Source organism: Lytechinus pictus, chromosome 2 (assembly GCF_037042905.1).
Source record: "Lytechinus pictus isolate F3 Inbred chromosome 2, Lp3.0, whole genome shotgun sequence".
Lineage (NCBI taxonomy): Eukaryota > Metazoa > Echinodermata > Echinoidea > Temnopleuroida > Toxopneustidae > Lytechinus > Lytechinus pictus.
The window spans coordinates 68740875-68870993 of NC_087246.1; the positions used below are offsets into that span (position 1 = coordinate 68740875).

The 130119-nt window shown below is 35.9% G+C and overlaps 3 protein-coding genes and 1 long non-coding RNA gene across 7 annotated transcripts; 3 read left to right on the forward strand and 1 right to left on the reverse strand.

The window, feature by feature from the left end:
- The first annotated feature begins 3637 nt into the window (after positions 1-3637).
- On the forward strand, positions 3638-10241 carry LOC129253735 (uncharacterized). The gene is made up of 2 exons (XR_010292717.1): positions 3638-3887; positions 8406-10241. It is a non-coding gene; the product is annotated as an uncharacterized LOC129253735 (long non-coding RNA).
- An 8562-nt stretch (positions 10242-18803) lies between these two features.
- On the forward strand, positions 18804-33284 carry LOC129255104 (uncharacterized). Of its 3 annotated transcripts, none has more exons than XM_064095511.1 (8): positions 18814-19043; positions 19254-19380; positions 23413-23695; positions 25058-25124; positions 25363-25391; positions 26376-26456; positions 27065-27207; positions 28878-33284. In XM_064095511.1, exons 2-8 carry the CDS (start codon positions 19271-19273, stop codon positions 30343-30345), a joined length of 2181 nt encoding a protein of 726 aa, XP_063951581.1. In that variant the 5' UTR covers positions 18814-19043; positions 19254-19270; the 3' UTR covers positions 30346-33284. The 3 variants fall into 3 exon arrangements, with proteins under 3 accessions (XP_063951579.1, XP_063951581.1, XP_063951580.1); XM_064095510.1 differs by having other exon boundaries at positions 18839-19043; positions 19239-19380; XM_064095509.1 differs by having other exon boundaries at positions 18804-19380.
- A 7092-nt stretch (positions 33285-40376) lies between these two features.
- LOC129253734 (serine/threonine-protein kinase PRP4 homolog) lies at positions 40377-61324 on the reverse strand. 2 transcript variants are annotated; one of them, XR_008583730.2, is made up of 14 exons: positions 61211-61324; positions 56000-57001; positions 54796-55188; positions 53853-53937; positions 52280-52754; positions 51494-51552; positions 50674-50761; positions 50368-50515; positions 49641-49778; positions 49115-49268; positions 47775-47889; positions 43905-44143; positions 41815-42966; positions 40377-40698 (listed from the first exon to the last, which is right to left on the reverse strand). XR_008583730.2 is itself a non-coding variant. In XM_054892155.2 (13 exons), the coding sequence occupies exons 1-13, from the start codon at positions 61225-61227 to the stop codon at positions 42763-42765; spliced, it is 3117 nt and encodes a 1038-aa protein (XP_054748130.2). In that variant the 5' UTR covers positions 61228-61324; the 3' UTR covers positions 40377-42762. The 2 variants fall into 2 exon arrangements, 1 of the variants encoding a protein (XP_054748130.2); XM_054892155.2 differs by having other exon boundaries at positions 40377-42966.
- A 41293-nt stretch (positions 61325-102617) lies between these two features.
- Positions 102618-115882, forward strand: LOC129253733 (uncharacterized). Its single transcript, XM_054892154.2, has 2 exons — positions 102618-103442; positions 112011-115882. The coding sequence occupies exons 1-2, from the start codon at positions 103213-103215 to the stop codon at positions 113551-113553; spliced, it is 1773 nt and encodes a 590-aa protein (XP_054748129.2). The 5' UTR covers positions 102618-103212; the 3' UTR covers positions 113554-115882.
- Positions 115883-130119: the final 14237 nt, after the last annotated feature.

Sequence of the window (130119 nt, forward strand, 5' to 3'; positions counted from 1 at the left end):
CTCGGTTTCGTTTTTTCTGGGACGCACTGTATAGAAAAAAATTGAAGACAGGTAGATTTCTTTTATACCCAATTTTATGTTCACATGATAGGGTAGTACATCATGACAATTTAGTTTCTCATAAGACTTTTGCAATAAGTGAGAATAAAAAACATGGTTTTTCTCGGAATGGTCCAAAGTGGACCTAACCCCTTTTGCAACTAAACTCTTCAAATATGAAATACAATTTTTATGAATTCATAACTAAATTGTCCTTTTTCAAAAAAAAATATCGACACGTTCTAGGAAGAGGAATAAAAGATAGGCATCATTTTTATATGACAAAATGTCCTTAGGCCTAAAATGTCTCGATCCTATATAATAATAAAATATCAGCTCGCGCTTCGCGCTCGAATCATTTATTAAGTACTTTCTACATCCACTTCACAATTCCCCTATATACACAGTGCTTTAAATATTGCTTAAATTGACCCATTTCATATCGGAATTTCAAATATTATTTCCAGCTCGCGATCCGCGCTCGCATTATTGATTTTCATGATGAAAAATGAAATGTATTCAGAATGCCCAGATTTTGTCTAACTCTAAAACACGTGCATGCATGTTTATCAAGATACGCATCTTGATCTTATTAAAAACGTGCTAAAATTATCCAGTTTTAGATCAGAATATCAAAATTTTCTGCTCGCGCTTTGCTTTCGCATTATTAATGTAGGAAGATACCAAAAACTACCCATCATTTTTCATGAGTGACAAAACCTGAATCGAATGTCCCGTTGGGGGTTTTAAATCTAATTTTTTAGGTTGGAATATCAAAAATGTTCAGCTCGCGCTTCGCGCTCGCATTATTTAATCGTTGAAATATGTATTGTCTTAATGGCTAACTGCAAAACTTCCTTAACAGGTCCTTTTTCGACCAGGTCAGAACGCACGTTAAAAATTTCTGCTCGCGCTTCGCGCTCGTAGTAATTATCTAGTTACATACGCATCTTGTTCAGGTTCACAAACATTGCCCAGAATGTTCAATTTTTAGGTCAAAATACATGAAATTTATTTTTTTTTTCCTCGCATAGGGCTTATGAGATTATTGCACATTAATGTTGTTTATAACGCAAAGCTAGGAAATGAATGTTAGGACATGGGCGTTTTGTCCCCCCCCAAAAAAAAAAAAAAAAAAAATCACGACCAAGAAAAAAAAGAGAGAAAAGGAAAGGGATTATGGTGAAATATAATATTATTTTCCAAATTTTATGTCAAATACACTACTAAAAAAAAGTTAAGGACCACTTTTTAAAACGTACATAAAGATTTTATACAAGGTGTTTTATTTCTGGAAATACCTCAGTACAACTGTCCTAAATGTCCTTAAACACGCTGTAATCAATTTCACGCATAGGTGGTTTCAGTTGTTGCACAATGTCTCTAGGAGCCCTAGGGATGCTGGAAGCTGGCCTCAGTCAGCGAAGAGTAGCCAGAATGATGGGCGTGTCACACAGTGTCATTAGCAGAGCAAATCAAAGACACCGAGAGACAGGGCTATACTCCGAGAGACCCCGCAGTGGCCGACCAGTTTCGACAACCCCTAGAGATGATCGCTACTTGACGAATCTCAGCCTCCGCAACCGCTTTCACAGTGCACGCCGCCTCAACAATGACTTCGCTGCAGCAACTGGAGTGATTGTTTCCACTCAAACAATCCGTAACCGACTTCACAGAGCCAATATGCATGCCAGACGGCCAGCTCAGTGTGTCCCACTCACCCCTGCTCACAGAAGAATTCGTCTCAACTGGGCCCGGGAGCATGTCAGATGGACCAGACAGCAATGGCGTAGAGTTCTGTTCACAGATGAGAGCAGATTTTCCCTTGACCACAATGATGGACGTTCTCGAGTCTGGAGGCGACCAGGAGAGAGATTTGCAGACCCCTGTATTGCAGAACATGACCGTTATGGGGGAGGCAGCGTCATGGTGTGGGGAGGCATCACCTACGCCAACCGTACTCGTCTCTACGTGGTCCCAGGGGGAGCAATGACAGGAGTGAGGTACAGGGATGAGGTCCTTGAACCTATAGTGGTGCCATTTGCAGAAAATGTGGGACAAAACATCATTTTCATGGATGACAATGCCCGTGCCCACCGAGCTAGGGTGGTGACCGAGTTCCTTGAGGGCCAGGGGATTGAGCGTATGGAGTGGCCAGCGAGGTCCCCGGACTTAAACCCGATAGAGCACGTCTGGGACATGATGGGGAGGAGTCTCGAGCAGCTCGAAGCCCATCCACTTGGACTGCAGCAGCTGGGTGTGGCTCTGGAGGCTGCATGGGATGCACTAGACGTCAGAGACATCAATCGCCTCATCAGCTCCATGAGACAGCGCTGTGAAGCCGTTATTGCTGCAGGAGGTGGTCACACTCGTTACTGAACTGCCTGAAAGACACTCAGACATTCGTTTTTACCACTTCATGTCGGTAGCTGATACCCCTCGGGGCCCACTTTTCAGGATGTGCAGTGATGCGAGAGACATTGTGCAACAACTGAAACCACCCATGCGTGAAATTGATTACAGCGTGTTTAAGGACATTTAGGACAGTTGTACTGAGGTATTTCCAGAAATAAAACACCTTGTATAAAATCTTTATGTACGTTTTAAAAAGTGGTCCTTAACTTTTTTTGAGTAGTGTATATCGCGCTTCGCGTTATCATTATTTATTTAGGCCTTGTGAGATACCTCAATGTGTTTTTAAGAATAAAATTTCGGAATTTCTTTAACTTCTACCCCCATTTTATTTTTATTGTTTTATCTTGGTGCCCTCTACAAAAGTTCAACAAGCCCCCCCCCCCGTGCAACCCTGCTGAATAAATCACAGCTTCGCTACTGATGAGGAGATTGAGTCGATTGCTTCGAGATTGCATTATTCCCAAGAGGTTATCATTGATATTAATAAGGGCTATTCTAAACAACTAGTAAAGAAACTACAGCTCCCGTTCACACAATATTCTAGTAGGGCCTACTCTGGTGAGAAGTTAAACCAAATTGAGACCCCCCAAAATCGCTCGCGTTTCGCGCTCCCATTGATATTACATTATATATTCATGGATTTTTTGTTCAAGAACACATTAAAAAAGTGGTCTTTAATTGCCTTTTTTTATGTGATTATGTAATAAGATAATTCAAAATACATTCAAGGCATTTAAGCTACATTTAAGTTAGCCTGGCCGGGAGGGAGGGGGCGCCATTTTTCGAAAAGTACACATGGGCGCCAAAAATCAGGTCAAATTTGGGCCCCCCTCCCCACAAAATTTTGGATCCGCGCCTGGCTGGAAGAGCTCATTGTATAAAGCAACTTATTCACCACATGTTTGTTTTTACATGTGCGAATGGTCAGTCTGAGAAAATGGAGAATCAAGAGTAACCCAAGATTAACTACAATGCATGACAATGGAATGACATCATTACCTTCTTTTAGAGTTTAGTTTTTTGTGGATAATGGAGTATTTTGGACAGTATAAGACAGAAAGTTGGCAGATATCATTTTATCAATACTGTGGCAATATTCGATAAGACATTAATTAGAATAATTAACATCAAAATGAGAAAAGAGTTGGATATCATCAACATGTACAGTGTAATGAAGATTATCATATTTCAAATTGGTGTGATACAACTTGTAAACAGGATGGGGCCAAGTACCGACCCCTGTGGGAGATTTCAGCTAAATTACCCTTAATTACAAGTTTGCATAATCATGAATTCATTAATTTCTTTCAGGCTCCGGAAGGCAGTAAGCTGAAGATGACCGTTGTTAAATTTGGTGTGGAGCCAGATGCAGATTGCTTCTGGGATATGGTCACTTTATATTATCAAGAATCCATACTTCAGTGCCCTGAAACGTGAGTATGCTTGTCTGAAGACATGTATTATCACATCAAGGCAAGGGCACATGAAGCACATGTGCACTAATTACTTTATAAGTCCATATTCATATCGCGCTCACAGCTTACATAGCGCACATGCTATTTGTCCCAATTGTCAGCTCAGACATTTGCATATTCATGACATCTTTTTTTCCAGCAAACTCTGCTCGCCAGCGCATGCCGTCATTCTTATTCTCCTCAAAAGTTTCCTTTTATTTCGGGGTCAATTTTCTTTGTTCGAAATTGAAAACAAATTAACATTGGATTTCTCAATAAAATACGCCTTTGAAAACTTGATTAAATATCAACTACAATTAATGGACTACAACAGGCAGAGCTGCTCTTACGTAATATCACACCTGTTGTTTATTGTCTAACCTTGGCTCAATGCTCAGGCTTGCCTGCTGAGGTGAAAAGTTACATAAGAGGGATTACCAGGGTTAGTAGAGCCTGAAATGAAATGTCTTGGATCCTCTAATGAGGTTTTTTTTAAACAAGGGTATAACATCGTAGCTCAAAATCTGAGAAGCGGTTGTCCTCTAATGAGGGTTTGACGTAATGCAGAGCAAAGTTTCAAACATGCATTATCATGCATGCATGAATGATCTGAATTTCTAACCAAGTGCATAACAGATGCTATACTTTTCTATGTCATAATGAAATGCACTTTGTCAGACACTTTGATAGCCATCTTGGGTATGTCTCACCATAATCATCTCGTTCTTGTCCTTTTACTGTAATGCTCCAATAATTCCCTGTGATGCCGTCAGTGGAAAATGGTATAGAGGCCGCTCTCATTATGCTTTCTAAAACAAGTTTACTGGAAACCTTCTTTCAAACTTGACCTTCATTGGCAGTGGTGATTAAAGCCTTTCTAAAGCTTTAGTAAAGGTTCAGTAGTATGATCAAAGATACTACAAGGAGAAGATCGGACAGTACCAGTGGCGTACCTAGGATTTTCCGCAGGGGGGGCAAAATCGGCCGCCCAAAAAATTGACAAGCAAAAAAAAAAAAAAAAAAAAAAAAAAAAAGGTCTTCAAGCTCGTCAGGGGGGGGGGGGGCAATAAAGGTCTTCAAGCTCGTCAGGGGGGCATAAAAGGTCTTTCAAGTTCGTCAGGGGGACAGTGATATGTATTTTGTATGGGATGTGGCTCGTCAGGGGGGGGGCAGAGTGCCCCCCCCCCCTGTAGGTACGCTAGTGGACAGTACATAGACCGCGTAATGAAATGCTCGGGAAGAGCGCCCTACAGCATTGAGTAACAACCTTTTTTTACCTTTGCGTATGGCCAGATGGTTGTGTACAGACATATGAGAGAAATGGTGAAGGGTTGAAGGAATAGACGATTTTTACATTTAAATTTGTTTTTCTTCAATTTTGTTTATCTTCATTAAAGATGAATATATTTCAGAGGTTTCTGGGTAATAAAAGGTGGAATTAATTCCCATGCACCACCCTTGAGCCCTCTCAAAAATTCCCCATTAGTTTTTTACACAGCTGCATGCCGATGTATGATGGTTTAATTACTCAACACTAGTGGGCGTCCTTCCCCATGAGCATTTATTGAGCGTTTAGGAGCGTTCCAAAAAATCGCTGAAGTGTCCGATCTTCCCCTTGTAGTATCTTTGGTATGATCTATACTGCAGTACATGGGCGGAAATCCCAGGGGGGACAGGGGGGACGTGTCCCCCCTACTCAAAATAGTAAGGGGGACACAATATCAAATGTCCCCCCTACTATTTTTGGTCTTTTATGATGGTAAGAAATACATCATTCTAAATCGAAATAAAACATGTATTTTGGGACGATATGACCTTACTTTTGGGATGATAACCTTTTTTTGCTTGTCAAATTTTCCCGCCCCTTGTCCCCGTTGGCGGACCAGGGGGCCGAGGGGCCCACCACCCCCCCCCCCCCCCTCTTGGCGAAGAAAAAAAAAGAAAAAAGGGAAAGAAAGAAGGAATAGAGGGAAAAGAGAGGAGAAAAAGAAGAGAAGGACGACGAGTGCATAAAATAAAATGAGAGGAAGACTTGGAAAATAAAAATAATCTTTCGTGCCACTATATAAAATTTTCGCTCGCGCTTCGCGCTCGCATTGCCTGTTAGATGACCTACATATCTTGTTCAATATGGAGCTCGAATGTCAAGTTTAGAAGTCAATATACAAAACATATTTCACCTCGGAAATCGAACTTTCATTATTTTATGTGATTTACAAATTGATTTTTTAAAAGTGCTCTGTAAAAATGTCAGTTTTATGGTCTGAATATTAACATTTGCTGCTTGCGCTGCGCGCTCGCAAATTTTGATTTATCAGGTACCTATTATTTTTCATGAAGTTTTCAAAATATCCCTTTTCAGGTCTGATTGTTGAGACGTATCAGCTAGCGCGCTGCACGCTCGCATTTTGATAGGCGAGTTATATATGTTTCAATATTGATTATACAACAAACTACTTAAAATCCCCTTTTCATGAGACAGTTTATCAAAGATTTTAGCTCGCGATTTGCGCTCGCATTAATGGTCAAAAATATATTAACTGATGCATCCTATTCATAATTACAAAAGTAAAATGTCCAGTTTTTATGCCATAATATCAGATTTCGCGCCCTCATTAGGCATTAATAAATATGATATTAATTTAATAATCAAATTGTCCCTTTTGTTTCATCTCGCTTAGCAAGAGGAATAGGAAGATAGTCATCGTTTTCATATGATGACATGTCGTAAGGATGTCCCGGTCCTATGTCAAAGCTCAGAGTAATAATAATGAAAATATCAGCTCTTTTTTAAGTGCGATCCATATCCACCTTACAATTTTTCTACAAAGTGCTTGAAATATAAAGCTGAAATTGATTCTTTTTTTCAGATCGGAATATCAAAGTTTCATGATTTTCATGATTAAAGATGTAGTTAGAATGCCTAGATTCTATGTCTAAATATGAAACACGCGCGCGCATGTTTATTCAGATACTCAACTTGTTCTCTATTTAAATCATTATCCAGTTTCAGATCGCAATATCAAAATTGTTCTGCTCGCGCTTTGTGCTCGCATTATTAATGTAGGAAGACCCCATATTACCCATCCTTTTCATGATTTACAAAACATGAACAGAGTGGCCAATTTTTAGGTCTAAATCTCGATTTTTTTTCTGCTCGCGCTTCCCGCTCTCATCAATTATTAAATTATATAGCTATCCTGTTCACGATTACAAAAACTGATTAAAATTTTCCATTCTTTCTTTAGAAAGTTCAAAAATTTTCAGCTCGCGCTTCGCACTCGCACTTTTCTATTGTTGAAATATGTAACGCCTTCATGGCTAAGTGCAAGCAGTCCTTAACAGTTACCTTTTCAACAGGTACCAGTTCAAAACGTATATAAAAAATTTCTGCTCGCGCTTTGCGCTAGCATTATTAATACTCATCCTTTTCATGATTTACAAAACATGAATAGTGTCTCGTTCAGTAAATATTATAGGACTAAATCTCGAAATTTTTCGCTCGCATCAATTGTTTACTTATATACCTATTCTGCTTGAGTTACAAAAAGTTCTTAGAATTTCCATTCTTTAGGTGAATAAGTTTTTAAAAAATTGCTCGCGCTTCGCGCTCGCATTATTTGATAGTTAAATGCTACTTTAACAGGTATTTTTTCCATCAGTTCATTTGTACTCGCGCTTTGCATTCGTAGTAATTATTAAGTTGCGTACACATCTTTTTCAGGATAACAAACATTGCCCAGAATGTTCAAATTTTAGGAAAAAATACAAAAAAAATCAAAAAATTTGCTTGCGCTTCGCGCTCGCATCATATAAATAAGGATTATGATATTATATATTAATTTATAAGAATAAAGCTAAGAAGTGACTAATGAGGACTACCCCTTGAAAGAAAAAAAAATCATCTTCGAGCTGCCGATCGGGGAAATTATGGCTGAAACAAATTTCCGCCGCCGCCCCCCTATTGGCGAAGGCTGGATCCGCCCCTGTGTCCCCCTACCTTTTGGGAGAGATTTCCGCCCCTGCTGCAGTATCATATCGAACACTATGACATTACAAAAATGTAATGGTCATTGAATGAAATATTTACGAATTAGAATTTAAATGTGACATTTATCCTGCAAGTAGGATTTAAATGTAAATCTAGCACCCTTTCTCTATAATGTTCTTATTTTCTTTTATTTAAAATAGCTCTTTGACCACTTATTTTACATATTTTGTGATTGGATAATGGCAGAAATTATATTTTGAAATTTCTGCTGATTCTGAGGATGTGTTTAAAAGAAACGACAAAAACTACGTAGATATTGGATCAGGCACCTTATCAAATTAAGTTTTGATGTAAAATATTTTGATTTATCCAATAAAACACATATGTCCTTCCCACCATAACCATTTTTAGGACGCATGCATTCATATAATCATTTGGAAAAGTAACATACACTTTTGGGAGGATTTACCAAAAATAACTATTTACACCTTCCTTTATCTTTGAAGTGAATGTGGAAACGATCTCCAACCTGGTAATGTTCTTACATCTGAGAGTAACTTCTTCTGCGTGAGACTCTATTCAGATGACTATATGACTGACATAGGATTTGAATTCGAGTTCGAAGTTGTGTAACCAGTGAGTGATTATGTGGACACATCATCGCATTATACTGCAGAAGCAAGGGATGTTGGATAAAACATTTTAAAGGACTTTGTACATTAGGTAACTGAAATATATTTTTCAGAAATTTTGGGACACTATTACCAAGACCAAAGTTATCACCAACAATTATACAGTATTGTTTTGTAATTGACTTTTATTTCAAGGTGGAAGAGTCATTCAAGCAATTTTGGGGGAAAAAATGAATATCTCATTGGCAAATTGGCAGCAACATACTGTAAGCATTGGTCGGCAACAACTCACTTCTTTTGCAGTATAAGAACAAACATGATAAAGGAAATGATTTGACCATGGAACTTCAATTATAGAACAAAATTACAATGCCTCTGACACCTGTATGGTGGGGAGTTTTGACCACACACACCCAGAGAGCATGTACTTGACATAAACATAGAGTTCAGTATTTCAACTCATATCTTAATCTTTCATTGAGTGTTTGTGAAATTGTGATATTCTTTGAGTAGCTTGTAATAAGGGGAAACGTAAATCATACTTCTTTTGTCTAGTATTCACAGAGTCATACAGTAATATGGATTGATCAAATGCGAGTAATTAAACATGACATCAATATTAGGACACTAGACTCACTTTCATTACTCAGTGAAGTATTTGTCAAATGAATATTAACCATCATGACAATAGTAGTAATGATAATATCAATGATGAAATTTACAAATATTTGAGAACAACAAAATCAATATGTATACAGTATACCAAACAGAACCACAATTGTTGCATTATTGACATTACATTGCAAGGGTTGCAGACCTTCTGTTTTGGTTATTTTAAGAAAAACATTTCTTTAATAATGTGAATTCAATGCCAGTAATTTTCGATCTGCAGATGAGTGGAAAAATAATTAGACTTAAAAGGTGTGCTATTCAAAAATTGCAAGAAAATATTGTTTAAAATTAAAAAATATGTCTAAATGTATTTCACTGGTACCACTCAAAATAAAAGAGTGTTTTGATATTCACATGGGTGGATTCACTCATTCAAGACTGTTATGGTAGCAGGTATTTTGTTGACAAAAGGAAAAAATTTGGTTTGCTATGAAATAAAATGAACCTATTTTGTATCCTCAAAAGGGGGCATTACTTACGGAAAGGTACTTTTTATGTTAAATATTCAGGGTTCGGGACATACCCTCTGTGCCCCCGTTGATCCAATCCTGGTAGCACACATACATTCTATTTAATTATTACATATTTATGATTTAGATTAAAGGTATTATGCCTCATGGAATTGCCCCAATGTTACCAATGAAATGAAAAAAATAGGATTACATGTATGTAATTTATGATAACAATGATAGTAATCACAATATTAAGAATTAAAACAATAATATTGTTCAAATTTATAATCCATGTTTTATTCATGACCTACACTGTTTTGTGTTGTGTCAATATACTTTCATAAATCTTTGTGTCATTATGAAAACTATTCAGAGTAAGTTTCTTGGAAGATGGAAATGTTAAACTGTAAACTACAAATAATGGAATTACATATTTGATTTGTAACTTGGTTCTTGATGGGTTTCTATATTGTATGTTGTTGTAGATGTCATTATAACATTGTTTTAAGTATCTGTAATTTGATTACTATACTTTAATAATGGCTGTCCTTGAAAACTGAACTAATAAATCGTAGTAAACTGCAAATCATTTATCACTTTGTGTTTTATTTTGGAGTACTTGGAGTATATTTAATGGAACCACTTAATGGAATTGTTAAATGGTGACACGACACATGCTCCTGTGGTATTGCTCCAGTCTTAATATCTCAGAGGGCATAGGAATACAGTTTTTGGTTAAGAATGATGTAAAAATAATGATTACAGGTTTCTTTTTATTTGTGGAGGTTAGGTTTTATGATTGGCCTAATGTGCTGATTTTCCATCAGAGCAATTGTCGCCAGAGCAAACCTATTTAACAGCACCAAATTAAAGTTTGTGACTTTTTATTGTCATTTTTTGATAAATGTTGTTATTCTTACTTTGTTTTATTTTTCTATCCTTTTTTTAATAATTTACTGTCCAACCTGCATAGCAGCATGGAGATATGGGCGCCCTCTTTTCACGATTCAATTAATGGAAACGGTAGTGCTCCCCAAACTCTTAAAATCTACTTTGGATGGTGATTTGGCCCAATTGATATAATACCTCTACCATGTCTGCAGGGCAGGGTGTAGCAGGCGCTACAGTTCCACGGGTGGCTAAGAAAGCGCTATACTCTTGATCAATTAAGAACAGGTCAAAACTTCTCACTTAAGAAAGGTCATATATACTCGCAATATGATGCATTGGTTCATGAACTTTTCCTGAATAATGGCGGGTAAAAGGACATCTGAAAAAATAGGCGCTTTATGAACCAATATACATGTTGCTCTATAACAATGGTAATTCCACATGTTCAGGGAGAAATACAATTTTGTTTCACAGGACAATGGGAAGAAAATTAGAATATTTCATACAATAAAATACAAAAGAAATAGTGAGTGATGTCACCAGTTCCCTCGTTTTGGGATGTGCATGTATATGTTTTGTGAAATTAAGAGAAAGAAAAACAAGTGAAAAGAAAAAAATGAAAGGAGACGAGAAAAAAAAAAGGAAAAATAAGAGGGAGATAAGTGAATAATAGAAGCTTTGAAAAATATAAAGTCTTTTACTCTGTTACTGTATAAAATTTTTGCATTGCATATTCGACGAGATAGATATCTGGTTCAAGAGGCTTAAATGGAGCTTAAAATATAGCTTTGAAGACATTGTACAAAATAAATTTCAGCTCGGACACCAAGCTTTATTTATTTTGTATGATTTAAAAATTGATTTGACATTGTTCTCAATAAAATGTCCCGTTTTAAGGTCTGAATATCATTTTTTCAGCTCAACGCTGCGCAATGGCATTATTTGATTTGTGAAGCACCTATCCTGTTCGTGTATTCCATAAAGTTCTTTAAAAAAATCACTTTTCAAGTGTAATTGCCAAAACTTATCAGCTAATGAAGTGTGCGTACATTTTGATAAGTGAATTCTAACAAACTACTAAAATCTCCTTTTCATGACAGGTTTTCAAAAAATTCGATTGAATGATTGTTTTTAAAAAATGCTTGCGTCCTGTTCATAATCACTAAAAGTGCTTGAAATATTCTGTTTTCAGGCCTAAATATACAAGAAAACGTCGCGTTCTCAATAGGCCTATTTGAATAATGCATGAGATACATCCTTTTTTACGAATTTCTGCAAATATTCCTTGAATATTGTCCCCTTTTAATAGAGCGGAAAATCAAAAAGTCTCGGCGCGCTCTTCGGAAAAGGAATATGAAGATGGCCATCTTTTTTGTATGATGACAAAATGTGCTTTCCGAGGTTTATATTAAAAAAAAATCGTGCTTTGTGGGGTTCGCATGTCTGCTAACCATTGCATATCCTCTTCACAATTTCCCTAATAATGCTTTAAGTAGATCGTGCTCAAAATAGTCCTTGCAGGACAAGTCCACCCCAACAAAAACCTGATGTGAATAAAAAGAGAAAAATTCAACAAGCATAACGCTGAAAATTTTATCAAAATCCGATGTAAAATAAGAAAGTTATGACATTTTAAAGTTTCGCATAATTTCACAAAACAGTTATATGCACACACCGATCGGTATGCAAATGGGAGCTGATGACATCACTCACTCACTATTTCTTTGTATTTTATCTTATAAAATATGAAATATTCTAATTCTATCCCCATTTTCCTGTCAAACAAAGTTTTATTTCTCCCTGAACATATGGAATTACCATTGTTTAACAATTTGTGGTTCAGTCAAATCTGTAGAAATTGAAATATTGTATAATTCAAACAATAAAAAACAAAAGAAATAGTGAGTGAGGGACATCATCGATTCTCTCATTTGCATTTGACTAAAAAGTGCATATAACTATTTAGTGAAAAATAAGCGAAACTTTAAAATGTCATAACTTTATCATTTTACATCCGATTTTGATGAAATTTTCAGCATTATGCTTGTCTGATTTTTCTCTATTCATTCACATCAACATTTTTCTGAGGTGGACTTGACCATTAAAGGGGAATGAACTTTTTGAAGAAGTGGGCCAAAGAAGCAGAACAAAGAAAGTTTGAGAAAAATCGGACAAATAATGAGAAAGTTATGAGCATTTGAATATTGCGATCACTAATACTATGGAGACCCTCCACTAGCGTACCTACGGGGGGGGGCAGAGGGGGCACTCTGCCCCCCTGACGAGCCACAACCCATACAAAAGACATATACCTGACGAGCTTAAAAGACCTTTTTTGCCCCCCCCCCCCTGACGAACTTGAAGACCTTCAATGCCCCCCCTGAAGAGTCTGAAGACCTTTTTTTTTTTTTTTTTTTTTTTTTTGCTTGTCAAATTTTTGGGCGGCCGATTTTGCCCCCCCTGTGGAAAATCCTATAAAATGCCACCAAAATGTCTCTTTTTGCTCTTTCTTATGGTGATACAAACTCTTTATACATAAAATCTGTAGTACATGCCCTCCTATAGAAAGAATACATGATCTACCAATTTTTCTCAAACTTTCGTTGATCTGTTTCTTGATTTGTCTGTTTTCACACAAGATTTCTTGTTCCAAAGGTTTCATTTTCCTTTAAATTAATTTTGTTCCCTAGATTGGAATAGAAAAAAAAACAGCTCTTGCTTCGCGTTCGCATAATAATTCATTTAGGAAGGTAACCCATCCTTTTCATATTGACAAAATGCGTCTAGAATGCACCGTTTCTGGATCTAAAGAAAAAAACAGCTCTCATTGTTTCTAGAGATATACAGGCTTGTTCTTAATTTAAAACGTGATTTAACTCATTGCACGCCTTTAATATAATCCGTCCTTTGCCACATATGAGTGCAACCATGACAGAAGAGGGGTTTTACTTGGAAATTTGCGAATTTGACCCTCATTAATTTTTACTAGCTTTATTGTAAAAGAATTAAATCTTTGTCTGTGCACCATATTGCAGTGGCGTAAATCCGGTACGAGCAATGGGGGGGGGGGGGTGATAGCAATATATTGAAATGAAAATTCAAAAATTTAGAAGACACTCCCCCCCCCCCCCACACACACACACACTAAGGGCTATATATACGGGATATAAAGTCATGTACACTGATGTAGGCCTACATAATAAGCCTACTACTATCTTTCGGTTAAAGGCCTATAACTATATTTTTTCGATGGCTATACTGTAATCGATTTGTTAAACTGTCATATATATATATATATATATATATATATATATGTTAGCGAGCAAGCAGTAGCGTAACAGGCGGTGGTCAGGGGGCAAGCTGCCCCCCCCCCCCCTGGCGGATTTCACCGGGAAAATTTAAAAAAGGAGAAAAGGGAGAAAGAGAGAAAGGGAAAGAAAGAATTAAGAAAGAAAGAAAGGGAGGGAGGGAAATGGAAAAAGTGAAAAGAAAGGGACAGAAAGAAAGAACATAAATAGAGAAAATGGAAGGAAAGCGGGAAAAGGAATGAAAGAACATTTGAGAAAGTACAAAATATCCTAAAATATACTAATATATTAGCATGATTAGCAAGAGAGGGATATATTATGACTCAATGGCACAGGCAAGAATGGCGGGAAAATGGGAGAAAGGGGCAAAAAGAAACGGGAAATGAAGGTAGCCAAAAGCTAAATTGAAAAATCAGAATATGAAAAAAAGGGACAAGAATAAAAAAGAAAAGAACTTTCGACCGGGCTGCCGAGGATTGAAAAATATAAAGAACGGGAAGAAAGGTGGATGGCGTCTATAAATATAAGCTTGCTAAATTTTATGCAATAATGGTCGCAATAAAAAACAAATCCTTAGCCGAGGGCTAGTTATATATCCCCCTAGCCCTATGTCATAAAAGCTTTACGCCTGCTAGATTTACCGTAAAAAGCCTCTTGATGTTTACTTTGGCTAAGAAATTGCCAAAGCTAATATCACATAATTAGAATTTAATTCCAAAATCTTTTTACAAAAGGCCAAATTTTTCTGGCTCGCTTCGCCCGCCGGCGACTTTTTACAAATTTTACCCTTTTTCTATGTTGTGCTGCCTCAAAATATTTCGTTTATTATCTGCAACCGCTTTGAAGTTATGTGTTGTGTATATACCCGCGGTTTGATAAAAAGTGCCCATCTGCAATGTTTAAAAATATCACGTGCATGACGTGGTTCCTGGGGCTCCGCCCCGGACCAGTGATGGCACCAAGGGGGAGGCACGGAGGCATTTGCCCCCAGTGAGTAGGTCCCCCACGTGCTCCCCCCCCCCCCGAAAGTTTGAAAAATAAAAAAAAGATGTGTAGTAAATGTTGTCATAAGCTTCCTACTAAAGCTGCAAAGTGCTCCAAAACAGGTTTTTCGTTCTTTAAATTTTGAAAAAAATTTCATCCATACACTTTAGCTCCCAATAATATATGTCAACATAAATCTTTCAGGTCATTATATAAAATTCAAAATTTCGGTCGCGCTACGCGCTCGCACTAACTGTTGACTGTAAATAATCTGTTTACATGGGGCATAAATATCCAGTGTTAAAGGGATGGTCCGGGCTGAAAATATTTTTATCTTAATACATAGAGTAGAATTCACTGAGCAAAATGCCGAAAATTTCATCGAAATCGGATAACAAATAATAAAGTTATTGAAGTTTAAAGTTTAGCAATATTTTGTGAAAACAGTCGTCATGAATATTCATTAGGTGGGCTGATGATGTCACATCTCCGCTTTCCGTTTTCTTATGTTATTACATAAAATCATAATTTTTTCATTATTTCATACTTGTGTGAATAATATGTCTCCCTTATAATGAAATAAATAGCAATAAATTTATAATGCCCTAAATCAGTTGTCAATCCAATTTTTCTAGTTCTTGGAGGAAAAAATTTGAATAAACTTAATTTCATATAATAAAATAAAAAAGAACAAGTGGAGATGTGACATCATCAGTCCACCTAATGAATATTCATGACGACTGTTTTCAAAAAATGTTGTTAAAATTTAAAATTCAATAACTTTGTTATTTGTTATCCGATTTCGATGAAATTTTCAGCATTTTGCTCAGTGAATTCTACTCTATTTATTAAGCTATAAATACTTTCAGCCCGGACTATCCCTTTAATGCTTCTCGCGATTATAGTTTTCATTTTCGTTTTAGCAAGATACACATCCTGCGTATTCATAATTTCATAAATCAAAAATTTTCAGCTCGCGCTACGCGCTCGCATTAATAATTGCTAAGTTGGATAACCATCCAGTTCATGATAACTAAAAGTACTTAGAACGTCCAGTTATCATCTCAAGATATCAACAACTTTCAGCTCGCGCTTCGCGCTCGCATATTTGGTGAGATATAATCTTTACGATCAAATATGCAAACAGCTGGTCCTCAACAATAACAGGGCGCTTTTCAAGTCAGTGCCTACATTGAAAAAAAATAGCTCACGCTTCTCGTTCGACTTTGTGAAATAGGCAAAATAAAATTGTTTGCCCCCCAAATGTTTTTTTGCCTCCTGGTGCCGCCACTGCCCCGGACCCAATCCGCATAGCACTGGCCCTCAAAAGTTCTACAACAAAGAACAAAAAAGAAAAGATGAAAGGAAAGGAAGATGTAATATATGATGTTATTTTCTGAATACCTTGTCAAAATCAATCTAAAAATTTGATTATCATGAAAAGGTGATTATTTTTCTCGCTCGCTTCGCTCGCTCGGGACTTATATTAAGCAACTTTTTGCCGCGCGCGCCATGCTGTGCCCCCTCTTTTTTGTTCTTATCACGCATTGAGCTGCTTCCCCCTAATAATTGGAAGACAGTTCGAATTGTGTAAAAACAAATTATTTCGAGTGATTATCACATCACGGGCAATGTATACGAAGGTATATACTGTAAATGTGTACATTATATACTACCATCTTTCGGTTGAAGGCCCATCACGATTTTTCCGAATGCTATTTTTCACGGTAGGCCTTAAGGACTTGTTGGAATATAAAGTAAGCCAAATGAATTACAGTAAACTTAAAATGTGAGCGAGCGAGCAAATTTTCAATGGTTGGAAGAGAGAATGATGACCAAAATCTTCTTTCAAGGGGTGTGTATAATTATTGCAAAATGAGATGAAAAAGAAAATGATGAGATCATGATTATCGGGGTTAAGGGTTCTTAATGAAATGATTATAGGCCATCACAGGTCGCAATATTGTGGAAAACGTGGAAATAGAAAATGATGCATATCAAAAGGAAAACATTGCATGAAAGGCGGAAAGATTTTGAGTAATCTTTAAGATTACATTCGGAGATGATGCAACATTCACCTTTTTAGCAAAATTCATATTTAAGATATTTATTAGATTGTTATTTAAAATCTCCTATATAAACGGATGAAGTTGTCAACTGTGTGGGAAATATTGCTAGCTCAGTCGGTAGAGCGGGGGTTTCGGATTCCGGTGACCCGGGTTCGATTCCCAAGTGGTGCGCTAGTGCCCTTTGGTAAGGCATTTATCTTCATTACCAGGTCCCTCGGAGAGGACCTTAAGCCGTTGGTCCCCTGGTTGCTTGCTCACAGGCATTCGTGCTTTCTTAGCAGTCAGGTAAAACAACCTCGGTATAACTTGCCTCTGTGTTTCATTAACGGCATGTTTGACTTTGTCTATGTCATCAAGTTCCTGTGTTTTTTGTACAAAATTTATTATTCCCCGCTTCCACAAAGATGCTAGGATGTGAACCCCCCCCCCTCCCCCAGTTCACCTCCGTATTCAAAGGATGTTTTGATTTGTTTATGATCAATCAACATATTTAAAAGTATCATATAGTTCATATGGACGTATTATAACCATACTCTCATGGTGCAGCGTACATAATATTTGGAATAAGCTAAACGTATGGCGATTCAGTGTCATTGCCACATTCTTGTAAGAATAAATTGAGCGCGGGAGCGAAATTGATCCAACTGAAGCACTTTTACTGCAGTGAGTAGTATTATTCATTTGATGATTAGAAAAAAAACATATTGTTTTTTGTCTTGAAAGGGGAGGGTGGTTGTACATACCGACCCCCCCCCCCCCCCGGGGTTTACGCCAGTTCTTGCGATGCAAGCCTCACTCTTGTGCTTGTGTTTGAGCAATCTTCAAACGCTCTTTGTGCAATGTAAATGAGAGTTTATAGCAGTTCACGGTTCATTATGCTAGTCGAACAAGGCAGGCAGTGTAAAAATGTCCAGTTTCAGATCGGAATAAAAATTTAAACTTGATCGCGCTTCGTGCTCGTATAGTTGACTCTAGAAGGTACCCTTCATATTCCTGTTTACAAAATTTGAAGAATGTTCCGTTTTTTAGGTCTAAATGTAAAAATTTTCAGCTATGTGCTCTTATTACTTTTGTTTAATAATATAATAGTAGAAAGCAGAAACTATTCACTTCAGACATGGGCGGAAATCCCAGGGGGACAGGGGCACGTGTCCCCCCTACTCAAAATAGTAGGCCGACAGAATATCAAATGTCCCCCTACTATTTGTGTTCTTTTATGATGGTAAGATAGATACATCATTCAAAATCGAAATAAAACATGTATTTTAGGACGAGATGACCTTACTTTTGGGGTGATAACCTAATTCTTTTTTTTTTTGCTTGTCAAATTTTCCAGCCCCTTGTCCCCCTACCTTTTGGGAGAGATTTCCGCCCCTGACTTCAGACGATGTCCAGTTTCAGATCTGAATATAAAATTTTCAGCTCGCGCCTCGGTCGCGCTCGCCTTAATTTTTATTTATATACGATATATACGCATCTCAATTTTTAGACAAAATATGAATGAATTTCCAAAAATTTAAGCTAGCGCTTGGCGTTTGCATTATTCAATTAGGGATTATGAGATACAATTATCTTGTTTACAAGCCAAGTTAACTGTTATAGGAAGAAAAAAAATCAGCCTTTTGCAGCAGATTTGGGAAAATGTGGATGGAAATATTTTTTCACCCTCCCCCACCCCCCCCCCCCATTGCAAAAGCTTGATGCCGCTTATGAAATACGCATGTTTCATATTAGTTTTGAGATTTTTTTAATTCAGCTAGCTGCTCAGTGCAACAATATTCAGTCATTATTTTATTTTATTTTATTTTACATTATTTTATTTACCTACAATATATAGTGTGTTTGAAAAGTCTTGTATAGGGCCTTGCCTTCAATATGTTTACGCCCTCTCAAGGTCTATTTTGTCACATGTCACAGCGTCTAGTTACTGTAGTGACGGTGTGTCCATTTCACTGCGACAGGTGTATTACTATACAAATTATATACAGGGATCGTCTGCGACAGAAGTGTCGCCTGACTTCGCTGCGACGCTTTCTTCATCTCCAGCTCCACGTACATGTACGCCTTAGGTCCAGGCCAAGCTTGGTGTGGGGCGGGCCTGCGCCATGGCGGACTGGCCGGAGCTAATTTCTAACAGTCAGTGGTTTGTGCTTCTCGTTCAGTTGATCTGTATTGTCTGAAGGCCTTATTGTATCATCATTTTGATCTATATTATAATTTTAAACAAAAATATTGTTGGTCAGAGTAGATCTGAGTGTCGATCGATCAAGAGAGTTGATTAAGCCGAATTGAAGTTGAACATTATTGGACTTTCACTTTCAACTTTTCAAGTTTTATTATTGTTAGGAAAGTAAGATCAGAGAATGGCTCAGTTGGAACTGGATGTCTGCAATACTACCCTCTTGACAGCTGTCTATGCACAAAGTTGGCCAGCACCATACACGAACAATCCTCCTCGGAAAGGGTTCATAGGGTGAGTTATATATGCATGAAGAACAAAATTAATCAATCATGATCATGTCAATAAATGAACATGGGTACTTTTATTGGGTAGGTCGAACTAATCCAATCAATGCCAATTATTATAAGAGGAGAGTGATTGGGCCTATATGTCTTACATGACTGGGGTATATACCTAACCTTGTTGTTAACATCTAGACGAACAGTCAAGAGCGATGTTACTGTATATGTAGACCTACAGTACCGGTACTTTGAAAGGAATGAAAAGATTCTGTGTGAACCACCGGTTTGTACTGTACTATATTTGGCTTGTCAAGCTAGTGAAGCTACATTGTGTTTGGTAGTAGATAAATGTCAGAAAAGATGGTTATTCACTTTCTGGCCAAGATGAGCAACTTGCAATTTATAGCATTTTACCTCCATTTGAATTAGAACTTCTTAGAAGCCATTTTGTTGCCCTATTGAAAAATAGGTACAAAACAGTGAATTTTGTCAATATGATTTTCTCAATAGGGATTAACGTTAGGGTATGTACCTACTTTAGTTACAGAAACATCTACGAAATAGAGATTTTGTTAAGTTGCATACTGTCTATAATTGAAATTGAATGTAATGTGACTTGTCAGTAAATTATTTGGAGCAAAAGGGTTGTTGTTGGCTCTAGGTGGTGTAATTTGTGATTGTATTTATTGCATATATTTCTTAAAATCCCATGGCAAAATGTGTGTAATTGAGCATTTTTCAGATGTAGTATCAATCAGATATATCAATCAGACATTTGACCCCATATGATTATGATACTCATTTTTATGTCCAGACAAGACAAAATAAATTTGTTCAAGAATAATTTGCTTAAACTGTTTCAAAATTCCATCTTTCCACGTTCTGGTGTATTATCAAACTCTACTAGCTCAGAATGTACTGTTTAAAAATGTGTTTGAACTAAGGAAACCATGAACTATATAGGAACTAATACTAAATAGGTTCATTATTGCGGACTGAAATAATCGCTAGAGGGTATTCATTTTTTGCGAGAGTGATCACGAATTTCCTTGTTGACCATAGTAGATTGCGAGACAAATGAATACCCTCTAGCGATTATATAGGAACTATTTAGGATATTAATGCCAAAGTGAATTGTATTTTGTTGGATGTGTTTTGTCCTCCAGATTCAAGATTGGTTTGATTTTTACTGTATAGTTATATAATCTATAGGCCGGCCTATATGGTACTTGATCTGGGTGTACATGTAATATACAGATACGGTACATGTAAATCATGTGGAAATTCATACTACAGTTTAAATTAGTTTGAGCAAAGGAAAAGTACATGGTCAGTTGTAATTAAGGATGATTTTGAATCCAGAGGCAGATCCAGGATTTTGATACTGGTAAGCAAAAAAGAAAAGAAAAAAAGGTATTCACTACAAAATGTCCAGAGGTGGTCGCGCGAAACCATACACACTCTTCGATAGCAGGGAGGGACAAGGGGTGGTTGGACTTGAAACTTCCAGGTTTTATGTCGAATCAAGACTAGTGAGCGGGCGCTCGACCACCCGTGTATTGTATACTTATAATTATAAGTAAGACAATAGAATTTCACAGTCTTTTTCGCCCTGCCCTATGTCCCTACGGGCTGGGAAGCGGAGGTGCTGGGGGTGAAGCGTGTGTTATTTTCCATAGGCAGCGCACCTGCTGGAAATCTAGTGGTAGGTATGATAAATGACAGAAATGTAATGAAAATGAACGATGTTTTGTAGAACCCCCCCCCCCCCCACTTCAGAATTTTCCGACACATTACTTGAAATAGTGTTTAAATTCACCCTCTTTCAGATCGGAATATCAAATATTTTGGCTGCTCGCGCTTCACGCTCGCATTATTGATTTTTATAATAAAAAAATGTATTTAGAATGCCCACATACTAGGTCTAACTCTAAACACGCGCACGCATGTTTATTCAGATACGCAGCTAGCTTGATTTGGGGGGGATACTCCGGGCTGAAAATATTTATATCAAATACATTTTATCAAAATAAATAAATTTTATCAAAATCTGATAACGATTAGTTAAGTTCTTGAATTCTAAAGTTTAGTAATATTATATGAAAATAGTGATATATGTCGTCATGAATATTTAATAGGTGGGCTGATGCTGTCACATCCCCACGATCCTAGCTGTTCCTTGTGGAATCAACATTGTTTCATTTTTTCATACCAGAATTAATGATATGTCTCCCTTATAATGAAATAAGTTGCAACAAAGAATATCTAATGGACTAAATCAGTTGTCAATTCAACTGTTTTGGTTCTTGAAAAGAAAATATTGAATAATATTGAATGATACTAAATAGGTTCATTATTGCGGATTTAAATAATCGCTAGAGGGTATTCATTTGTCTCGCAATCTACTATGGTCAACAAGGAAATTCGTGATCACTCTCGCAAAAAGTGTTCACTGGCTTTCTAGGAAATTTGTGATCACTCTCGCAAAAAAGTTCACGAGCTTTCGAGTGCCGCTGCAACTCTTTATCAAGTGACGAAAATTATCTGATAACGTACTCTATTTATACTAATCTCCAGGACCGTACGCACGAACGCGAGAACAATAGGTGGGCATTGATCCGTTGCGTCGGTGTGCGGTACGGCCGGTAATCCGTATATGCAAATAAGCCGGGGGTATATGCAAATACGCTGTGGGTCGGCAATATGCAAAATGTATAATATGTATAAATAGAGTACGTTATCAGATAATTTTCGTCACTTGATAAAGAGTTGCAGCGGCACTCGAAAGCTCGTGAACTTGTAAGCTAGTGAACACTTTTTGCGATAGTGATCACGAATTTCCTAGAAAGCCAGTGAACACTTTTTGCGACTCGAGTGATCACAAATTTCCTTGTTGACCATAGTAGATTGCGAGACAAATGAATACCCTCTAGCGAATATTGAATGAGTTTTCTTTATCTGTTCAAACCATTTTACATTCAGTGTGGAGTTTCAGATCAGAATATCAAAAATTTTCTGCACGCGCTTCGCGCTCACATTATTAATTTAAGAATATATCCCATTACCCATAATTTTCTTGATTTACAAAACATGAATAGAATGTCCCGTTTTCAGGTCTGAAATCTCAACTTTGTTTCCGCTCGCGCTTTGCGCTTGCATCGATACCTATCCTGTTCATGATTAGAAAATTGCATAAGATGTCTCGTTTTTAGGTTTGAAATCTCATTTTTATTTCCGCTCGCGCTTCGCGCTCGCATCAATTGTATAGTTTTATACCTATCCTCATCATGATTAGAAAAGTACTTAGAATCTCTCGTTTTTTTGGTCTGAAATCTCAATTTTGTTTCCGCTCGCATCAATTGTATATATACCTATCCTGTTCATAATTAAAAAACGTGCTTAGAATGTCCAGTATTTAGGTCGGAATGTCAAATTTTTCAGCTCGCGCTTCGCGCTACCATTATTTGATTGTTGATATATGTATCGTCTTCATGGGTAACTGCAAACAGTCCTTATAATACGTCCCTTTCGATCAGGCCAGAGCGTATATAAAAATATCGCGCTGATCGCGCTCACAATTATTATTACATAAATTGTTACATACGCATCTTTGACCACAAACATTGCTCAAAATGTTCAATTTTCAGTAAAAATACATGAAATTTCTACAAAAAAATAGCTCGCGCTTCGCGCTCGAATGATCTAATTATATATTTATGTTCTTTTATAAGAAGAAAGCTAAGAAGTGACTGTCATATATATGTATAAATATATATATATATGTGTGTGTGTGTGTGTGTACGTGTGTGTGTGTGTAATTATGGAACACTCAATTGTGTATGTCCCCCCCACCTCTGAGGAGAGATTTCAGCACCCCCACTGAAAAAATCGTTCCCAGGTCCCTGCATGTTATTGTCTCTTTTTAAGGATTCTGACATGTAGCCAACAAACAGTGGAACAACCAGTGTACATAGACTGAAACTTTTGGTCTAGATTGGCAACTGATAGGCTTATCCGATATATTTTTCTCCTTTCATCTTAGTAATCACTTGCGAGCAAACTCCCCTTGTGTCACAACACACCAACCAACGCCTACCAACGGTCACCGGGCACAGTCACCCAGAGCTCCCCGCAGATCCTCTCCCCATCCTCATCACCAACATCATGGAGGGGTAGGGAGGGGCGTTAACAGTCTACATCATGGAAATCAGGAATTGTGCATCAGTGGGAGAGGGGCTAAGGGGTTGGAGTGGGGTCAGTCGAAGGGAAGAGGAGATGGAGTAATCAGAAGCAATGATTTACCTCTTCACCTTGGACTTGACAAGGTTTGATTGTTCTTTCGATTTCAAAATGTTTCCTCACCATCTATGTGGCCAAGCAGATAGTCAAATCTGGCTTTTCAGCCACCTGTCTATAGTGAAAACCTGTGTTAAGTAGTTACCAAATTTTTTTCCAATTTGAAAGGAATATGTGTTGAAAAATCTGTCTATAAAAGCCATCTGTCTACACTAGCTACTTTTTCTGTTTCCCTTTGGTGCCCTTAGTAGACATGTTTGACTGTATAGTACTATAGATAGTGACATAAGTTTCCTAAGCTGGAGAGCATTTCATCAACATTTTCGTCCGACAAGTTGTCAGATCTGACATCTTTCCTTGATTTTGATTGGCTATGAGGCAATTTTACTTTGGTAACTGTCGGCACCGCTGACTGTCAGATAAAATGGTACTTGTCGGATAAAATGTCTGACAAATCATTTCATAAAATGCTACCCAGGGTAGCAGTTCATGAATGGATTTGTCAGATGTTATATCTGACAGTTGCCATAGTAACAGTGCTTCTCAGCCAGTCACAATCAAGAAAAGTTGTCAGATCTGACAACTTGTCGGACAAAAATATTGATGAAACGCTCCTCAGGATTTATCAATATTCTTGTTTGAATTTATCGAAGTTAGATAATACATAATTATCATTAAAAAAATATAGTGAGTATTAATTTTCAGAGGATACACTGACAATTAAAGGAATGAAACCAAAAAAAAAATAGTTTAAAAAATTAAAATGATTACATTGAATGTTTCCATTTCAAAATTATATTGACTTTATTATTGATTTTGGATTGATTTATTACTATTTTCATACTTCCCTTTGAAAATTGTCTAAATGAAATATTATTTCTTAAGAAATAGGACATAAATGAAGAGAGACAGTGATAGAGAGAGGGGAAGGGATTGTAATGTTTGGCTTAAAGTTTAGACCACAATACTTGTATTTTGTTATTTTGTCTTTTATTAGTTTAATCATTTACGACAGAAAATATGCATTAAAGTGGAATGCAGACTAGACTGACTGCAATCTATTGTTATAATTTACTTGCATAAATTTTAGCATTAATAATTATACAGTGCTTTTCCATTTAAACATGCTTAAAATCACTTCACAATATAATATAATAAGTATAGGATGTTATAGGGAAGAATAAGAGGTGAAGAGGAAAAAAATCTATTATTAATGTCTGAAAACCCATAGCAATATCCTTTCCTCTCTGAGTCCAAAATATCCTGATCGGTTAATTAGTTCAGCATTTTATTTTGTTGTGTTTGTTTGTTATAAGTTGAGGTAGCATATTTCTGGGAATATAATGACAAATTGAAATTCAAATGAAACAATTTTCAATAATTTCTTGCAGGGAACGTTGCAGTGGAGAAGCTGGTCTTCTTTTAGACAAGATATAGAGACAGTTGATGATCATAAAGGTGATTTATAAATTTTTCATGATAGATAGATGATGATAAACTGATTATAATGGTGATGATGATGATGATGATGGTAATGATGTTCATATAAATATTGAAAATGATAGTAATAATGATATTACATGAAATAATAAAAATAATGATAATAATAATAATGATGGTGATGATAATGATAATGATGATAATAGTGATAATAATAATAATAATAAATCTATGAACAATCCATTGTTCTTTGCAGATGATCTGTCACTATACAAAATAACCCAGGTAAGTAATTTCTTGAAATCTGGGCTCGTATTCTGGTCAGATTTGGCCCTTTTCTGTGAATTATTGAGAATATTTCTTGTTTTGTGAAACTTTCCAAAACTTTCTATTACTAGTTATCAGTCATGTGAGTAGAAAATATTCAATAATTTTTTATGATTCATTTGTTCATATTATTTTTTTTTATGTTGGTATATGAATATAAAATCTGTATTTTATCTTAAGGCAAGATTACATACATGGCATCACCAGTCTACTAAAATACTACATATAGCTTGTGCTGCTACATGTAAATGAATTAATCTTCTAGATAAATCCTGGTCAAGATAGCATCAGCCATGATATCAGGGGTAGTCTTCTATGATCAATACTTTAGTACTTTACTCAAAGAAGGAGTCAAGTGTTGCTGATATCTGATTAAAGGCAGCTTATAACCTTGTCAATGATTCAAAACCATTAATTCAGCTGATGATTCAGTAAAATTGAAAAGATTTCCTTTTTATGTCAGACAGGAAAGCCCAGAGCTTTGATTACATGTGTGCCAATAAGTGGTCAATACCTTAATACCAATATATCTACAATGTAACTATAATGGTATTACCATTTAAAAATCTTCCCAGAGGCGTGGTCAAATTGCAAATTTGCAATTGATTGTTGCTTTGTTTCTTGCAACATGGAGTATGAACTGATGTGCTATAGTTAAAATTGATCTATCTATTGTAAACTTGTAATAGAAATTTCTAGTTGATTGCAAACAGTTTTTTTGTACCATCCCCCTTGAATTTGTAAGAATCTCATATCTCTTTGTATCTTCAAAAAATGTTTGATGCCTTTTCAGCAAATGTGAAACTTCCACCAGGCAGAAGTGTTGATGTACTTTTGCAGGACATCAACAGCAGACTTTGCCCTTGAATTTATGCTTTATATCTGTAATACAGATAATGGGTATTATCTCATCACATGATTGTTTATTTTTTGTGTTGCTAGGATACCTTTCGTAAGCTGACCCAGCAGGTCAGTGAGGTCAGTGAACATCTCAATAGCAGATATGCTGTATCAGGATTTCAGGTGAGCTTCCCCTGCAGTTTTATAATCAACATTCAGATTTCAAATTCAGATAATATTGCTCATGCCAATCCTGCTGGAGGGTTGGTCAAAATTCTGTCATGTGGTAAAGTGTAGTTTGCCCACTAACCATGATACCTGCTCTGTTTCAAGATACGGTTATGAAATTCTGGCAATGAACAAATTCTGAACAGTGGTGCTCTCATTATATGAAACTGAACCAATCAAAGATTGCATTAACAATCAAATAAGTGAAGTTTGTGATCACAATTCAGGTTCGGGGACTGAAATCCGAGTACATTGTTTGATGGTATCGACTGCACTCATATGGATATGATAAATTTCCACAGCTACTAAGTGAACCAGTTAAGCTCGAAATTAGGCTAGGACCAAGACGGAGCTTAGAAATTATCCTTTAGTAGGGTATTGGTCTCAGCTATGAGGTATCCACCATGGCCAGTAACACAAAGCTTTGTGCTTGACCATAGGGCTGATTTTAGACTTGATAACATTGATTATAATACAGTATGCAATTAAGCCAATAAACTGTATGATCAATCATTAAGCGTTTAGTCACAGACCTGTGGTTTCTTATGTTTCTACCCTGACAGGGTGTGAGGCGGAGTCAGTTGGCTGCTAGTCTTCCCTCCAGCCATCCTAGTATTCAGAACCACAAAGAGAGTGAGGGAGATATGGATAGGTTTCAATCTTCGCTTGCGATCCAGTCAACGCCCTTCAAAGGTTCTCAAAGACAGTAAGTGATTGATAAATGGTGGGTTTCAAGTTTGGTATTGGTTGGCTATAGTATCTTGTTAGTTTGCAAAAGCTTATCTTGAATTGTGGTCTGTATAGGTTAGTTCTATTTCTGTAGGAAGTCATATATTTGAAACAAACCTGTTTAGGGGTAATATGAGGAACAATACCAAATCTTTGTTAAGGGGCGGTTTTTTTCATCAAAGTATAAACCCTGCTTAGTGATTACTCTTAAACTCATTGACATGCATGCATATGTACACAAATATACTTGTATCTGATTGCAAACTACTGAATTTACTTCTTTCCATTTGGCATGTATAAAAAAAAAAGATGGGTTGGGATATTTAGCACTCCACCTGTTTTGAATTTACACGACTGTGAGTCATGTTTTTGTCTCGCCTGCATAGCAGAGCGAGACGATAGGCGCCGCTTTTCCGACGGCGGCGGCGTCAACATCAAATCTTAACCTAAGGTTAAGTTTTTGAAATGACATCATAACTTAGAAAGTCTATGGACCTAGTTCATGAAACTTAGACATAAGGTTAATCAAGTATTACTGAACATCCTGCCTGAGTTTCAGGTCACATGATTAAGGTCAAAGGTCATTTAGGGTCAATGAACTTAGACCATGTTGGGAGAATTATTTTCAAAATCTTAACCGAAGGTTAAGTTTTAGAAATGACATCATAACTTAGAAAGTATATGGACCTAGTTCATTAAACTTGGATATAAGGTTAATCAAGTATTAGTGAACATCCTGCCTGAGTTTCAGGTCACATGACCAAGGTCAAAGGTCATTTAGGGTCAATGAACTTTGGCCAAGTTGGGGGTATTTGTTGAATTACCATCATAACTTTGAAAATTTATAGATCCAGTTCATGAAACTTGGACATTAGATTAATTAAGTCCCACTGAATATCCTGTGCGAGTTTCAGGTCACATGACCATGGTCAATGGTCATTTAAGGTCAATGAACTTTGGCCGTGTTGGGGGTATTTGTTAAATTACCATCCTAACTCTGAAAGTCTACGGATCTAGTTCATAAAACTTGGACATAAGAGTAATCAAGTATCACTGAACATCCTGTACGAGTTTCAGGTCACATGACCATGGTCAAAGGTCATTAAAGGTCAATGAACTTTGGCCGTGTTGGGGGTATTTGTTGAATTACCATCGTAACTCTGAAAGTTTATGGATCTAGTTCATAAAACTTGGAATATAAGAGTAATCAAGTATCACTGAACATCCCTTGTGAGTTTCAGGTCACAAAACCAAGGTCAAAGGTCAGTTAAGGTCAATAAACTTAGGCCATTTTGGGGTAATTGTTGAATTGCCATCATAACTTTGAAAGTTTATAGATAGAGTGAATGAAATGTGGACATGGGTGTAGTTGACAAGTCTTAAGTCACCGTTCAAATGTCATTTATGGTCAATGAACGTGGTATTATGTCATTATATGAATGGTGTTTTTGTGAATGATTATTTTATAGTAGTTTTCAAAGTTAGCACTGTTGCGATATTAAAATCGCGTAATGCAGGCGAGACTGCCAGAGGCGTTCCACTTGTTATTAATGTGGAAATGGCAATGATTACAGTAGACTAATATGACATAGCCTAGCCTAATTAGCCTAATTTGACATAGTGCAAATTGTACCTTGTTTTTTACAGGAGACCAAAATCTCATCTGGTGACCTCTAAAAGGAACAAACTCCACCCACCACCTCGACCTCATTCAAGTATCAGTACGTCAACTCGGTCTAAAGGTCATTATGACCACCTGTCACCAGGCATCATAGGTCACTTCCAGGGAGAGGAAGAGGGGCAGAAAGAAACACCTTTGGCCGGTGGTGACCAAAATCTTGGACCTTATGATATCGTCAAAGACGAGTACAAGTTTGGCTCAGATTCAGAAGAGTCAGATGACCGTACTTTGGCTACAGAAGACTTTCGAGATGAGGATGACGATGATGTTGGAAATCACTCCATGGGGTCTATGGATATGGATTCCTCCGAGGACGAGATGGAGATAAATGAAAGGATAGAGAGGATACGGACCCATCGTGAAAAGATGCAGAGGAAATTGATGCGTCTAGACCTTCCACCAGAAGTGCTGACAGGGGATATTGACTGTATGTTTCCATACAGTGGTTCCACTGCAAGCAAGAAGAAGAAGCAGGACCCTTTTGCGGAGGCTTTGAGTGCACCTTACTGCCATATGGACCTCTTGGAGCTAAGTATGTTGGACAAAGATTGGAGGACTATCATCCGGACGGCTCCGGACAAGGATGATGCAATCCTGATGGAGAGGATGATCGAGATGGAGAAGCTTCAATATGAGACTGCAGAATGGGAGAGTGTGGTTTCCTCTCCAAGAAGAAGATGCCAATCTGCCCTCCAGATTAGGAAAGGTTGGAATGCTGATGCTGCTGTTCCAACAGAGAGGGCTCATAGTGCACTTGGGAAACCCAAACAGAGTAAGAACTGTTGTGATCAATGCCTGCAGCTTGTATGTGCAGGAGATTGTCCAAGTAAAATTGCAGCTTCATACAACTCCTGTGTTCACTGCCGTCAGCCTTACTGCAACGGCGTCTGCACTGACTTTGGTTACCACCTTCACATCAGGTATGCCAGGCAAGAGGAAAAAAAAAAGAGAAGGCCTAAATCCTGTCATACCTGCCGGAGAAGCAGAACACCAAACAATGCAATAAATACCAACAATGTCATCCTCGGACGACCACGCTCTGGGTTCGCTACATACAGCAGTTCCAGAGTGCAGAGTGCCAAAACCAAAAGGATGACCGTTGCTTCCACAGATGGAGCGGAGCATGTTTCTAACAGGATGGAGAAGCTGAGGCTGTCTGCTCGTAAGTACAAAGAGAACAGTGGTGATGAGGATGATGGTGAGGTGAAGTCAAAGAAACAGAGACCAAGGACAGCCGGATCAAAGAGACAGATCAAAGGGAGGGATGCCATGATATCAGGGAAGAGCTATCAATCCCAACGAAGGTTCTCTCTTACAGAAGATCCTGTTACCACCACTGCTGCTAGTATGAACCCTAAGGTACTTAGGGTGAGATCCGCACATTACAGGACGCACAAGGCAAGACAGAAGACAAGAAAAGCAAAGAAAAAGTGATGATAAAGATTACTTTGTATCCAGGTTGGTTTGATGTGCTGGTAGGTTTATGTTGGAATATCCAGGGTGAAGGCTGCATAAAAAAGTTAAGTTTGCTTGAGTTTTGACTTTTCCACCAGATTTCAGCTCTGTGTCTGTCTTGCAAAAGGGCTACACTTTTAACAGTCATGGAATCTGCTTTTGTGAGTTTAGTTTTGAAATGGCCTGCACTTTTATTCGGTCCAACAAATTATTTTGAACAGTATGTTTTGGAAGTTTTAGCCCTTTAAAAAAGAAACAGTCTTTTCGTTCACTGCACCAACCGTCACTATATAATTTATAATAAGGCACTCCTCTCATGCATTCACAAGGATGTCACTCAATATCCATTGGTAACGATGATCATTCTGCAACCTACATTTGATTCCTTATTCAGTGGTGTTTGTTCATTTTCAGCTATTTATTGCCTGTCTTTGCACAAGATCTTGGCCTTTTGAAGTACACCTATATTTTTTTCATGGATAGCACAAGGTCATTTAATTTATTTAAAAAAAACAGCATTTTTTTTCAATATAGGACCAGAAAAAACACCTGCTCATGAAAAGTCCCTTTTTTTTTCAAAATTGCATACAAGTCATGGTAATGAACTTACTCAAGATTATCTATCCTACTAGAAATATGAAGGGCCATGCATACAGAGTACGCACAAAATCTCTTTTTTATAAGAGTTGCATTTATTGTATCTTCTATCTGAGTGGGTTTTGATTTGGAATGATCCTTGAGTGATCACAAAAAGCATAAGAGTGTAAGTAAAAATCTGAAAATGAAATAGCTCACATACTTTTTTTGCAGAGGTCAGCTATAAGAAACAACTGAAGGTAAGCTGAAGATCAATAGCAAACATTGCTGAAATCAACAAAAAATGTTTGAAAAACTCTCGCACACCTGACTTAAAGTATATGTAACTTTTTTTCGTGTTCAATCTTTATCAAAGGTTTAACCTAGTCAGTTCCTGTCACAGAAATGGCCAAAGTTTTCATGTACCACATGCTGCATTGATTTTTTTTGTAATTAATAATGGAATAATAATCATTGCAACTTGCAAGAAATTATTTTCTAATAGGAAAATAATGTACTAATTGTTTTCATCAATGTCAAAATGTGCACTCTCTGTGTGAAAGTGTGACAAACAAATGCCTATTCAGATTTTCTACACATTGCAATAATCACAAAATGCAGAGAAAACCTGCAACTGTTTGGAGTTTGGGAGTTATTCATTTTAATATCATGTTTTCCTTTGGATAATATGAAAATAGTTTAGAAATTTGAGGCACAGGAATTACATTTTTGTGCATGATAAATAAGTGCATAGCTTTAGGACCCCTTTCAGCATCGCGGTGACATACAGGTTTGCGGAAAACATGGCGTGATATTCGTGTTAGTGAGTTTTGCGATATGTTCTTCCTTGATGATCTTTAAAATATTTACCTCAAATTAGAGCAAGACAATCTGCTCGAATATGAAAATTGTCATAGTTGTTATGTGTAAACAAAGTGTGCATCTTTAGTATCCCCCCCCCCCTCCATCATACAATCACATGAATAACTAAGTGAAATTCTCAGTGACAGTGGGTGATTTTGAGTTCAGTGTCAATCTTTTGGTGTTAGTGTTGGTGTTGCGTCCATTTTTACATTGGCGCAGCACTGAATTGTAAATGAATCTGATCCTGGGGTGAGTCTTAGTAGGTGTTAATGCTATAGATAATGTCAATTTGATAATTTGTGTAAACTCTCAAAGGTTTTGGAGCTAAGGGGGCAAGGAAAGGCAATATAAACTGTGCTTCAAACACCACCACCAATGCTGACTTGATACTACATCGGAAAGTCACCCAATGATGCTACAGAAAAGTGTGTTCCTGAGTACTATGTCTGGCCTCACCAAAGATGACACTATGGCCTCAGTAACATAGCGATTGATCGTACGCAGTGATCAATGCAATCAATTATAGGAATCAGCTCCATGGTCAATCGGCATTGCTAAGCTTTATGTTACGGGCCCAGTGTGATCTTTATTTACCTACAAACACTGCGGGTGTTTCACAAAGATTTAAGTGTTGACTTAGAATTGAAGTTAAATTCAAGAATTGTTCGTTACAATGTAATGCATCCCCTGCATTGGTAAGATTATGCGCATGAGACACGCAATGCACCATATCCGTCCATCAGATTAGGCATTGAATAACACATACACCTCGGTGTTTAAACAATACTTACAACTCTTTGTAGTACATCCCCTGGTGTATTTTTTAAATATCATATTGATTTGCAGTGTATGTGTATTTATTTCTGCATTATCACACTAGGAATTGCAAATTTGGACCTTGTGTGAAACATTAAATCAAATTATATGTAGTTAAATTGAACAGTATGTAGTAGGGGGAAATTACATAGAGGCTTGTGGCGATGTTGCCCTGAAATGCTCTGAATATCCCCATTCATTGCAATGTTACAGCTAGTCCAATGTTGGAAATATAGGCAGTAGGTTGTGAGGAGTAGCCCCAACAAAAATGAATACTTTTTTTTGCCTGGTATGTAGATCAAAATTAATATTATTCAAAGCTTGCTTGAATTACAAGGCCTAGAGTTTAATCAATCATCCAATTTAATGATGATAATAATGATTGTGATAATGATGGATGGAACGATAACTACTGGATTGTCCTTTTCTTACAGAAAAGTACCAATCATAAGAATTTTTACACGATAGTATTTTTAGTGAAACTCTCAGACACTGATCTAACACCTGAGATGGTGCCCTCGTTGATTGCTAGTTGTGAGTTTTTTTTACGAACAAACTGTATTTCTTCATTAATTTTCATGCCTTTTGTCACTACTAGGAACTGCAACACCAAATCATTAACTAAGCCTAAGAACTACCCAAGTGTCTAGAAATATCATGTGTGATTCAAATGGTTGTTTTTAGTGAGGTTTTTCAGGTGAACGTATATTAAATGTTGGTGAAATCACACATTTTCTAATTGATTTATTGTAACCATAATCTCATGAATTTGTTGGGGCTAGAATCATTTAAATTTATTGAGGTAAAATGGAAATGAATGGGTACAATGAATTGAGGGAGTAAAGTGATCGAGAGATAAATTTTAGCCAATTTAAGCATATGAAATCTACATGATACAGTAATGATGTCACAATGTGACTAACGATCTAATTGGGGGGGGGGGGGCACTTTGAACGGTCTCCACTGAAATATGAATAAATTGATAATCAAAATGAAATTCTGTGTACGTTCCCTTTGTTGTCCTGTGTTTGTAAATCCTCACCATCAATCACATCCTCCACCAACTTCACCATCATCATCATCCCCCTCCTCATTTCATCACCACTACTTAAACTTAAACATTACCTTCTATAAACATCAGCAAGCATCACCACCTACACCATCGCTACCATTATCATCTCCTTCACCACCAACCACACCACCATCACTTCGCATTAAGAAAAAAAATATGAAAGGAACAGGTCAGTGATGGTGTGACAATAATAAAGTGTCATGGATTTTTTTTTTTTCAAAGATGGGGTTCTTGCATAGAACATTCAGGAAAATCTGTCCTGTGGTCATTAGTGACCCATGTCCATTATCTTACCAGATATAGGTTGTAAACAGAGAATAGAAACACCTTTCTAGAAGCTGTTAAGAAGTATTTAAACCTGTTAGGTTTATTTTCTGTCTCCCTTGTGTTGAACTTGAGCTGGGTTTGAAAATATTCCAGACAGACCCTAATTGGCCTTTTACAGTTCAAAAGTTAGTGAACCTCACCACAAAATGCACACCTTCATGCTGAGTGAAGATGTAAACAACACTACTATGTTTGGTGAACCCAGAGAAACAAACTATTGAATGTAGTATTTTATCACCTGACTTCAAAATGAAATATCTGAAACATGGCAGAACTTGATCACTTTAAATAAATTCATTTTTTGGTGGGGTTCACTAACTCTTGAGCACCATTGAATATAAACATTGAGAGTTGAAAGAAACTAAAGACCAAAAATGTTGAGTCCCCAACTTTCCATGATACAGAAAAACAAATCCTGACAGTTGAGGAAGAACTTGGAATCAACAGAAAACGCCTTCTATAGCACCAAAAATTTGAATTACAAAAAACATGTGAATACAATCAAATTTGATTGCACTGTTAAGCATTTGTCTGCCAAGTTTTACATGTATGAAACTTATATGCAATCGCTACATCATATTTTTTATGTCACAGAAATACAATGTTTCAAACTCCGAATAACAAGGAATTAGCATTTCAAAATGGAAAATGTGGTTTCTAGTCTCTGTCATCTCATTCGGAACATTAGCAAGAGAACACAACTCTCACTATACAGTGCGTCTCAAAAAAACTATACACTTTTAAAATGGCTGCCAAACAAAAAATATGTCACTTTGGGGAAAAATACCTATATATATATGGAAAGCCAATAAAGTAAACTTTCAAATGACACCAAAAAGTTGGAAAACTATTCATGCTTGAGTGAGCACTACCCACTTAAACAAAGGGTATGAAGGGTGGGCAGGAATTAGCCTTCCAATTTCTTTCAGTTGTTGAGAGGCGAGTCCCCTGGAACTTGCAAAGTTGAGGGTGTTGTGATAAATTAATGATCAATCATTATTAATTTAGGTTCTTAGAGCTAATTTCAAGAATAATCAAATTTAAATTTAAAGCATGAGTGAACATGAATTACATCTTTTAGTGCATCATTTTTACCTTCTCACGTGGATCTCAGCAATGTGTTTATGGGAGTCAGAATAGGGATGAGATAGGACTTAGGTGGGGGAAGTAGGCTGATGGGACAAAGGCCAACAGAACACTTAGCCACCCCCCCCCCCTCTCTCTACCCCTTCCTCCCATCCTGAGAGACTAGCCTTTGCTAGGGTGAGCAGGAATTAGCCTTCCAGTTTTGTTTAGAGGTGAGTCCTTTGGAACTTGCAGAGTAAAAGGTGGCATGCTAAATTATTGATGAATTGAGATCAGTTTTGGTTTCTTAGGCTAATTTCATGAGTGAATAAATTGAAATGCAGTGCATGAGTAAACAGGAATTGTAATTTTAGTGTAGCATTTTAAGTTTATTATGTGGATCTTAGCAATGTGCTTGTGAGAATAAGAGTAATGTGATGGTACCTGTTGCATGCAAGGGGTCAGATAGGGTAAGACTGGGTTAAACAGTTAAAAGAGCATTCTTCTTCTTTGTGTTCTCTTACAAATTCCCTCCCCTTCACCCCCTCTTTCTTTCTCTTGGATCATGGTATTCAAAACTTAAATGCCAAGTGACTGATAGTTGATGGGTCTTTTATTTTCCATTGAATGATTCTAAGAAATTTACTAATTATGATGATTTATGAATTCATTGAAAAAGCTGAATAATTGATTTATAATTTATTGAAAAAGCTGAATGTTTAATTGATCCCATTGATTGAGTTGATTAACTAACAAATTGTTAATCGAATGGTAAAAGTTGATGACCGAATTCTCGAATTGTATCAAATTGACAGTCCGCTCTGGACTTTATGCGTACATGTAAATAGCATTCAGTCTCGATCTAAGGGAGGTTAAACATTCTGTTAACCTTTTTCCCATCAGCTTACTTCACCCACTTAAGTCCTATCTCTCCCCTATTTTCCTTACTTCAATGAACACAATGCTGAGATCCACATGATAAAATATTAAAATGCTGCACTAAAGATTACAACTGACACTCACTCATGCATAAAAATTTCAATTCTCGCTACCCCAAATAGGAACAAAAATCTCATAATGCGCGAGACGAGATAATTTTCACTCCGTCGGGTCGTCATCACCACTTCCGGTTCAGAGTCATGCTCGCGCGAGGTACGCGATACTGAGTTTTCCACCACGCTGAAATCGATGCCAATCAGCGTAATATGTACAGATTATAATACTTTTTATTAAATTTGGTCAGTTTAGATTCCATTTGAATTATAAATAAAAATAAAAAATATATTTCACGTGAAAATAATTTTTATTCATGTTTTTATTTGGTTATAAAAAAAGTAAACAAAAAATGAATATCTTAAAATTTTGCATTTAGCGACCGGCCTGACATCACGATCGGACTAGACTGGACGCTAAATATATACAGCATTCACGATCACTCAGCTCCGTTCAATTTTTAGTCGACCACAAAATGGATAAAAAAATCAGTTTCAATCAGATCGAGGTCAACAGGATTACCTCACCTCGTAACATGATGATGATGATGATGAGTTTCGGAACTTAAAAAAATCTTAACTGACAAAGGAATACCGTGCAATGGAAAGCGTCGGGCAGAATTAGTGACTTTAGCAGAAAAGGCCGTTAAACTGTATCGTGAAAGAGAGGGTTGTGATCACGAACTTTCCGAGCGAAAGCGAAGTTGTGTTGTTGTGCATGACGGCACTGTTGATCTGAATGGCAAAACAGTGCATTGTACTTCCGAACAGGAAGTTGTAATACCGAAAAAGCTATCCCATAATGCAATGCGCGTAACAGGGATTTTCCCGGATCTCGGCGAAATCGCTATTTGGGGTAGCGAGATCATGAAATTTGTTCTAACAATTTAAATTGATCATTAATTTATCACAACACCCTCAACTTTGCAAGTTCCAAGGGACTCGCCTCTCAAAAACTGAAAGAAATTGGAAGGCTAATTTTCATACCCTTTGTTTAAGTGGGTAGTGCTCACTCAAGCATGAATAGTTTTCCAACTTTTTGGTGTCATTTGAAATTTTACTTTATTGGCTTTCCATATATATAGGTATTTTTCCCCAAAGTGACATATTTTTTGTTTGGCAGCCATTTCAAAAGTGTTTTTTTTTTTTTGAGACGCACTGTAGTTCCAAATATTGATAAACCAAAGTCTGCTCCGGATACTATTGAGATAAAGTCTTGAGGTTACTTCAGGGTTGGTTTGTATTTACCACGATGCCAAAGGGGTCTGGGTCTGACCTCTGGTGGATTCACTTGTTTTGGGCTATCTTTGGGAAGTTAGACAGCTTACATCCATTTATTTCGTATCCAAGCCCATGACCCTTTGACATAAAGCTTATCAGTTCATGGTAGGTCTGATTTTTATGATTGATTGCATTGGTTGTTGTTTATGATCAATTGCAAATATTGGCCCCACAATCAATCGCAAAGCTTTTTGTTAACAGGGGCCCTGATCTCAGTCTGGTTTCACTAGGTAAAAACCGGAGTCTGGTCTTGCAAAAGAGAGAAGAAAGATGCAGCAAGATTTTCTTAATCCGACTTTGACTGAGCTATTTCAGACTTGGGGGGTGTTTCACAAGGATTTAACCCTAAGAAGACTGGGGGGGGGGCTGATTAAACCCCCCTCGACATTTTTCGCGATAAATCCGCCGCTTGAAATTTTTTGACCGCGTCGCTCGCTGACTTTTTACTTTCACGTCTCGCACAACTTTTGAGACCAAAATTGTGACCCCCGGTATGCGGTTCCGAAATTACGCAACATTTCGTAAGTGCATGCAGACCCCAAATTACTCAAAAACGTAAATGTGTGTACAAATCCAATGCAAATTGTGTTTTTAGCCAAAATTCATAAATGTATCATTATTTTTCCTTTTACTGCTTAAAATCAATTAATTTTATCTTTTTTATGGTCAAAATAAAGTCCCCGATAATTTCCATTGAAAAAACAATAAAAAACAAAAGTAAAAAAACAAAGAAATACATAAGAAATTTAGAAAACAAAAGAATACATTAGAAAATAAATGTGATGTTGAAATTTTGAAAAATAAATTTGATCAGAAGCCTATCTAGAGTATGTGAAACAAAAATTAGCATTTTAGGGGCATTATATCATTAATTAGAGCAAACTTATGATTTTACGCATAAATTAGCATAATGAATGAGCAATGAGATTTTTCGCAAAATTTGATATTATAGTTATGTAGATAATGCCATGGGTAACGCGCGTGCCAATTTTTGTTGCGATCGCGCGATCGACGGCCGAGATCACAAGGGGGGGCTGAATCAGCCCCCCCCCCCCCAGTCTTCTTAGGCTTCGAAATAGCCCAGTCTATTTAGGGTTAAGTATGACTTGAGTCGCACTTACAATGCCGACGCGTACATGGTACGCGATCTTATTGATACGTAGTAGTGCACATCCTCATGACACGATCTGACCAATGCGGTCAAGCCTTTCATACCGTACGTAACATGGTATTTAAGTGCGACTCTAAGTCATACTTAAATCTTTGTGAAACACCCCCCAGGATTTTACGGGGAGTGGGGGGGGGGGGGGGGGGCTTGAGAAAAGTCAAGAAATGATAAAGTTCTGTTTATTTGAAATAATGATTGTTTTTCAATAATTTCACTTTATGGTAATAAACATGCGTTTATCACAGATTTTCCCCAGCAGCTATCGCATGGTTAGCAAAAGAGTTCATGCATGACTGATTGGTAACAAAACAGAAAGTTGAGTAAGTCTAACAGCTAGTCTGCTAAATGCTTTCGTTATATAAAATAATTGCTCTTCAAGCATTATTTTAGAGAAACAGAACCATTTCTTTGATTGAGGTTCCAGATCAAAGAGCAGATATTGGAATTTTTGGACATGCAATTTCTTTTTTAAATTAAGTTACCGCCCGCCGAGTGACTTTTTTGGTTTCTTTTCTTCTAATTGTTTTTTTTTCTCACAAGTGAATGAAGAATCATTTAAGTTAGACTAAGTGAAACAGTTAAAGAGGAGACTAACATTTACGATAAGTCATTGGTCTATTGAATTTGTGATTAAATTATGATAAATCATCAGTTCTCGGTTTCACTTTTTGTGGGATGCACTGTATAAAGAATCCCACAAATATTATCATCATTATAATAATATTCAACTGCTAATGGTAGCTTTCTTTGTTACCTAATGCTAAATAATTTCACTTTTGATCTCTTTGTCATTTATTGCATCAAATTTGAAAAGTGCTTTTATACGAATCACTAATGAAAAGCACTATATCTACAAGTGATTATTATCATAATAATGGTTCCTGTAACCATATTGGAGTAAAAAGAAAATACCATCCATACTTGTTGATGAGTGCATCTTCTCAAAGACCATCCTCTTGGGAGAGGGAGGGGTTGCTTCCAACAGAGCAGCTTGGGTAACCACGGTTACGCACAAAGGGAGAAACACAAGAGAAGACGTGTCAGTGAAATAATGTCTTTCGTACCCAGATCATCATCAACATCATCACCAAAATCACATTTAAACTCATCACCGAAAAAAAATAGTTTAAACTCTGCACTTTGTTTTCCATCTAAGATGTATTTCGTAACTTTTTTCACATATTCTTGATCTTTTCAGAAACTTTACATGATCCGACCTCTCTTACAAGGTCAAAATTCAAATGAAATCCATTTTAACAGAATATCTTCTACTTGCTTCTACAGATACCATTAAAAAATCAATGAAATATATTGATTGTGTTTTTTTTCAAGACTATATACAAAAAAAAATAAAAACAGAAAAAGAAATCATCATAGTAATGCTTAACAAATTATCTGACCCCAACATTCAGCATCATTCATTCATGTCATGTCATGTATGTATGACATACAATAATATCACCAATCTTTTGTACTTTAAACATAGGAAAACAGTCTCGACATTGACTTTATACAAGCATAAAACCAGTCAATTCAGCTCCTAAAGCAAACTGTTAATGTAGTGAATATATCCTATACAGCGCACAAGACAAAATAAGTTTGGTTTGAATAAACTGACAGCCGAGGAAACGGACAAGGGGGCATGTTTAACATCAGAATTAAATACCAACATTTTCACACACTTTAAAATGATCTAAGCTTTAAATACAGGCATATGGTGATGAACATGAGAGCTGATTATCATTTAAACTGTTCTTATTCAATATAGCAACTTGATATTCAAAATGATGGAAAATATATTATTTCAGATTTGATCTGCCAGATTCAGTTTTTTAAGTCAAATTTGCTATCAGAATATCAAATGTGCAATTTTATCAAATTTAAATCATAATTAGACTCAAGTCATAAAATGATAATATAGCTATCCCTGCAATGCCTGCCTGTATAGACACATTTGGGATTTCCCTCTAGGAATTTCCCACTAGGGGCTTTCCCCCTTTCCCATGTTGGGATTTCCCCTTCAGTAATATTTACATGCATATCATAGTACATTTCATTGAAATTAACACACTCCATTCACACATGTACTTTACCCGGCACAGTTCTGCTACTGACAATGCACTTTATAAACAAACTCTGCTTGAGCTGAGCACTCCCCAGTTGAACCAGCGCTAGGGTGAGGGGGAAAGAAATCAGGCAAAAACAAGTCAACTTACGTATTCCATAGCTGAGAGAGAAAAAAAAAATGCTGAAAAATGGGCTTGATATTCACTTTTTGCTCTATGAATTGTGATGATCAGGGGACCGTTCCGTAAAAGTTGTAAGCATTGATAACTTCTCATTCTCCGACAGTAGAAATGATGAATCGGCAAAAACAAATATCAAATCAATTCCCAATTCCTCTCTTTTTTCTGTTTTGGGTTTGTTTTGAATTTAATTTCTTTTTGCAACTGTTTATGTATTTCAAGAGATTTTGTTAAACTATTAATATCAAAGGAGAAGTATCAAGCACATCTTCAGCATACATTTTGCAATAACATTGAGAACTATAAAAAACCTTAAATTCATGAATATTTCTTAATTTGATTCATTTGTTTCCCTGTAATAATTAAAATAATTATTTCATCAATCTAATAGAAAACCACTGGGGAAATGACAAAACATAGCTGTAAAGGCAGATTACAATTTTTTTAACGTGACATTTCATTCTTCATCACAAAATTTACAAAGTTTTAAATAGATCTATGCTAATTCTACCCTTGCACCAAACATTAGAATGTAAAGGTCGAGACTCAATACCAAAATTTTTTCCAATTGACATCTTATTCACAGCAAAAATCAAATTTAAGATGAACGATTTTCACGATGAAAAAAAAAAGGACATTTAAACAAAAATATCTTTGCTCATTAAGAGCTGGATTACTACAGTTGAATCTCAAGTAATGTAATTTTGTGAGAGTGTATTATCTCTGACAAGAGCAAACTTTTTTTTATCATCGAAACTATGGGACAAAATATTTAAATTATGGTGGCATAACAGTCCACAGACAGAGACGAATATCCAACATTCATTTAAATTATTTCACGAAGCCTCTTTCTTTTTATTTTTTTAGGGGAAAAGTTAGTTGAAAAAACCCCACATATTTCTCATTCCTTTGCATTATTTGTATGTTGTTGGTGGTAAGGGTGCTTACTAAATATATACTATGCAATGGTTTCTAGATTGGATATCAAAGTGTCTACACATGAAAATGATATTACTACACAAATGACTTTTTTGTGCTCACACATGATTTTAATACTTCTGTGTTGTACAACCCGGTGTGCCCTCGGCAGCCGAACAGTTCTGGAAGAAGAACATAAGAAAAAAATCAGCTGAACCTATTTCTTAAATATAGCAACTTCCTATAAAACTGATGTGTACAATAAGAAGTCTCTATGGTAGCTCTTTGAGAAATGGTTAAAAAAACGAGCAAGATATTTATGACCTATTCCAATTAGTATGAAAGGAAAGTATCAACAAAAGAGCATCAAAGATGGAAAATACTTTCACTTGATTATTTCAGTTAGGTAATACTTATTGGAATTAATTAACAATTTATAAATGGGGTAAATATTAATGAAAAAGCTCAAATCTTGTTGGCCTGAGAAGAATAGTTGGGGGAGCAGGTCCCTCACCTCTTGAAAAAAAAAAAGTTTTACTGATTTCTCAAAGGTTCTAAAAACTTACCTCAATTTTTCACCTCTTACCTTCTCTCATTCAAAAGCTGCCTGTCCAATCGCACTCACAGGAACCACAATTGAATACAAAATAATAAATCATGCAATATAATATAAAAAGTATGACATGAACTCACAAAGCACTCTGAAAGAGAGAGTACCCCATATGAAGATTTACCCATCGACACCTGCAGAAAAAAATATCTTACGCACTCTATGCACATCCACAAATATACAAAGCAAAATCTTCTAAAATTCAGATGGTCATCTTTAAAATGAATAGTAAATGTAAAAAATAAGCTATGATACGGAACATAGCTCTATTACAGAACCTGAGTTGAAGCAAGAACATTCTGCAGTCAACGTAAAGTACAATAAAGAGAGGTTGCCATGTGGAAACCTGATGGCTAATGACATCTCAAGAGTACTAGTACCACTCATCTAGCACCATGTGGAGTGTGTCATTCAGGGCAAGGCTGGGAGGAGACCCCAGAAGGGGAAATCCTTGCCCCCCTTTAGATCTTCTCCTGGATGAAAGAATGTCGTAGCACTTCGCTGATGGAGATCCGCTTCGAAGGATCTAACATGAGACACCGGTCTATCACATCCTTGAGTTGCAGAACCTTGCGTTGTTGGTCATCTGGTAGACGTTGGTAACCCAGCAGCTCCGTGGTCAGGTCTTTGGTCGGGTTGATGACGGTCATCACAGTCACTTTCTCCTGAAATTAGCAAAGCGTTCATCATGTCATTACTGCTACCATCTATACATACTGCTCTCCCATGACGAAAGAAACAATTTTCTCATTTTTTTTTTATTTGGGATATTTACATACGGTTTATATTATGTTAAACAAATTGGAATCCAACAACCCCAATTTCTGAAATAGACGTTTCATTATTCAAAAGCAAGTCATTCTATATATTTCCACATAAAACAAAGACAAAACTTCCTCATTTACTAGAAACTCATTTCACACAGTTGCTTCCTTTCATCAATGGCATCTTAATGCTAATGACCAATGTGATTGATGTTCGTATTTAAGAAACAGAAAAATAAGTTTTCAAGGATATTCAACATAATGGATAATTTACAACAGGCTTTTAAGAAATATTTCTTGTCCTACATTTATTGACTAATTTCCAAGCAAAAACATTTTAAATTCTTTAGGTCATGCATTGAATAAGTGAGCAAATTATCACTTTTCAATACAAGAATCATTTTCAGAATTAATTTTGTCATTCTTTTTGGAAGGTAAATGTTTGTAGTTGGGTATCATTCATCAATAATGGCCCAAGGTGCAGTTATGACATTTATCATGCTTTGGTGGAAATTTCTGATGTTCAGCCTGTCTAAATTTTGAATCGCTAAATATATCAAGATTATTTTTTCGATTAAATAAACCGATTTTGCAACCAAAGTGTGTTTTATATTGCTGTGTAAACACAATGGGTAATTGGAATGTGAGGGTTGAGTGACCACTCATTGAAATAAATGACAAGAATTGCTATAATTCACTCTAAGAAGAAAAAAGTTCCTCCTATAACTTAAAGAAAAACAAATTTGTCTTTAATGTACGACTTGATGGGTCAAACATATTTCCGATTAGTTGATGGGTATTTATCAATCTTCCTATAGAAAGAGCAACAAAAAACTTACCCTCTCTGTGACCTTGTCCACCTCCACATACTTGAAGTTGCAGTTGGAGTCAAAGTGCTTGTCCCGTAGCATGCCCTTGCGGATGATCCGATGGGGCATCTTGCCCTTGAGGTCCATGAAGAGTTTCAGCATGTGATTGTTGGTCTTGCCAGGGAACATGATCTTACCGGCGGCTAGTTCAAAGATGGTGCAGGCTGTACTCCAGAGATCTATGGCTGCATCGTAGCTCATACCAATGACTGGATGGGGAAAGATAGTGGGAGGGGGGGTCAAGGAATGAAGGGTATAGCAGGGTAGGGTAAATATTGGAATGAAGGCCATAGGATGGAATGTAGAAAGAAGGAGAATGTAGAAAAAAGGGTAATTTTAATTGTAGGAAGGATGATGGAATGAAATAAAAGGAGGTTAGAACATAGGGGGGATGATGACAGAATTTAGCAATGTAGGAAAAAGGAGGATTTTTGTATGGGGGATATTGTATTGTAGGGAATTGGACAATGGTGGAATGTACAGAAAAATTGAATTGAATTGAAAAAAAAATATATGTTTGAATGTAAACACAAGAGTTATGTTGGATGGTAACAGAAAGTCAGAATGTATTAAAGGATAAGGAGAATGAGGGATTATAGGGAAAATCAAAATGATGGAATATAAGAAAAGGGGAATGTCAGATTGTGAGAGAGAAAATTTAGGAAGTGTTGAGAGAAATGTTGGAAGAAAAACAAGGAGTAAAAAAGAAACATAAAATAAACACATAAGAAATAAATAAATGAAGGGTACATGTATGTGCAATGACAGGAAAGATGGAATGAAAAACAAGGAGATATCATATGGACTCAAGAGTACATGAATATAATATGATGAATATCAATATGTAGTAAGTAAATATAGTGTCATGACCTCCCACTGTATAATTATTGTATAGGGTCAGATGTGGAGAGACTACACTCACAAGAGCAGAGTTGAACCAATGGTGGGTGTGACCTTTTTGCATCAGGATCATATCGTCTACTGTCACCAGTATGGTAGGAGCCAAGAAGGAACCATTTGACATAAAGGCTCTATTCATACATATTATACAATGCAGAGCAGGAGTACCCATCGTTTTCATTGGTCAATTGTCATAATTTCACTCCCCTGTACATGGCAATGAATATTCATGTATTTAACCAGCTGCCATGATGCAAAACTCTCACTGCAGAGCTCATGTTTATGTAGTCTTCATCAGCCAGTTGTCTTTCGAACCTTGTAAAAAGATTAGAGGAGACAGATGACTCTTTCAATAAAAATAATTTGACAAAATATTTATTTTAAAATCTTTTGGAATTTCAAATTGATGATGAACAAAAGAAACTACTTAAAAAGTGTCTTTTCGAAGGGAGAGGACCATGGAAAAACATTATTTTCTCGCAATCAGGAAATTTTACCTGATGAAGCTTGGAGCCTAACAAATGAAAGCTTACCCCCAAAACAGGTAAAACATCATGACTGGGAAAAAAATGTTTTATCACATAATCAAACAATCCAAATTAACTAAGGAAGATGACAAAGATATGAAAACAAGAGTGAAGTTAGACAAAAAAGAGAACAAGACAAAATAAAGCTAAATGTTTTAACAAAATATCATGAATATAACTAAATACATCACGAACCTACTTTAAAAACTTTACAAAGCTAAAGAAAAAAAAGCAGGAGTTCAATAACCAGATATTCCATTATTTGAAAATGGGTGGAATTGTAATCTACATGTATATCAAAGTTTCTTCCGATTTATACATGTAACATTTACTAATATGGAAGTCATGGCTTATAAAAAAAAATCTTAAATAGTTGGATCCTAGCAATATACATGGCAGTCAGTAGAACTACTCAAGAAATATTAATGATAATCTATTCCATTAGGATCATTAAAAGATTTTTCAAATAATAAAAATGCAATCCCCGCAGCTGCTAGTATTATAAGCTGGATGTGGGAAATTCCCTACTTCTTTGTTTGGCTTGTGCTTTCTTAGAGATTCTGAGAAATATCCCTTCGGATATTAATTATTAAAACGGATGTGACGCCTGATAAAGGAATGTCGTATAAAGCAAATGATAAAAGGATAACCGGCTATGATTTTGTTTGTAATATAAAGAATTACATTAAAATAATAAAACCCATGCATACAATTCCTAAGATATATCATATCTTCTATTCAGTCCCTTGATCAAACCATTCTAAAATGAAGAATAAAAACACACTAATGCCTGGTCAAACAATGTGAATCATGAATAAAATAAAAAGTCTGATATACATGTAGTTTCTATTCCAATAAAATTTCAATGATGTGTCTAAAGAAGACTTGACAAAGTCCAAATCCCTTCATAATTTGAACCCCAACCTAGATAATTCCATGTATGCTGTACGTCTGTAATTTTCCAAGGTAATTCAGTTCCAAATGAGAAGTTACATGTAAACACTGGTTCAGGAGACTTTGGTTCAAGCCCTGTGTCAGATCTCTCAAAATAGTATCCAGGACAGTCATCTTATCAATACACATCGGGAAAAAATTAAAGGTCAGAGGTCAAGTTCACACCCTGGAACATGCCTTTTAGAATATTGACAGCAGATTCTTAGTCCCCAGATGCAAAAATTTATATCTGCTGGATAAACATCTGTAAAAACCAAATACACACACCCCAAGTCTTCCAGTACACGCATCACTATTACATAAGAGAGGTTAGATATCAAGGTTCCACAATGGGATCATGTCTTTTTAGAATGAGGACAGTGAATATAAGTCCTCAGATGCAAACAATTAGATCTGCTCAATTACGCATCCTTAAAAAAACATACCTTCACATGGCAAGCCTTCTAGTACACACATCAGAAGTACATAAACCTGGGGATGTTTCACAAAGTATAACTTAGATTCATGCTTAAATATCAATGTGCACATGATATGTATAGTGCAATCTTATTGGTTAATACGCAGTGTGCGCATCCTTTCAGCATGATTTGATCAATGAGGGGATACCTTTTATATCACATGAAAATGGGAACTTACATGTAAGTGTGACTCTAATTGGGTATTGCAAGAAACTTGCAATTGATCGCAAGTCAAGTTTAGGTCCCAATATGAATTGAAAGTCATTAATTTCATTTAAAATTTGCAATTGATTGGTTGTCTGCTTCTTGTATCAACAAGTACAAGCTGGTTTGCTTTAGTTAAAATTGATCTATCACTTGTAAAATTGCATCTGAAATTGCAAGTGATTGCAAATAATTTCTTACAACACCCCCAATGTTACATTTAAATCTTTGTGAAACATCCACCTTTACATGTAAGAGCAGAATTACACTCACAGCAGAATGAACAGAGGAAGATCCTTGTTATCAAAATGAGATGCTACAGGAAAATTCTCAATACACACTACATAGATCATGTGACTAATGACAAAATCTGCAATTACATAATACAGGTACATATGTCCCTATGATGGCCTATTCACAACTGTGAAAAAAACATAAACTAAAAGTGATAAGGTTATATCACCCAATCATCTGGTCTTCATAAATAATATAACATGGAATAGTCAGAGGGATCTGCAAACAAGGAAGACAGTGCAAAAGATAGGAAGGTAACATACATGAGTAGACAGGATTGTTTGGAAAATCACAGAGAGAGGTGGAGGACAGAAATGGATGGATATTAGTAGGGGCTTCAGTTGCAGTGATATGTCATGGAATTATATAGGTATAGGTACATGTAAGAGGTCAAATTCACAGGTCTGAAGTTCACCCCTGGGTCATGTCTCTCACATGGGGACAGGCCGACGGCCAAAAATGTCAGTCCCCAAACACAAACAGTAAATGGAAATTCAACTCACTTATTTCAGGAGCACGGTAGAATCTGCTGACAAGATATGGAGTTATGTCACAATCAGCTACATGTGAGGCTGAACCAAAATCACAGAGTTTTAGGATTGTCTTTGATTCATTCACCTGAAGAAAAAAAATATATATACATTAATGATTTTTTACCAGTAAACGATTGTGGTGCTCTACAGGGAAAGACAGGATGGATGAAGTGATAAAGCTTAATATGTGACCTACCACCCCAAACCACCAATAAGTCACCAGGTTAGGTTCTCTGTCAATAGCCAAAATAGTAATTTAGTCTCCAAAAACCCAAAATTCAAAAAATAGCCTATCTGAAAGAGCAATACTTCTTCTTTATAATGTGAAAATTTGAAGTCGTGAAGTTGAATAAAATAAAATATACAAGAGTTTCTTGGACACTACTTTTTCGGACTGCTTGGAAGTTTACTGAGATTACACAGTATGCACATCTCATGCTTGAGTGAACACTGAACTTCAAACCTTGTTTTCTCATTTTTTAAAGCATTTGCTGAATTTCCTCTGCATTCAATCAAGTACTTGTAATGGTTATTGTTGGTCAATTTTAACATATTATATATCATTTTAAAGCTTCGAAAGTGAATTTTCAAGCTCAATTTTGGTTGACTTATTGTTGGTTTTGGGGTGGCAGGTCACATATTGAGAATAATGTATAGGCAGTAGAACACTACAGGGGGTGATTGCCCCTCCCCCCCCCCCATAATTTTTTAGTAGTGAGAGAGATGAAAATAAAATGAGAAAAGAGGGAGACAAAAAGATGAAGAAACGGAAAGAGAGAAACAAGAAGAGCATGATAAAGAGATGTATTGGTTGCGTAACTCTATATCACCCTTGTAATTGAAGTGTGAATAAGAATTTGGTCATCTTGCCAAACTATAAATATATACCACCTTTTCATCATCAAATAGCCTGTAATTTCTATCTCACTTTCTATCCCTTACTCATCATCTAATATTTATGCCTTTCTGTTGATTCCATTGTTTCAATATCCAATTTGTGTGACCGTCCTAAAATGAAAATTGTCTGTTTCTAATTCATATAAAATGTTGTCATGCTAAGAAATTATCATGGCATGAGCAATTCATAAAGAGAAGTAAACAGAGGGAAAATTAGGTCAGGCAAACCAAAAAAAGTACATTATTTCATGGAATTGCCCTTTGTTTTAATTTCAGAGTATTTTTTAACTTGACTTATTCTTTAAAGAATGGAGGGGTTGGTTGCTGGATTTCACATCATCACCACCAAAGATAGAGTGGATTTGATTTGTTGAACATAAATAAGTGCCTCGCATCGTATTTTTGAGACTTACCAGAATATTATCCGGTTTGATATCAGCATGCAGGATATTGCATCTTTTGAGTAGTTTGAGGGCTAGGAACAGCTGCTGAGTGTACGACCTTACTGCCTTGATGTGTAACCCTACATCCTTGCCATATCTCTTCAACACCTCTCGAAGGTTCATACTACATAGGAATCAAGTACAAGGGTAAATGTAGTAAATAAAAGATAAATAAAATAAAAGATAATAAAATTATTTCAAGGGTACTTTGCAGTAGACCTATTTACAAGGTACATGTAGTTCCTCCTAAAATTAAAGGCTAAAATGAAGAACCTACTGAAATGACCCTGCAAAATGAATACAAGCTCATATTATTCTTTTTTCATTTTCCTCAGAAATCAATTATACCCTTAAAGAAGTTCTTCTTGAAATTAAAGGCTAAAATGTGTAACCTCCTGAAATGACCCTGCAAAAGGAATACAATATTACACTATTTCTTTACTTCAAATTTCCAGTAATTAATTAATACAGTTAAGGGAGAATGAAAGTATTTTACCTTAATGGTTCAAAAACAAGACAAAGATGCTGCCTGTAACTGAAAGATCTGAAGAGACGAACGCAATGAAACTTATCTTCCCTGTCCTGGTCATTGAGTCGCCTGAGATACTCTAGTTCTTTAAGGCCAGTCTTTTGCCTGGTGATAAGAGATCATGGTTGAATGTAGAAATTCAAACATTGCAAGTAACACTTGAAAATAGGCATTATTACACTTAATGATTCATAATCACATACATGACTGACCACAATTTGCAACTAGGTGAAAAACAATGCTATACTTTTCTATTTCATTTGATATACTATACCATTTGATTTTATGAAAGCCAGGTTGTGAATTTTGCATTTCTAGCAGACTTCATCATCTCGCTTTAGTGTCATTAATGTATAGTGTAGAAATGATTCCTTAGCACACTAAATGCACCTGCTTTGCAAGAACAAAAACCTGAGGCTGAAATTATACAGAATATTAAAGAGGTTATGTGAAAGTCTCCACACATACACACAACATCTACATTTATCTTCAGCACCTTCCAGCAACATTAACACAGGAAGAAGAAGAAAAGATCAGGGATGCCAGTCAATTTTGTTCACTGATGCCAGAACACATCAGCCCCCAAATGTGTTTGTATAATATAAACCTGACAAAAAAAGTGAGATGGGAAATTGTCAGAGCCTCAAATCAGATAAAAGTCTGAGAACATGCATCTCTGAAAAGACCTACTCACATGAGTTCATTGTTACGGATGATCTTGATGGCAACGTCCAGTTGACCTCTAGCTGTGTCCCTTGCTCTGACCACATTACTGAACACACCCTGACCAGTGTAGCCATACACTGTATAGCGCTTGTCAAGGCTCTCTCCAATACGCACCCCTGCGGAAGAAACAAACAGCGTACAAGTAACAGGATATTTCCCTGTGGTATCAAATCACAATTTGCTCCACAAAACGTCTTTTTGGTGGCAATTTTTCTTTTATGTATGACAGAACTAGCTGAAAGCTTTTCTCTACTGATCAAGAGTTTGTACTTACGATAATATCCTTCAGCATCATCCCAATTATCAGTGAGACTGGGGTTTTCAGGACCCATCTGTCCTATGCCCTCACGAGTGGATGGACTCTGTCAGGAAATCAAACAAATTCATCATTCTATGTAGATTATCATGTGGAATAAAACTTAAATCAATTAAATCTGATCTCAGCTATTTGACATAACATATAATATATTCAATCAGACCCCTTATAACAACAAATGCACAGTTTTTATAACAAGTTAATTATAAATTAATCAAATTAAATGATTTCAGACGCTTCAGACTGTTATTACAAAATGTACTGTTAACAATAACAAGTTTTATGAAACAGCACCAGTTATATACAATTCATGGTAATTTTAAAGTCTATGATAAAATATACTGTTAATTATTAATTGTAGCTATTAACTGTGCAACATAAGTTTTTGTGCAGTACATGGTGTGCTAACTACAGTTACACTTAACCCTAAAGATTGGGGTCTAAAAGGCCTCCTCAATATTTTTTGTGTGATAAATTTGTATTGTGAAACCCTCTAATCATGAAGTTTCATTACTTTTCTCATGAAAACCTAAATTGCCATTTGGCAACCTAAAATGTTACAAAAAAATATATAAGAGAGAGACAGAGCCCTGTACTACCGATATCACTACTGATCAGACTACAAAAACAATAATAAAATTGGAAAAAAAAATAGTGCAAATGGATACTAAATGAATCTAAGCAATAAAAAAACAAGATGGATTTGTAATTATATTAAAGTCCATGCACAACATATTATAAAGCAATACAGCTGTCATTGTTTTCTATGAATACCCACCATCTTGAACATATCCACCTCACTAAACATGTCCAGTCCATTTTTAGCAGTTGCTTGCTCTGCATTGGAAATAAAAAAGAAATACGAATTAAGTCAGTTCAAAAGCCATAATAACTATAAATGTAATGTAACTGGAAGGTTTTTTAACCAAATGAATTGCAAAAAATCACTGATGATGCAAACAAAACCATTTATTTTTATATTCAAAATCTGAATGATATTTTGTAGTTTTCATGTGAATTGCATGACACGGTTACAAAGTAAATAATAACTAAAGAAAGCATTCCAGTACCCCCAATAATTTTCATTTTTAATCTAGGTTTAAAAAAACCCTCTTTATTATTCTGATTTTCACAATTTATTTTCTGTATTTGCCATCAACTGGATTCAAACCTGTAAAACCTTGTGAACGACTGATGAATCTATTGATTTGCTTAGCATGAAGTTCTTTGAAGGGAGAGGTTTAATTGTGATTAATAGCTTGATAGCTAGATTAGTCTCATTTAGCCTCAAGACTAAAGTGGTGTAATTGTTCTGACTTATAATGCCATGGTCATGGGAAATGCATGTATTACATCCTGACCCACAATTTGACAGCATAAAGCCACATTTTGGTAGGTATCCAACATGATTAACACAATAAATACTAGCTAGTTGAGACTTTCTATAAAGCTATATCGATACTTTTCCGTAATTTTAGTGGGGGTAAAAAGGAACTCTTTCCCAAACAGATATTTGAAACAATCAAATGCTTTCTGACTAATCCTTGCACCACTAGGGTCTCACCTTTATCTGATTTGGGTTTGACAATATCACTCAAGTTCTTATCCATACTCCCTTCAACATCTTTAGTGCTTGAATCCTCATCCTCACTATCACTCTGAGGAAACGCCTCCTTTAACCTCTTCCTCTCCATCTCCCGCCTCCTCTCTCTATCCGCCTCCTCCTCCTCTTCCCGGAGTCTTTCCTCTTCATCGTCCTCTTCCTCGTCATCACTGCTAGCCCTGCTTTCTTCTTCACTGCTGTCATTGTCCGAATCTGATGATGAACTACTCTTTTCACTATCCTCCTCCTCCTCCTTCTCCACTTCCTCCTCCTCCACCTCCTCTTCTTCATCTTCATCATCCTCGGAATCGTGGCTCTGGTCACTGATATCTTCTTGCTCACTGGGCTGGGGTGACTGTGGGTTGGATGTGGGCTCGGAAGGCACCTGAGCAGGGCTTGATGCTGCACTCTCTGCTGCCTCAGCAACTTTGTATTTCTGAAGAAAAGAAAAGAATATTCAGCATTAAAAAAATATATTAGCAATGAATACATAACTGTTTAAATAGGAATCTGGATGCGATTTGGAGAAAGATAGATATGAATATTCAGTATTTTATCAAATCAAGTAAAATTCATTTTAGATATAGGGCAGAGTAATGTCTGATTTTTTTTTCCCCTGGATTGCGATGGCGTCTAAACAGTAAAAAAAACAAGGTACTATTACAATAAATGGATGTTACATCAGATATTTTCATGTTCTCATTGATTGAATGCCTTATTAAAAATATACTGGAACATTTCTTAAAATTTTCTCTTTGAAGTCTTGTGCACCTAGAAGGCGGTGCTGCACCATCCCGAGTTTGCTCAATCTCGAGATTTGAGCCCAATTGGCCCTCTTCGCGATTAATCTCGAGATTCAAGAAACCCCGTCTCCACCATCGCAATAAGAGCGATTCCTGCCCGAGCGAGGCATCGATGCATTATGGTCTGACGCCGTGAATAAATAATACCGAGTGCGTCTGCACCTGCAAATTAGCGCGATAATTCGTAAAATAGCGCGCTATTTTGCAAAAAATCCCAAGTTGACTTGGGATTGCAATCTCGAGATTAATCCTACGAACTAGCGCGATAATTACGTCTCCATTACAAATAATCTCGAGATTGTTCAGATCGGGATAATTTGACGGATCAAAAATAGCGCGCTAATTTGAAAACTCGGGTTGGTGCAGACGGCCCTTTTGAGACCGAATTCGCATTACCATTAAGTATCACATGGCCCATAAACTTTTCATGAGACAATGGCCATGACAAAATGGCCAATCTTAGTAATTGGTGTACAAAGTCAACAAATGATGGAATTCATAAAAGGTGATTTGCTTTTCATTCCAATTGGTCTGGATGATTGGATTATTTGGGGATGACAAATGACTGTCATAATTTTCAATGGAATAAAAGGAAAAACGTAAGTTTAAAAAAGGAAATACTCTCAGAGAAAAATTAAATGTATTAATTTTCCACTTAGAAGCTCCCCCTCTCCTTCCTCAAGTTCTTTTTAAGGTTAAGGTAATATCATGTCAAATAATTCATCACTAACCTGCATTAGTTGCTGCCTCTCTCTTCTTCTTCTCTCAATAACTGCTTCTTCATCTTCTTCATCATCCAAGTCAACATCAGGGATTCTACAGGTCAAAGAGATTTTTTTTTAGTTATTAGAACATTGCATCTTCTGCAAAAGGAAATGAACTCTGTTTGTAATAATACTTATTGTAAAAATGAACCAAGGCCTCCACATGTATGACAGTTGACCTTATGACCTACATCAGCTCATCATCAAAATGCACATGAGCGAAGTTGGACTTCAATCCACTGAATGAGATATTGACCTCTATGAACTTTGACCTCATGATTCCAATATCTATTCAAATTATTTCCATTCCAATATGCATTAATGTGCCAATTTTGAATTGATCTGTAAAACAGTTCTCTATTTATCACAAAAGTAGGTGGTTTTATGTGTATTGGTTATAATTTTAATGACCTGTCTGTTACCTTTCTAATAAACCTAATCTTCAATGAACCAAGTTTTAATAAAGATGATCCATCAAATGTTATGACGACATTTCGAAAACTTAACCTTAGGTTAAGATTTGAATGTTTTAGTCTCTAACATGGTCTAAGTTAATTGACTCTATGGCATTTGACCTTGGCCATGTCACCTGGGAACTATTATCAGGGGTGTCAGTGGTCACAAATAAAAAGATCTGAAAAAAGCTGAAGAGTGTTGAAAAAGTCTGAAATAGAAAGAGCTCCCAAACTTTTTGTACAGAGGAAGGCCAAAAATAAGCTCAGATAAAAATCTGAACTCTCACACCCCTGTATTATGTTAAGATTTCAATGTTAATGCCGCCATCAGAAAAGCAGCACCTCTAGTCTTACTCTGCTAAGCAGGCAGACAATAAAAACAGGATTGACAACATTCAGTCTCACAATTAAAGGAGAAAAACTGGAAGAAATTTAATCAGAAATTGGCGACTTACTCGTCATCAGATGACTCCTGTTTCAATGATAGTCCCTCTGACAGGCTGCCTTTGAATTTATCTCTAGGTGACCTACTCCTGCTCCTTCCCCACCTTCTTCTTCCTCGTCTATCAGGACTCCTACTTCGTCTTCTTCTATTGCGTGACATGTCTCCAAACCGCCTTGGTGGGGATATCCCCCTCCTTCTATCAAACCTATTGACTGGAGACCTGCTGCCTCTTACTCGCCTCTCCAAGGGGCTCCTGCCCCGCCTCTCGATGGGACTCCGCCCCCTTCGACCGAGAGGGGATCTACTTCGGTCTGGACGGCGGCTTGGAGGGGAAGGAGGCCGACGAGGGGGAGGGGATCGACGGGGTGGACTTGGTCTACTCCTTGCAGTTTCAGTAAATGTCCTGCAATAATTTTAATAAACCAAACAATAATACTATTATAATACTTGTATGACTACTAGTCTACTACTATAACTTCAAGACAGTTCACTTCATTTGAAATCCTCATACGTGTACATAATCACACAAGGTGTGTACACAGCAAAGCACAAATTAACAATAATGAATATATACAAGAGTATAACATTACCTTTATGTATCAGTGGGCAAAATATTTATCTACCTGTATAAAAGCCTACTGATTTTACATGTACATGTAGATACATACATACATAACAGGTACTTATATAGCGCTTTACCAAAAATATGATCAAAGCGCTATACAATAAATAACTGATAATAATAATAATGAAATTACATTAAACAGCACTTAAAAATATATCTACAGGGACCGGTGCCTGATCTTAATGCCCTGTTCACCCGCAGTTTAAGGAACTTGCCCAGAAGGCAATCCGGCAGGTTCATAACTTACAAGGGCTCTAAAAACACCAGGCCTAAGCTAAACCCTAACAAAAAACAAACTTACGAAAGAGAACTAAACATGCATATTAAAGCCAATAGTTACACAAAAAATCATATAAGGAGAAACCAATTCAACAAGATGTATTGTTTGGTTGTTTACTTCAGTGCATCTCGAAAGAAACTAAGTGCATTCATATGTGAGTCAAAAATTCATTTTTTGCAAGGGGGGCAGCAGGGTAATAAACCGGTACAGATGCTACATCATCATCAATTGAGAGAAAACATGTTTCAAACCTAAAACATTTTAACTGTTAATTCTTATTGAAGAAGCGTACAAACTACAGTCACTTACCTCTCTTTCATCGGAGACCTGCTCCTGTGGGGTTTAGAGTCCCTGATACTCTCCCTTTTAGCTTTTTCTCCTGATCTGGGCTCTCGCTTGGGCGACACCCTACTGTCACGAACTGATGCTTTTCTTTGGTCTTTCGACTCCTTACCATCTTTAGGCTCCCTCTGCTCAGATTTAGTGGCACTTGGTGATTTTCTAGATTCTCTTCTGTTGTCTTTGTCCTTGGAATGTTTCTTATCACTCGATAAATGACTGTCTCTACTAGTCCTGCTTTCAGAGGATTTAGCATTGCTGTTATCAACCTTGCTGCTCGAAGAACGCTCAGTAGCTGGTGACTTACTGCGGTGTCGTTTCTTTTGAGAGCTCTCATCTTCCCTTTCCCGCTTCCTCCTATCTGATCGCTCATTGTCTTTAGATTCTGATTTTAAGGATGGTTTGGATTCCTTGGAACTCCCTGAATGGATCCACTTTGAGAGGGACTGTTTCAGAACGGTGTCTTCATCTTCTTCTTCATCGGACTGGTAACCCTGAGCGATCAAGTTCATTCCAGAGTGTTCATCGTCAGCTGTAGCCAGCAGCTGAGCTTGCAGAAGTTCCTTCTGCTTCTCTAGAGCAGCAAGAGATTCATCAATGTACTCCCTCTCCTTCCTGCGGCCTTCCCGCCGACTGGTTTGCTGCTGGGGAATTTTTGGCTCAAATTTAGGCAAAGGAATGGTATCTTCTAATTCAATATCTGACTCGGATTCATCAACTGCAAAAGGGACAGCAGCCGGAGGTTGTTCCTCTTCCTCCTTCTTGCTCTTGTGCTTCTTGTGCTTGTGCTTATGCCGACGGTGTCCATCTTTATCCTTGTGATGCTTATGCTTGTGGTGGCTCTTTTTACTTTTATGCTTGTGCTTCTTGTGTCGACTACTACTATGAGACCTGTGTCTGCTCGAATTTTCTTTACCTGCTGGAGCATCGTTGCTTAAATTCTCTGTTTCTGAGGCAGAGTTACTTGACATTCTGGAAGAAAGGGAAAAAAAGAAATGATAGAACAATTCAGAAATTCAATAATGAATAAAAAGTTTCCAGTGGTTTTTTTTTGTTAACCTTGGTTTAGTGGCTGCACCAATGTTGGTCCCCTAAGTTTTAACAGTTTTAACACCTGGGCAGTTCCAAGGTAACGGAAAAAAGAGCTAATAGCATTCCACATGTTCATTCAAGCGTGGATATTTAATTAAACGCGTTTGAATCACTGAAGCATGTTAATTGGTCATGAACATAACGAAAAAGTTGAGAAAAAATCATTTTCAGTTCCCAAAATGAACCAATACTTGCCTGTGATATTTGAAAATCGTATTTTTTTTGTTTTCAATAAATGTCCATTGAACCGTGAAACGATGAATATTGTTGAAGAAATTCTTCCAAAAATAACTGTCATCATATTCTATCATTTTTATTGATATAAATGTGTAAAAAATCGAATTAGAGCAAATTTGGACTTGTGTTTATTCAACCGTGAAATTTAGCCAAACAAGTTGTATCGTCTTTTAGAGAGTACCTTTTACAAGCCTTCTGACTATTTTTTATGATGAGAATGTAAAATTAGTTCCAATAAAATGGAATCAAAGTCATGATATTTGGCTTGTGACTTTTGAAAAGTGACATTTTTGCCTTCTGACGGTGCTCACTGAAGCATGAAGTGAAATACGTCCATAACGTTTACTCAGAGGGTAGCTTATAAAATTACCTACACGCTCATGTAAAAATATATTAAAAACTCGCATTGGTTCGGAAATTATTGATGTTTGTTTAAGGGGGGACTTACTTTTTTTGTTGTGTATATATTAGTATGCATGTTATTTAAGACCAATACACTATTTGTCAAAGAATAGGGTGTTCACCCGGTGTATTGCACCTGCCAGTCCCAGGCAAAACCTCAATACATGTAGTACAATAGTACAATAATACACCAGAAGGTGGTCTGTACTCAGAGAGGAAGAAGTAGACAGTTCAGGTTGCTCTAGAATCGATCAAAAATTATCAAGATTTTGAAATTTCATGCATATTTCTGTGACGCTCTAAAACCCTGCACTCGATTGACTTTGTATACATTAATGTTAAGATAGATTCTGTTAACAGTAAACACTAACGGAAACGGATATGGTCCGATGCTATTTCGTAAGATTGTGACAGAAAAGCACAAAGTAAACGAAATATACTACCTGTGCAGTATCGGTAAGAAAACAGATCCTCTGAAAATACCTTTCATAATCCATATAAAATATAAAAAGTGAAATTCTATGTTGATTAGGGCTGTTATCGTTACGAAAAATTCTTTGACGATATGTCGCTAAACATATCTTGCCAATTTCGATAACTATCGACAGAGAACATAATCAATACCTATTTTTTCTACATTATAGCGATGTCACATACTCGCGTTGTTCAAAATTTGTATCTGCCACTGTACATGTACCAAGAATGCTTTAAAATCCATGTTCATCGGATGTAAATGATTACATAAAATCTTTTAACAAACAAATATATTTAAATACATCCTCACCTTTCACGTTATTAGCATTATTTTAGGATTGGATGAATTTTTATCGATAATTTTGGGGCTTTTTGGGCATCGTCAATGTCTTTTGCCTATCCGGCATTTTGATATCGTTCTGTACATCTCAAAACGTAGAGTGCAGCAACACACGGCTTGTGTGCTGCCTTCTACGTTACTTGGTACTTCGTTAAAATTGAGCTTGCGCTTCTGATGTTTTTGATAAGGTCGAATGGAGTCAAGTGCAGTCATGTTTGGATTGTCAGGATTATAACGAAGTGGGGGTGAGATCGTGTTTTGTGGCTAGTACATGTAAGTATTCATATTTTGTTGAAATTTTGGAGTAATTTTTCTGTTATTTTCTGTTTAAAAATTCACTTTCAAAAGGCCATTTCCGTGTATTTACGTGAAATCGCAAAAAATCACTGTATCCCTACATGTACATGCATGTAATAGCGGGTATTATCGACGAGAGAAAGGTTATTGATATCGCTAAGTGGCAAAAAACGCGATTATCAACAAGACTAGCGATAAAGATGTTATCGATAAACAGCCCTAATGTTGAATTTTTGTGATCAAAATTTGCAGCCTTGTTTTGATGAAATGCTGTGCACTATGAATGCTCACAATTTTGTTTTCAATTTTGAAAGAAGGAGAATGAGACGGGACTTTTCCTTTTTTTTTTGAGGGTCCAGTTTGTGCCTCGATGTCAGCAGGATTCTGTGTCACGATAGACCGTCCATTCATCCATTAATTATAATTGGGGTAGTGCATAATTTATTTTCCCCCCTCTTATTTTGGGTGCTTTTGCGACCCCATTCTACCCCATTTTGGATAGTATTCTCTGCCTCATATTACACGGACGAGTCCTGGGCTCCGGCCCGCAAAGCGGGCCTGAGGCTGAGCTCCCTGGGCCGGGTTACATGTAACCCAGGGAGCTCCGGCCCGCGCAGTGGGCCGGAGCCCAGGGGCTTACCATGTATTTGACCATACTCACGGGACTAGCGTGATTTATGGTCTAAATATTTCTCCAAATGAATTGTGAAAACTGAAATTATACACTTACCGCGATTATATGGATGAAGGTCTAACGAGTGGCAGTTTCCTGACATCGAGGCACAGACTGAAACTTCAAAAAAACGAAAAGTTCTCTCCTTCTACCCCCGTCTCGATCGGCCATTTTTGTTATGAATCGTAACAAAATGGCCGATCGAGACTGGGGTAGGAGAGAACTTTTCGTTTTTTTTAACTTGAAGTTCCAGTCTGTGCCTCGATGTCAGGAAACTGCCACTCGTTAGACCTTCATCCATATAATCGCGGTAAGTGCATAATTTCTGTTTTCACAATTCATTTGGAGAAATATTTAGACCATAAATCACGCTAGTCCTGTGAGTATGGTCAAATACACGGTAAGCCCCTGGGGCCCGTTTCTCAACACCGTCATAAGTCTAACTTCTTGACTATTAAATCAGAGATAGTGAGCTACTTGTCCGCTAACCGTTTCACGAAGCCCTCTTTACCAAGATCGGGTACAACAACCTCACTAAATATTTATGACACCTCCGAAGCTGTCATAACTTCTTTCTTAGTGACGTACATGTAGTGGCATCACGTGGGTAGACTATGACATGCAAAAGCGCCTAGATATTTGAAAATAATAATCTTACGTAATCAATCATAGAGGTTGAAATTACATCACAAAACAAGTGGGATAATGCATTAAATGATAATTCTAATACAAAGAAACTATGAAAACTGTTAGTAAAACGCCACAAAACCTTTCAGTTTGAAATAGTGAAATGATTTAATCGATAAAGATTCTACCACGTCAGGCCATCCATAACTGGACTCGTATTTGTCGTTTTCAGACCCCTATTAACATTTGGATAAATTCTATCTCTAATTTATGCATACAATTTGTCAAATCGCATGTTTCGGTATCAAAGATTTAACAAAAATTGTTGAACTATAGTTTGATGATGTATGGAACCGTAGAAGGGCGTATAATTATCATCATTTTACAAAGAAAACCGTTATGGTTTACTTTCGTAAACTATTAAAATTCGATGTCCCGGGGGTACCCATCTCAACGTCCACATGTGATTTTCTAGTCATGAAATGAATTATTAATAATTTAATTTTCTCAGCAACTGAATGCTCCAATCTTCATGGTCTAAGTATGTATGATGCATAATTTAAATGTGCTGTTATTTTGAAAAGATGTATTTCCCAATTCATCACAATATTTGCAATTTTGTCATAATTTTTCTTTTTGAAAATTAGGCTATTTTGTGACTAAGGAGTAAGGCTACGTCTCGTCTGCTCATTTTTCGCTCATCTTTCGTGAAACGGGTTTAGTAAGATTGGAACTAACTCCATGGTTGATGGTTGGTGGATAAAGATATGACTTGTCCAGGTGTTGAGAAACGGGCCCCAGGGCTCCGGCCCGCTGCGCGGGCCGGAGCTCCCTGGGTTAGGTTACATGTAGATCCCTACCGTATTCCTCGCAATACCGGTACGTGTGAGTAGTGCGCCTGATGAGGCTGAGCCTGAGGTAAAACAGAGAAGCTAAATTGAAGAGCTTACCTTCCAACTTAAATTTCAAAGTACAGGTTGAATTTCAATTGAAGAAAGTGTATTTTAAATTTCATTCAAAAATATGCGAGTTATCTTACCCATCTGTATCTTCCATTTCGCCTGCCTTATTCAGGAAAGAGACATTTTTACGAAATATAATCTCGGAATTTTATGATACCGGTGAATTGAGACGAATCGAAATCATGTGAATCGGCAACTTTGATGCAGATATTGTGAAGTGATTATTGCTTTAAAAATATTTTTCTAGAATTTCAGCATTATAAAAGCAAAAATAATAATTGGAAAAAAATTAAAATATTTTTAGTAATTCAAAATCGTAAATATTATTAATTATATACAACATTACCAATTATAACAAAGTGATCTGTAAAACTAAAGCATTTCGAAAAAGTAGGCAACAAGGCTTACATTAGAGTTCGATAAGTCGTTTTAAAACATAAGAAAATAAAAAATGCAATATTTGACATATTATTTTATTTTTTTACAAATATAAGACATTTTATTTTGATAAAAAAAAATTAATGTATTAATTTATTAATTTACGTATTTTTAAATCATTTTAAAATTGATTTATTTAAAGAAACGGTTTCTTTGACTCTGGCAGATTGTCTTAGCTTTGGCCAATTACGCAAAGGGCCGGTGCCGGTGATCGGATCGCGATCGGACTCGAGTGGCGCGCCGGGCCGCGAAAGAAGGCCTTGAGATGAGCCGTACATAGTACATAGAGACTGATACTAGAGTCTTAGAGAGGGTACCGACGCGACATAGAGATGCTGCCAGGTTGACTCTGGACATGGATAATTCCTGAACAGCTGATTTTTACTCTTACTAAATCTGCGAATGCAAGTCATCAAAACTTTGAACTGTTTAGTGTTGGATCTGAATTTAGAAGTTAGAACCCTTTTTAACAGTGGAGCATGAGCAGTCTTTGGGCCTTGGCTTTGAGTGACTTTTTAAATTAAAGAAAGTGAGTCAATCAATCATGATCATCCTACTACTAGCTGACTAGACCAAAATCTTCGGTCTCTGTTAAATTGGTTGTTCTGCAGAACTCTGTTAGCTCCAAATGAAAAAAATTTAAACTCCTTGTTCCCGGCCATGCCAGCTGTTTAGATCATTCATTCAAGTTCGGACATCAGATTTTTTTTTAGGCCCCTATTTGATAACTCGGTGGGGGTCATTCAGAGGCTAAGGCTTTCGTTGGTGCGCGCGGCTGTGACGAATTGAAATGTGCAGCCGCCATCTTTAAGTTATACATGTAAAGAGGAAAATATCAGACTTTTCACTGTTTTACAATACATTTTTCAAAAAGTACAGTTCATTATATTACGTTGTAGTCTTTACAGTGTGAAAATCAGACACAAGGCCAAATATTTTCTTGTAATGTTAGGGTCTATATTAACTATGCGTAATTGGCCATGCGTCTTTAACTCGCCCCACGAAAAGGTGGCTTTGTTACACTTTTTCAATTTTCATTCAGTTAAACAAAGGCCTACCACATCTCAGTTGAACGGAGAGATTTGTCATGAAATTGGTATCATTTTAAACTACCGGTACTAACTATATAGCCTACATCATGTCTGAAAAAATAAGTGCAATATGAATATTTATTTTTTTTACAAATGGCTTGAGAATTTGGTTTAACAAAGATGAGATAACTCAAAGATGATTGTGTTATTTATTTTCCAGATCTATGCAAATTAAGGTGTCTGGATTAAGACCCTCATCTACAGAAATACCCTGTTATAGATTTCCATCAAAAGTGACGTTTGGAGCCAGAAATCTTGGATTGGTGGTGTCCAACAATCATAACAGGAGAGGCTGAAGCGAAGATTTGGATCCAGATTTGGTGTGAAGTCCTCGGTTGAGTTTGAGAAATCCACATTTCAACAATGTTTCAAGCTATAATTCGCAGTACCTCAAGCATTACAAGGAGAATGGCAAGTATAATTAGATGCGCTATGTCTTGCACTTTAGGCACTGGTACTGATAAAGCAAGGTTTGATTAATAAAATAAACCTTGCACAAAGTTGATTTGGTCATTTTGTTGATTTCACTTATGCTATTTGTGTCTGTGTATCAAGGGATCATTTTATTTCAAATCACATGTGTGCAGTCACAAGTGTGAGTCAAAATTGCACATGCCTACTTGCCTAGTATGGCTATAGCCTCCTACATGTACATGTATTTACACATTACCTTTGAGACTCCAGGGCCCTGTCGTACAAAGAGTTACAATTGATCCAGTTAATCTCAACTGTATGGGAAATCCATCTTTACCCCCGGGGGGCCACATCCATTGATGAGTGGATACCATGCGCGACCATGGGGTCTCGAAAAGCACCCTAAACACGTATTTTCCATATTCTGAATATGCACCCCTTAACAAGTATTGGCGTGTGAAACCATACCCTTAACAAGTATTGGAAACAAAACGATACTCTTGCCAAGTATTCCCTGAATTGACTCCCTAAACAAGTACAGCGATATTTTTATTGATATATCGGTCGTCGGCTTTACCGTTACCTTTACCTACATTATTGGGTAAATCGTACTCTAAACACGTAGTGTTGACTCTTGGGGCAAAAAGTACATCCTTTATAAAAACATTTTAGTCTTAATTTTTTACCCCCTCGCAAATTTGACCCTAAACACATAGCTTTCCTAGCGAAAAAAGATACCCTTTTTTCATTATTTTAGTGTTTTTGACACCCTTATTACATTACGTACGTAACGTGCCCTATCTTGAAAAAGACACCCTTTTTACGTGTTTTTTTTGGTCGCGTATGGTATCCACTCGTCAATGTAAGTGCCCCCCCCCCCCCCCCGGGTCTGTACCATTTTTTTTTCTACGAGAAATTTGCACAATCCCCTTTATAGTAAACAAAGAGAATCACAGTTAATCTTCAAGAGAACGATGAATGTACATAGAAAGTATTTTGAACAAACATGCATTTTAGATGTTGACAACTTGATGTTGCTGGCTTTCCATAATTATGGTCGATCAGATCAATAGGAACTCTTTGTAGGGCTCTTGCTCTTTCCTGAAATCATGGGCTTTCATGTAGGGCCATTGACATTACCTGCATGTATAATTTCTTTTACATAAATGAATAGGTTATATCATTATACCTTGATAAACATATTCAAAAAGCACATGACCAAAATCACCACTTAAAGCACTCGGCATGTCTTGCTGTGTGAGGTGTACAGTGATTTTATAAATGATGCCTTAGTTTAATATGCTTTTTTTTTTGTATGAATAGTAGCTGTCTGCTGTTTGCTTCAACATGCTTTGAATGGTTTATTGAAAGTCATGAAAATTGTCATACATTCTCTTGGTCAACTATGAAATGTTGATCTGGAATTAGATGAACAATGCTGATGGTGCTGCATGTATGGATCAAGATTTTTGTTCACAAGTTTGATTCTTTATGCCATAAACTTACAATTGTGAAATCTAAGCTGATATTGATAAGTAGCAAACTGAAGATCACACTCACAGATAAGCCAGGGAGTAATTTTACTTTTCAAATATGATTTGTGATTATTAGAGAAAAGCTTTCAAATATGCTCTTAACAGTTCTATGTCAAAAATTGCTACACGAATGAAATTTTGTGTAGCGATCACGAAATCATGTGGAGCAAATTGCGATGCGATACCAGGAAAATTATTCCCTCTAAGCACATGTAGGGCAGTGTATTATATTTGGAAAAAAAATATGTGAAAAAAGACTGACACTTGGCTAAGATTGCATGCTTGTTTTGTGAATTATTCAGCAATTTTCTTATCAAAATCTTTCAGCACATATCTTATTCATGCATAATAACGATTGGTGGTCATTCTTTTGACTTTTGTTCAAACTGATTTTTAATGTATATTGTTACCAGAATCTCATTTATGTACTGTAACTTTAATTTTAAAGACTTTATTATGATATTGTTTGCCGCAACTGCATATGCATTTATTTAGCTTTTAATAACCACAGTTAAAATTGATTTGATTCTAGCTGACAGCTCTTCAGCCAAGGGGTCTATCGGGAGTACAAGATGCTACTGAGGGAGAAGGAAGAATAAAAACAGTCCTGCAGGATAAATTTCCAACTGCAACAAGCATTGAGGTGGAAGATATATCAGGTAAGAAGTCAATACAAGATGGCAAAATATAACTTTATTCAGAAATTAAAAAAACACAGGAATTAAAAAAAATATTCTTCATCAAATTTTAAAGGTCAAGTCCACCCCAGAAAAAAGTTGATTTAAATAAATAGAGAAAAATCAAGTATTAATATCGCTGAAAACTTCATAAAAATCGGATGTAAAATAAGAAAGTTATGACATTTTAAAGTTCTGCTTGATTTTCACAAAATAGTTATATGCTCAACTCAGTGATATGCAAATTAGAGAGTCGATGATGTCACTCACTATTTCTTTTGTTTTTTATTGTTTGAATTATACATTATTTCAATTTTTACGAATTTGACAATACGGACCCCCTTGCTTGAACCACAAAATTTTAAAATAATGGAATTCCATGTGTTCAGGGAGGAATTAAACTTTGTTTCACATGACAGTGACGAAAAAATCAAAATATTTCATATTTCATATAATAAAACACAAAAGAAATAGTGAGTGGGCGATGTCATCGGTTCCCTCATTTGCATACCGAACAGGGTGTGCATATAACTGTTTTGTGAAATTAAGTGAAACTTTAAAATGTCATAACTTTCTTATTTTACATCCGATTTTGATGAAATTTTCAGTGTTATGCTTGTTTGATTTTTCTCTTTTTATTCAAATCAGCTTTTTGTTGGGGTGGACTTGTCCTTTAGTGTTCATAGTTTTGCTTTCAAATCTGTTATGTGCTTTGACTGGATAAATCCAGCAGCACATTTGAAACATGTACACATGTTGCTAATTCAATATATCGATAGGACTGATATTTGAAACACAGCGCACAATCTATTTTTTTTAATTTGCGAGTGAGTGAGTTGAGCAAACCCCAAAAAAATTTTGTCAGAAAAATTATGTTGTAGATTTTTTCATGGGTACTGCATTTGCAGTATACCAGAGGAGATGTTCATGTAGGTAATAATAATAGCGCATATCACATTATGAATAACGTTTCTATTCACTTCCAAAGGACTTGGATATTATTACCCCGGCTGTAGCTCAAGCAGCCTTCCAGCGCTCATGCATTTCAAGGAATAAATTCTTGCCAGGTACCCATTTACCTCATCTGGGTTGAGTGCAGCACAATATGGATAAATTTCTTGCTGAAGGAATGTACGCCATGGCTGGGATTTGAACCCACGACCCTCTGTTTCAGAGTCTGTAGACTAATCCACTGGGCCACAACGCCCCAGCAAAAAGGAGCCTCTTTTTTCAGATTGTGTGGAGTTCTCCACCCCATCTCGGGATCCACACCAAGCACCCCCCCCCCTGATATTTCAACAGAATTGTAACAGCTTGACACCCTGATGCTAATCATTTTGGTTAACCAGGTTGGTGTTTCATAAAGCTGTTTGTAAGTAAAGAGCGACTATAAGAACAACTGGTGAACCTTTCTTACTCTCTAAATATATACCAATGAACATTCAATGGTCAATATCATTTACCACAAGAAAGGATCACCAGTATGATCAGCTTTATGAAAAGGCCTCCAGGGTCCCAATTCATAAAGACTTGTTATGATAACAAATTCAAGTTACTATCAGCCAATAAAATCAATTTATGATTTCTGTAGCTTTAAACTGTTATTGCAATATGGAATGTGTCTTAGGCCATGGACCTGTTAAGCATGCTCACACCAATATTCCTCTCTTAACAACTAGTCCCAATCAAAATAACACTGGCCATCAACATTTTCTTTTCTTCAAACTTTAATTTATTTTTGGCTTTTTCAAAGTCATGATACCACTAAGTATTGCCATGTAATTACCATGTGATGTTGTTTTAATATGTTGATACTCTGCACTGTCTTGAATGTCTCCTTAGGTGGCTGTGGAGCAATGTATCAAATCCATGTTGAATCAGATGTCTTCAAAGGCAAGAGAACTGTGCAACAACATATGATGGTGAATAAGGTAAGAACCAATTGGTTGATCTACAAACAGCTAATTGATTTATTTAGGACTTATGTTGTTTAATACTCTATGCTAGTCATACTGGGATAGTGGCGTACAGATGGGGGAGGCTTGTATCCCCCCCCAAAAAAAAAAATTGTAATAAAAAATCACGACCAAGAAAAAAAAAGGAAAGGAGAGAGAGAAGGATGAAATGTATTATTTTTTAATATAATGTCAAAATATCACAAAATTGGAATATTGTATGAAATGTCAATTTTTTCAACTTTTTATAAATTTTGCCTGATAACGCAAAATCTAGCCCCCTCATTATGTCACTATACTGGGGGGCATTTCCTCAACATTTTTCTTCCGACAAGTTGTTAGATTTGACAACTATCATTGGTTTATGTACTATTACATCCATATTTGATGAAATTCTCAGTAATGTCCCCCCCCCCCCCCCCACACACACTTTTTTTGTCTCGCCTGATCAAAGTTTGGTAGAGACCTACATGTAGTAACCACTTTTCCTGTTAGTCTGTTTGTCTGTTACAAAAATGATAAAGCGATGCTCCGGGTTGAGAATATTTATATCTGAATAAAAATACTAAAATTCACAGAGCAAAATGATGAAAATTTCATCAAAATCGGATAACAAAGTTGGATTTTAAAGTTTAGCAATATTTTTTTTAAACAGTAATATGCACGTTGTCATGAATATTCATTGGGTGGGCTAATGATGTCACATCCCACATTCCTTTTTCTTATGTTAGTACATGAAATCATAATTGTTTCATTTATTATGCCCCCACAGACGAAGTCCGGAGGGGGCATTAAGCATTGCCCCTGTCCGTCCGTCCCCCAACTTGGTTTCCGCGCAATAACTCGAAAAATATTTAATGGATTTAAAAAAATTTGGTATGTGCTATGTAGGTAGATGACACCAAAATACAGACTTAGTTCGAATTCGGAGTCCGCAGGTCAAAGCTCATTAAATATGCAAGTTGGTTTTCGCGCAATAACTCCAAAAATATCGAATGGATTAAAAAAATTTAGGTGTGTAGGTAGATGACACCAAAATACAGGCTAATTTCGAATTCGGAGTCCGCAGGTCAAAGGTCACAACTCATTAAATATGCAAGTTGGTTTCCGCGCAATAACTCGAAAAATATCAAATGGATTTTAACAATTTTTGGTGTGTAGGTAGATGACACCAAAATGCAGGCTAAGTTCGAATTCGGACTCCGCAGGTCAAAGGTCACAACTCATTAAATATGCAAGTTGGTTTCCGCACAATAACTATGGATTTAAAAAAATTTTTAGTGTGTAGGTAGATGACACCAAAATACAGGTTAAGTCCGAATTTGGAGTTCGCAGGTCAAAGGTCACAGCTCATTAAATATGCGAGTTAGTTTCTGCGCAATAACTCGAAAAATATCAAATGGATTTTAAAAAATTTTGGTGTGGAGGACAGGTAGATGACACCAATATACAGGCTAAGTTCAATTTCGGAGTCCGCAGGTCAAAGGTCACAGCTCATTGAATATGCGAGTTGGTTTCCGCGAAATAACTCGAAAAATATCTAATGGATTTTAAAAAATTTGGTGTGTAAGTAGATGACACCAAAATACAGGCTAAGTTCAAATTCGGAGTCCGCAGGTCAAAGGTCACAGCTCAGTAAATATGCGAATTGGTTTCCGCGCAATAACTTGAAAAATATAAAATGGATTTTTGAAATATTTGGTGTGTAGGTAGATGACACCAAAATACAGGCTTAGTTCGAATTCGGAGTCCGCAGGTCAAAGGTTACAGCTCATTAAATATGCGAGTTGGTTGCCGCTTGATAACTCGTTTAAAAAAATTTGGGTGTGTAGGTAGATGACACCAAAATACAGGCAAAGTTTGAATTTGGAGTCAGCAGCTCAAAGGTCACAGCTCATTATATGCGAGTTGGTTCAAAGGTCTAAATTTGTTCATTATATATATGCATATTAGTTTCTGCACGATATTAAGTTCAATCATATTGAATGAATTTCTGATGGCATTAAGGGGGGGCATCTGTGTCCTTTGGACGCGTCAAATTTCTAGTTCATAAAAGTGTAAATGATGTGTCTCCATAAGTTGCAGCAATAGATAACTAATGCACTTAATCAGTTGTCTTTCCAGCTTTCCGAAATTTCCATAAAGCAAAGCAAAAATCATATTTATGTTTCCCTCTGTAAAATTTCTGATGCATTGCCTTGTGAGTGGGTTTTTTATATACATACATATATATCCCTTTAGATGGGTACATCTGGATTTTAAAACTTCAATGTGTATCATTAATATTCAAATTAACAAAACACTTTCAACCACAATTGATGAGTCTTCCTTCAAGTAATGACCAATAATTGTGTTTAGAATGCAGTAGGCTATACCACTATTTCAAATAGAGCCAATGCATAAATTTTTGACTAGCTACATACCTGCCAAGTGTTCCTTGGAACATAACTATTTGTGGGGAAAGAAAATTGCAATTTTAACCTACAGTGTGTTTCTATTCCTGTGGAAGGTTTTCTGTAGTATTGAATAGGAGAGTTACCTTCATATTTCTTTATAGGAGTTGGTGACCGTGACTGCAGCAGAGACTGTAGAATCCAATGCTAGTAGCAGGGGCGGATCCAGGATTTTCCAAAGGGGGGGGGGGGCACATTTTCCCTAGGAAAATTTGACAAGCAAAAAATAAAAATAAAAAAGTTTTCACCAGAAAACTGACGGTCATTTCGTCCAACATAAAATTTGACATGTGGGAGGGCACGGACCATATCCCCCTCTGGATCGCCCACTGGCTAGTAAGATGATAGTATATCAACCACTTACCATGATATTGTTACAGCATAAATCCATATTGCTGGGTCTTATAGTAATTTACACCTGTAATTGTATCCCCATTGGCAAGTGTGTTGATAAAACAAAATTCATGTAAAAATGTAAAGATACAGATTAAAGTAGGGAGACGAACCAGTAGAAAGGGAAATCTTTGTGTTGTAATTATGCATGTGAGACATGGACCTGGGAAGTTGGGATGTTAATACCATAGGCAGCACCCCCTGGAAATCTGGTAGGTATGATGAATAGCAGAGATGTAACTAAAATAACCATCATTTTGTAGCAAGCTTTTTTTTTTTTTTTTTTGCTTGGCAAAATTAAACCAGCACCGCCTGTTAAAATCATTCACAGGGCCCTGAAGTGAGACCAGTTTCTTTGATGTCTAATGCTTTACATGTGTTATGCCGCCCTCTGTGGTGCAAAACTGCCAATCTTTGTAGTGAAATAAGACCTAATTGGCCTTCATCAAAGTAAAGCCTGAAGCACATGCATACTAATAAAGATTGATGAGAGAGCTCTCAGTGATGTATTATTTTACCATGAATTTCTACTAGTTCCGTGATTGTGCCTCTACTCTTAGACAATGTTACGGTCCTTCAAAAACACTTCCACACCTACCCGAGCTAGAAAAATATTAATACCTTGTCGGTTTTTCACAAGTTACGAATGACTTTACACACAATTTGTGACCCTTGTGCTACAACGATATCCATATTTATCTGCCATGTTCCAATCATGTGCATATAGCTGTGCACAACTTACAGCTTTATGAGACACCTACCCGGGCTGGTATTTCTGGTGGGTGTTTCATAAAAACTGTTTATAAGTGAAGAGCGGCTTTAAGAATGACTGGTCAACCATTCTTGTGCGCGAAGTAATCACCAATGAACATTTAATGGTAAATATCATTTACCACAATAAAGGATCAATAGTCGTTATTAAAGCCACTCTTAACTTACGAACAGCTGTAGAAATGGCCCCCTAGTTCTGGTAGAATACCCAATTACACACACAAAGAGTTGGTTTGGTTTAATTCTTGTGGAACACAAGCCTTCACTGTTAATTGTGAATCAAAAGTGCTTCTTTGTTATCAAATTTTTGCTTCTCCCTCACATCCCATTCATTACCTGTTATTTTTGTTATATTGTCCAAATTTTACAATTGTCATTGTTATTTGATTATTTTACTCTATTAATTATGGAATCATTTGATTGGTTTGATCTTGACGGTACTGTATAATGTTTGTCTTTTAGAGATCTGTAAAATAAATGAATTTGAATTTTGAATATGACATATATGTAGCTTAAATTAATTTGATATCACATTAATGAAAATACACTCATTGTTCCTTTATTTATTTCATGAAGTACAAAAGGAAAAGTGAGTGTATGACATCATGAATCATTTATAATCCAGGACAGGATGCATATTTTACAGTTTTGTGCAATTAACCAACACTTTCAAGTGTCATAACTTTTTATATTACATCCATATAAAACTTCTCAGTAATGTTCCGCCCCCGTTTTTTTGTCTCGCTTGAACAAAGTTTGGCAGAGACCTAGTAGCCACTTTTGCCCGTTAGTCTGTTACAAAAATGTTAGTTTTTGTTCAACTCATTTCTTTTCTGCATCAATTGTGTTCAGACTTGGTACATATGATCCTTGGATAATTAATACCACATGTGTGTCAATGAGGATGATAGGGACAAAAGTCGTTTTAGTGGTTCAAAAGGTCAAATGATATGAGGTCATGTCCGTCCTACTAGTATTTGGAAGTTTTTCTTCAACGTGCTCTTGTTTTATTTCTGCATCAATTGTGTTCAGACTTGGCAAGTTGGCACATACATGTATGATCCTTGGGTAATGCCTCATGTGTGTCATGAGGATGATGGGGTCTAAAGTCATCTAGGGGTCAAAAGATCAAGTTTTTGTTCAAACTGCTCTCATTTCTCTATTTCTGCATCAATTCTGTTTACACTTTGATTTGTTAAATGACTGGGCCGACCTGCACAGGCCATTTCCATCCACCACTTCTGATAAAAATGATGCTTCCGACCGGCACTAATTTCATATTAAAAATACATCAAAATTCCTTTATGACCATTACAAGGTATATAAAATAATATATAGCAAAATAAAAGATATTAAAATTACTTTTGATGTAACATGTAGTCAAGTACCATGTGTATCGCCTACACCTATTTCACAAATCTTCTCATTTCCCTCTTTTCAAGAGTATTCGACATGTTCTTTTCATGATAAAAGTTCAGTTTTCATCGTGATGATCATATTGATCTCAATAAACATGGTGATTGTATTCGTGATCATGAAAATCAGAGACAGATCACCTAATTCGTCCTCATGACAAATTAAAATCTAGTTTCATATTAAAAATACATCAAAATTATTTTTTATTTTTTGTCACTTTTGATATATTTACCAAATGTTTTCGTCTTTTGATTCGGGGAAAACATAATGGAAAAAGCAGGGCGGAAACGCAATGAATAGGACTAAAGGTCTAATAGCTTTATTAACAAAAAAGCATGTGCACACTTTGGTATGGATAATGCATGAAGCGTTTTCATTTATTTGATGCAAGATAAAAGAGCCATGTAGATATCATATAAATACCTTGGTCAAGGGCCATGCTGGCAATCAGTACTATTAGTACACAATAGCAATTCAATTCTTAAAGCTTTATATCTCGTTCACTCTAAAAACAAATCAGTCAAAAATGACTGGTTAATAGGGTCAGCTGGGAGCAACTGTTATTCTAGTCATATTTGACTATTTTCTAGTCACATTTTACTAGAATAGAGTTATTTCTGACTAAAATATATGTCAGAAATGTGATTATCAGTGATTGCCATATCAGTTGCTCCCAGCTGACTACTGGTCTAGTCAATTTGACTGATCTGTTTTAAGAGTGTTCAATCACTGTTTTTATAATGTTTGTTTTATGTATGGTATTATGAATAGTTCTTTATTTATAAGACAAAGAAAAATCAAAGAAATTAAAGTAATATTCATTTTCATATTTTTCATTGTAAAATTTGTCCATATTTGAAAGGTGTAATATTCTTTCCTTTTCTTACCATGCCGAATTTGTTGCATTTCAGTTTAATTGTTCACTATAATGATCATCCACTAATGTTTAACATAAACTTGTAGATAAGGTAGTTCAATTGTTATTTATAGACCTACATGTAAAACAAAACTTGTTGTCATCATTTTGACCTTAGTCGCTTATAATTGCACTGTTCGCGAAAATATTCTTGTCAGTGAAATTTGGACCACCACTAAAAATACCCTAGCTATAACACAAATCGTTTTTAAATGATTGATTGGTGAAATACAGAAAGTCACCTTGGCGTAACTTTGGATAGAGTAGCAGAACACAACATTAAAATAAAAATATCAAATACTGAGAAAGTCCACTGATGCATTTAACCAAGCTCTCTTTTTATTTGAAACTCTGATGAATACAAACTATTCCCAACCCCCTGGAAAGAAGAATAAAGAATAAGATGGAGAAGAAAGATTCAACCCCCCCAAACAGGAACCATTTTCTATTTTTCTTTCACTAAAAAGAACAGACAATAGGTTAATTGCTATGGTTGACTGGTTATCTATTTGATGCTCAGCTAGCTAGATCTAAAACGTTCTGAATGTAAATGGAAGGGGGTTTCCCTTTTTTAAGTTACTTTTACGTAAGTTGGGTGTGAAAAGGCTGACCTAGAGGCTTTGTTCTGCTACCAAAATTTCCACAATAGCCCTAGAAAACTAGAGAAGAGCCCTTGAATGTTGCGTAGAGTCCAATATTAACTCAGGTGAGTGTTTCATAAAGCTGTTTGTAAGATATGAATGACTTTACACACGACTGGTGATCCTTTCTTGTACTATGTGATATCCCTATATAATTGATATATGACCTAAGAACATGTTCCAGTCATGCGTAAAGTGAAAAAGTCATGGGTAACTTTACAAACAGCTATATGAAACACCCACCAGATTATATATTTAAGCAAAGTTAAATAGGGATGTTGAACTAAAAAATAAGCTTCCCCCCCCCCCCAAAAAAAAAAAAGTAAATAAATAGAATAATAATGATAATTTTCTTCCCTGATGATTTCTGCAGAACCAAGTTAATTAAATGCCACAGATTTATGTTTATACTTCTCTTCAGGGTTTAAGGTCAACCTTTACATTCTGGGTCATACCGGTACTCAATGACCTTCTCTGGTCTGCAATGCATTGTGGGTAGTGTGCAATTTAGACACCATTTTCATTATGCTTTCTAAAACTAGTTTATTGGAAACCAGTTCAGGAAACCAGTTTGGAAGATTGATTTGCCAGCGTTCCCATTTGATCACACAAAAGTGGTTTTCAAAATCACTTCAGTCAAGCGATCTTGTTGCTATGGAAATGCTCTCAGTGGGGTGATAGGTTTCTCGCGAAATTTGAAACCGCAGTGTAGGCATTCTACACCTGTCGTGTGGAGTAGCGCGCTCATAATGTGCGAAGATCACTTCCCGAAGAATGGTTGTGTTCTCACATACATGTACGCTAAAACCAGTTTAACTTTGCAAAGCGATCTTGAAAACTACATCGCTAGGTGGTTTTCTGAACTGGTTTGGAAGATCGCTTCTACACGTTAAACTAGTTTCCACAAAACTAGTTTAAGAAGGTAGTGACAACAGTGTCTGAGCATCCTCCCAAGATTATCATGATTCCTGCTGAGTGGTAAGTCCACCGCAACTAAAGTGGCTTTGAGTAAGGAGAAGGAAGAATCAGATATAGTATCTAATATGCTTAAAATTTCATCATATTTAATATGAAATAAGATCAGATGATAAAGTTTCACTTTTCACAAAATAATTATATGCACAACGCAATGATATGCAAATGAGAGATTTGATAACATCAGTCCCCTCAGTTGCATATTGACCATTATGTGTGTATAACTCTTGTGAAATTAAGCAAAATTTTTCAGTTTCTTATTAAAAGTTAAAGAGAAATTCCAGTAGTTGCAGTAAACACTGATTTCATGAGAAAGTCTGTAAAACAAGGCTTAATTGTCAGTATATCATCGAGGATCTAGATCTGGTACAGTTACATAAACCGAACTTTGTGAAATCTTGAAATCTACGCTGAAAAATGTTCACGCTGAAGATCACCAACACAGATAAGCGCACGTGGGGCAGTGTATAATTATTGCTTTGAGCGTCAAGCACGACGCTCTACCCGAAGCCTGTGCTTATTTGCTGATTTCTCAGCAATTACACAATTTCTTCCAGAATCCTTTGGCACATATGTTTTATTTATACAAACAGACACTTTGGTGGTCATTTTATTGGATTATGTACAAACTCATTTTGATATCGTTACCAAAACTAGCATTTACCTTTAAACTTAGCAATTTGATTGAACACTCTCAATAATAATAATGCATTTATAGAGCGCTTAATATCAATATCTCTATAGAGGATTTCTTACAGCTTCGAGCTCTGTCTTTATGGTGTTGAACCGACCTATATTTTCTTCCACATTTAGAAGCATGCATGTACAATGGAGCAGGGGTATAATGAGCCGAAAATTTTGAGGGGGCCAGATATGGCGTATCTATTGGGCGAAATTTATAAAAAGTGAGTGAGCATGAAAAATGTTGAAATTTTTATTACAAAACTCAAAGTTTGTGATAGATTTTGAGGGGGCCAGATATGGCGTATCTATTGGGCGAAATTTATAAAAAGTGAGTGAGCGTGAAAAATGTTGAAATTTTTATTACAAAACTCAAAGTTTGTGATAGATTTTGAGGGGGCCAGATATGGCGTATCTATTGGGCGAAATTTATAAAAAGTGAGTGAGCGTGAAAAATGTTGAAATTTTTATTACAAAACTCAAAGTTTGTGATAGATTTTGACATAACATCCAGAAAAATAACATCTCACCCCTCTCTCTTTCCTGTTCTTTTCTCTTTTTTTTCTTGGTCGTAAAAATTTGGGGGGGATCCATCCCCCCAAAGCCTCTCCATCATTCTATGCACTGGTGCATTGGAGATAGTTTGCTGTGCATACCCTTATGCAGCCTAAAATCTTGTACAGAAGGTCCCTCAAATTGTCTGAAGACCCACTTGTTGATATTTCAATTAGGGTCTGTGCATGCAGACTACTCAAATTCGGTTGCTAATAATTTGCTCCTTGTTTTTATGCCTCTGCACATATCAACATTTTGTGTTCCAGTACATATTGTACATCTTTTTTAAAGCTTAGAAAATAAATAAATTGAATTGAATTGAACTGGATGAATTGAAAGTATTGTCTTTCAAATTATTATACAGCTCATTTGATTTGATTGATTGTGTGGTTTGATTGGTTTCCACCTTTTGTTAGAACTTTCATATGTTTTTCCAATTTGTAAAAAAAAAGTCCACAAAACATTTATCATTGTATACAGGTTTCCCATGTACATTGAAAAAGAGGGACTGTACTTGTGATTTCTGTTCTGTCTTAAAGGGCTACTCAAAGCTGAAAATAATATGATTTGAACAGATAAAGATAATTCAAACAAATAAAACAAAGTTTTTGATTATTTTGGTGAAATAGTTCTATGCACGAGCAAGCTGATGATGTCATATCCGCACCTACATCTTTGGTAGATTTATTACATGAATTTATATTCATTCAAATTTCATCCCCCAAGAATGAAAAAAAATATGGATGGCTCATGAAAATATTGAATATTTATGATTTCATGTAATAACATAGGGGAAAGTGGAGATATGACATCATCAGCCCACCTACAACGGTGTGCATGACAGAGTAGGAAATAATTTTTATATTTTAGGGTCTATCTCTCTTTTCCATATTTGGGCGATTGCAGAATTTTGGGGGCTATTTCTTTCATTTAAATAGCTACATTTTAGGGGTATAAAGTAATAGTGCAGTAAAAGCAATTATTATTCTTCTGCCACAGTTAGAATATTGATTTTCTACATAATCTTGATTATTGTTTAGAACAGATCTCTCAAAGCATGCATTTTGGGGGAATTTTAGGGGTGATTTGGGCTGCCATGGGGCCTTCTTGTATTTCCTACGCTGCTGATGCATGATCTTGCTAGAGATTGAAATTCAATAACTTTATTTTTATCAGATTTTGATGAGATTTTCAGCATTTGCTCTGTGAATTTTGCTCTAATACCGGTATCTATTTTCAGCCCTGGGTACCCCTTTAAAACATGAGATTTCCTATGATGATGTAGCAATGGTTTTACCTATGCATGTATTCATGACAACCTCATTGTAACAGGAGACCTCCGTGGCTTGTGTGATGGTTTTGAGCAACATGGTTAAGTGGAAAGTAAATTCAGATCATAGTCAGGGATTTTCCCTTTTCCTTGGAGAACCTCAGATTTCTATTATGTGTGATAAGGATATGGTTCACTTTCCCACAGGGGTGAAAGTCGTGTATGATGCTCTCACCTCCCCCCCCCCCCCCATCTCTCTTTCTGTACCTCTCTTTCTCTCCCTCTCTCATTATGCTTCTGAAGTTGATTGCTTGCTTTCAAAGCTGCAGTCTCATACCAAATCATGCACAAAGCATTTGGGCTTTGTCTGTATGAAGATTGAAAAGAGTACAGAGTTCACATCCATGGCCTACATACATGTGTAGTACTGTACAAAGTGCATGCGTGCCTTCCCCCCCCCCCCCCCTTTAGAATAAAGACTGGCATCCAAAGGGATGTGATGATAACATGTATAGATATATTTTCAAAGTAATGATCATTGAATGTTTGTTGGAGTAGGTGATTGGAAAGTCAGAATTATTAAAGACTAGTATCCTATCCAAAGCGAATGGTGAAATTGGCAAAATCATGTACCACTCGACACATTACAATGCAAGTTTTAATGTTTTCATTGCTTGCCCGCTGAGTGTTTTGCATAAGAAAGTCGAAACACAGCGAGCTTTAAAAAGGGCTTTTTACCGGCCTGAATATTTTGACAGCATATTGTGCAAGCAGGTTTCTACTTTCTAGTACTAGAAAAATGTGAATATTTTTAATTGTTTTCCAGGTAACCCATTTGATTTAATCTCACTTGTAATAAATCAAATTCATGGAAAGTTTTTCCTGCTTAAATTGATGAAACCTACAACTCTTGACAGAAAATGTATTCATTTGCTCCTCCAATAATTTTGAAAGCTTTAATGCAATGAATGCGATGCAAATTTTCTAAAGCATTGGAAAGCACTGTACATGTACATGTAGTTAAACCATTGAACTTGGCATGAAAATTAAAGACTGTTAGCTTTACAATGATATTTGATTTGTCTTAATATGTTCAAGATTATGGATGAATGATGATATTCATGTAGGCCTATGTTGATCTATACCTTGACATACGATTGGTCTCTGTTTGTGTACAATTGTTTTACAGGCCTTAGCTGAGGAAGTGAAAGAGATGCATGGGCTAAGGATATCAACAACTGTCCCAGAGGAGACTAGCTGATCAGAGGATCAGTCCAACCTACCATTGGATAGCAGAGATCTCACAAGACGAGATGAAGCAGGACAACTAACATTGATTGGGACAAAGGAGTGTATTAATGCTTTGATTGTCAATGAATGGTGCATCCTTGATGCTATCAGGTGTTATGATCATTCTAGTGTGATTGGTCGAACCTTTTGATGTTCAGAGATCTCTAATCACAAGATGAGATGAGGGTATATAATGAACATTGATTGGAAAAAGCTGCTTTATTGACGCTATACGATCAATCTAGTGTGACAGAAACATTAAATGGTATCCTCTCCACATATGGAACTAATATTTATCATATACAGTTTGTCATATGTCAGCTGTGGCTAGCCATTGTTTGCTGTTCCATTCACTGATAAGGATAAAAGGTCTTAATTCCATTTTCAGGAATAAACCAGTCCAATACATACTGAGGCAAACAAACGTCATTGGTACCAGAATTATCAATTTTATCTACAGTTAATGCGCTCATGACTATGCCTATGTAAATGATACTGATCCACTGATTAAAGTACATGTGTACTCGTATTCTAATATGAGCACAACAAAATTGATGTAGCCATTTTAATTGTAGCAATGTGAGGAGACGTGGTAGCTAAGTGAGTAGAGCAGGGACTTTGGATTCCGGTGACCCTAGCCCAATTCCCACTTGGTGCGCTAGTTCCCTTTGGTAAGGCATTTGAATCCTCGTTACCAGGTCCCTCGGAGAGGATCTTTATCCTTTGGTCTTCTGGTTGCTTGCTTAAAAGCATTCATGTTTTCATAGCAGTCAGGTAAAAAAAAACCACCACATCCACCTCTGTTTAGATCCAGATTCTAAAATGCTCAAAGTTCTTTAGACCGTTTTTATATTAAACTAAGCAGTACAAGTTCAGGAAAAATTTATTACTATACAAATCTGTTTGTTGGGTGTTTTGTTATTTTGGGGGTCATTATTAGTTACATTCTGTATTTAATCCATCAATGAATCTTGTGGGAAAGATAGAAATAATCATTGTAAGGTATCAAATTGATTTTGTGATATTGAAAGGGCGAGCAAACTGCCCAACAGTGTGTATGCTTTCTCATTGACTGTATACCTTTTGAGATACTGTTGATAAAACAGAGTAAATTAAAGGTCAAGTCCACCCCAGAAAAATGTTTATTTGAATAAATAGAGAAAAGTCAAACTAGCACAACACTGAAAATTTCATCAAAATTGGATGAAAAATAAGAAAGTTATGACATTTTAAAGTTTCAATTATTTTCCACAAAATAGTGATAAGCACAACTGAGTGACATGCAAATGAGACAGTTGATGATGTCCCTCACTCACTTTTTTTTTTTTTCTTATTTTTTAATTATACAATTTCATTTTTTACAGATTTGACAATAAGGACCAACTTGACTGAACCATATAGTATTAAACAATGCAAATCTCATATGTTCAGGGAGGAATTAATCGTTGTTTCACTTGGCAATGAAGAGAAAATTAGAATATTTTCATTTTTCATATAATAAAATACAAAAGAAATAGTGAGTGGATGACGTCATCAGTCTCCTCATTTGCATACAGACCAGGATGTGCATATAACTGTTTTGTGAAATTAAGCGAAACTTCAAAATGTTATAACTTTCTTATTTTAAATCTGATTTTGATGAAATTTTCAGTGTTATCATGGTTATGCTTGTTGGATTTTTCTCTTTTTATTTCATCATTGTAAGGTATCAAATTTTTTTTTTTTTTAAGGTATCAAAGTCATTTTGCCTCCGACGAAGATTCTGCTAGGATCGAAAGCTTAGGCCCCTTTTTGACTCTCTTTTTATTTCAATCAACTTTTTGTTGGGGTGGACTTTTCCTTTAAATTTAATAGTTTATAAGAAAAAATATAATAATTTGAGAGGAAGCATACATGTTTGCTACTAACATGATTATTGCAGTATGAATGATTTAGTAGTGAATTATAGTGTTATAATTCAAGTTGGCCTGTATTGCAGGACTACACTGCTTAGAATGTTGTAATGAACCTGGCCAGATTTGAGTAGTTGAGGAGCTGAGTTGTGCTAAACAAGGCCGCTTCACATTTGCTTTAAGATGATTGTCATGAAAAATTATCTAACCACAGTGTTACTATGAATATGCGCTCAAAGACTCAAAGTAATACATAAATGCATGACTAAAAATAGCTGAAACTGTCCAGCTAAGATTTTCAGTGTTGTCTTTGCCTTAAAGCAATGCTCTGATGTATATAGATCCTTTCACAATCACTTTGCGTCAGTCCTGTATTATTCAAATTCACAAATGAAACTCAACTTAATCTTTTAAAAACAATTTGTAGGGGTTGTCTTTTAAAAATACACTGATCTATATAGGAAGAAGACACAATCATGCAAAATGTATGTGAATTACTTAATATTTTTCTTCCTTTATTCAGGTTCTGAAACTACCTGTTTTTGTCTTTTTCTCTCTCTCTCCATAGGCTGTAAAGTATTTAATTACATACATTTTAATATTGGATGTACTTTACTGGAGCTATTAGTGCCATGCTTTGTTATGCTGACAGGACATTATTTTTATGACAAAAATGATTGACTTTGTAAAATTTCTTCCCTGTTTTTTTTTTATCATTATTTTTTATTCAAAGGCAGTTTTATATGTCTCCGCAACTAACAAAGGAAGCACTTTCTTATCGGGATGTGAAAGCAATCTTGCCTTGCATTGCTTGAATAATAAATGGATAAATGTTGTAATATAAGATGTTACTCAAACAGCAAACCATTATACTGTGTGTATAAAAATTAAAGAGAGAGAGAGAGACAGTTAGAAAGAGAGTGGGTTTTAGAGAATAAAAGGAATGATAGCAGAAGAAAGAAGTGTAGGAAAGCAAGAGTAAACAAAAATCATATCTGGTGCTTTTGATTTAAAGGGGAAGTCGTACAATTAGGTGGTTTTTAACAGCAGAAATATAATTGAAAAATATTGATGAAGGTGTGATTAAACGTCGTCAAAGAATAACAGAGAAATTAATTTCAAAGTTTTGATTTGTGACATCACAGACTATAGCAGTATCTCAGTGCTATACATTGTAAATGTAATGTTATTTTTCAATGAAACGTGAAAGGGAGTTTATTATCAGAAACAAATATTTGTATTTATCAAATTCCATTCAAATTTGAATTTATGGAATTTATATTTTTGTATGTTATATTCACGATTTTGAGCCAGATATTCAAGTAGATTTTTTTTAAAATATATATATATAGGCATAATCTTACACTTTTCGCCCAACTTTCCCCCCTACCCCCCCCCCCCCCCAAAAAAAAATGCTTACAATCAAACACTTTCATTTATAAATAAAAAATAGGTTATACATATAAATATATAAAACATACATCTAAAAGGCTCTGATATATTACTGATTCAGAGTCTTCTTTTTTCTTTTCTGTTCTATTATTATTGTTTCGTTCTGTTCATTTTTGCGATTTTACTCTGATGAGTACATATAAAAGAAAAATTGAAATTCAATTTTAAATAATTGTTGTCACTTGTAAATATATATATAGGTCACATTTCATCTAAATGATATCTGGGTCTCATCTTACAAAGAGTTACGATTGATACGATCAAACTCAACTATGGAAAGACAGCAACATCTAAAATGCATGTTTTAAAATATTTTCTAGATATGATATACAATCATATATTCATCGCTTTCTTGAAAATTCAGTGTGTTTCTCTTTGTTTACATAGGACATTGTGCAAATTTCCTGAAGAAAAATTAATGACATTGATGGATTTCCATAGAGTTCAGGTTGATTGGATCAATCGTAAATTATTGTATTGGGCCCCGATGTTATGATTGATAAAATCATCTGCAGTTAACTTTGCCATGCAGTCTAACATTTTGAAACCACAGAAATATGTTTAAGTTATGATAAATTCAACTTACAAGAGGTTATATATTACGTTTTATAAGTATTATGTGGGGCCCGTTGTATTAGGGAGTTGGATGAAACATTGAAAGTTCATAATACGCGTGTTTCATTTTTTGAAAATCATTATTTTTTGGGAGTTGCGTTTGATCATGTTTTTGCTAATTGGTGGGGATTTTCTTACTTTATAATTACATGTTTTATTGGGAAATCCATTGTTGTCAAATCACACAATTTACAAACAAATAGATTGGTGAATGATAAAACGTTAGCAAAGTTATATGAATGATTTAAAAAGCAGCAGTTTATACTTTAAAAAATCAATAGGAGGCCATTAGTGGAAGAATAACAGAATATGTGCAGATTAATAATCTCTACATATTACATAATTGTTTAACCATCCAGTAGTAGCAGGCAAAATATTAATGTAACTGTAGATTGTTGCGTATATGATTATAATAAGGGTGATAAATTCGTGTGCGTGCATGTGAAAGAGAGAGAGATATTGCACAAAATGCCAAGTTTACGCCCAAAGGAAACAATATATATTTTCAACGACTTTTTTGGGGGGTGGGGGGATATTCGGTGAACTTGGCATGAGGTCTGTTTTTGTTTAATTTCTTTCTCGTCCATCCATGGTTACCTACCCCATGCGTGGACGAACTCAGATTACATCTTCATAACCGCTACTCAGGAAACATTGTATTGCTGCGTTGATGATGGTGTGTGCAACCTACTAATGCAGTGGAATAATGTATTAATAAAAGTACATCTATACCTGTACAATTTGCTGGATTTGTCACGTATTATAATTATCATCCTTACTGTTTGATTTTTATTTTCATTATATAGACCTATAAAGCCATTTGAAACATTAAGAAATCAATTCTTATTTACCCAGGGTGTTCTCTTTGGTTCTAATGAACTGTTCTCCCGGCGGGCCCTGCATAACATTAGTTATTATTTTCCTTCTCCATGTTCTTCAATCTGTACATTATAAGACGAGATCCTGACAAGAAGGCAGAAGGCTCCATTGGCAATCTTTGGTAAGACTGGGATTGAACCCACGATCTCGTTTATGAGGCAGACGCTCTACCACCGAGCCATTGGAGAGTGGCAGAGTGCATTGGGTAGAATTGTGGGATATTGAATAAAACCTTTCTTGACTTTTAAAATCTGGTGCCTTTTTATATCATGAAAAGGAAAAAATCAAAGTATACAGCAAACCACATTACTATCTCTGTTAAAACACATGCAGCCCTGGCCGAAAGCGTCTTCATATAAGCAAATTCTACAACAAATTAACTTAGTATTTCAGCTTGGAGTGCACCTTAAAGAAGGACATGGAAATGAAACCTTAACCTAGTAAGGGCCGGGGTAAGGGCTGTCTTGATCTCGTATCATTTTGTCTAAACATAAAAAGGTAATTCTCCGTCACATTTTCATACAGGGGTGGCGGAACTTATTTTCGTTTGGGGGGGGGGCAAAGCCATTAGATTATCATCTGCGTGAAGTAGTCGTGTGTTTAGTAGTAATTAAGTTGAGCAAAGCCATTTAAATTGATTTCTGATTCATAAGATATGTAGGTTCACCCGCGAGAGAGCGTATATAGCGAGCGAGCAGTTCGGGGAAAAAAATCAAATCTGAAAGTTGTAAAACTCTCTTTTGCAAGCGTGAATCGCGAGCTCAAACTTTTGGAAATTACATGTAGTAAGACTTGAAAATTAAACATTCTGAGCAGTGTTTGTAATCATGAAAAAGATGTGAATCTAACTAAAGAATTAGCACGAGCGAAGCGCGAGCTGAAATTTTTAATATATAAGCCTACTGACCAGAAAAGTAGCCTGTTAAGCACTGCAATTCGTGACTCGTGAATATGATTCATATCTCACCAATCGAATAGTGCGAGCGCGAGCTGAAATTGTGATATTCAAAGCATTTTTTTTTTATCAGAAACAGAATGAGTACCTTAGGCCCTACTAAATAACTGATGCGAGCGCGAAACGCAAGCCAAAAAAATGTAATATTCCAACCTGAAAACTGGACACTCTAAGCATTCTTGTAACCATGAACAGGAGTACCTTAAACAATAATTGATGCGAAGCGCGAGCCAACAATATTTGTGATTTTCTAACCTAAAATGTATTATGTTTCACTTTAAAAAAAGGTATTTAATTTTGTAAAAGGGCACATCTCATTTAAAAATTGACATTTTCCATTTTGGAAAAAGGACACTTTTTCCTACCGGTAATTTTGAGGGGCAAGTGCCCCCCCCCCCCCAGTTTCGACGTCCCTGTTCTCACATCCTATATTTGTTCATCTGTTTATTCTAGAGTCCTTGTCTCCATCTCTCATATTTTTTGTCTTATCTGTATCTAAAATGAGTTATTTTGATTTTCATTTCAAAACATTTATCAGTAGATCAGACAACAACCGTTAACTCGAGGCGAGGACGATTCCTGCTCCCGATTTTCTCCCTTCGCATTCGTGCATAAACATCCTATTCCCGGATGCAGGCTAAGATTCATATTGAGGGGATTCAATCATGGATTTACGCGAATGTTGTTCACTATCCCTGGTGGGTGCTTCATAAAGCTGTTCGTATGATACGAATAACTTTACGCACGACTGGTGATCCTTTCTTGTGCTATGTGATATCCCTGCCCTATATAATTGATTTATGACCTGAGAACATGTTTAAAGTCGTTCGTAACTTTACGAACTGAATTGATGACAACGTTAATAAGTAAATCTCTTTTGGGGGGTGCTGTAACTTTTGGGGAGAGGCAGTGGGGGAGCGAGCCCCAAAAAGCTGTGGAGGTAAACGTGGTATAGGCCCCTAAAAGTCGCGAGCGAGCGATTAAAATTTTGGACATTTTGATACAAAAACAATTTGTTAAATGTATGTTGAAAATATGTTTCTAAAATATCTTACACCATTTTCATTCATTTGCTATCTTTTTCTTATTTTCCCCTTGATCTGGGAACTTTTTGACCCCAAGCCCCCCCCCCCCCCCCCCCCCCATCGATGCGCCAGAATGGGAAGTGTGTGTGTTTTGCCAAGGGACATACATTATTTCAGTTTAGGTATTTTCATCTTCAACCAGACATGGTGGCTCAGTGGTAGAGCGCCCGCCTCATGAATGAGGGGTTCAATCCCCGGCCGAGTCATACTAAAGATTAAAAAATGGGACCTTCTGTCTTCTTGTCTGGCGCTAGACGTATGAGAATTCAGAAGGGTAATAATAACATATTATGTTCTGCAGGGCCCGCTGGAAGATCAGCTTACAACTGGGAATGGCCATCCTGGGTAAATAGAGTTGTCATTATTATTCATCTAAAGCGTAAAATGTATTTTCTTGAATTTTATGCAGCGGTATACGGGATGCAGTATAGACGATAATTTTTCATATTCTTGGAGGGGGAGAGGTTACATTATTTCTCACATATATTTCTGACATAAAGTGATATGTCCTTCATGTAAATGTATGATAGTCATGGGATTTTCACTCTTGTCATTCTTCCATTCAATTGGACTTTCGTGGAAATATTACAAAATACAAATTTTACGCCTCATTTCCCTGAGCAAACTGAACCTGTCTGAAAAATGAAACCAGCTATTTTTTTTTTAGAGATCGTCATGTGCTGTTCATAGTTCTTCTGTTATGTTTGCATTGGATTCGTTTTAATGATAAATACAGATAAGAGTTTGTATAATGGGATCTCCTTAAAAAAATATTTTCATTCAAAATCCATATTTTATATAATCAGTATCGTATTACAGGTGAGTCTGTCTTAAGTTATGGTAAATCCCCCTAAAAGGTGTCTGTCACTATCTAAGTTCACTACTGCATTATATCATTGTGTATACTTCAACAATTTTATTTTCCTTCTTTGTACAAAACTTCTTTCGGAGAGAATCATTAATGATGTAAAGCTTGTCCACAATATACACCCATAAATGATTCAATATTAAAGGCAAAGATTTAAAGAATATTGATAGAATATGAGTTTTGAAGTTTACTCAAACGTGATAGATGCACATACAGTGTCATCTGTACACAGCAAATACTGCAGTGCTAATCGGTGTACACAGATTTTACACCGGTGTTAACTCTGTGGTGTTAGTTCAACACCCATGATACCTATATGTGTGTAATTACAACACCTTTGGTTGTAACTTTAACACTGTTTGGTGTTATCCATAAAAGGGTGTCGTTTCAACACCTCAGAGTGTGGCCCTATCTGCCTATAGAGACACTTGATGCCAGATTTAACATCCCAGTAATTACAATGTTGAAATTCTCTGCAATCCAAAAAAAAATTGTCTGAAAGAAACGCTTGAATCTCGTTTTCTTTCAAAACCAATTTCCTAAGTATTTAAGAAAAAAATTATATTTCGACTAGTTACAATCTGGATTGCGATTCATGTGAATTTTTACCTGAATGGTAACAACTGATACGAAAATTTTGCATTTCTTGTTGTGACATTACTTTTTAAATATTTAAATTCGTTTTTTTAACGAGCCTACGTTTGCTTTTCAATATTGTTCAAACGAAATTAACATATTATCTATATTTTCATTTAATTTCATTTTCATCTCAATCTCATTATTTTTGTGGGATGGGGAAGGACGAGAAATTCCGAAGAAGCTTAAGCATTTTGGTCTTACTGGGAGCTTATAATGAGTGAAAAAACATGTCTTTTCATTGACAGATTTTGTTTATGAAAATTTTACCAAAATCAATGTAAATAGATAAGAGTACATAATACGACCACACACGAAAACAAATAGATAAAACTAAATAATTCTTTCACAAATTCACAAACATTGACTTTTCATTCAAATCATATATAAGTATTTTTCCTCATTTTGTATGATGGACATTTTCTCAATAATTGCGTTTCGTTAATAATATTGCTTGGGATATTTTTTTAATTCTAAATTTCACTAAAATATCATTTTGTATGTGTGGGGGGTCCCTATCTTCTCGTTTTAGTACGTAACAATACACTCTTCAATATATTTTTATAACAGCCTTCAGCATGCCGAGGGAAAGTCTATAATCAAGTTACTGCTGTCACATTACTAGCAAAAATAACGACTGTGACGAGAGTATGATTCTTTTTTTTTTTTACATTCTGTTCTCCGATGTCTTCCAAACTTTTCCAGCTTCCCCCTCTCCTTTTTTTTGGAATATGAATGATAAATTATCTCTCTACCAAGAATGAACTGCCCTTTAACTAACATCCGAGAAGTGTTATCGAAAGGAGTTACCGATGTTTCACAAATGTTTACATTCGCAGGCTTGAACTATGTAAACATTTCTTTTTTTCTTAATACATAGTTTCAACCCGACCTACATTACATCAGGATGTTTGTTTTATTAACCAGGAACGGGGTCTCCCCTGGCGATATCATGATCATATCAGCCGCCCTCCCATTTCTATAAATAATTTGAAAATAAAACCTGCCTCCTTAGTTAACATTTTGTGACGCTTATGAGGAGGAGCTATAGGCCTATAACACTTAAACTGTTGAGCAACTTACTGTTCACTGTGTTGGTTGGTAAAAAATATATATATATTCTTGGCAATTATTATCAAATTGAGCAAATTTATTACCCAATTATTAGTTTTTATTACCAAATTTGGACAGATTTTAACCAATAGTTGTGTGGACAGTATGTTGCCGAGGATTGGTTAAAAGTTGGGCGTTTTTTGCCCAACTATTTTAAGAGTGTGGCTTAAGGACGTTCCACAGTTATATTTGTGCGCATTTTGATCTGCGCATAGTTTACACTCTGCGCGCTGACGTCACAATGGATGAACAGGTATTAATTAGCTGCGGGTATGAGCTGATTTTTTTCATCTTCTGCACTTTAACTGCAGATCCGATGCGTTATTTCATGAAGCTAAAAAATTGAATTATTCCATGGACCATTCAAAAAAAAAATTTCTACAATTTCAAAATACTTTACTCTGCAGTGCTGCCAAGAATCACAAATATTAGCCCGAGTTTGAATAAACGGTAGAGTGGTTTAGATTTTTTCTTCACATAGATACTAAGCATTCGGCCCATTTTTGGTGTTTTAAAAAGCACATTTGCTCTAATAAAAATGCTGATAGTTTAAAAACAAGCACATGAACCCCTATTTTTTAATGTTTGTACCTCTTAGGTATACCTTCCTCTACAACTCTGCAAATTTTGGTGAAAATGACATGGATTTTGAATAAAGTGCAGCATTTATTGTACGTTTGTAGTTTGTTACTGAAATTTTACATTTTTCAGATTGGGATTTTGTTATCTTTTACGCCATTTTTAAGAACTGACAGTGCTGTTAAACTTAAAATTGCAAACAAATAGCACTATTAATAGATTATCCATTCTAACGATACATTTATTAACTCTCTTGCGAAATTTGATGACTTTTTCATGTATTTTGAATGAGTAATGGAGGTTTAAACTCATTGTAGTAATCTTGGGCGGTCTAAAAATGCCAAATTCTTTTGAATGCGCAATTCTTAAGAACATCAATTTGGGTGAACTTTGAAGCTCTATAGCAAAAAATCAAGCACATGGACCTATGTTAATTTTTGCATATTTCGAATATTAAGGTTCTAAAGTATCTATGTGCAAAGTTTGGTGAAAGTGACATGGATTTCACTTTAACTGTGGAACGTCCTTAAGCCCAGCGCCACTATGCGATTCGTTGTGATCAGAATTTCAAAGAAATTGTAATAACATTTTATATGAACACTCGATCCAACCAATAAAATCTTAGCGATCTGAGATGAGAATAGTGGTATGAATACTGAAATCGAAATTCAGTCTACTTCGACCCTCCCTGTAGGAATAAAAGCAAATTCAATTCCAAATCGTAATGACGTCATTATCGGCTACGACTAGAAGCCGATTCGGACTTTACTCCGACCACAGGTCATGTCGCAACTTGAGTAAATTTACGATATTATTATTCCTAACATTATGCCGAACTTCATATAAAATAATATTACTTGTAATTTTCACATTTGATGCAAAATGCGATTTATTAAAAATCGCGTCGTATCTGGTCGCATAGTGTGCACTGGGCTTTAGTTCATTAAGTCACACATGGTGCATTTTGTATTATTATTGCTTTCGTAAAGTATTCATGTCTTCATCTTTTAAAAGAGATAATCAGATGTCATCATCTCAGATCTCTGTTTACATGCAGTGAAAAAGATGATCAGATGATAAGACCAGGGGCGAATCCAGGATTTTCCAAATGGGGGAGCACATTTTCCCGATGACAAATTTGACAAGCAAAAAACAACAAGGGGCACACTTGTGTTTTAACGGCATTTTTATATTACAAATTTTAATTGTGCCTCTCAGCCGGTCCGTGCCCCCCCCCCCCCCCCTCCCCCGTGGATCCGCCAGTGGATAACATATGGATTTCGTAAAGTATTCATCTTTTAGAAGAGATTATTAGATAATATGATCATGGATTCCAAGATCTTGTTATCTGCTCATCTCTCCCTGGGGATGCGGTAGACGTGATGAAATCTAAGATTATGGCATCTCATTATCTCTCCGCAAGGATGTAGCAAGATGAGATCTGAGATCTTGTCATCTGATCATCTCTTCCAAGAAATGTAGTGGTGACGAGATGATTATCTGAAAATCTGGGTGACAATTTTTACGCTATATTTGCCATATGAAAACATAATAGCATGAGATATTAACCTTCTTACTTGAAATCCTAAAGGTCAAGTCCAACCCCATCAAACTTTGGATTTAAATTTTAAAAAAATCTTGCAAGCGTAATGCTAAAATATTATCAAAATCAGATGTAAAATAAGAAGGTACTTTATAGCATTTTAAAGTTTCGCTTATTTTGCACAACAAAAGTTTAATACACACCAATGCAAATGAGAGAGTTGATGATGTCACTCACCCAATATTTATTTTCTATTTCATTATTGTGTGATAATTATGTTATAATTATATAATATTTGATTTTGGGGAAGATTTGGCAGTAAGGAAGCACCCGAGGTTGCAACAATGGAAACTCCGCATGTTCAGGAAGCAATCAAACCTTGTTCCATATTGTAATGAGGAAAAAATAATATATATCATATTCAATACAATAATATACTAAAGAAATAGTGAGTGCGTGGCGTCATAAATCCTCTCATTTTCATACCGACCAGGATGTCCATATAACTATTTTGTGAAAATTAAATGTTAAACGTCGTAACTTTCTTATTTTACATCCAATTTTGAATTTTCTCTTTGCATTCAAATTTTCTTTTTGCAAGGGTGGACCATGGATCTATGATGGGATGGACATACTGTAATTCATATAGAATTCACTAACAAGTGCTTGTAATTGTCATCTGAATAACATTCTCTTCATATTAGTCTACTAAATTTGATATTATGATCGCCACCGTGAAAAGGGCCTGAAGCAGTTCTTAATTGGACATTGATATTTCAAAAATATCGTATGCGCATCTGAAATCGATGTGCAGTTTTACCTTTGGTAATAATATTTCCACGTGTTTATTTGAGAAAATGTCTGCAGGTTTTAATATAGAGGCAATTTTGTGATTGATTGTTCACCATTCATAATTACATTTTCTATAATATTTCCTCCATATTATTCCAGATCCAGATATACGCGGCACATAACGTGTATAGATCGTGTTTTCTGTTATTTAGGTCCTTATGTGTGAGCGGAAAAACAGATTAAAAAAACAGCGAAAGTTAGCGGATCGAATAATATATTTTATATCACAAAAACCGTCTGCTTGTCAAGTTTGCTGCTCCAAATATGAAGCATGTCGATTGAAAGACAATGCTGAAATAAGGAATCAGCCAACAAAAATCAAGATAAGGGAAACTGTTTCATCTTTAAGTGATCAATGATCTTGGTATTCATCATGTTCATGGTAATTGCTAGTGTCACAACACATGTATGTTTTTAAAGATGCACCTAACTAGGTGATAATGACTATCATTGTATCAAAGAAATGCTCATATAGGTCCATGGTTAAACCATGATAACACCAACATGACCTATTAACTGTGAACTACCAAATTTAGCTGTTGTAATAATACTCATGGCTGTTGAACGAACACTGTTAATTTAAAACTGGAGTAAAGTTATTGGTGTAGGCATATAGCCCTCTGTGTACATCACTCAAAGTTGATTTGAATAAAAAGAGAAAAATCCAACAAGCATAAGACTGAAAATTTCATCAAAATCGGATGTAAAATAAGAAAGTTATGACATTTTAAATTTTCGCTTAATTTCTCAAAACAGTTATATGCGCATCCTGGCTGGTATGCAAATGAGAAGACTATGACGTCATCCACTCACTATTTCTTTTGTATTTTATTATATGAAATATTCTAATTATCTCCTCATTTTTCTGTGAAACAAAGTTTTATTTCTCCCTGAACATGTTGAAGTACCAGTGCTTATTTTATGGTTCAATCAAGTTGGTCCTCATTGTCAAATCTGCAAATATTTAAATAATATATAATTCAAACAATAAAAACAAAAGAAATAGTGAGTGAGGGACATCATCGATTCTCTCGTCTGCATGTGACTGAATTGTGCATATAACTTTTTCGTGAAAAATAAGCGAAACTTTAAAATGTCTTAACTTTCTTATTTTACATCCGATTTTGATGAAATTTTCAGCATAGTACTTGTCTGAGTTTTCTCTATTGATTCAAATCAACATTTTTCTATTTTGTATTTTATTATATGAAATATGAAATATTCTAATTTTCTTATCATTTTCCTGTGAAACAAAGTTTTATTTCTCCCTGAACATATTGAAGTACCATTGCTTAATATTTTATGGTTCAATCAAGTTGGTCCTCATTGTCAAATCTGCAAATATTTAAATAATATATAAATCAAACAATAAAAAACAAAAGAAATAGTGAGTGAGGGACATCATCGATTCTCTCGTCTGCATGTGACTGAATTGTGCATATAACTTTTTTGTGAAAAATAAGCGAAACTTTAAAATGTCTTAACTTTCTCATTTTACATCCGATTTTATCTGATTTTTCTCTATTAATTAAAATCAAAATTTTTCTGAGGTGGACTTGACCTTTAACCTGAGAACGATCAAGTCTTTCTTCGTATTTGAACAGCTGTTAACATTGATTTTCTACATTAGGACCATGTGAGGAAAGGTGGGGATTTATACGGGAATTTACAACGGGGAAAATGATTATTGCAATTACCAAGGCCAGGGAATAGTTAAAGGGGAAGTCCTTGCTAAAAAAAGAAGAAACAAATCAAACAAGCATAAAGCTGAAAAAATATCCAATCGACATTTTAAAAAGTTGTGACTCATGATGTCACTCTATTTACTATTTCTTCATACAATATTAAATTTGCTGATTTGACGATGAGACTTTTCATCAAGTCGCAATTGATAACAAAAGTCATTAAAAATGACGATTCCATATGTTCATGGAGGAATCAATTTTTGTTTCACATTATAATAAGAAGAAATAAGGAGGAAAATACAAAAACAACATTTTTGTCATATCGTACATGATACCAAAGAAATATTCATGTGCATACACAACAGTTTTGTGAAATTGAGCTAAATTTTTTAATATGATAGCTTTCTCATAAAATATCCGATTTTATTGAAGTTGTAGGATTTACTATCTACTTTCAGCTTTTAACCGTTTCAGGCAATAATTACAAGAAGGAAGAAAGTGGGAAAATACTGTTTGAATAACTGAATCGCAACTGAATTAGAAAGGCATCTGCTGCGAGAATTCTGTCCTGCCATCGGTTGTTTTTTTATGTAATTTTGTTTTTGTATTGGTGTCTTTTGTCCATGGAATACGTCGAAATACGACTAGGAAGCCTCTAGGCATATAGGTCAAGTTGGGAAATTCCCGTCTAAAATTTGGTGCGAGCGACCTTTTAAGGGATAAAGAGGAGCTACTAGACAAGATGAATGACAAACACCGACAAACAACCGAGTTGTAGACAACATCATAATGACCATAAGAAGATAGACATGGCGTATGGTGGCTGCGATCGAGCGAAGCAAGCGCGTTGAATTTTTGCCATGTTTTAACAAATTCTAATTTTGTGGTATATATTGACATAACATTAAAAAAATAATATCATATTTCACCCCATTTATACGAGTCCTTTTCTCCATTCTTTCTTGGAGATCGGGGGAGCGTTTCATCAACATTTTTGTCCGACAAGTTGTCAGATCTGACATCTTTCCTTAATTCTGATTGGTTGAGAGGTACTGTTACTATGGTAATTGTCGGATAAAACAGAACTTGTCGGACAAAGTCCCTTCATGAAACGCTCCCCAGGTGATGATCCGTAATTCGTCTCTATATACGCAAGAATAGGTTGTAAACACAGAAAAGATGTGAGAAGCAACATAATACCACACAAAATTGCTCTTATCACGAGAACCGGAATGGAAGCTTAAAAAGTGCCACCCAGATGTTCACAATAATCGTGTTATGTCTACATCTCTGAGGGAAAAAATATGACGAGATCTTGGCCCGGATCTTGGATCCCGTCATGAGTGCATCATTCTTGTAAAAGGGGTTATCAGATGACGTGATCTTAGATATCGTCATGATCAGAATGACAAGATCTTGGATCTCGTCATGTCTACATCTTGTGGGAGAGATGATGAGATTACAAGATCTCGGATCCAAGATCTTGTCAACTGATCGTCTTTTCTTAAAAGACGAGATGCCGAGATGATTATCTGAACATATTGGTTGCACTTTTAAGCTTCCATAATATATAGTAGGATTGATAGTGTCTTTACAACGATCATGCAAATCCATCTTCTTGTATGGCCAAACAAAGTTGACATAATAAGGTTATGACCTTGAATTGATCAACGATAGTTCGGGTAATTCTGATGAGTTTCTGTGCCTTTTGAGTATTAAAGGAGAAGACTAGTTTAGCCTGACAAAAAGTTTAGAGTAAAAAAAGCCCCAAAATTATAGAAATATTGGTGAAGGATTAAGGAAAATCCACCAAAGATTTTTTAAAATTACTTCTTATATTTTTTTATTTGTGACGTCATTATATTCGAGCAGGTTCCCCATAATATTGTGTAGTAAAAAAATTAAATGTCATCCCCCCCCCCCGATTATGATTTTATTGTATCTACAGTATATCAACAAACAACAAATTATTTGAGACCAGCTCCTGGAAGATAAAAAAATTTAGTCACCATGAACCATTAACAATTGAAATATATGCATTTTATTTTTTAAAAAATGGGCAGCTGCTCGTATAATTATGACGTTACAAATTTTAAGTTTATTACTCTTAGGTGGGTTTTCCTAAAACCTTCACCAATAATTGTTATTATAGTTATGCTATTGTTGCAATAAACTTTTTTTGTCAGGGGTGGGTTCCCCTTTAATACTTGAAAGAAAGGCACATAAACTACTCAGCATGATCCAAACTAACAATCGTCGATTTCTTTTCTCTGGTAAATGACAACAAAATTTTCGTCATGGTGAAATTCCCCTCCAAAGCTAGAATAAACCATGACTGTTGCAGTTGCACAAAAGTCCCATCTCAAGACATAAACCTCGCGGGCTATATCATTTCCACGCATATTCAATTCAAGAAATGGATAACAAAAAACAACAAAAATTGATGACTTTATTTCATTTCATTTATTTATTTCACCACGGTTAAAAGCCCATTCAGCATAGCTGTTTTTCAAAGGGGCCGTGATACAATATACAATATTCGATACAAAAAAATGATTATAGTTTTTTTAAGCAAACAAAGTAATTCATTAAAAAAAAACAATATTACACGGATACAAACAACTAAAGTGGATAAATTAACATTATAGAGTGCAAGTGGGATATAAATTACTGAAATCCAGTTATCATGCACTTAGGTATACAACTAAAAATATACAAATCGTTATTCCTTATTCCCCCTTGTTTCCCCGCCCTTCCCAAGTGAAATCATTATATAAATCTCAATCAATATGTCTGATTAAAGCTTTAATCAAAGCACATTCGTAATGGTAGCTTCATTTAAATGGAGTCTTAGTTGTGATCTGAAGCTGAAGGTGGACCTTATTCCTTTCAAGTCATTTGTAAGATTATTCCAGGCAACTGCACCTCTATATTCTAATCGCCTTTTCCCATAATTTGTTTTAACTTTGGGGATGCAAAGACTATAATCCGATTTACGGGTTCTATAGTAATATATTTGATAATTAAATCGTCTACTTATATATTCTGGAACAGCTCCATACAAAATTTTGTAAATTAACATTATCTTTCTCATTCTAAGTCTTTCAGTGACTTTGTCAATTTTGAATTTACGATAGAGGTCTTCTGTTGGATACCTTAGGGATACCATCAATACTAATTTAAGAGCTCGTTTTTGTAACAAAGTTAGTTGTTCTATATCCCCTTTACCCGTATTACTCCAGACTCCATCACAGTATAGTCTAAATGACATTGTATAATAGTTTTATACAAAATTAGTGCATGATTTTGGGATATATAAGGTCTAATTCTTTTCAAAAGATACATACATTTAGCAATCTTGGATTTCATATGACTGATATTAGCTCCCCAATCTAGGAATCCATCTATTACAACTCCAAGATATTTTGTTTTAGTAACTCTTTTTAGCAATTCGCCATTCAAGGATACGGTTATATCATTATCAACTTTATGTATACGATTTTGGGTACCAATAAGAACAAATTCACATTTAGCTATATTCAACTTTAATTTGTTACATGCAAGCCACTCTGATACTGCTTGGAGATCACTCTCCAATTCGGATTTTATATCAGTAGCATTTTTGGAACTGAAATAAATGCATTTATCATCAGCATAAAGAGATAATTTTGAATTTTTAATCAATTTTCCAATGTCATTTATATATAGAGAGAATAGCAATGGTCCAAGCACTGAACCTTGGGGTATGCCACATTCAACGGTAGCATAAACTGATTTGACACCATTCATATAAACGTATTGAGATCGTTAGGATAAATATGACTTAAACCAATTGAGGTTGACACCTCGTATACCAATAAAGTATAATTTATCAAGGAGAATCTTTTGCACAATACTGTCAAACGCCTTTTTCAAGTCTAACATAATTAATCCAGTTAGTAATCCCTCATCAATATTCTTTAAAACATCTTCGGTGAGGTTTAAGACTGTCGTGTGGGTAGAATGTTGGGGCCGAAAACCCGATTGATTCTCAACTAAGATATTATTACTTGTTACATATTTATACATTTGTTCAAAAGCTATTTTTTCGGTAACCTTTGCTAACACAGACATAAGAGAAATCGGTCTGTAATTTGCCATGTCTTCCTTATTTCCCTTTTTAAAGATAGGCGTCACTTTTGAAACTTTCCATTGCTGTGGCACATTTCCAGTTTTTTAAGAAAGATTTACGAAGCATTGGTGAGACTACGTAAGGAAGTACTTCATGAATGAATTCAGCAGTGATGTTATCTGGTCCACATCCCTTTCCCTTGGGCAATTTTTTTAATAGATCTTCTACCTTCTGGGCTGTAACTTCATGCAATTCAAAATAAGTGTTTATTCCTGTCAAATAATCTAATGCAGACTTCTCAGTATGTGGTATCTCATGTTGTACTTCCTTACCTACGTTGATAAAGTGATTATTAAACGCATTTACAATTTCTTTAGGATTTGTTATATAATTACTATTATTTACTTTAACTGAGTTTATCACAGTATTTGTGTGTTTACTTGGTAATAGAAACTTAAAGGAAGCCCACATTGAACTCTGATCTCCCTTATTTTCATCAATGGATGCTGCAATATATTCACGTTTGAGTTGACGAATATGCATTGTTATTTTGTTCCTGAGTGCTTTATACGCAGACCAATCTTCATGATTCCGAGATTTCCTTGCTTTTAGTTTTAATTCATTTCTGTCTCTTATTAAATTCAACAATTCAGGTGTCATCCAGGGGGATACTTTATTCTTGATTCGATGTTTCTTAGCTGGTGCATATTTGTCTATTAATTTCAAAATGGTTTGATAAAAGTTATCACAAGCAATTTGACAATCAGTGGACAATAATACATTATCCCAGTTGATTTCTTCGAGCTCTTGTTTTAGATTATCCCAATTTACCTTTCTCCAGTTACGAGAATATTTGAACTTGTGTTTGTGGGGTTTATTTTTATATCTGCCTCTAGCATTGTACACCATATAATGATCACTGATAGTTAATTGGACGATTCCAGATTCTTTCATTTTTGTGCAATCATTAGAGATTATCAGATCTATTATAGAGTTTGTGATGAATCTGTTACTCTAGTGGGGTATTTAATGACTTGTTGGCTTTATTAGGAATGGTTACCATGGATACATGAATGGAGAATGGTATGATCAAACGGTCACTATGAGGACACGTCAAGGGGAGAAGATTCTTTTTTTTTTTTTTCCTGCATCCGCTAATATAATTTCTAGAATGAATCAGCGAATAAAATCGGACCAAAATATTATTTTTTAAAGACAAATCGCAATACAAACATATTTTTTTTAATCTATAGCAAAAATAAGAAAATATTACATGACAGGTGAGAATCCTGTTGGTTCGAACCACATGACAGGTCAGAATCCTGTTGGTTCGAACCACTGACGTATTGATGGTGGGTGCTTGTGTGGCCCAAGTGTTTCACGACCAAGGAAAAATCTGAAAGTTAGATTTTCGTCGTTAAATATTCAAATTATTCGCCCGCTCCCTCGCAGCTTTTTTCTGTTTAGAAATTTGACCCTCACATCACAATCATCTGCCCTCTCCTAATTTTGGGCTAATAACGCCACTGGATGCTGTTTTAACCCGTTACTCTAGAAACAATCTTCTAAAGAATTTGTTTTAAAAAGTTTTCAAAAATGTTTAATTAGTTTCAACAATCATTTTAAAGTTTAATGGTCAAGTCCACCCCAGAAAATGTCGATTAGAACAAATAGAGAAAAATCAAACTAGCATAACGCTGAAAATTTCATCAAAATCGGATGTAAAATAAAAAAGTTATGACATTTTAAAGTTTCGCTTAGTTTTCACAAAACGGTGATATGCACTACTCAGTGAGAAGGTCGATGATGTCCCTCACTCACTATTTCTTTTGTTTTCTATTGTTTGAATTATACAATATTTCATTTTTTTACAGATTTGACAATAAGGACCACTTAGACTGAACCATAATAGTACTAAGCAATGCTAATTCCACAAGTTCATGGAGGAATTAATTGTTGTTTCACTTGACAATGAGGAGAAAATTAGAATATTTCATATTTCATATAATAAAATACAAAAGAAATAGTGAGTGGATGACATCACCAGTCTCCTCATTTGCATACCGACCATGATGTGCATATAACTGTTTTGTGAAATTAAGTGAAACTTTAAAATGTCATAACTTTCTTATTTTATATCCGATTTTGATGAAATTTTCAGTGTTATTCTTGTTGAATTTTTCTCTTTTTATTCAAATCAACTATTTGTTGGGGTGGAGTTGTCCTTTAGAGTAACGGGCTCAAAAAAGTGCTTAAGACTTACAGTGAACAATTTTAAATCATATTTATTAGATGGAATATGCGATCTAGTTTACTGAATGAAAGTCAAAACTTTTATTTACATTGTCAAACTTCTCCAGCAAACCTTAAACATCCTATATAATAAAATCAAAGTAAGTATACTTTATATTATAGGGATAAACTTGTTAATAATACATTCAACCATGTGCATATCCTTATGTAGATGTATTATACATGTATGGATCCATCTCTCCTTTCACAGAAAGGATGACTATGTGTATGTTGTGGTATATATCTTGCCCGCATATCTTTTAGATATGATACAAGCACTTAAACACAATGGTACTTATTATCCATTGCAGTATTTTCGAGATACTAAGGACTATAATAGCCTATCTACTGAAATGTGAATAACAAAATCGATGACGTTTATAATAAAGATCTAACCTAAAAATAAGTTACTGCCTGGTGATGACGCGATTTTACGGGAGGTTAAAGTGCCATTTACTCTGACGAAATGGCGATCATCTTTGTTCTATATCATGATCAATTAAATAAAAACGAAATAAGACCCTATTTAATAAAGTGGAGGTGCCGTGGTCGAGTTGTCTAAAATTACGCTTAACTATATATAGACACAATAAGTCCGGATTTGATCCTCGCCTACTGCACTTGTGCCCGTTAGAAAGGCATTTAATAAACGGTGCTCTTTTATCATACATTCAAATAAATGGAAATGCTACACAAATTCTTTTGTAATAATGTGTGCTCTCGTTTAAGGCCTGGTCCCACAGCACTTACGGATGCAAAGCGAATGTAAAACGTAAACAAATCTTGCCATCCGTTGGAAAACGCTATGCATCCGTTTTTGTACTCATTGCATACGTGTTACATACGCTCTATCCATCGAGCATCAGTCCAATGTGATTTTATCCGCGCAAAAAGTTTTGAGCTGCACAAAACTTTTAGAACGGATGAACTTTTCGCCGGTACGAGGTAAATCCGCAACATATACGAGCAACAAACGTTCCATGTCCGTTACCATCCGTTAAACGTCCGCTATATCATCTCCGCATCCTCAGGGCATCCTCGCAACTCAGATCCACTGAAGCTGAACAAAGGAAAGAGGGAAGAAAGATAAGGTACATAGAACGTCTGTACATCGTTAGTAGCACGGAAATAGAAAGGATCTGAGCTTGCATCTCGTAATAAAATAAAGTATTCAAAACCTCCGGTAACCCCTTCGTAGCTGTCATCCACTTCCATACGTTTTCATCCGCAAGGTTTACGATGAACAACCGTTTAACATCCGCGCTACATACTACCCTCGTACGTTCTTTTCCGTTATGTTTTCGCAAATTTAATTTTTTGTTTCGCAAATTTTTCCATATCTGTAGCGGATGAAAACGGATGGAGCCACCCCGAAATTTTTTTTGCTCGTCCGGTGTCCTTCATGAATACGTTTTGTATCCGTCGGCCAGTGGGACCAGGCCTTTTAAAAATATATCGAACAAAATACAAAAATATATAGACCTGTGCGGTATCGCCTTCTCTCTATCTAAAAAAAAAACCCATCTCCTTCAATTCATTTTTTTCCTTTTACTTGTCAAATTTACTTCAGCATTCCAATTTGTCACTACGTAATTTTTTCATAAATCATGAACATGCTCATTTGAGAGGCCAGACATTTTTAATAGGCTACGAATGAGCGCAGCAGTATTAGCCTCTATAAAACATTCGTTAAACTGCCATTTTAATATTCAGACAGGTCTATTTCATTCCTTTAATTCAAAACGAAAGTAACATATATACCCTGAATCGATTTGGCGGACCTTACAAAATGATTATTTTTGTTAGAAATGTTTTGGTAGACAGTCAATAAAAAGGCGGGTCTCTTCAATGCTGTAAGAAAAAAAAAACCCACATACGTAATAGTATTTGGACCGGAAAGGCGGGGAATGCTCCCCCCCCCCCCCCACCGATGTGGAACTACACATACACTTTTTAAAGTATTATTTTATTGATTCTTCCAGTGATATAAAAACCGCAGTAACATATTACATGAACGGACAAATAACTTCATAAAGTAATCTCCGTAATTCGCCAATGCCCCCCCCCCCTTGCCAGGCAGCTTGGGTGTGCGATGTATTTCCATTGATGTGTATTCGTCACTTTATCAAGAATGGGGCAGTCAGTCCGCAAGCCCCTGTGTTAATGAGCAAATGAGCAAGATTTATCCAAGTCCTCTCGTGGCTGAATTCATGTCCCTGCAAAATCTCGTGAATTGTGAGACTTTCTTTCTCAAAGAATTTAACCACTTTCTCCTTGAGTAATATTGATTATTTGTGTATCATGGGCAAGAGTAAATGTTACTCTTATATATTGGTCATTTCTTTTGAATGAAATATTTTGATAAATGAGTGAATTTTTTACCTGAAAAGATGCATCAAACAGAATTTTCTTCCTCTGTTTTCACTTGCAAATTGTGCAACATTTTGTGTTTTAGGCACCATCATTATTTATATCATCAGAAAGCTCAAACTCTATACTTTCTTACGATGTCACTCTTGATATGTGGCATCTTTTAGATGGGTCAGCAGCCAGCTTTTTCCATCAAGATGCAAGACGAGATTTCTGAAATTTCTGAGTAACATAAAATCCAGAGTTCTGATTGGCTGAATACTGTTTTCAAAACAAACAGGCGCGGGTAATTTGAAGAGATTACCACACGGTGAGTGTGACCTTGCAGAGGCCCAGTGTGGGGAACATTGGAATCTGCGTGGGTGTGTGGTCTCTATGACCAATCAGAGCGCAGTATTCTTGTTTTTGAGCTGCAAAATGTACTTGGCCTATAAAAAGCTGGCTGCTGACCCATCTAAAATACATCTTCTTATAAAAATTATATCATATTAAAGCTTAGATCTTCAGCTTTATCATGATCTAAAAATCATTTGTGCCCAAACAGAAATTAAGTGTGGAAACAACAACTTTTGTTGCATGAAAAAAATATTTTGTTTCATGTTTTAGATCAAAAGTTTTTCCTATATTACAACATTCTTTTAAAAATCCAAACACTTGACCTGAAAGAATGATTCTTCTTCTTTACAAAAATACCAAAAACATGAAATTTTGTCAATATTTAGAGCAGCAATGGCCGAGTAAAAAGAGGTGTTTTGGTTCGCACCAAGCTCATTAACTATGCAAAAACCCTCTAGTCATGAATATCACTTGGATAAAAGAAGCTACTTTTTCAGGGCTTGCGGACTGACTGGGGGCGAGTACAATTTCTTTTTTAAAAAATGACTTGAAATAAAGGGTGTATCCATAACAACCGTGCAAAATAAAGCAGAGAATAGCTGGAAGTCACGCTACATCAACAATTCTATTGTGTCTTGAAGAAAGAATAGTGCCTCACAACGGGGAAATCCCCGATTTTCCCCTCGTTGGCATGCTGGCCGTGTTTGTGTCAGGTTGTTTGTATTATATTAGTAGCTAGTGCTCGCTCTCATTCAACGAGAGGATTGGTACGCACATTCTTTTGACAGAGCGGACGTGATGCAGTTAATGTCAATCATTTGATTATTTCGTCAGAAGAAAAGTTTTTTTTCTCTCTTATTCAACAAAATGGTGAAAAACGTTACTTAAACAAACGCGTATCGTCTTTTTTGTCAAAGAATAACTTTTAATAAATTTCTTGATGTTGTGAAATTGTGGAGTTTAAGACTAAGACACTGTCGTCTGATTCCCTTGAATCTGGTTATAAATTGTCGAAGTTTTTATTCGTTGGCGCGGAACGCCAATCAGCGCAAACTATCCCTCACTCCCGCGAGACAAGCACCTTGATGTTCCGCCACTTTTTCAATTTATTGGATTTTTCATTCTACAGCTCCTAAAAAAAAGCATCGTTCGTTATCCGTGTACCCAATGCGTCTGAGTAAACAACTGCCCCTTGGAACAAACTTCGAGTGAGTTGAAGGAGATCGATTGTTTCCGAATCGCGAATCCAACATCTTCTTTACTACTCGAGCTTGAAGCAGGCCAACGTGCGGTCCTTTGTCGCCCAATCATCCAAGAGTCTGGGGCGACTGAATCCTTTTCCCAAATGCTTATCCTCGAAAACTTCTATCTGGGTGCTTGTTTCTTCTGTGCTATGGAAGCAACGGATTTGCTATGGATTTCGATCACAGTCAACTTTTCTTCGGCCCTTTTCTTTCTCACTCGATCGCTCCTCGGTCGCTTAGCGGCCAGATGGCGGGAGGCTATCGACGACAAGTCAGTCTGGCGATCAGTGGTGGATAAGCATGAAGACGAGCCGTGGAGGTTTCCCAGATTGTAAGCATGTATTTGTTCTCTCTTTCCCATTTAATAAATTTTGATCATCAAAACTTTGGTTGGTTGGTTGGTGTCAGTATGTTAACTGCGTTTGCATTCTAAAAGAATATTCACGCTTCTTCTGATCATTATATATTTTTTCTCTGTTTTTCTGATTTTTTTCCTTTTTCTTTTCTTAAAATAAAAGGGGAAGTTCTTCTCTTCAGCAATTTTTTTAAGATTAATTATAAAGCCATTTCAATATAAATTTAATAAGAATTTGAATTTAAATTCTGGTGATGGATTAGTCTCTAGTGCAATCATTCTTAATCTTAATACCCTTCCTTTTACGTAAGGGAGCAATGAAACACACTACTTTTGGTAGATGATGCTGATATCGATGGAAGTCATTACTCTGAAGAGGGCTGCTGCACCCCTCCCCCTTTGAGCGATGCAAATTATCTATTTCTATTTATTCTTAATTGTTTTATTGTCACGACCTTTGATTAAAAGTATCTGCACGTGTTTGTTGTTTCCAATTATTTAAGGAATAATCCTAGCTTGAGATAACCCTGATTATAAAAAAAAGTTATTAGTGAGGATAATGTAGCAACAAGCTTATACTACCGGGAAACCCAGGCTTTATTGACCCAATAGTTTACATCCAATGATATATAGTTAAGTACATTATTTTCACGCAAACTCTGTATCTTCTGCTAAAATTTGTCCTTTTTTCTTTCTGCTATTATACTCCTTCTTCTTTTCTTGTTTTTCTCCATCATTCCTCATTGTTGCTTATTCTTCTTATTATTATCATTGATAGTTTCTTATTCTCCTCCTCTCCTTCTTTTGTTTCTTCTTCTTTTCCTTTTCTTCTTCTTGTTTTTGTTCTTCTTCTTTTTCATATTCATCTTTCCCCCTTGTTTACTTCTTCTTTTTCGCCTTATCTTGTGTAAATCTCATCTGAACTGTCATATATCCTGCAAGTTTGTTCAGTCAAAAATAATATGAAAGACGAAAATTGAATTGATCTTCTTTTTTAGGACACTTCCTTCTTTTAAAAGAAATTGAGGTTGAGATACAAAATGCAAGACAGGCCTATATAGAAACGGAGAAAATCTCCGGGGTTATCATTAAAGTGACCCAACCCGATCGACCGGCCTATCCCATTTCGCAAATTTCGTTATCTAAAAACGCCAATTCATCGTCAATTGTATTCTGACATTAAGTTTTCTTTCGCTTCCATTTGTAAATCAGGATGTAGTTCGATATTTCTGATCATTTTTTTTCTCTCTCTTTCTCTCTTTTGTTCTTCTTTTTTATTGTTATTATACCGCTATGTCACGAGAGCAGCGAGCTTCAAAAATTCCCAAGCTTCTATTTTTAAACACTTTTGGTGAATTAAAAAAAAAAAAAAAGATAAGTAGGAAGTTCGAAAGAAGGAAATATTCATTCAGTCATTACAAGGATCCTTGATTTCCTGGATTATAAAGTATTCAATCCAATGAAAGCATAATGCCTTTATATCTCTATTTACTAAAAGAAAAGAACATTTTTGTTGGTTTTTATTAAATGGGAATTTTGCTGGTCTAGCGTCTTTGGACTGCTGGATGGTATATTTTCACAACAATGATTCAATTCTTGTATTACACATTCCTTTGTCGATGCTCCTTCGAAGGGACTTTGATATTACACTATTACACTATTACCACTGCAAACAAAAATAAAATGTTCCAGTATTTTCAAATATGTGATTTGAAATACTCGTTTGCATGGCCTCATCAGATTCTGACCACCATTGACACATTATCACATCAAATCATTTTCAATGTACTTTGGTATGTTGGAAGTTTGCGGGAGTTCCTATTAATTTAAAAATTGTAAAGGGTTTTTCACATATACTTCAGCAGCAGAAGTAGTAGTAGTAATAGCAGTAGTTGTAGTAGAAGAAGAAGTAATATAGCAGTATTGGTGGTAGTAGTAGTAGTAGTAGTAGTATAGTAGTAGTAGTAATAATAGTAGTAGTAATAGTAGTAGTATAGTAGTAGTAGTAGTAGTAGTGTAGAAGTAGTAGTAGTAGTAGTAGTAATAGTAGTAGTAGTAGTAGTAGTAGTAGTAGTAGTAGTAGTAGTAGTAGTAGTAGTAGTAGTAGTAGTAGTAGTAGTAGTAGTAGTAGTAGTAGAAGTATAGTTGCATAAGTAATAGTAGTAGTAGTTGCAGAAGTAATAGTAGTAGTAGTGGCAGAAGTAATATAGTAGTAGTTGTTGTTGTTAGAAGCAGTTTTAACAGGAGTACATAGTAGTTGTAGTAATCATGGTAATTGGTGTTTGTGGATGTGATGGCGATATCGTGACGGAATAAAAAAAATAAAATAAAAAATTCAAGAATTAAAAATAAAAAAACTTGATACGAATCCGACTTAATCGCAATACATGTATTTTTATTTTTTTAACCAGAAAAAAAACAAGAGACAGCTTTTTCTCATTCTTGATCAGATCTTATGAAAAACATAAAAAACAATTAAATGGATCAAAGCGGATCAATTAAGTGGATCAACGCAGCAAGAAGGGGAATTCCCTTCCTCATTGGGGTTGTATGGTTTTAGGGAAAGCCCTCCTGCAGGCTACGAAAAATCAGAGTCCCACCATTATTGCGAGATAAAGATATTTACCTCGCACAAACAGAAGTACAAATGGTGTTTTCTTATTCGGCCGTATGTACACCCTACGTTTCTATAGATTTTATTCCATCCGAAATTATTCTTTGTAGCTCCATCAAAGTCCGCCTTTTATCTTCTTTGTTTGATTACGAATTGAAAGGTCTGCATGGTCTCTTCGTGGCTACAGTTGCTGTTTATAATATTATCTGGAAATATCTTAAATGATGACGACTGTCAGGGTATAGGGTGCATGGCGACCTAAATGCAACGCAATTTTTTTGTCAGTAAAACCATGGTAAAACAATAATTATATTACATCGTTTACGTGACCATGATCTCTTATTAACACCCTCGTTGCTTCATTCTTCCCTGGTCTTCCTCTTTTTGATATAAATCTCATCATTTTCCCTTTTCACTTCTTTCAAAATCTGAGAGGTGGTCGCACCCCCCCCCCCCCTGTGACGTCACCCTTTGTCATACTGAATTTCGCACCCGGAACAACAATGTAAAATTATTAAAAGTCATGACGGTTTCAAATCGAAATTGAAGATCAGTCTGCACCGTGTACTTGACATTGAGAGCTAGCTATGTAAATAAATGACGCATCGAGCCAAAAAAAGATGAGGTGCACATCATGGTGTCTGTGGGAAACAGTCTTAAACGTCCCTAGCAACAATACGATCGAGCCCAAATTTTGATTTTTTTTTTTTTTTAGGATTAAAATGTAACTTGTCGATAGATTTTGACATGATATATTTATGATATAACATTACCTCTTACCATTTTTTCTTTCCTTTTTGTTTTTTCCTCCCTCTTTTCTTTTTTTTTCTTTATTCGTGAAAATTTGGGGGAGCGCCGCCGCCCCAAACCCCTTCATTAGTGTAATAAAGAGAATGAAATCATACCATCATTGGGGGTATATTGGCGTTTATAAGAAAATGAAACGATGCTTGAATTCCGGGCATCGACGGCGACAATGATGGCATGATGAAGGAAACATTCGATAATTATTCTAGAACTACAAATCATAATGCTATCCAAACGACGCTCCTATAATGCTATTTGCGGCAGTTACTCTTGAAGAAAAAAATCATTGAAAGAAAATGAAATGGTAAATAGAATATGCTGTGGAGCGTTGTGGCCCAGTGGATTAGTCTTCTGACTTTGAAACAGAGGGTCATGGGTTCAAATCCCAGCCATGGCGTAGTTTCCTTCAGCAAGAATTTTTTTGCACATTGTGCTGCACTCAACCCAGGTGAGGCGAATGAGCACCTGGCAGGAATTCTTTTCTTGAAAAGCACTAAGCGCTGGAAGGCAGCTCGTGCTAAAGCCGGGGTAATAATAATAATAACAATAACAATTCGCCTCGGAATGGATTCTTTCTAGATAGACGGCGCAATATAAACGCCTATTATCATTATTATTATTATTATTATTATTATTATTATTATTATTATTATTATTATTATTATTATTATTATCACTATTATGCTGCTATATACCCTATACACTGCAGAAAATGTGCCGTTAACACGTTACACGTCCTATATCTATTTCATTTTGTTTTCTTCAGACATACACACCCCCTTCTGTCATCAAATTCCTTTGATTCTTTTCCCATGACGCATACACGTCTGTTGCATTTATAGGCGATAATGCTTTTTTTCGGTTTTAAAGCGAATGTGTCGTATTGGATAGAACCATGCATCTCAAATGGTTCCGTATTCCTTTCCAAGAATGCAATGTTTTTATAATATATTCTAATGATATACTGTTTACCCCAAATTAAACATTTTTCATCGGTTTCTACCAGAGATATGATTAAAACAGTATCATAATTGCCCCTCAAGATAGTCATTTTCTGATGGAGAATAAATGACTATCATAATCTATAAAAAATTATATATGTATTTGGGTTTTACATATTCAGGGGCGGCATCACAAAATTATTATTATTATTAAATGGCAGGGGCGACCATCATTATGATTTTTCAGTTAGTAAAAAAATAAAAAAAGATGGGGAAGGGAAAAGGCGGAAGAAAATGGATGGAGTGGGAAAAAGGAGTACAAAAAAGGCCTAGGTCGTGCAGCTCTATAATACCGCTTATATTTAATTTTAGAAAATGAAAATAATACATCTGTGGATTGTCCTGTCTCACTCCTATCAAATTACCCTGACACCGCCATGACGCGTGAGTCAAAATATGGTGAAAATAGTCAAATCTAATTGGTTGCCAAATAATAATAAGAACCCCCCCCCCCTCCAGTCTAAATATAAGACCCACTGTGTAAGTGGTTGGTTGAGGAGATGACGGGGATGTATCTATTGAGTTTACATGGTTTATGGCTAATTTGCCATGTTTGAATGGTAGGATGAACCGAATTGGTTTACGACCTTAAGAGAAATGACAGGACATCAAGCTCATTGCCTTTTGCGTTTATACCAGAATACCGGTGTTGGTAAAGACGAATCATGAATTTTCACGTCGATTGTTTTGTGAAGGGTTTTTGAATAATTATTTTGTTATTCTTTGTTCATTCAAACAAAGAAGATTTTTAATGGAAAATTTGGGATTGGTTTTGTAAAACGTGCAGTATCAGGCATTCATTTTTATACAAGCATATCGAAAGGAAATATCTGCACGGGCTTTGTAAAACAAAGGTTTGCAATCAATCAGGATCATCACTGAATACGCATTCATGTATCATGATGCTAACAAGAAACCAGACTTATTTTTTCAAATTGGCAATCTACGCAAAGCTTTCATTTCATTTAGGCTATTTCCACAAATTCGTGACGTTACAAAATTTTGATAGGCACGTCAATAACATTTACATACATTACGATAAGTATGACTTACATACAAGCCCTCGCAATTAATACGCTACATAAAATGAAGTATTAAGGAAGTGTGTAGGAAACCTCGATTGTAGAATGCTGGTAGATATTAGGTTCCCCTTTTTAAAGCGTAACTTTATAAATGCACACAACGACATAGTTTAAATTGAATTAGTCTGAAACTGAAAAGCAAAGAACAACGTAGGATCGTGGCGGAACACAGAAAAAAAAATAACAACAAAATAAAATGATAGAGAGTAAGGCAGCGGCTAACCAGCTTTGTGGCACGGTCCCCGGACCATTTATGACGAGTACAAAATATTTGTCTCTTTCAAATTCATTTCTGTTGGTCTTATGATCATGACTGGGATTTTTCTGTTTCTGCTTCTATAGACGAAAGAAATTACTCTCTGGTCGTTATGGTTGAAGTGAAGATAATGAGAGCAGTGGTTTAACGGTACACCATATTACATGTGTATGCATTCTTTCGTGGGCATATGTTAGACCTGAAAAGGATCACTCAAACTTTAGAATGTCCGATCGGGGATAATGGCCGAGCGGAGATTCGAACTCACAAACTCGTAATCATGAGTCCAATGCTGTAACCACTAGACCACATGGCCCGTGCATTTGAAATGTAAAAAAAAAAAAACGAAATCAACTTGATTTTTCTGATGTAATGTGTATGTATTTTTTTTTTATTGGTCGAATAAATAATAATAATAATAATTTTAAATACATAGAACTTGTAGCCCCTAAACTTAATATGAATTATAATTTATGTCAAGAATCGTTTCCTCTGTATAATGATGAAAAAACTCTACATAATAATCATTGAAATATGCCACAGAAATTATTTACATACATTATTTCAGTTGTAACCATTCAGATCAATATTTGGCTGATCTTTTTTTCTCTTTGCATAGCTTGATACTCTGGCTTGAATGAAATTCAGGGATTCTTGCGTACGGGGGGGGGGGGCACTCAACTACATTGTTTTATCAACAGTAGAAAATCAAAATAATGAACTGCGCACAAAATATAAAGAACTACTCATTTTAATGTTAAGATAACATAAATACATATACTGATGGATCACTCTATTCAGATCCATTGGTATAGTAGTAGTAGTAGTAGTAGTAGTAGTAGTAGTAGTAGTAGTAGTAGTAGTAGTAATAGTAGTAGTACAGTAGTAGTAGTAGTAGTAGTAGTAGTAGTAGTAGTAGTAGTAGTAGTAGTAGTAGTAGTAATAGTAGTAGTACAGTAGTAGTAGTAGTAGTAGTAGTAGTAGTAGTATTAGTAGTAGTAGTAGTAGTACTAGTAGTAGTAGTAGTAGTAGTAGTAGTAGTACTAGTAGTAGTAGTAGTAGTAGTAGTACTAGTAGTAGTAGTAGTAGTAGTAGTAGTAGTAGTACTAGTAGTAGTAGTAGTAGTAGTAGTAGTAGTAGTAGTAGTAGTAGAAGTAGTAGTAGAAGAAGTAGTAGAAGAAGTAGTAGTAGTAGTAGTAGTAGTAGTAGAAGAAGTAGTAGAAGAAGTAGTAGTAGTAGTAGAAGTAGTAGTAGTAGTAGTAGTAGTAGTAGTAGTAGAAGAAGTAGTAGTAGTAACGCAGTTCTTGTATAGGGCATATCACATTGATATGACATGACGTCCCTATGGGCTTAAAGGTATTGTATAACTTTGTGAGCAGCCGATTAAAAAAATTCTTCAACCAAGATGAAACATGTGTACAAGTGCATGTATTAGAACTAATAAACCCTGAAAACAACCATTATTGAGAATGAAAAGCTAAAACTACAAGGCAAACCCCGATTTTGTAAATAGGCGTCTAATAGACGCCTAAATAGTACACATAAGTGTATGGGATAAAATTAAGGTGGTGTTTCCGGTCACTTTATATTTCAATTTTTGAAGCACTAAATAATTATTTTCGAACGCAATTTTTTCTGGGCTTCATTTTTGTAACATATCACAGACACAGGTGACAAGTGTGACCTTCTAGCTCAGATTTTTAAAAGTCAAACCAATGTTAAACAATCACTTTAAAAAAGGGTTTATATCATTGGATTTCGTTCGAATAGACGGTGGTGGAGGGAATGATAGTGTGGAATTAAAACATTGATTTTTTTTTGCATCTGCTTTTAGAAGAATATAGTCTGCATCTATTTCCACTATACTTCCGAGAGTCAGTATGCTGTTTGTTTTGGGGTTTTTATTCATTTATTTTATTTATTTTTTCTACTTTTGCCCCTCAAAATATTAGGTCTTTTTTTTTTTCAAATTCAATGATGTTTGCATTATAGGACGAGACATTTTGATGTAAAGAGAGTCTGAAAGCGGCTCTTTCTTCCTCCCTCCATGCAACATAAAAATACATACGCGTTTTGGGCTATAGTCTTATTCTAACGAGGCCATGAGTCAGCATTCCTTTGTCATGTTTGTCATTACATTTCAAAAGGGATCATTTTCCTTGCTTATTATGCATGTAGATTGATTAACCCTGAATCAAGCCACTGAAACAAGTAATGTGCTGTAAACATTGCTAATTTGGGTTTTCCTCTGATTGTTATATTATATTTCGATTGTGCTTTCTTTTTACAATTTTCCCCGATTTCGAATTAAAAACTTCGCACCATTTTTCTATGAAACCATTCTGTATAGTTTAAGATGAACTGAGTCACGTTGCTTAACACTCAACCTTAAAAATGACCCGTTTTTTAAGAGAACCGGGGACGTAAGAATGTCCCTCTCTATTATCTTGCGAGGGTCGATCCCATCGAATTTCAAAGCTTGATATCATTGTCTTTCTGCTTAAAGCCAAATTGCTGAATTTAGACAAATCACTGATTGGTCAAGAGTTCTTTTTGATGGCAGGATCACACATTTTCCCATTATTTCGCGAAAACTTCGAGCTCGCTTGCTTCACTCACTCGATTAATGATGAATGATCGAACGCTTTCACTACCATACTTTAATTCCCAAGCTGGCTTGCAAGACGTAATACGTCATTGTGGTCTTTGCCTGATTGAAAATTCATGAGCGACTTTAGTGAAACTAATTATTTGTATTTTTCTCTGTATTTCTCTGTTTTGCAGTGTCATTGACGTAATTCAGAGCGCCGTAATGACTATTGCAGGGTTCGCCATCCTGTGTGTCGATGACGTCATTCACCAGCCCTTTCGTGGAACATTCAGTAGCATCGCTAAAACAGGTTTCTCAATTGCCATCGGCTGTTACATCTACCGAATCTTTCAAGACTCCGTACTGCACAAGAAGGTGAAACATTTCAAGGTGGATTTGGTTCACCATCTCGTCACCATTGCAGTGTATGGCGTGTTTTTGACGTACCGCGAGAACGCCCTCTTCGGGGCGATCGGTTTGATATGTGCCGGAAGTGTACCAAGCGTAGAGATCACCAGGTTGCTTAAGGTGGTGGCTGAGTCCAGTGGGAAGCCCACATCAGTGATGAGTTCTTATCGATGGAACCTACTCATCGGGGCCGTGATTACATTCATCGTTCGACTTCTTATCCCATTGATACTCGGAACTTTCGCCATTGTTACGTCTTCGCCCTTGACAATGTCCATACCAGTTGTTGCTTTTTTCTTCACGTCTTTGATGTTTTTCGGATCAATTAACATCTGGTTGTGTGCAGTGGCCATCCTGGCTATCCATCGACGCAAAAGGCGATATCTGAAGGATATTTACGTGACTGCTTTAGATGGACAAAGCAGAAAAACATTTCCCACCTCACACTCACAACAGCCCACAATTCTTGCCAAACAAAATCCCATAAAATCGAGGCTCACGACACCTTGTGCCAACGTGAATCTCACTCCTTCCAGTCAAACTCCAACGAAAATGTCCAATAATCATGCTTTACCAAATAACTACGTCAAGATGCCTGTGAATGAGGCCCTGGTCTTACCTTTCAGGGACAGTTTCAGATATCATAGGGGTAGTTCTTCAGAAGAGTCGAGTCGATCCGGGAGCAACAGAAGCTCAGGGGAGCTGATGGTCATACAGGTCGGGGAAGAGGGTGATGAGAACCGACAAAGAGCCGTCCGATTTGTTGTACCAAGGTCACCATCTGGTCTAAGTTCATCATCACTCATTAACACTACCAATGCTACTCATGACAGTGAGGGGTCCCCACAAACCACGACACAGAGAGCTGACCAAGCACCTAGTGTGACGCCCTCTACGACAGATGTGTACCTGACACGCACCACTTCCACAATGGTGTCATCGACGATTGTTCCAACAGCACAGACACGGCTACTTCCCACACAAACACCGTCGTCACCATTGATCCGCAGTAATTCAATACAAATTCCAGTTTCGACAGTGTGTGCAGATACAGAACTTCAACGGAAGGAAAGAACGCCGATTTCCACATCATCATCATCGTCATCCACCCGACGATCACTATTGAGCCGTCCCACCCTTGGCGTGGAGAATGAAGCAACTTTCGCTTTGTCAGGTTCACGGTCATCTTCAAGACCAAGCCATGAAGCTGTCAACAATGAGACTCTGAACTCTACGCTGTCGATGCAGCGAGGATCCCAGAGCCTGAACTCGATGAACACTCTAAACCGACCAAACAATGTGTTATCAATACCTAGCAATGGACATTAATCATGGAACATTGATATTTTCATCATGAGACATATTTATATGAATATTTATTACTTCTTGCCCATTCCCATATACAAACTAATAACTATCTATTGTCGATAGCAATCTGTATATTTCTTCAGCGTATCATCCATGATTATTCGTACCTCTTATTCAAGTATGAGGTACAAGTGGACCATTATGGTCTAGTTCTGCACTACTTTGACAAAAATAAGCAAGTAACGAATAATAAATGACAGACACACTTTGCCCTTCAACTGGAAAAAACACGTTTGTTCCTTGCTTCACTTTGCCAAATATGTTTGAATTCATTTTGAATAGGGCTGTAATCGATTGAGATCATCGAAATTGTAGAATTAATTTCAAATCATTACGCTCAATTCTTCTTCATAGAACGATATGCACAGTTTCCATGGACTGATGGATAAGGGAGTATTATTGACGCAATATTGCGTCAATGACCAACACACCCTTAATTTGACATACAATGAAAAAAAGGTCGCACAAATCACATAATTTCCATTATCATGTATAATTTTGTGCTTGTCCATAATTATGTTCAATGTAAATGATGTATAAAATATTATGTATGAGAGTTAAGTTTATATATTCCCAAACGGAACTTAATGTTCTGTAAACTCAAATCAATATTTTTTTAATATGATATAATAAACAAATATAATTTTATTAAATCCCTATATGATATAGAGTGAACGAGGCCTAGTATGAGTTCATTGGTCTTGTTGTATAAATTTGATTTCCACACATTTATGTGACGTAAAAGGCAATACAATGGGTGTAAATTTCACACGTCACCTCTCATAATCACTCCGTTTATTGCGTCATGCATCTTCACTCAAAATCTTGAAAAATGGGTTTGTTAATTTGAGCGAAATTCGTCATGAAAATCATATCTTTCAATTTATTGTATAAATAACATAGATGCATAAATAATATATGAATCGTGATGACGTAAGTGAATGTCGTCAGAGGCGTCGATCCTGGGGGGGGGGCGATCGCCCCACCAATGAAAATATTGGGGGGCAAACATCGTTTTGCCCCCCCCCCTTTAATTCCGGATGTGCAAAAATAAAATAAGATTGTAATGTTACACAGATATCGGCAAGCGAGATTGAGATACACAACTCGTTCCTTATTTAAAATCGTGCTCAAAATGTCCGTTTTTCAAAGTGGAATGTAAAAATTTTCAGCTCGCGCTCGCATCATTTTCTTTAGGAAAAACACATACTTTTCATGATTAAATAGGTAAATAGAATGTCCCGATTTCAGGTCTAAACCTCAAAAGAACTCCCGCTTTGATTTGCAATAATCTTTTGTTGGATATGTATATTGTTCTTTCATAAAAACGACCATTAAACTGTCATGTTTTCAGATCGAGCGCTTTGCATCTATTGTTCTTTTAGATACCCATCTTAATCATTGTTACCAAAATGCTTAGAATGTCAAGTTTTCAGGTCAGAATATAAAGAAATTACAGCTCGCTCTCGGCACTCGCATTATCTGTGAAGTGAGATATGTATCCTCCTAGTGAGTTACTACAAACAGTCCTAAACAGGTAACTTTACAGGTAACTTTACAGGTCACTATACTAAAAAATTTCAGCTCGCGCTTCGCGCTCGCATTATAATTTTTTGGTGTGATATGTGTCACTTTCTCATGAGTCATAATATATATATATATATGGGCCTATGTGTGTGTGTGGGTGGGTTGTGTGATCGAGCGCCTTTGGAACGTTGATTCGTGATTTTGCCCCCCCCCCCCCCCCCCCCATCTGAAAAATTGATCGACGCCCCTGAATGTCGTTAAGTAGTTTCCCTGACGATTGAATGCAATAATGTGCTTAAATACCCGATCAAGGATTTTCTGAAATCATTTTTCTTCCGTAAATCACTATAGGAGAAGAAAGTGTCAATTTTTTTTGCTCCGTGTTGTGTATTGCTGTTGCTGTTTTTTGTTGATGTTTGCAGAAGCCGTGCATGTGCTACTGAGTTTGCTATTCAGATTGCCTCATCTTTACTTTTGAAAAGTCACCTTACAGTTGTCAGTAAAACAGGGAAAATCAGAGGAATGTGTCATTTAATTGAGCATATTCATATTTAACAAGAAAATCATAATATAAAAAATGCATATGTACACGTTGATACCAATAATGCATAAAGCATAACGCATTTTCATTTATTTGGTGCAAGATAAAGAGCAACGTATTTAAAATGGCTTTGATCAAGGACGGTACGTGCCGGGAATCGAACCTCGGACTTTCATGGTGTACTCGGGCGCCTTCGACCACTCGGCCACGGCGCATAACCATAATTAGAAGAAAAAAATCATAATAAGAAATAAAAAATATTTTGAATATAACGATCTCCATTTTAGATTAAATGAATTAGTGCATATCATGTAGACTTACATTGTTATTTTTGTAATAAAAATGATTAGAATGTTATGATATTCTTATGCACAATAAAGAATGATGCAATTGTGATAGTTTTGATATTTTGATATAGTAGGAATCGTAACATTTGTATGATAGCAAGCATTTTCTCACCATATCAACATGATAACGATATTAAATCGACATGACAAGATGACATCTCGTCAAAATAGATCAATTCAAAGCTTTCCTACAAACTCGCATATAGGGAGTCAGTAGGCCTTCGAAAACCTATTACCTTTCTAGAAATTCAACCTTCCCAACCAAATGTCATTTTTGGTAAATTTCTATTTAATGCCTTTGTCATTTTTTTTTAATCTAACTTATCATTTGCATGCATTATTTTTGCTATACTGTATACTGATTGTTTAGTTTATGATCTGTGTACATGGTGTTTTTATGTTTTTGCAATTCCATGCATGTATTAAAAATATAAAGGATATTGAATAAGCTTCCAAGTGGGGATCGTGCCTGGTTCTTCGTGTTGGAGGGGGGGGGGGATGTCCACCTTAATGCACACAGGTTAAACTTTTTTCTTGCTAAATGCCACAGTGATGTGCAATCTTTTGTTGCTCAATGTGTATTGTAAGTTAATAATTTCTTTATAATGATGAAAATAATAATAATAATACGACGTTGCTTGTATAGCGCATATCACTACCCATGGGCGTCTTTATGCACTTAATAGGAAAATAGACAAAGAAGAGAGAGGATTAAAGCTATTATGTATTATATGGTTTTAAAACAGAAAATCATTTTTATTCCAAGGATAATGATGTATTGTGATTTCAAAGATAAATCGAGAGCGACTTTGACAAATAAAGGGAAAAAATATAATGAATGTTTATGATGTCTTTCTTATTAAAGTCTCATTATAATATACATTTCCCTCGAATCACAATTTAAACGACGTATAAAAATGATGCGACTGCCTTTTAATCAATAACATAATTTATATACATGTAGGCCTCTATTAAAAATTGAAAGTGCACCATTTCGCCTTAATATGTAGTGACGTTGTTTCGCAAGACATTAACAAAACCCCATGTTCTATAAGTTAATGATTACACACAATTTGAGACATTGATTACTTGAAGATAAACACAACGATAAAGGTTAACAACCAGCACAATATTATTTCCTTTTAATTTCGTCTTTTTATCAAAACGCTGTGTAAACCCTTTCCGCGTTCATTATCAGAAGGGATTTTCCCTCGCATTTTTGGAAAGAATGACCTTTCAGCAAATACTTCAACTCGATCGAAAAAAGCAAGGGTCAACTCCGAGCAGCCTGACAGATTGGTTCTGACTCATTTTAGAGAAGCATCATATTTTCTGATGGCAAACAGTAGTTTTCAAATCAAATATGTTTTTTATCAAATCAAAGCGTGTATGCAAAGTAAATCGTTTAAAGACTGGAATTAAAACATGAATCTCTCCCCGGAGTATTCCTGTCGATTATACAGATAGATGGAAATCTCCAGTAAATCAGATGAGCGCATCATCAGCTCGTGTTTGCTAATCCAGTTATATCTACTCGGTCAGACCCCCACGGATCAAAATGTCAACAACATCGAACAGGTAAATTACGGATATGGGACAGAGCGGGGTTTTTGTGGGGGAAGGGGGCGGCAGCGCGGCTATTTACCCCCTCCCCCTTTCACTGAACCCTCGGATATAATCATCAAGACAAAGAAATTCAGAAGAGGGCTCAGACAGTAGTTTCGTGAAATTTTACGCCGGTGGGAAGGGGGGGGGGGATGGGAGGGGTTGTGAAATTCCAAAATTAAGGCTTGCATCAGTGCGGTGTGTAATCACATTATGTGGCAAAATGAATAATATCAAGGGGAGGGGTAATGGACTGGAGAGAAGAGGAGGGAGTGTGATGTATGAGAGAAAGAACGAGGGAATAGAGTGGAGGGTACAGGAAAGAGTGAGGAAAGAAAGGAGAGGGCAAAGAACACGTCCAAGGGAGAATCTTAGAAATAATATGTCAGATGTCAGAGTCGTAGAGTGCATGAAGGGGGGTGGGTATTAATGAATAGATTTTCTCATAAATTACGAAAAGGAAATAAGGTGGAGACAACTAGGCCTCCTCGGCATTATTTATTAACTGATCGATGCTGCTGAATTCTGTCAAACAATATTAATCATAGTTGCTCTATAGCCTACTCGAGACGAATACACACCGCTCTGTGTCCTCTCAACCAGTGGATCGAAAGACACTGCTCTCTCCCCTCTCGCTCATCGTTGTTTTTAGTTCTTTACTTTTATTTTATTGCCTAAAATCCCCCCACCCCCCCCCCCCTCTGTAGACACGTGTGTCTCACGCACCACGTACATCTATATTATATTTTTCTGTTACCTGTTTTGTAGCCTTTCAAAAAACGGCTACAAAACGGCGAAGTGTGTCCATTTATATTTCTCCATAGAAATGAACAAAACGAAACGGCTATCAAATATTGTTCTCCATTTTGAACATAATGATAATGATAATATACAGTTCTTGTATAGCGCATATCACATTATGAATAATGTCTCTATGCGCTTCCAAAGGACTTGGATATTATTACCCCAGCTGTAGCTTGGCAGCCGTAATTACTAAGATTACAGCGCACACGCATGCCAGGTACCCAATCACCTCACCTGGGTTGAGTGCAGCACAATGTGGATGAATTTCTTGCTGAAGAAAATTACGCCATGGCTGGGATTCGAACCCACGACCCTCTGTTTCAAAGTCAGAAGACTAACAGGACTAATCCACTGGGCCACAACGCTCCACAACATCTTTGCCCACTGACCCCCCCCCCCCCCATCTCTGGTCCAATTTCTTTCCCCACTACGCATGGGATGTTTACGGGTAGATGCTATTCAAGCTAAAATGTCACAAGATGATAATAATTCTTGGCTAGTATGAATAATCGAATCGTTAACCGGGAGAGTTGTATACAGTTAAGGTTGTATACAGTCTTAAGGTTATATACATGTATATGCCTTTCGTGTCTGATTTGGAATGGGGAATGACCATGCTTTGGTTACCAAGAGCAACCTATCCAATAATGTTTCTTGATTTACTTGAAGTTCTCACCCCTCCCCCCCCCCCCCCTCCACATGGCCTGTTACCAATCCGTGCCCAACAAACATCGGAAATGCGCCTTAAATCAATAATATTGGTTGGTTGTGGGACATTCTGATACCATCAGTCAAGTCAAGTGTTAAATATACATGTATATATATATATATATATGTAGGGTTTTTTCTCCTTCATGCCACTATCCACAATCCTTCACCTTTCAATTTAAAGGTAAAGTCCACCCCAGAAAAAGTGATGACTTTAATTAAATAAATAGAGAAAAATCGAACAAGCCTAACACTGAAAATTTCATCAAAATCGGATGTAAAAAAAAGAGATATAACATTATAAAGTTTATTTTTTTCACAAAACAGTTATTAGCACAACTCAGTGGGAGAGTCGATGATGTACATCACTCACTATTTCTTTTGTTTTTATTGTTTGAATTATACAATATTTCAATTTTAACAGATAAAACAACAAGGACCAACTTAACTGAACCATATGATGTTAAAACAATGGTAATACCACATGTTCAGGGAGAAAGAAGACTTTGTTTCACAGGAGAATGGGATGAAAATTTAGAATATTTCATATAAGAAAATACAAAAGAAATAGTATGTGGATGACGTCATCAGTCCCTTCATTTGCATACCGACCATGATGTACATAAAATAACTAATTTGTGAAATTAAGAGAAATTTAAAATGTCATAACTGTTTTATTTTACATCCGATTTTGATGAAAGTTTCAGTGTTATGCTTGTTGGATTTTTCTCCTTTGATTCAAATCAGCTCTCTCTCTCTCTCTCTCAATCGCCTCATTCTCTAACTCCCACCTCCCTCACTCCATTTTTCTCATCACCTCTCTACAACTGTAAAATAGATTGTAACACCCAGTTCCCACTGTGACAAATTGCGCCAAGATTCATAATCGTGGAGTAATCGTAGTGATCTTATTAGATCGTATCAGTGGCCTGTTGCAGAAAGAGTTGCAATCAATCGCAACTCTAAAAATCATGCGCAACTTGATTTTCAACCAATCAACAACGCGCATTTGGGACGTGTGATTGATCTTTTGACTTGCGTTTAAACGCAAACTCTTTCTGCAACGGACCCTAGATCATATCAGATCAGTCGTGGCCAAAAAATTGTGAATGGTTGAAAATTGTTCGCGATCAGTTACAATAGACCAATCGTAGCTTTCGTAAAGGATCGCACCACAGTGAGAAGGAAGTATATAAGAAAATATATCTTTTTAAAACAAACCAACAAAAACAATGACGAGATAGAATGTAAGAGAATGTCGCATAACAGGAGCTAAACCCTGTATAATATATCTTTATTAACACATGCTACACAGCTTGCATTGCAAGTGGAAGAGAATACAGCCTCATGCTACAAGTTTTAATTTCTATTTCAAGACATACATACAAAGACAAAATAAAGATAGAATACAAAATAATACAGACACAGTAAAACTGCCTGAAATTTTAGATTCATCTTGCAACAGACTCAAAGCATCTCTAATAGAGAAGGCTAACTTATTTACAAAGGCATGAAATTGTAATACATTTTCTAAAGTTTCCCTAAAGGCAAAATCGTTAAATATACTCCAAATAGAGATGATAAATAAGTGGCTAAAGAGATGCGAAATGAATAAGTTCATCATAGTTTGAAGTACCAGCCAATTGAAGAAGTTTAACATAACACGGATAACGCAAATACTATGAAGAGTACTGTACTAGTAACTATACACAGCATTAATGTACTAAGATTCTATCAGGAGAAAGAGGAAAATTATCATAAGTGTCATTAATCATATTAACAGAGTTGTTCAATGATAAAGCTCTGGGGGTCCGTTGCAGAAAGAGTTGCGTTTAAACGAAGTCAAAAAATCAATCGAAAGTCCCCAATGCGCACTGTTGATTGGTTGAAAATCAAGTTTCGCATGATTTTTAGAGTTGGGATTGATTACAACACTTTCTGTAACGGGCCCCTGAATAGATAGGACATTAATCAAAACGGCACATCGTGTTCTACAGCAGTTTGTTATGCAATTTTTATATGTTGTTTCTAATGACCTTGATGACAAAACAATCAATACATGATGGCAGGCTTTTAATTGTAAACCATGATTAAACAAATAAACCCCAAATCATACAATTGAATGATGGAAGCATGAGCTTTGCTTGCTGGCAGCCAGAATCAAGGGAGTTCTACATGAAAATATAATTATACAAACTGGACCATTATCCTTCTGACTGTCATCAGAATGCCTTGCTTTCATGTGATGAATTTCAGAGCTGGTGTCAAGGAAGATTAGGGCCTCTGTAAAAACAGATTATATTTATTTATCACCTTCTATAGCACCCTGCAGGCTGGGAATCAGTATAATAAATTACATTATCGTTTTATAATGTTTTAAAGTTATTTAGGCCAACATCTTGACATAAAAATTCAACCTGAATATAACTTAAAAGTATATATATATTTTGTGAGAGAAAAAAGAAAGAGATTTTCAAGAAAAGACATGAGGCATCCACCCTTCAACCCCATCATAAACACACGACATATATTTTTTCCCTTTAATTCATTAATACAACACAAATCTTTTAGCACTACATCTTATATCTTAACAGACTACATGTATAGCACTGACTCATGCTCAGACCTTAAGCTTGTGCGAAATTGAACATGACTGCACAATAAAAAAAAACATCTTTTAAGGACACCCAAGCGAAACTGAAAAGTGGCCACTGTAAACAGGTGGCTTTTTTAGACAGGTTTTTAAAAACACATTCCTATCAAACAGGGGGGGGGGGGAGAATTTAGATGACCACTAAAGACAGGTCTTCACTATAGACTAATAACGGCTATAGGACAAGTTTGAATATACTTGTGGCTCCCCAGGAGACATCTTATCTGTTGTCGGCAAGGAGATGAAGGGCGTGATTCTAGTTCACCCATGGTGGATTGATTCCAACATTGCTCAATGGGCATTAAACCTTTCTAGGAAACAAATCTTCAATAGCATAAAACACACTCGTGAACTAATGTTCCAAGAACAAAACTAGGATGTATCAACCACAACAAAGCAGCATCTTAAATTGCGAATTGTGCATTCAACGTACAATATAATTGGTATACGAACAAAAGAAATAACACATTAATAAAAAAACATAACGGTTTGGAGTGGTAGCCATTGCACAAATCGTGATGTACCTGAAAATTGATAAGTGACGTTTTCCTCGCACTATAATTTATGACCTAACCTCAGTATTTTTCTATTAATGACAATGTACATTGATATAATGTAGTGAATGCAGTGTTTCATGTACACACCATGACAATTCCTGGAAAATAAGTGATACAAATTTATTCAAACAATTACCCCCCCCCCCTTCAAATACTACTTGGAGTGAATGTTAACTACTTTGTGCTGATAGAATAACAACCTGTACCCATGTTGATGTATGTATGTGGTTTCATTCGCTATTCAACACTATGCAGTGATGCATCTGTTAAAGCCAAAAGATGTCTAACTTAACAGAACTTACTCACAGAAGTCATCAGATATTTCAGCGGCTTAATTACATACCTATAATACTCTTTTTTTTCTATTTACTCAATAAAAAATACATCATTGCCTCATATTTCCAACATATCTGAGGAGTGTTTCATTACGCATATCGTCACTGATTTTCACTATTTTGCTCCGAGCCAATCAGATACAAGGATTTCAGTAGCTTATAACAAGAGCCGGTAGAAATCTTCCTCTAATCTGATTCCATTGTACATCTTGCAATCACTTTCAATAATACAGCCTGAAGCGAGGTATTTTCAAATTACTTCCAGGATCCAACAGCTTAACTTAAGCTTAAGAGAGGGAATTGTATTCAACATCTGCATAACAGGTTTTTATACAGTGCCCTGTTCCACAAAAGGTACGATTTTACAACTAATCGTAACTGTACATCTAGGCAAATCATGTACAAAGATATCAGTTTGTTAAAATGGAACATACATCTCTAGATTACAGTCCAAAGAATTTGTTTAGAAATTTGAATATTTACAAGGAAATGATTTGCACACTCAAATAAGTAGGCCTACATGTACATGTATGTAAAACAGTATGCTTGGTATGAAGAATTGATACCCCCCCCCCCACCAAAAGAAAAAAATGTTTAAAATTGTCATAGAGGCAGCCCAATCGCAAAGAAGTAATATCTGATAATATAGATAAAGCCATTACATAGGAACCTCACAAAATGTGAATCAAATCTAAAAAATGTGACTTTATAGTTTATACTGAAGCAAGCTAATCAAAGAAAACAAATACTCCATGTATTTAATGTAACATTCTGCCTACACTTCAAATGCAATGATGTGAAATGACAAAGACTATTATAGAAACAACATCTCAAGCTGACACAAGGATGCAGGGTGTCTGGGACATCTGCCGCAGAACATTATCATAAGCCCTACGGCAAATCACAGTGGTTTAACCCCCATGACCTTACACAGGACACAATTCACATTTAGCATGAGAAGTGATCACTATTCTCTCAAATTGGCAACAGGAGTATATCTGATTGCTAACAATCTGGTGTACGTTGTATAATGGGCCATTGGAAGATCGATTGCAGGTCAAGTTAGGTCTTAAATCAATTACAAGTCTTTTAATTAGTTGCAAATTAACAATTACTTGCTGGTGCGTTTCATGCATCAACAAAAATGAATTGATTTGCTTGAGCTGAAATTCATCTAATCAATTGTGCATTTGCAACTGAATATTTTCTTGCAACACCACCTTATATGAGTTCAAAAAAGTGTGCAGGTTTTCATACTTGGAAGATTTAAATCACAGTATGCAACAAGTAAAAAAACTTAAGAGCTTATTTCTATTCTGGGGTTGAACATGAAGTACTTATCAGATATGAGAGTAACTTGGGTTCGATTCCCACTTGGTGTGCTAGTGCTATTTGGCAAGGCATTTATCCTCATTTATCCCTCGTAGAGGACCTTAACCCTAAAAAGGCGTGGGGGATTTGAATCACCTTTTCCGCGACCATTCCGCTGCACAAATTTTTTTGACCGCGCCGCTCACTGACTTTTTACTTTGAAGCCTTGCGCATCTTTTGAGAGAAAACTTATGATGCCCGGGTATGTGGTTCCGAAATTACGCAACAGCTTGTAAGTGCATGTTTGACCCAAAATTGCTCCAAAACGTGATTCTGTGTTCAAAGTCAATGTAAATTGTGTTTTCTCATTATATTCATAAAGAAATTGTTACTTTTACTTTACAAAGAAAAACAAAAGGTCGAAAAACAAAGAAATACATAAGCAATTTTTAAAGCAATGATATACATAAGGAATTCATTTTCAAACAAGATTTTTTTTTTTCATTTGTAATTGTTAGCAATGGTATAAAGAATATTAACAGCAAAGATTACATGTAGCATTCTGGGGGCATTTTTTTTCTTATCTCAGTATTTACAAATGTTACTGTTTTTAATGTTTGAAATATGTAATGAGTCTATTGTTTGTACTTTGTATACATGACCAATTCAGCCATTTGGCTGCGACTCATGTTTTTTTCTTAGTTAATTAGAGCAAACACTATGACCTATGGTAGGCCATCAATGCCAAAGATGAAATTTACTTAGTTTCTTCTGAAGAAACAAATCAATTGACATTTCCATATCAATGTCATCATTTAGTGGAATTTATATTTTGAGTCAAACTGCACAAATCTCTTTTTAAAATGTGACTGTAATGGAGTGGTGTGGCGTGCAGTGGGTCTAAGTAAAGTGAGTCGGTCTTCTGAATTATATTAAACAAAATAACTACATGAAAACTGATATCAGTTTGGTGATTATTCCCATTCTGTGTAATCTCTTCCATTGGAAATAAAGGATAAAGACTTTGAAATCTGAAGTTAAACAATAATGATCAATTCAACATACATCACCACATTCAGGGATTTTCCCTTTTGGTCTGGTAGAAGCCATCTGCTTGCACTTCATTGTCTCTCAGCCTATTAACTCCACAAATTATCTCAAATGTGAAATAATAAAATTCTTTCCATCTTTTACCTCTTGAAATTAGTATCTATATTGAAGTTACTTGTTTAAAAAGAAAGATACAATTTTATGCTTATTCATTATTCATTCAATCTCCTCTGCACTAAATTCGTGTAATTCTTTGCATGATGGATATGAATAAGTATGGATTTTACAATTTATCTATTTCAAGAATTTCTTTCAAATTTCTCTTCAGGGATTTCCCCCGTTTTTTTAGGGTGGAAAACCATCTGCTTCTGCTTCAATGTACCGTACTCAATTCACTAAACCTCAAAGAGTGGGGGGGGGGGGGTGGAGAGCACACCTGCAGGGCCGTCTTACAAAGACTTGCAATTGATCTGGGTACAGTTTCAAAGAGACTTGTAACAACTCAGCCAATCAGGTTGATGAATTTTAGTAGCTTATAATAGTGATTAACTCTCTTGGATACATAAGTACTTTAATAGCAATCATCAGAATTCTCGACTAGAGATAAATTCACCAAAGCAATAGTCACGTATATTGTATTCTAAGTCAGAATGAAAGATAAATATTGAAGGGGAAATACAAGAAAACTACCCACAGAATCCAAACTGACAATTTCCATTAATCATTTCCTTCTAACACCAATTGATGAAGACATTACAGGCAATGTAACTTTAAAGCTACTATGAACCAGTAGCCTCAAATAGCACCACCTCAGTCCTTTCTACTCATACCTGACCAGGTTCCCATAATGAAACACTCTGAGCAGTGTAGTCTTAGAATATAGGCCCACTTGAATGATATCACACAAGTTCACTATATTCCTATCACAGTAATAAACAACAAAGTAGAAACAAATACTTTTCCCTTTAACACATTTTAGTTTCATAATAGAAATATCATAGGCCAATTTCTTCTGTGTATTATCAATAGTTATCTCAAAGGGTATATTTCAAGAATAGATATTTATAACACAGAGTCAAATGGTCAGTTTTGTCTTGCTGTAACATTCAATGACTCCTTGCAAAAGAGAATTTAAAACCACAGCAATAGACGGACGTCAAATCTGTCAATGCGAGTGAAATGATTGCTAAATAAATCTTTTTGAGAACATAAATGTAAAATAAATCTTGACTAATACAGTGACCCTCAAAAAAGTTTTTGAAGAGATATTTACAGTTCATATAATTGAAATTGTGATTAACTATCTAAAGGGCGAATAGTGGAGCACATTTAAGACTGAATACTCTTATCTTTTGCTAAGAATTATCCCTATGTCATGAAAAACTGCAAAATTTCACTTATTAACTATTTGAAAAGGAAATTCTAGAAGGATTAGAGAGGTTTTGCCTCTTAATACAAGCATTGGAATTTCTTTGGTACTATTCTCCTTAAATACTCGCATAACCGAGAATTATCAACAAAAATAATGGATTTCATTGGTGGGAAAATGGTATTGCACATTAAAGCCTTCAACTATCATTCTTTCAGATTTATACTTATCAAGAATTATTCTCTGCTTCAAAGAGACATCATCTTGGAATGAATAAAGTGAAAGGATTTAACTTGTAAAATAAGTGATTGGAAAAATGCAAATCATTGCATAATAAAAGTAACAATAAGAAATGACTTGATCAAGTGTTAGTAAGTGTTGCCACATAATTGTTCACAAGATAATTGGAAAACATCACTGATCCATGCACATCAATCAAGAATGATTTAGGGAAGGGGAAGGACCAATGGCAGGATAAAGCTTATTTTCTTCTGATATATATGTAAACTATTAATAATTCTCCTTTTATAATATTGGAAAAATGTCTCATGCTTTTTACAGAGAACACTGGTCATGATGGTCAGAATGTGGGTAGCTTGATTTGCAAGGAAGTCTGTGACTACCTGATTGGAAAAAATAAATCAATGTATTTCAGTTCTAATTTTCGCAAACATGAATGTAATAGAGTAGGATGTGATATAGTGAAAAAAATTCAAGCATTCAGATTTCACCTTTTTAATTTTAAACGCAACAATGCATATGAATATAACAATATACAGTGCACAACTAATATTATAGCACATGAATATTTCATCTTTTTCAAACCATGCTATGATATGAAAGAAAAAAAGAAAGAGAAGCATCACTCAAATGTGTGGTATAATTTCTCTTCATCTTACATGCAGTGGTGTATAATTTTCATATTTATAAACAATTGCCTAATTCAGTTCATGAATTATGATGTTGGAAATTGTACACAAAGTAATTAGGTTAGAGTAAACTGACCTTTGACATGCACCAAGCTCATACCGAAAAGGCAGCACCTGTACCCAGGTATTAGTCTGCAAGTACAGACTCAAAACTGCAGCTTTAATACATTTGACCATGTCTAGAGTGAAGACTAGACTCCAACATCTCTGTCTGTATCAAATAATAAGGTAGAACCAGCCACACTACATGAGTGAACATAGTCTCACTATTTCAGACTCTATATACTGCACTTTATGAAAACCATAGGTCTGAGCCCGAAGACTACTAAGGTACATACACAAGACATCAGCTCATTCTTAACCAAACTATTGTGATGGGAGATAATTATTGGGTACTCAACTCTGCCCCTCTCATGACTGGGCATGTGCATTGATGTAAAAGACTTTCCCTGTATTAGGAACCAGGGCCCCCTATCACAAAGCCTCTAAAGCAATAATTGTAGTACAATGTTTTATCACCAACTGCATTGACCATGATATACCATCAATCGTAAAAACTCGACCATACAATTAATAGCTAAGCTTTGTGCTACCAAACTCAAAGTATGAAAGTAAAACATTACATTAGATAATGTACTATATACATCCTCATGATAGACAATTGAATCATAATCAATAACATGACACTCGCATAACTACCTTTACGAAACTAAAAGATGAACAGATGGTTTTCATGCTAAAAATATATTTACAAAACAATATATATCTATATAACATGATACTGCTATCTGATCTGTTAACAAAAATTAAACAAGACAAGTATGTAATACCATAGACCTAACACAAGGTAAAGCCGACATGTACAACACAACAAAGACAAATATTATATATCTATTTTTCATATATAGTTCTCAAAACAGGACCCTGTTAGACAAAAAGATAAAATCTATTGTATCTATTGTACAGTGAAGCGTAACTTTTGTCTATGGCAAAGCATAAACAAAAATTACAACTGATTGTTCATTAATATTAACCGCGTTCAGACGAAAGCAACTTTAACAAGGTCGTGTGAACTAGCCACGACCTCTTCCTCTAACAAAGATACTCTTGACTTTTTCCAGTATGATCTCGCTACTAGTATTAGTTGGTGAGAGTACGTTGCATGGGCAGACAAGATCTTGGACCTTTTGTCTAGATTAACAACCCTATGACGTCTGGAAGTTACACAAACCCTCCACGGTGATCCCCGCGAAGGCTGTGGTGAATTGGCCGGAGTTTCTTCCCACGACCATCGTGTGGACTCAGGGTCGTAGTAACATGAATATCATTGGAATTTTAGTTGATGTGCCATAAATTTTTACTCCAACTTGTAAATTACGTCTGAACATGGCTATTATCTCTTTACCGGGCCTAGTATTGATTGCAGCACAAGAAAATGGCATGGAAATAAACCATGACCTATTATATCTATGAACTATTCTATTCTTTTTTACTCAATAATAAATAAGTTTACAAAAAAATATGTTATTTCAAATTCTTCTCAAGGTCTTTCTTGAATGGTCTCTTTGAATGATGGTTTACAAGGCAGAACAATATTAGCAAAGTCTTGTAAAGATGACTTCATTCTTATACTTTAGTATCGTTTAATAAAAATCTCTACTGAAGAGAATAATACTATTACACAATATTTCACAACTCATGCTATATTTCATTATCTGCCACCTCTAGTATCAGTTCCACATATTCCTTAGGAATAGCAGAATATTATGAGTTAAAATCGAAAAACGAGAACAGAAAAATATATACATAAAGAATATTGTTGGATGACATACAAGCATGTTTATCCTACTGTATTTTTTTTAATAACTTAAAAAAACAACTGTTTTTATAGGATATTACGAGCAATTGGGGAATAGAAATTCACACACACAGATATTTAAAGTGAATTAGAATCTAATTCACTGGAAATGAAAATAAAACACATTAAGTTCAAACAAAGCCCCCCCCCCCTCCCCAAAAGCAACTCCAATTACAAAAATTTAACCTGTGAGCTCTCTCCTTTCCTCACTGAAAAGGAAGACAAATATAATAATATGAGACACGTAGAAGAGCACATGGTATGCAACAGCTTACATCTACCATACATATTATTTACTCAAATCTTGTAACCTGCTATAAGGCCTCATCTCATCAGAACTAGTCCAGGTCGCAGAGTCCCATGACATATCAATTCACAGGCACTCCCTAAGCGATGTACAATATATCTTTTGGTAATCATCTTGCTTACTAGTCTTATACATCATGAATGATTGCGTTGAACATTTTCTTTAAAATAGTATATGTTAATAAATCATTTGTATTGTTTTTGGACCAACCTTAACAGACCTGGAAGGAACTTGAACTTGAAAATTTTCTTTAAGTTTACCTTTACTGCAAAAAGGAAGTAAACTCATTGACTATTGAATTTTGTAACTTTTATAGGCTCTCTTAGCGGACAGTCTTGTTTTAGTAGACAATGTGTTAAAATATGCAAGCTTCGTCAGTTGAGCTGCTGTTGCGTAATTCAGTGACCAACGTTTAAAATGAAATCAATGTGCCCTTCGGTTAAAAATCAATCTTTACAATTAGGTCCTTTGGAGAGGACCTACGGTCATCGGTCATCTGGCCTATCAAATTCCAGCCTATCTCTTGCTCATTTCAATTTCCACTGAAATCCAAAGCCATAATCGTTAATACTGACATGATGTATCCAAGTCAACTCGTCACAGTAAGTTCTTGAAGATCTCTTGAA

Excerpts from the sequence above, each read along its gene's own strand:
- LOC129255104 (XM_064095509.1), top strand. The coding sequence starts at position 19,271 with ATGGCTCAGTTGGAACTGGATGTCTGCAATACTACCCTCTTGACAGCT. Across the intron at positions 23,696-25,057 it reads TTCACCTTGGACTTGACAAG|GGAACGTTGCAGTGGAGAAG; the intron begins GTTTGATTGTTC and ends AATTTCTTGCAG. Across the intron at positions 26,457-27,064 it reads ATGCTGTATCAGGATTTCAG|GGTGTGAGGCGGAGTCAGTT; the intron begins GTGAGCTTCCCC and ends CTACCCTGACAG.
- LOC129253734 (XM_054892155.2), bottom strand. Across the intron at positions 50,516-50,673 it reads TGATGCTGAAGGATATTATC|GGGTGCGTATTGGAGAGAGC; the intron begins GTAAGTACAAAC and ends TTTCTTCCGCAG. Across the intron at positions 49,779-50,367 it reads ATCCGTAACAATGAACTCAT|GCAAAAGACTGGCCTTAAAG; the intron begins GTGAGTAGGTCT and ends TCTTATCACCAG.
- LOC129253733 (XM_054892154.2), top strand. The coding sequence starts at position 103,213 with ATGCTTATCCTCGAAAACTTCTATCTGGGTGCTTGTTTCTTCTGTGCT. Across the intron at positions 103,443-112,010 it reads CCGTGGAGGTTTCCCAGATT|TGTCATTGACGTAATTCAGA; the intron begins GTAAGCATGTAT and ends TCTGTTTTGCAG.